The 144,179-nt window shown below is 37.1% G+C and overlaps 2 protein-coding genes across 10 annotated transcripts; both read right to left on the minus strand.

Moving 5' to 3' along the window:
• Positions 1-6,345: 6,345 nt before the first annotated feature.
• CFAP69 (cilia and flagella associated protein 69) lies at positions 6,346-73,086 on the minus strand. 3 transcript variants are annotated; one of them, XM_025379533.1, is made up of 23 exons: positions 72,716-73,086; positions 62,799-62,858; positions 60,114-60,179; positions 55,869-55,978; positions 52,924-53,000; positions 49,975-50,019; positions 46,310-46,459; positions 46,027-46,204; positions 43,899-44,022; positions 40,909-40,957; positions 40,696-40,817; positions 38,177-38,393; positions 35,051-35,215; positions 31,432-31,550; positions 29,473-29,591; positions 20,239-20,320; positions 18,014-18,206; positions 13,280-13,417; positions 12,564-12,640; positions 10,289-10,486; positions 9,554-9,640; positions 8,048-8,152; positions 6,346-7,317 (listed from the first exon to the last, which is right to left on the minus strand). In XM_025379533.1, exons 1-23 carry the CDS (start codon positions 72,833-72,835, stop codon positions 7,147-7,149), a joined length of 2,772 nt encoding a protein of 923 aa, XP_025235318.1. In that variant the 5' UTR covers positions 72,836-73,086; the 3' UTR covers positions 6,346-7,146. The 3 variants fall into 3 exon arrangements, with proteins under 3 accessions (XP_025235318.1, XP_025235317.1, XP_025235319.1); XM_025379532.1 differs by having other exon boundaries at positions 49,921-50,019; XM_025379534.1 differs by lacking the exon at positions 10,289-10,486 and having other exon boundaries at positions 49,921-50,019.
• A 7,555-nt stretch (positions 73,087-80,641) lies between these two features.
• Positions 80,642-107,813, minus strand: STEAP2 (STEAP2 metalloreductase). Of its 7 annotated transcripts, XM_025380139.1 has the most exons (7): positions 105,593-105,633; positions 102,873-102,982; positions 93,868-94,392; positions 91,176-91,703; positions 88,232-88,396; positions 85,769-85,916; positions 80,642-81,369 (listed from the first exon to the last, which is right to left on the minus strand). In XM_025380139.1, the coding sequence occupies exons 3-7, from the start codon at positions 94,357-94,359 to the stop codon at positions 81,338-81,340; spliced, it is 1,365 nt and encodes a 454-aa protein (XP_025235924.1). In that variant the 5' UTR covers positions 94,360-94,392; positions 102,873-102,982; positions 105,593-105,633; the 3' UTR covers positions 80,642-81,337. The 7 variants fall into 7 exon arrangements, with proteins under 7 accessions (XP_025235924.1, XP_025235925.1, XP_025235926.1 ...); XM_025380140.1 differs by lacking the exons at positions 102,873-102,982; positions 105,593-105,633 and adding an exon at positions 107,461-107,813; XM_025380141.1 differs by lacking the exons at positions 85,769-85,916; positions 102,873-102,982; positions 105,593-105,633 and adding exons at positions 107,168-107,229; positions 107,571-107,639.
• Positions 107,814-144,179: the final 36,366 nt, after the last annotated feature.

Consider the following 144,179-nt stretch of genomic DNA (forward strand, 5'->3'; position numbering starts at 1 on the left):
TTCATATAAACAGTTTTGCATGAGTAGCAGATAATATGAGATTGTAGGGCTAATAATTGCCTAGATTGAAAACTTCTTATCTTGCCAATTAAGGGTGGATCCCTAAGCTCAGAAAATCAACTGGTTGGAGGGTAGGGCTAATGTTCTCATAAAAATGACCAGACAGCTATCCTCCTAGAATTCATTTCCTGCAGAGGAGCTGAAGTGGTACCTAGAAGCAGTGTTACGGTTTTCCTTAAAAAACAGTTCTCTTTTACAATCTGGGCAACTGATTGAAGATCAACAGTTCAATGCTGTAAAGCAAGACCATGTAATTTTAGTCTAAAAACTTATTCAACCAGTTGTCCTCAATCACTCATAGTTGTCATGACAATTTTATTTCAGTGATGATAAACATTTTAGCTTAAATCAATAAAATTAGTCTTCCAGTTAATGGCAAAATGGTTTTCTAGTTCTTTTAATTGAATTCACATACTACATTGGGTTAAAAATAAGAACATTTGCTAAACTGGGCAATCTGGTTTTAAAACAGTTAAGCTTTTTGATGGTGATTACATAATGTAAATTCCTCCCAGTTTTTGGCACAAATAGTGTCATCTGCATATAAAAAAACTTATTCTTTCTGTTCATTATTCATTCATTCAACAAATATTCATTAAGCTTTAGGGTACATTAGTGAACAATCCAGACGTAATCCTTGACTTACAGAGTTGACACTGAAGTGGGACAATGCAGGGGATAGACTGAAATATCTAATTCAAAAGCAATTTTATGATATCAGAATAGAAGATAAAAAAGAGGGTGGTCAAAATGAAGCTGAATGGGGACAATATGTACTTCTCTTTTGTCCTATCCAAAATCATTTGACTAGATCAGTCAAGAGATCATTTAAAAAACAAACAAACCACCAATTCTTGTAGTGGTACCATGGTAAAGACTCAGTTTCACAGCTTTGGGTTTATGCTGAGCTCATTTGGCTTAGCTCATAACCAGTTATTTTTCAGAGAGCTTAAGGCTGAGGAGAAAAAAGGTGGCAAAGGATCTAATATTGACCCCGCAAATATTTCTTCATAAGATGATACAAGGGATAATAATTATCTATGCCTAAAGCTCCTCTGCTGTTTCTATCAAATCTTTATTTTTTCTTTTTTTTTTTTGAGATGGAGTTTCGCTCTTGTTGCTCAGGCTGGAGTGCAATGTCGTGATCTTGGCTCACTGCAGCCTCCGCCTCCCGAGTTCAAGTGATGATCCTGCCTCAGCCTCCCGAGTAGGTGGGATTACAGGCACCTGCCACCATGCCTGGCTAATTTTTTGTATTTTTAGTAGAGATTGGTTTCACCATGTTCACCAGGCTGGTCTCGAACTCCTGACCTCAGGTGATCCACCTGCCTCTGCCTCCCAAAGTGCTGGGATTACAGGCATAAGCCACCAAGCCTGGCCAGACTCTTTTTTGAACTTTAAATAAACTTTTGTTTATTTTTTAAACTTTTATTTTAGGTTCAGGGTACACATGCAGGTTTGTTCTATAGGTAAACTCATGCCACAGGGGTTTGTTGCACAGATTATTTCATCACCCAGGTACTAAGCCTAGTACTCAGTAGTTATTTTTCCTGATCCTCTCCCTCTTCCCACTCTCCACTCTCAAGTAGGCCCCAGTGTCTGTTGTTCCCCGTTTTGTGTCCATGAGTTCTCATCATTTAGCTCCCACTTAAGTGAGAATATGCGGTATTCGGTTTTCTGTTCCTGTGTTGGTTTGGTAAGGATAATGGCCTCCACCTCCATCCATGTTCCCTCAAAATACATGATCTCATTGTTTTTATGGCTGCATAGCATTCCATGGTGTACATGGACCACATTTTCTTTATCCAGTCTGTCATCATGGGCATGTTCAAAGACAAGGTTGATTCCGTGTCTTTGCTATTGTGAACAGTGCTGCAGTGAACATTAATGTGCGTGTGTCTTTATGGTAGAATGATTTATATTCCTCTGAGCATATACTCAGTCATGGGATTGCTGGGTCGAATAGTAGTTCTGTTTTTGGCTCTTTGGGGAATTGCCCCACTGCTTTCCACAATGGTTGAACTAATTCACACTCCCAGCAACAGTGTATAAACATTCTCTTTTCTCTGCAACCTTGCCAGCATCTGTTATTTTTTCGACTTTTTAATAACAGTCATTCTGACTGGTGTGAGATGGTATCTCATTGTGGTTTGATAGCATTTCTCTAATGATTAGTGATATTGAGCTTTTTTTTCATATGCTTGTTGGCTGCATGTATGACTTCTTTTGAAAAGTGTCTGTTCATGTCCTTTGCCCACTTTTTAATGTTTTCTTCTTGTAAATTTGATAAACTTTTCATTTTAAAATAGTTTTAAATTTGAAGAAAAGCTGCAAGATGGTACAGAGTTCCTATATACCTCTCACCATTTTTTTTCTTTTTCTTTTTCTTTCTTTTTTTTTTGGCAGGGTCTTGCTGTGTCAGTAATGCAATCACGGTTCACTGCAGCTTCAACCTCCTGGGCTCAATTGATCCTCCTACCTCAGCCTCCCAAATAACTGGAACTACAGGTGTGGTGTACACCACCACTCCCAGATAATTTTTGTATATTGTAGATTCATGGTTGCATTCCATTGCCCAAGCTGGTCTCCAAGTCCTGGACCCAAGTGATCTGCCTAAGTCAGCCTCCCAAGTGCTGGGATTACAGGCCTGAGCCACTGTGCTGGCCCCATGTTTATTCTTATTGTTAATATCTTACATTATGTATATCACAACTAATAAACTGAACCCAATACATATTAACTAAACTTCCCATTTTATTCAGATTTCAGTAGTTTTCCCCTAAGCTCCTTTTTTGTTATTGTTGTTCCAGGATCCCATGTTACACTGGGTGAAAGAGTGAGTTGTCATGTCTTCTCAGGCTTCTGTAGGTTGTGACAATGTCTCAGACCATGTTTTTGATAACCTTGACAATTTTGAGTACTGGTCAGGTATATTGCAAAATGCCCCTCAATTTGGGTTTGCCTGATGTATTTGTTAGACTGGTATTATAGGCTTTTGGGATGAAGACCACAGAGGTAAATCATACTCAACACGTCATATCAAAGGCACATGTCATTGACGTGACTTGCCATTGATGGTGTTTAATCTTGGCTAAGGTAGTGTTTGCCAATTTTCTCCATTGTAAAGTTTCTTTCCACTTTCTTTCTATATTATATCCTCTGGAAAGAAGTCACTAAGCATAACCCATACTTGAGAATGGGTAGTTATCTTCTACCTTCTTGAGGAGGGAATATCTACATAAATCATTTAGAATTCTTTGTATGGAGGCTTCCCCCACTTTCTCTCTCCCTTCCTTCCTTTTTTCCTTCCTTTCATCATTTATTTATATCAGTATGGAGTTTGAACATTTGTTTATACTTTGGTTTATAATCCAACCCTACATTATTGATTTGTTCAAATCATTCCAGCTTTGGCCACTGGGAGCTCAGTAAGATGCTCCAGACTCATATATTTCTGCCCCAGCCTTAGAATTAGCCATTTCTCCAAGAAGCCCTGGCTCGTTTTACTGGAGAATGATATTAGAAACCAAAGTTGGGGTATTGGGTCTATCTATAGAATTTTGACATGATAGTACCAGGATAGTTCCTGGATCTCAGGATCTGCTATTCTTTTTCAGAAAGCATCCCTGACATTTTCCTTGAAAGGCAACTAAATATAAGCAACAAAGAAAAATGGTTGATAATGAAACTAATGAAGTTAAGGTTGTGTTGGCAGAATGCGTGTTAAAAATGAGAGGGACTACATTGATCCTGCTCACCTGAAAAATCTTTGTTCCGTTTGGTCACAGTTTAGAGGAATATTAACAAATTGTAGCACTTCAGATGGAGCTGACCAGATTCATACATTCTAGAAATTATATTATCAGAAGAATGATGAAAGAAACTGGATATTTGACCTGAAAAGACTTAAGGTGGATAATATAGTTGTATGTGAAATATACTTTATGTTCCATGAGGCAGACTGAGGATGCCAGATGGATGAAAGTTATTCACCTAATTATTCACTGATTTTTCACCCAATGTTAAGTAAGCACTGTCTGACAATTAGTTTAACCATGCTAGATTGAGCTCCCCCATGTGGTCAAAGTCTCATTACTGAGATTGTTGAAGCTACTTTTATCTGTGCTCACTGAATTCCACACTTTTATTCTTTTGACTTTCTTTTCATTCAGTTGGTTAGTAAAAATTTCAGTTTGAAAGCTTGAAATTTTGTCTCACTTGACTAATGTAAGAAAATATACCATCCTCTCAGCCAGGCAGGATCGGGTAGGCATCATGTCCCCTAGGGCTCAGGGGTGGTGTGAGAGTATAGGATGTGATGAGAGACAGAGACTTAGAGTTAGTGACATTGTGAGAAAGATTCACTCACTCATTGTGTGGTGGCTGGAATTATAATACGCAAACTTGGGTGAATCTATCTACCAAGTACAAGTGTCTGCATTAAGGAACATTACTGCTCTCCATCAACTTAAACTTATTTGTCTATTAAATAGCTGTTACATAATAATCTGCCCTGTTTTACCTTTCTTCTTGCTGATGGGCAAAACCTACATGGAAGAAGAAAGGTCCACAGACATCACAAATTATCTAGAGTCAGTCCTAATCAATCTGAGACATTTAGTTGTACTACATACAAAAATGATTCTCAAGCAAGTAGTACTATTTCCACACCTTGGTTATATTCATGTAGTAGATTTTCAAAAATCTATCATGTTATGAAGTAAATACATTTTTTTTTTTTTTTTTGAGATGGAGCCTCGCTCTTTCACCTAGGCTGGAGTACAGTGGCACAATCTCGGCTCGCTGCAAGCTCCACCTGCCGGGTTCACGCCATTCTCCTGCTTCAGCCTCCCGAGTAGCTGGGACTGCAGGTGCCCGCCATCACACCCGGCTAATTTTTTGTATTTTTAGTAGAGACGGGGTTTCACCGTGTTAGCCAGGATGGTCTCGATCTCCTGACCTCCTGATCTGCCCGCCTCGGCCTCCCAAAGTGCTGGGATTATAGGCATGAGCCACCACGCCCAGCTATGAAGTAAATACATTTAAACTAACATGTTGTCTGTGTTGAGCATTACTTGTATAGTATTTTGTTGGCTGAATCTTCCCTTTGAGCTCAGTACTTTGCTGCATTTGCAGAGCTCAAGGGAAAGGCTGCCAGGAGCTGAGGCCACCATCATATTATCTAATAATTTATTTCCTGAGATACTGAGTACAATAATTAATGAGATATGGTGTCTACCTTGTTCTTAGAGAGCTGATAGTCTACAAAATGGAGCGAAGGTTCGTTGTTCTTAGCCATGGACACTTTACATCAATTCTGGGTTTACTGACGTGTACCTAAGATGTATCTGGTGCTTTTTGTATGGGCATCTCATTGTTGTATGCTCCTACCCATGCTTAGGGTTTCCTGTGAAGGAAAGAAACAAATTATGCCTTCTAATATCTTCTTGAGGGTGGTAGACTAGAGGAAGGGATTTAGGAGAGAACAAAGCTCACTGATAAACTGATGCATGTTATCTACTCCTATGGGGCACAAGAGGATGGGCATCTGGGCCAGGGTGAGAGGCCGCCAATCAGAGGTGAACTGGCAACTCATTCTAATTAGAACAATAACAACAGCTGCAACCTCTACCCCTCAATGAAGACGTTACTATCTTCACAGACAGGATAATGGAAAATCCCTAGAAGAATGTGAGTTGAGGGAAGAGGAGGAGGAGGAGGAGGAGGAGGGGGAGGAGGAAGAAAGAAGAGGGAGGAAAATGTGGGTCCATTGAGGTGATACAGCCTGCTCTTATCTAATAATGAAAGACGCTATCTATGTTTTCCCAGCGCTGTATTCAATGGCATCACGTTGGTAGCTTGAGATTGGTAATAGTGGCAGTATTTATAAAGTGTGAATTGGTGAGAACATGATGTAAATCAGGGCTTTTCCCTCCTGGAGAGGCAGTAGTTATACATTTACCAGTACATTGCTGAGTGTGCCCCATGGGCCCAGAATCTAGACTCAAATTCATTTATTTTCCTAAGAAACAGGTCCTTGTTTCTCTGATCCCTGGACACGAACTCAACTTTATGGCTTCCAGGCTGGAGGAGGAGTGTGAAGGGAATGAAGGCAGGAGAGGGAGACTTCATAACGGCATCCAGGGACACAGATTTGCTCTATGTCTAGCATAAAGGCATTTATCTCCTATTCTTTGACAAGATACCTCTACTACCAAATGAGGGAAAACACTTCCCCCATTACACCTTTCTCTTCCCCATCAAAGAAGAGAAGCAGCATTAGAGTTTGCTTTGCATATTTATACATTAAGAGTAAAACCAGCTATATTTTTCTTTTTTACCATTTAGCTCATGACTAACATTAGCTTTTATAGCAGAGAAAACATAATTTTATTTTGACCAACATATTTGTTGCAGAGTTATTGTTTATCTTGCTGTCCAATATTCATATATACGTGCTTCTGGTATAGTACCCTGATTCCCCACTCTATCCATATGTTTTGGATGGAGTTGCCCTGCTTCTGGCTCCAGGAATAGGCAGTACTCAGCCATGGCCAAAGTCATGGTGAATGGCTCAGAAGTAGGCATGTGGGCAATCGGGGTCCTGAGATGCATAGGCATTTGCAGAAACCACGGAGACACAGGCATGAACCTAAGAGAATATAAGCCAGGAGCTGCTAGGGAAGGAGAAGATCCTACTCATATAGTTTTAGTCCTTAGATTCAGCAATGCCTGTAGTTTAAATTCCTCCTAGGTTTGATAGATACAGAGCCTGTAAGAAATTTTTTTTCTGGCTTAAACTAGTTAGAATAGTTCACATGCAACCAACAGAGTCCTAACTGATGTTTTACAATTTCACTTAATAAAATTGGTAGCCTTTCCAAAGAAACTGATGACAACTCTTCTGATATTACATGTTGATGTTTTCCATAAAAATAAATTATATGTTCTTTTATTTTTATAGTATTTTACTAAAATATTTATACTCAAATACTTATTCTAAAATATTGGCTTTACATATGTATAAAGATATATTCAACTAAAAAATTACGAGCTGATTTTATTTCAAAAAGTCTCTAGAATATATTACGTAGGAATACTCTTTTTTGGTGCATCCACAATTTCAACTGCTTTCACCCTCTGCAAGGCTCCTCCTCGAATGGGCAGTTTTTTAAGAGCAATATCCGTATCAGCCAGAGGTCCTCCTACTAATCGGGCAGGAGTGCTTTCCACTGTTACTACCCCACCGGAGGGCACCTAAAAAAGGTAAAAGGTAAATGTCAAAAGTCCATTTACACAATTTTCAACAAGAGAAAAATTCATCCTTCAACTTACTTTTGAAAAGACACAAATGTACATATGAGTAACGAGGAGGTAGTTATGGTATAATAGAAACATAAGGGCATCGGAGCCAGGAAAAGTAGGTTTGAATTCTATTTCTATTGCTTATCAGCTTTGTAACTGGGGGCAAATTAAGTCTAGCAGAGGATACCAGGAACACTTGGGATCTATTTGCCAGGAAAATGAAGCACTGCGTCTTTTCTGTCAAAGAGAGATAAGGACAGTTATAAGCTGACTAGTGTTTATAGCAGTTTCTTAGAAAGCCTGGAGGACTGGGCCTACTCTAAACCAGAACTGGGCAAGAGTGGATATACCTTGGAGATAAACATGTCTTAATGATGTGAAATTTGAACAGCAAAAAGAAAAAATGTGAGATGAAAATCCCATATAAATAAAATTTTGGGAACCTACGTTTTTTTTTTATTAGATTTTTTAACTTTTTAATTTTTAAATTTTAATTTTTTTTCTTTTTTGAACAGTTTTATTGAGATATAATTAAATACCATATAATCCACCCATTTAAAGTGTAAAATTTAGAGTGATAACTCTAAATTTTTAGAGTGGTTTTCAGTACATTTGCACAGTTGTACAAACACCCTAAATTTAATGTCTATTAAGAAAATGTTATGGAGAAAAAGAATCTTACCGTTGTGTTAAGGCCTTTAATATCTGTTCCGTGAAATACTGCATTTTGTGGTCGTTTATGGTATCTGGAGGCTTCTATAGCTTTTTCTTGAAGCCTTTTTGCTTTCTGAGGATTTTTTAATTAGAAAGAAAACATTAATTGCTATTAAATCAGTAATGATGGTACTTACAATGAAAAATATATTTAATTGTGTCTAGCTTATGCTTTGGCTGTTTATTAGATAGCGCTGAAATCTACATTTACTCATTTAGACTAAAAAGACAGTTATTAGTAAGTTAGATACTTTGCACATTGAAGAAGACTCCTGTCACCTAAAAGTCTTCCAGAGATTTCCGGAAGTATTGGTCATACATGACCAAGGAGTCAAGCAGGTCCTAAAGAAATCAGGTTCAATTTTTAGCACATAATTTAATAAGCTATTAAATTTATATCAGGTGATGCATGTTGCAAAATATGTTGCATAAATTACCAACTAATTAAGTATACTTACATATTAAGCATTCAGAATAATAGAAATTATGTAATTCATTGCAGTTATATTTAAGCTATTTGAAGTTATTTTCAAGTTATTTGCAACATTAAACAAGTGAAATGTGAAGTAATAAACCATCTGCAGGAAAGGAGCTGATTTTCATTAACTAGTGCTAAAAATACAGGCAGTCATGAAGATATTTTATAAGTAGAGTTGAGAAGAACTTTCAGTGAAAAGGGAGGTAACTTGGTACCTTGAGTGAGCTTGTTCTTAACTTTGGTTTTGCTATCTTAATATGGTTCCACTGTCTTTGTGGACTAACATTTAGCAATTTTATATCTACAGGAAGAATTGGAACATTAGGTAAAGTGTATCCAAAGTATCAGAAATGAAGGAGAGATTTTTTTAAAAGTGTATCCAATATATTAATGGAAATAGGTTGGGGAAAGTGATGAAATTCTGGAAATCCATGGTGTTTCTCACATATTTCAAGTGAATGATTAGCACTATACATTTTTTTAGATGAGTTTCTAGCTTACAGTTGAAGTAGCTTACCACATTTTTCTACAAAGGCATATTTATCCCCAGTTCACATTTAAGTTTTAACATAATGCTTCTTTTGGTGATCACAGAGGGGAAAGCTCTATGGGGGAGAGAGCAATACAAGATAGCTGCTCTTTGTGTCCTTTACTTTGCCTCTCACAGAAAAGAAATCAATGAATAAGCAAGTTCAGAATGGAAAGCAGAACACATTTTTTCCTGCTCATTCCTGGCTATCATCTTCTTCTTTATGTAGGTCAAGAACATCAGCCTTGCTTCTCCCTGATACACCAAATGAAACTCAAAGCAGCACCTTCTGTAACTGTGAAATGCAGTTTCAGTTATCACTCTAAATTGCCTATGAGCATCTAATAGTATTGGTAGTATATGGAAAGGTCACTAGGAAAAAATGAATGAATATTTGTTCCTGAAAAAGTCTGTCTGTTAAGAGTTGGCTATTTGTTGTGGATACTGTAATATATTAAAAATCCTACCTTTAACGTTTTCGCATTTGATGTTCTAGCCAAGAAATTTTCCCATGATTTATTAGCCAGCTCTCTTTGCTTGTGTGTGGCCTGTATCTGAAATGAGAAAGATCAGTTTCTTTTTTTTTTTTTTGAGACAGAATCTCACTCTGTCACCCAGGCTGGAGTGCAGTGGCATGTCTCAAGTATCTCTCTGCCTTTTAAAAATTTAAGACTGTAGAAATAAAATTATAATGCAAAAAAACAGCACTGAATACAGTAACTGAATCTCAAACTTCATAGTTTCTTTTAAAACTGCACAGAGACACTGATAATGACTCTAACAGAAAATCACAAAATAACTCAAGGCTGAAACACAAGTAAGAAAAATATATGCTATGGATAACTTCATCTGGGTTTATACATTGAAATTAATATCTTGTGCCTTCATGGTATCTGTGGCTTACTTTTTTATTGATATATAATAGTTGTACATATCTATGGCATACATGCAATATTTTGATATGTGCATACAATGTGTAATGATCAGGGTGATTGGGATATCCATCCCCTCAAACGCTTATCATTTCTTTGTGTTAGAAGCATTCCAAGTCTTCTGGGCATTTTGAAACATACAATAAATTATTGTTGCTATAGTTGCCCTACTGTGCTATTGAACAACAGAACTTATTCTATCTAACTGTATTTTTTTACCCATTAACCAACCTATCTTCGTTCTCCCTCCTCACTACCTATGTAGCTTACTTTTGCATATACTTTTTGTTCATTTTGCACATCTTGGCGTGCTTGGCTTTCAATTATCTCACTTTGCAGAGAAGCAACCATCTTTCCAACATTTTCTGATGCTGTTGTAATAGCTTCCAAAGCTTTTTTATCTATAGTGACTGGTCTTAATTTTTCTAATTTTATTTCTTCATATATTTCATTCCATATTTCTCCAATCTGTTACAACAAAGTTTAACAAAGTTAAATTAATTAAAAATAAATGATGCAATTGTACAATTACACAATCTTTTAAATGGTTAGTTACTCCTGTTAACACTTAAACTTATCCTAAATTACTTCTTGGGAATAAGTGCATTGGGAATGATTGAGGGTACCAGCTACATTTGAGTACTCAGTAGGAATTTACCAAATGTTTTTCAATGGAGCCTTATTCATGGATAAGGCTCTCCTATGCCTAGTTCACTGCCATCATCACCATCATTACTGCCTTCTAGTTTATAGTTACCTTGATTTCACAGCTGCAGAAACTGCTGATTTATTCTCATCTTTTTGAACTACTGTTACTTTCCTCCCTAAAGCTATGTATTGAAGGCTAGGTCAAGCTGAACTTGTAGGAGAATGAACATGGGGATTACTAGGACCCTAGAACCCAGCCACCCTGAGAAAAGGGGCCCTGCCCCTCACCTTCTAGCTAAGGAAAATTATAATGGAATCTCAAGCTTTTAACTCCATGGTTCCATCATGCCAGTGGCCCCATTTCATATTCTAGGCTGTCTAGAAATTAATGTTCTTGAGTGTATTTAGAATTAGAGAAAAAAGAGCAGAGTTGTGCAGCAGAAGTGTGCTGGACCCATAAAATTAAAGAAAAAAAATATCTATGATAAGGAAAAAATTCATCTTTGGGCTGAGTGGAGTGGATAGATCACTAGAGCCTAGGAGTTTGAGGGCAGCCTGAGCAACACAGTGAGACCTTGTTTCTATCCAAAAAAAAAAAAAAAAAAAAAGCTGGGTATGGTGGTACACACTTGTAGTCCCAGCTACTTGGGAGGATGAGGCTGGAGGATCACTTGAGCCTGGGAGGTTGAGGCTGCAGTGAGTTGTGATCATGCAACTGCACTTTAGGCTAGGTGACAGGGTGAGACTCTGCCTCAAAAAAAAAAAAAAGGAAGAAAGAAAGAAAGATGATAGATGTTTACTCATTTACAACATTCAAATACACAGCACTAATATTAGTAGGAGAATGTTAAAAAGACTTTCTTGAGACTTCAAAAGTATTTACTGACAAAATTATAACTAGCAAGGTAAGTAACCTACTATCTTTTAATCAAGATTGGATCATAATATAATGATAAAATAATACTTTAATAAGTATTAGTAATTTGTTTTAATAAGTAATAACTTATTTAATTCCAACTCCAAAGAGAAGAAACTGTATGGCCAGGCTGGTCCCAAACCCCTGACCTCGTGTGATCTACCTACCTCAGCCTCCCAAGGTGCTGGGATTACAAGCATGAGAATACAAAAATTTAAAAATACAAAAATTAGCCGGGCGTGGTGGCAGGTGCCTGTAATTCCAGCTACTTGGGAGGCTGAGGCAGAAGAATCACTTGAACCTGGGAGGCAGAGGTTGCAGTGAGCCAAGATTATGCCATTGTACTCCAGCCTGGTGACAAGAGCAAAATCTCCATCTCAAAAAAAAAAAAAAAAAAATATATATATATAAATTTGGTAGGCTTCTGAATAGTTTTATATCAGTTTTTTTTGTTGTTGTTTTTGAGACAGAGTCTCGCTCTGTCGCCCAGGCTGGAGTGCAGTGGTGTGATCTCGGCTCACTGCAAGCTCTGCCTCCCAGGTTCACACCATTCTCCTGCCTCAGCCTCCCAAGTAGCTGGGAATACAGGCACCCTCCACCATGCCTGGCTAATTTTTGTATTTTTAGTAGACAGGGTTTTACCATGTTAGCCAGGATGGTCTCGATCTCCTGACCTCATGATCCGCCTGCCTCAGCCTCCCAAAGTGCTGGGATTATAGGCGTGAGCCACCGCGCCCGGCTTATATCAGTTTTGTACATCTTCTTTCACAAACTAAGTTAGATGAGATCTTATCCCACGAAAAACACCCAATCATGGGATGGGTGTATGCTGTATTTCTTCAACAGCATCAGATGCAAAATGAAAAATAAAAACTATACAGTATGTAGATGATTGCTTACAACCATGAATAGATCTTTTATTTTCCAGTTAGTTTTTTGCTATCTAGATTTTAATAATCAGGTTATTAAAAAGATACTTACTTTAAAATCAAGATACCTATGTATGATACAGAGGGTGACAAAATCTTCAGCAGAGAGGCCAGGTAAATTTTCAAAATCTAAAATAAAGTTTATAAAGACAGAATTACTTTAGCAGAGCAAGTGATTAAAAGAATCTATCTATCTATCTATCTATCTATCTATCTATCTATCTATCTATCTTATCTATCTTAAAACAAATGCAAAGTTACTTTTGATTTCACCTTGCTTTATGATAAAGTTAATTCTGTGAGTAGCTTGTGTGTAGGCTTCCTTCTATAATAAATTTCTGCCAGGTCATCCAATATATAGGAATAGTTTCTATGTTGTAGTCAGACAATAATATCTTACTTCAGAAGCTGAAAAGTGTTTGATAACTTTTTCCTTAATAGAAAGCAAAGACTTAAAAAAAAACTCAAGTGACTCAGAATGTTAGTATTTTAAGCTTAATCATCTAAACTAACTATCCTTAATCCTATCTGCACATTGGAATTGCCTGGGGAGCTTTAAAAAATACTGTTGCCTGGATCCCACACACAGAGATTCTGATTTAATTGGTGAGGGGTGTAGTTTGGGAATTGGGGTAACAATGGAAAACGCATTTCTCTGTGTAAAGAGACTTTTGCTCATTATATTTGAAAAACTGACTCCAAAGTAAAATCAGTGTGTATACTTAGCAAAACAGATAGACTCTTGCAAATCTGAAGAGAACTTCTTACCTAGTTTGCCCAATATAGCATAAATTTTTGCTCTAATATTCTCAGAAACATCCATAACCGCAATAGATGGGCAGTTAGCAGGCAGTGGGATGATTTTGTGCTCTTCTTGAAAGCTAGTAAATAGAGGTTTTTTTGTATCTAACCATTGGATAGCATGAAAATAGAAAAGGGACAGATCAAAACCATAGTAAACAAATACTTAATTTTGAGATTTTACTCTAGATAACATAAAATACATAAAAATATTGTAGCAAAAAAAAATAGTGCCTATTACATGGTTACACTTTTGAAATAATAATTTAGCAGCTATTTCTTCCCCACTCTGTGGCAAAACTTAGAGCTTTCATTTTTATTGCTTATGTAAAATATTAAAATTTTAAAAAATTACCTTTTAAAAGTAAAACTTCTATGTAACTAATTTTAAAAATTTTGAAATCCAGAACTTGAGTAATGTCAGTTTAACAGTGATGTAACCTTCTTTACTTTTGGTTTCTATATATTATGCTATAAATATAAAAACTATTTTATGATGCTATAGGCCAAAATTCAGAAACAATAAAAATGGATTGAAGGAAGATACAAGTCATCAGAAGGTGAAGTATTTTCATTTAAAAACAAACAATACTTAAAGAAACATATCTAAAAATAATAAGAGCCATCTATGACAAACCCACAGCCAACATTATATGGAATGGAGAAAAGCTGGAAGCATTCCCTTCGTAAACTGGCAGAAGACAGGCATGCGCTCTTTCACCACATAGTATTGGAAATCTTGGCCAGAGCAATCAAGCAAGAGAAAGAAAAAAAAAGGCATCCAAACAGGAAGAGAGGAAGTCAAACTGTCCCTGTTTGCAGATGACATGAGTCTGTATCTAGAAAACTCCATAGTCTCAGCCCAAAAGCTCCTTTAGCGGATAAACAACTTTAGCAAAGTTTTGGGATATGAAATCAATATACAAAAGTCACTAGCATTCCTACACACCAACAACAGCCAAGCCAACAACCAAGTCAGAAACACAATCCCATTTACAATTGCCATAAAAATAATAAAATACCTAGGAATACAGCTAACCAGGCAGCCAAAAGATCCCTACCATGAGAATTACAAAATACTGCTTAAAGAAATCAGAGATGACACAAACAAATGGAAAGACATCCCATGCTCAAGGATAGGAAGAATCAGTATCATTAAAATGGTTATACTGCCCAAAGCAATTTACAGATTCAATACTATTTCTATAAAACTATCAACAACAATCTTCACATAACTAGAGAAAACTTTTTTTTTTTTTTTTGAGACGGTGTCTCGCTCTGTCGCCCAGGCTGGAGTGCAGTGGCCGGATCTCAGCTCACTGCAAGCTCTGCCTCCCGGGTTTACGCCATTCTCCTGCCTCAGCCTCCCGAGTAGCTGGGACTACAGGCGCCCGCCACCTCGCTCGGCTAGTTTTTTGTATTTTTTAGTTGAGACGGGGTTTCACTGGGTTAGCCAGGGTGGTCTCGATCTCCTGACCTTGTGATCTGCCCGTCTCGGCCTCCCAAAGTGCTGGAATTACAGGCTTGAGCCACCGTGCCCGGCAACTAGAGAAAACTATTTAAAAAATCCTATGGAACCAGAAAGAGCCCCAATAGCCAAGGAAATTCTAAACAAAAAGAGCAACACTAGAGGCATCATATTACCTACGTTCAAACTAAACTACAAGACTACAGTAACCAAAACAGCATAGTACTGGTACAAAAACAGACACAGTTCAATGGAACAGAAGAGAGAGCCCAGAAACAAGGCTACACACCTACAACTATTTGATCTTCAACAAAGCTGACAGAAACAAGCAATGGGGAAAGAACTCCCTATTTAATAAATGGTGATGGGATAACTGGCCAGGCATTTGCAGAAAATTGAAACTGGACCTCTTCCTTATGCCATATACAAAAATCAAATCAAGTTGGATTAAAGACTTAAATGTAAAACCCAAAACTATAAGGACCCTGGAAGACAACCTAGTCAATACCAACCTGGACTTAGGAATGGGCAAAGATTTCATGACAAAGATGCCAAAAGGAATTGGAACACAAGCAAAAATTGACAAATGGGATCTAATTAAACTTAAGAACTTCTGCACAGTGAAAGAAACTATCAACAGGATGAAAAACCATCCAGTAGAATGGGAGAAAATTTTTGCAAACTATGCATCTGACAAAGGTCTAATATCCAGCATCTATAAGAAACTTAAACAAATTTATAAGAAAAAACACAACTCCATTAAAAAGTGGGCAAAGGACATGAACAGACACTTTTCAAAAGAAGTCATACATGCAGCCAACAAGCATATGAAAAAAGCTCAATATCACTGATTATTAGAAAAATGCAAATTGAAATCACAATGAAATAGCATCTCACATCAGTCAGAATGGCTGTTATTAAAAAGTCAAAAAAATAACATGCTGGCAAGGTTGTGGAGAACACGGGATGCTTATACACTGTTGCTGGGAGTGTAAATTAATTCAACCATTGTGGAAAGCAGTGGGGCAATTCCCCAAAGAGCCAAAAACAGAACTACTATTCGACCCAGCAATCCCATGACTGAGTATATGCTCAGAGGAATATAAATCATTCTACCATAAAGACACACGCACATTAATGTTCACTGCAGCACTGTTCACAATAGCAAAGACACGGAATCAACCTTGTCTTTGAACATGCCCATGATGACAGACTGGATAAAGAAAATGTGGTCCATGTACACCATGGAATGCTATGCAGCCATAAAAACAATGAGATCATGTATTTTGAGGGAACATGGATGGAGGTGGAGGCCATTATCCTTAGCAAACTAACACAGGAACAGAAAACCAAACACCGCATGTCCTCACTTATAAGTGGGATCTAAATGATGAGAATTCATACACACATAGAGGAGAGCAACACACACTGAGGCCTATTAGAGGGTGGAGAGTGGGAGGAGGGAGAGGGTGAGAAAAAAATAACTATTGGGTACTAGGCTTAGTACCTGGGTGACAAAATAATCTGTACCACAAACTCCTGTGACATGAGTTTACCCATATAACAAACCTGCATGTGTACCCCTGAACCTAAAATAAAATAAATAAAAATGTGAACCATTTAGATGAAACCATAAGAATCTTAAAAGGCTTAGAAAATGTAGGCGGGGTCCGGGCGTGGTGGCTCACGCCTGTAATCCTAGCACTTTGGGAGGCTGAGACGGGCGGATCACGAGGTCAGGAGATCAAGACCATCCTGGCTAACCCGGTGAAACCCCGTCTCTACTGAAAAATACAAAAAACTAGCCGGGCGAGGTGGCGGGCACCTGTAGTCTCAGCTACTCGGGAGGCTGAGGCAGGAGAATGGCGTAGACCCGGGAGGCGGAGCTTGCAGTGAGCTGAGATCCGGCCACTGCACTCCAGCCTGGGCAACAGAGCGAGACTCTGTCTCAAAAAAAAAAAAAAAACCAGAAAGAAAAGAAAATGTAGGCGGGGTGCAGTGTCTCACATCTGTAATCCCAGCACTTTGGCAAGTGGTGGCGGGCAGATCCCCTGAGGTCCGGAGTTCGAGACCAGCCTAGCCAACATGGTGAAACCCTGTCTCTAATAAAAAAATACAAAAATTAGCTGGGTATGGTGGCACGTGCCTGTAGACCCAGCTACTTGGGAGGCTGAGGCAGAAGAATCATTTGAACCAGGGAGGCAGAAGTGGCAGTGAGCTGAGATCGTGCCACTGCACTCCAGCCTGGGCAACAGAGCAAGACTCTGTCTCCAAAAAAAAAAAAAAAAAGAAAGAAAAAAAGAAAATGTAAAATATTGAAAGGTGTGGTGGCTCATGCCTATAATCCCAACACTTTCGGAGGCTGAGGTGAGTGGATTGCTTGAGCCCAGGAGCTTGAGATCAGCCTGGGCAACATGGTGAAACCTCATGTCTACAAAAAATACAAAAATTAGCTGGGTGTGGTAGCACATGCCTGTAGTCCCAGCTACTTGGGAGGCTAAGGCAGGAAAATTGCTTGAGCCTGGGTGGCAGAGGTTTCAGTGAGCCAAGATTGTACCATCACACTCCAGTCTGGGTGACTTGAGTGAAACCCTGTCTCACAAAAAAAAAAAAAAAAAGTAATATAGCAGTATGGAATATGTAAATGAACTAAAAATTATGATACTGTAAGTATCATTAATTTAGAATCTAGTAATTAACATTTTTGAACATTTGGACTATTCTTATTGAGGAAACAATATCTTCTTTCATATAAAAAGTAAACTCTGTAAACATTAATCAGATCATGGATTAAACGGATTTAAAAAAAGGAAAAATGGATTTTTTTATGGATAATGCCTAATGGATTTAAAAAAAGGAAAAATGAACAGAAATGTATAAAATGCCAAAATATTATTTTGAAGCAATCTATTTACATCTCAATGAAATATTACCGAATCTATCTGTAAAAGCAGAAAACCCAAAGAAGCATCTTTAGGAACTACTTTAATTTTTTTTAGTTAAAGAATATAATTAAATACCATTTCCTAAAAATATTCTCTAATAATATGAACCTACTACTAACTTACTTAGTTTTCTTCCAATCACTTATGATAGCAAATTTTTCAAACCTTTGTTAAAAAAAAAAAAATTAGGCAAAGGGGTGAAAGGCCTGATGCTTTCCTAATACCATTTAAAGATCTTTTAAAATATAGACATTAATTGCTTCTACTAACAATTATAAATATACTCACCAATGATCTTCCCATTTTTATCACGTTTTACTCCTAGTTCTTTTTCCTCCTTTCTCCACAATTTAATTAAAAGACTAGCAGCTGTTTGATCCTTCTTCCCTTGCCAAGCATTGACATGAGCTGCAGTTTTGGGATTATCACAAAATTCAACCATTATTCCAAGTATTAGATTACAGAATTTTTTTTGGTTCAACTTTAGCAAGGAAACAGAAAAGGAAAAAAGTTGCAATCAATATTAAGAATTATTGTCTTCAAAAACAAAAAAAGAGAGAGAAACACTTGTATTATCATTAAGTTTCTTCTAAACTCAGAGTCAGGAAAATCTGTTAAAATGGACATCCATTGTAATGACTATATTTTCAAACATTAGAAATTTAAAAGGATAAAAAGAAAAAGATTTAATGTAATTCTGAAGTCATTATAAACATATATCATGACCAAAATGTGACTGATGTGGTTGAGTTGGAAAAAGGAGATTTGCAAAAATAAGTGAAGATGTTGGTTTTAAGTGGTGAAGCTCAATAGTGTTATACAGAGTTCACTGTAATTACAGGATCTTTCCAATTTATATGCTTTATCAAGGCTTGTAGATTCATACTAACTGTAATCTCTTTGTTATTAAGAGAGTAACTGATGGTAACTGCAAATGACAATCACATATGAAAATAAAACAAGATGTAATTTGGTTTTGTGGCAATCATCATCCATAAAAGAGTATTTAAGGATTCAAAAAAATTCTCCTATTATAAAGCATATTTCCTTTATTTTGCTACAAGTAGTTTTCAGCACACCAAAATTTAGGTATAGAAAATTCCATCCAAAGCAATGGCCTCCATAATCTAATTCTTCTATGTGAAATACTTTTTGTTGATTAACTTTTATAGTATACTGCTATTGGAATATAGCAAAGGAAATATGTAAGCTTTTGTTTCAATTGCAAACATCATCAGTTTCCTTTTATAAAATGAAAGGATAATAATATTACCTGCAAAGGGTTATTATGAGTTATATGAGACTGCCTGGCACACAGTAAGCTCTCATTATTATTTGACCATGATTAGCAGTTATCATTGCATACTTTTTATTTCAGCAGAATTGTATTAAGCAAAACACTCAAGGAAATGAGTTTTTTATTTCTCTACTTCAGGAGACAGGCAAATGTGAAAGATTGAAATTGATATAAAAATTTCATTAAATAATATTTGTAATTTGCAATTAATTTGGTTGAATCAGCATTAAACATACTCTAATAATAATGTTCATAATAACAGTAAACACAGGACTAATGTGTTAGGCACTATATTTAATCCATAATATATATGTATGCATGCACACTCAGATGCACATGCACACATACAATCACTCATTTAATCCTTCCAACAATACAACAAGATATATAATGTTGTTATCTCTGTTTTACAGGTAAAGAAATTGAAAAGAGAGAAATGAACTAACTTTCAGGGAGGTTAAGGGGCACAAATAATTTTAGCACCTTTGCTAAATCAAAGTAGGTTTGTTATTCTGTTAATAAAATCAAGAATGGTGGCAATCACAGAATCACAGGGATCTGGCTAGATCCCTGTGTGAGAATCTCAAAGTTTTATTGAAGCGAAATTGTACGTTTCCTCCCATATCATCCTGACTATGGACTCCAGTTAGAATTGAGGCTATTAAGGGGCCATATCCTCACAGCTCCTATATGGCACCATCTCTATTGGAAGGCCTAGCTTGCTCACACCTGCTCATTCTGCAAAACAATGATCTATGACTCACTAGACTTCTTCACATTACCTCCAAATAATACATAGTTCTTTAAAAATGCTTATCTTTGCTCCTTGTCTAACGTGGCCCTTATATTTTAATATCAGGGGAAGAAACTAGAAGTTATTAATAAATGACTATGGGTTTTGATATGGTCAAGCTCTTCACAAGCTGTTTCTTAGTAGGCTGATGGAGTACAAAGAAAAAATAGATTCTTTATTCCCATGTATTTGAAAATATTGAAAAAATACGGGTAAAATGATTTTCCAACCAGAGGAATTTTCAGAGCCTTTAATACACTGTGTATTATGAATCTCTAGGACCAATTTTGTTTAAGACCGTGCCTTTGAACATGATTTGGGGCACATTTATTCATAGAATAGTGCTCTGTGGCATTCAATTTGGAAGAGGTCTTTATTAGACATATTTGTCTTTTGTCTTATAATTGTTATAGCCATACTTACTGCCAACACATCCAAAAGGAGAAAAATGCCTTCCTTTTCAAGAAAATAATCCTCTGAAGGATAACATCCCAAAATACAGCACCTTAAATTAAAAGAAAGTTATTCATTTGATAAATATTTATCCTTAAACTCAATTTGTACAGCTTTATTTTTATCAAAGCATTTTCAAAGAATATGTTTTCTTCATTTTCTTAAATCAAGTAGCTAATGTTTTTACCTAAAAAAATAGAACTTCGAAGAAACTTTACCAGCATTGTTTAGTTTCAACATTTTTAAAAACCAGTATCAATTCTTTTTCATAACTGCCTATTTCTTTCCTACAGATAAAACATTCTCCTTCGCTTTTGTGATATTAACTATTCTTAGTGATCTTCTCTGGCTGGTCTCGTAACTTTTTTGCAAGATATATCCATTTATTATTGCTGTAAACCAAAAATAAAATTCTAAGCCCCCCAACCAACTGAACGAACCCTTCTCTCAGCCAAGGCATTCCAAAGTAAACTTGGAAAACTAGGTCAGGCCATGATGGGAAGCAGGGGTTGGACATGCCTCATTATACCTTCCTCCCTTTGGAATTCAGGCACAACTGACCAGTGAGTATTAACATTAAAACAGAGATCTTAAGAATGAAAAATCAGACTTCACAGCAATGAGAAACCAAATTCCAACTTGACTCTGGTATAGCATCACATGACAGTTGGCTCTCAAAGAAATCGAAGTATTTTGCCCCACAATATATTCCTTTGACTTATTTTTAAATGGCGCTTCAAAGCAGTCTCTACTGGGGAAAATCTACATTCCGTACAGAATCCCCCCTCCTGTCCAAGTATTTTCCTGATCCAGGAGTGATTTAACTAAGTCCCGCACCTTTTAAGGTCTGATAAGAGACATTTACCAACTATTCTACATAATAAGAAACTTGGCCTCAACAATCCCTTATTTTAACCCAGATACTCCTTTCTATTGATCCCCAGTTTTTAAATAATAACTTACCCATTTCAGCAGATAGCTATCAGGAAATTTTTGAATTCACCTCTGACCTGTAAACTCCCGCTTTGAGTTGCCTTTCCTTTCCGAACCAAACCAGTGCATACCTTATGTGTACTGATTGATGCCTTATATCTCCACAAAACGTATAAAACCAAGCTGTAGCCCAGTCACCTCAGGCACATTTTCTCAGGACCTCTTAAAACTGTGCCTCGGGCTGTGCGTGGTGATCACGCCTGTAATACCAGCACTTTGGGAGGCTGAGGGGGGTGGATCACCTAAGGTCAGGAGTTCGAGATCAGCCTGGCCAACATGGCAAAACAAGGTCTCTACTAAAAATACAAGAATCAGCCGGGCATGGTGGTGGGCGCCTGTAATCCCAGTTACTCAGGAGCCTGAAGCAGGAGAACAGCTTGAACCCAGGAGGTGGAGCTTGCAGTGAGCTGAGATCACGCCACTGGCTGGGTGACAGAATGAGACTCTGTCTAAAAAACAAACAAACAAACAAACAACAAACTGTGCCTCAGGCCTTGGTCAATCATATTGGGCTCAGAATGAAACTCTGTAAAATATTTACAGGCCTTGTCGACATTGCTGTTTCAAGATGTTGGTGCACTTCAAACACTGGATAATGATTATATCTCATCTTTGCAGTTGAGATTATTTTGTCAGAGGTGTTTGAACGAGAGCAACTCCATCTTGAATAGGGACTGGGTGAAATAAGGCTGAGACCTACTGGGCTGCATTTCCAGAAGGTTAAGGCACTCTAAATCAAAGGATGAAACAGGAGTGCAGCACAAGATACAGGTTATCAAGGCCTTGCGGATAAAATAGGTTGCAGTAAAGAAGCCAGCTAAAACCCACCAAAACCAAGATGCTGACAAAAGTGACTTCCGGTCATCCTCACTGCTACACTCCCACCAGCACAATGACAGTTTACAAATGCCATGGCAACATGAGGACGTTACCCTATAGGGACTATAAAGGGGACGCACAAATAATCCACCCCATGTTTGGTATATCATCAAGAAATAACCATCCGAATGGGCAACCAGCAGTCCTCAGGGCTGCTCTGATTATGGAGTAGCCATTCTTTCATTCCTTTACTTTCCTAATAAACCTGCTTTCACTTTACCCTGTGAACTCGCCTTGAATTCTTTCCTGCACCTGATCCAAGAACCTTCCCTTGGGGTCTGGATTGGGACCCCTTTCCTGTAACATCCTTCTGGCAATCATGGGAGGGACGATAATGAGAAAACCCTGACCCAAAGGCTAATATTGGGTAAGTGTTGGGGTCTCGTGACGTCTTTTTGGCAAGCCCCGAAGGGACAATACTGAAGAAAGCCCTCAGCCCCAACCCAAAGGAAAGAGATGGCAGCCCTGGTTGGCTGACCTTGGGTAAGTGGTGGGGTACTCAGCTAAAGGATGGCATTGGGTTAGAGGTCAACTTAGGGGAGTTAGAGTCTCTCCTTAAGTCCAAGTGGGTAAAAGCCCCTCTTTTAAAAAGCAAGGAAACTTGACTGACCCTGGTTTGAAGGCCAATATAGGAGGGTTAGAATACCTTATAAGAGTTAGGGGGTTAGAGGCCCCTCTCAGTAAAGTCCCTTTGGGCTAAAATGGGTTTGGCACTATGTGATGTTAACTGCTATTCTCTTTGGAACAATCTGCCTTGCACTTTTTGCTTATGGTTACAGGTGAGAGGATTAGGCACGTACAGGATTGTGGGACATAGGGAGCTTTTTCCTCTCTAAAAGGGGAAACTTGAAAGCAAATGGGAATGCTGGAAAGGATCCCTTCTCGACTTAAAAGCGACTGGCTGCACTTTTGATTCAGTGTTGGCACCAATGGGCAGGTCTTTCTCTGGTCTCCCTGAGCACCTTACCTTTCTCACACTGCCACAAGCAATGCTCCCTTCCCTTCATCCCTTCCCTTCCCCTCTGTGCAAACCAGTTGAATGAATGGTAAAATCACTGTCTCCTCTGTAAAGTTTTGACTAACGGAAGAAATGATTTGCAAGCCTAATCTTAAGCTGTAGTCAATCTGGTGTACTTTGTCTTTCTGTATTGTTCTGTCATAAAGAGGGGTACCTTAGGAGAGATCATAGGGCACCTGTAAGCCTGCTTTCAAAATGGCCCAGCAAACTGGTCAGTTACAAATTTTGCTGCAGGTCCCCCAAAATCTAAAACTGGACACGATTTCCCTTTTGCCTTGTATGTCTTTGGGAGATTGACCTTGTTTAACCGTGTGGCCATGCTTTCTGTTTCCACAATGGGGGCCCAGGTTCAGGGTTCAATTCCTGGCTTAGGGAAGGAGTCCTTTATCTTCTGCGTGTCTCTGTATTTAAATGTATTATGTGTGTGATGTTTATATATGAAAGAGCTCTAATTAGTTTATTAATAATAAGAGCTTAAATCAAACATTTTTTTGGTTAAAAAAATCAAAAGTAAAAAGTAGAATGCCTTTTAGTTCATGTGACTTTAGTAATCTTTGGGAAATCAAAACAGTTTTAATAAAGATTATTGGTAAAACAAAAATATCTTCAAAAATGTAAACATTTGGTGTAAATTATGCAGGTCAGGTATCAGGTTTTCCAAATGCTTTAAGGTCATAACTGGCTTCTTTGACTTTTGAAAATTGTTCAATTTATTTAGGAGCATTAGATTGTAGCTAGGGCCTGGGGACATGTGAAATTAGCCATGCCCCTAGCTATGCAAAGAAGGTTATAAAGAAAACAGATTTTATATAAAAAACAATCTTGTAGAGTAGATTCTTGTCCTAAGGTAAAACAACTGGTTGTTTAAAAAGAGGGATGTTTAGGACAAGTTAGAAAGTCTAAGCATGTCATAGTCTATGTAAGTTGTGAAAGAATTAGTGAAAGGGAATTTGTGCAAGAAATGTTGTACAATTTGAAGGTCGTTAGGCCCCCTTAACGCTTCATAAAATGCCACTATGACTCTTACTGTAACTTGCCTGCTTTATGGCTAGGTAAGGCCTGGGACACATGGAATAAGATGCTAGAAAGAGTCAGACCTTATCTGTACTTCTGTCTGGGTCCTAGGCTCCATGCCTAGTATATAATTAGAATGCTGAACTTACGAGCTTTTTGCCAAAAGCAAAAGTCGCAAAGAGTTAACAGTGTAACATGTATTTGAGACTACTAAAGAAACAATTTTATATGTAAGGTGTATAAAGAAAGTGAAATGTGTTTTTGTCAAAAGATTATAAGAAGTCATGGGAATGTGGTTTTTTTTTTTTTTTTTTTTTTTTTTTTTGCCTAGATTAAAGGGTTAAAGGATGTTTTACAATTAGATAAGATAAAGCTGAAGGTTTAAGCAAGTTGGGGCAGGTTTGTGAAAAATTGTAAAAGAAATTCTGTGTGTGGCCATTGGCTAAAATTAAAGGGCTATTATTCAAACATTAAAATTGGGTAGATATGTCTATAAGGTTTTATTAAGAATTGAGTTTAAAATAGTACACTAATGTAAAGGTAAAATTTGGCTTATTTGGTATAAACATCATATAGGAAGCATTGTCAAATGTGAAACAGTATTTAGCTTTCTTTGGGCTATATTTGCATAAATGTGTTACTGGTATGTGTTCCAAAACGATGGGAAACTCCTACAATTCTGATATGACTTAGTATAGGTCATTAATAGTTATAATTGCTACATAAAATCATTGTATGCCACCGAGGTGACTAATCTGCTTTGTCAATTGTGTTTTTGACTGTGTGATGTCTTGTCATCCATAAACAATTGTTTTGTTTTGATCCTCTTCAAAAGGTCATTTATAGTCAGCTATAGAACTGTAACAGGCATTCTTAAATGCAGGTTTCTGATAATTTGGAGATTGTGACTTCTGAATAGAGGAAAAAACCTTTCAGAACTCTCATAGAGAGCTGAAATGTTCATGAATATCAAACAGAAATTAATTGTGTAGACTAAACTAAACTAATCGTTTTAATTTGTTGCTTAAAACACTGCTGATCCTTTTTTTCCCCCCAGAGTCAAGACAATTCATCTTTGGAGCTATTTACAGCTTTTAACAGTTAGGTAAAGTATGCTCCTGTGAACAGAATTTGGAGTATATTTGTTTTTCTCTACCCAATTTCACCAGAATTTGACAACTATTCCTGAGTATTCTTAATTTATGGCACTATAGATATTTGCAACAAGAAATGCAATAAGAATCTATTTTCTTTTGCAACAGGACACAATTGGAGACACTGGTTATTTTACTAAGGCTTTGACCGGAATGGTGTGCTTTGAGGAATCAGACTTGATGTGTAAAGCCAATAAAAGTCCTTTGGGAAAACTGGATACTTTATCTACACAGTCTCTGTATAGGGCTCCTGACCTGTGGTAAATAAAGAATGTCACTTTCTGACAGGCACAGGAGCCCCAAGTTATCTTGGGACCTCATGAGAAGAGGAAATTACCCAACTCTTAGGTATGTGAGGGTACAAACCATGGCTGGGCTTGGCTTTAAAAAAGTCTTATCTGAGATTCCTTATGGAACAGAGGTCCATCAAAGCCAATTCAAATAGCCCATATGGCAAATAATTATTCTTGCTGCACCTTATACAAATAATCAGGCCAAGTATAATAAAGCAAATTGGTCTTGCCATCATTTGTCTTTAGGATAAACGGGAAACTGGAGAGAGAAATATGTTTCAAGAACTATGGTGCACCTGTTGTAAGATTCTAGTCTCATCAGCTGTTTTCAAGTTTGTTTCCACAATTTAGACTAACGTTGCTCATTCCTGGGAACCCACCAGTGATCTCTGACTGCTGCTCAGAAGAAACAAGAGGGCTAGATAATGTGAAAACCTGAATCAATATTCTATTCAATTTTGTCAATATTAATCAACAACTAATATTCAATTATTAATCTTTCAGATATCAGTTTTGTCAGAACTCAGGAGTTATGAATGATCCTCGACATACCAATGCTTTCTGACTGAGCTCCCTGTACCCTGAACACAAGAGACCGTAATAGATAGGCAGGAATATTATCACTCCTCTTCAGCCTGAAGGTGTTACAGAAGATGGATCTTCAACCCTCTGCAACCCTTAGGATTAAGGCTTCTCTTATGAAAGAGATGGGGAAAATGTTAGATGCATTTGAACCAGAGCAACTCCAACTTGAATAGGGGCTGGGTAAAATGAAGCTGAAACCTGCTATGCTGCATTCCCAGATGGTTAAGGCATTCTAAGTCACAGGATGAGATAGGAGGTCACAAAAAATACTGGTCATGAAGACCTTGGGGATAAAACAGGTTGCAGTGAATAAGCCAGGTAAAACTCACCAAAACCAAGATGGTGATGCAAGTGACCTCTGCTTGTTCTCACTGCTACATTCCCACCAGTGCAATGGCAGTTTACAAATGCCACAGCAACATCCGGAAGTTACCTTATATGGTCTATAAAGGGGAGGCATGAATAATCCACCCTGTGTTTGGCATGTCATCAAGAAATAACCATTCAAATGGGAAACCAGCAGCCCTCAGCACTGCTCTGATTATGGAGTAACCATTCTTTTATTGCTTTACTTTCCTAATTAACTTGCTTTCCCTTTATCCTTCGGACTCACCCTGAATTCTTTCCTGTGTGTGATCCAAGAACCCTCTCTTCGGTCTGGATCAGGACCCCTTTCCTGTAACAATTTGCTAAAGTGCCTACTTTGGTTTGTGCAGCTCACATGGAATCAGGGGTTAAAGCTGCTGCTGGGGCTACTTACACTTTTTTTCCTGATAGGGAATGTGGACTGAACAAGCTATCACTGGTGGTAGCAACAGATACTATTCTTAGTTCCTCCCAGAAATTGCAAGCCTGCTGTGGTCACTTTCCTGTGTCCCCTTTCTAAACATAGCTTCCTCTTGAAAAAAAAGAAAAGACATTGTTTCTACTGCCTGTTTTATCATGGTGTGTAGACAGTAGGAGTGGGGTAGAGGCTGGTATATAAAATGCCATCAGCTTTGCTCCTCCCATTCAGGTGGTCCCAGGTTTTACCCCTGGGGTGGCCAGAGATTTGGGCAAACATTATTCTGGATGTGTCTGTGAAACTGTTTCTGTATGTAATTAACATTTTAATCAGTAAACTGAATAAGATAGCCTGCCCTTACTAATGTGGGTGGGCCTTATGCAAGCAACTGAAGATATAAACAGAATGTAAAGGCTGAGTAAGAAGGAACTCCTCTGCCTGACTGCTGAGCTGGGACTCAGGCTTTCAGACGCATACGGATATATTTGCTCTTCTTGTGCTTCAAGCATCCAGCTTTCAGATTGGCACTTAGACCACCGGGTTTTCTGGTCTTTGGGCCTTCAGTCTCAGACTGGAACTACACCATCGGTACTCCTGGGTATTCCACTTGCCAACGGTAGTTCTTGGGACTTTTCAGTCTTCATAATTGTGTGAGCCAATTCCTTATAATAAATCTCAATCTCTCTCTATGTTTTTTCCTACTGGTTCTGTCTCTCTAGGGAAACTTGACCAATATAATATCCAAATGCAAGGGGTCAGCAAAAGCTAAGACAATTTTAATGGAGAAGGAAAAAGTAGAAAGACTTACTCTACCAGATGTCTAGACTTATTAAAAAGACCTAATTATTAAAATAGCACATTACAAAAGGATAGACAAAAGACAGTAGAACAGTACAGAAAGCCTAGAAATAGATCCAGATATATATGGACATTTGATTTGTACAAAGAAGGTACTGCAAAGCAGTGGGTAAAGGATGGTTTATCCAAAAACAGCATTGAATTACATCCACACAAAAAAAGGAAAACTTGTACCTCACCTTACACCATACATACCAATGAATTCCAGGTAGATTGTAGGTCTAAATGTAAAGGGCAAAAACAATAAAGCTTCTAGAAGAAATATAGGCAGTGATCTCCATGACTATGGGGTAAGGAAAGACTGTTTAAACAGGGCACTATAAGTACTGACGATAAAAAAAGACTGGCAAATTAGACCATACTGAAATTAAGACTATTGGTTCAACAAAAAGAGAGTGAAGAGAGTGAAAAATGTAAGCCTCAGAGTGGCAGAATATATTTGACAAACATATAACAGAAAAAGGCTCATGTCCAGGACATATAAAGAACTCTGTAAAAAACAATAGGTAATTCAGTAGAAAAGTGAGCAAGAGACTTGAGTAGGGATTTCACAAAAAAGAGGCTATTCAAATGGCAAATGAACTCACTAGCAATCAGAAATGTGAAAATTAAAACTACAAAGAGACACTGGCACAAGTCCACAAGAATGGCTGCAATGAAAGATATAATGCAATGTGTTGGTAAGGGTGTGGAGCAAGGAGAAACTTCCACGCTACTGGGAAAGGTGTAATTGATGTAAGTACTTTGGAAAATTTTTTGGTATTATCTCCTAAAGTTGAACAGACATAAAAATGCCCAGATCTAGCCATTTTTACATCTAGGTGTATAGTGGACAGAAATATCTATGCATGTTTAATAAAATATATGCACAGAAATAATTTTTTCATAAGCCTAGACTAATTTGTGTTTGAATCTTAGTTTTTAACAAAATATTTAACAAGTAAAAACAATGCAATGTTTTTAAAAACAGAAGAAACTTACAGAATAAAAAGTATAAAGAAACAAAATATTTTTTGTATGGCTATACAATGTATTTGTATTTTAAGCTAAATGCTATTACGAAAGAGCCAAAAACTTAAAGAAAATTAAAACATCTATAAAGTAAAAATAATTACAGTAAGCTAAGGTTAATTTATTGAGAAAAGAAAAATATTTTAAAAATAAGTTTAGTGTAATCTAAGTGTAGAGTGTTGATAAAGTCTATAGCAATGTATAATAAGGTCCTAGGCCTTCACATTCATTCACTATTCACTCGCTGACTCACTCATAGCAACTGGTACTGCAAGCTCCATTTATAAGTGTCCTATACAAGTATATGAATTTTTAAAAATCTTTTAGTCTATAGTCTTACTGTACCTTTACAGTTGCCTACAATCCTCAGTACAGTAACATGACATACAGTTTGTAGCCTTTAGGTTATACCATCTAGCCTAAGTATGTAGTAGGCTATACCATCTAGCCTAAGTGTGTAGTAGGCTATACCATCTATGTTTGTGTAACTACACCCTATAATGTTTGCATAAGATGAAATTGCCTAAGGAAACATTTCTCAGAATGTATCCTCACTGTTGTAAAGTGATGCATGACTGCTGTGAGTCTACTTAATTTGAGTACAGTAATACTCACCAAATGCTGTCCAATGTACTAAAAAGAAGTAGATTATAGCCTAAGCCACTCTGTAACTTCCTGGGGTCTGTTTTCATCACATGAAGAACTATATCTACTCCTTCGGTTCCGAAAATTTCCTGTTTAAGATAATTTGTTTTAAATTATTTCTTAAATAAATAATTCCTCCCTTTCCTACTTTATCTGTCCCCTAAAATTGCTTTTTTACCAGAGAAATACAGCAACATTGTTAGAAAAATACTATTTTTACTACAATTTAAAAAACTGTACTTACTTATTTTCAGGAATTTAAAATAAATTATTATAAAACTAATCATTTTAAGAGGGGGCATCAATCAACATGCCAGCTTAATAATATCCCTTGATACTTTTTGTTTTATTCCCTTTCTCCTAAAAAAAGTCATAAAACTTGCACTTTGATTTTCTTCAGCATTATAATGACTGCAGTCTAGCATTATGTCAGATTAATTCTTAGATAGTAAGAATTATCATGCAAGATTTTCTAATGACCCCAAGAGAGAAATAGGATATAAATGTAGTTAAAACCTTTAATAATTTATGCGAAGTTTTAACCACCTAATATTTTTCTCTTACTAATTACCTTTCTCATTGCCTTGATGTTCAGTTCTGGTTCCCAGTAAGCAAGATTATGATTATTTTTCCAGAGGAGCCCAGGCACAGGGTGGTAGAATACGATGAGAAGTTGCCTCAAAGCTTGGAGCTAAACATTCACTTAAAATCTATCTACTGAAACCATCGGTTTTTTTTTTGTTTTTATATTTACAATTCCATCCCTTGCTATTTAATATTTAAATTATCAATCTCTGAGCCTCAGAGTTCACTATGGAGCTACAAAAGATAAAAGGGGATTAAGATCTTGTTCTAACTTTTGGCTTTAGGCTTGAACCCAATTCAAACCCCAAACAACATTTAAAATGGTATAGCCCACTTTGGAAAACTCTTTGGCAGCTTCTTATAAAGATACACCTACTTTATGATACATCAGTTCCAATTGTAGATACTTACCCAAGATAAATGAAAGCATTATACCCAGTAGTACAAGACTAGCACAAGAATATTCACTCAGGCTTTATTCATTATAGCTGTAAATAAAAACAACCCAAGTGCCTACCTATCAATAGGGGAACAGATAAACAAATTTTGGTATATTCACACAACGGAATACAATTTAGCAATAAAAAGAAATGAATTATTGATACATGCAATGACATGAATTTCTTTTTGTCCCTCTCTTTCTCTCTTTCTTTCTTTTTTTTTGCTTTAGAGTCTCGCTCTGTCACCCAGGCTGGAGTGCAGTGGTGAGAGCTGGGCTCACTGTAACCTCCTAGGTTCAAGCAATTCTCGTGCCTCAGCCTCCTGAGTAACTGGGATTACAGGCACGCACCACAATGCCTGGCTAATTTTTGTATTTTTAGTAGATATGAGGTTTCGCCATGTTGGCTAGGCTGGTCTTGAATTCCTGACCTCAGGCAATCCACCTGCCTCAGCCTCCCAAAGTGCTGAGATTACAGGCCTGAGCCACCATGCCTGGTCAACATGGATATATTTCTAAAATATGATGCTGGATGACAGAATCCAGAATAAAAGAGTAAATATGGTGCGATTCCATTCATATAAACTTAAAGAATAGGCAAAACCAACCTTTAGGAATAGAAAACAGAATAGTAGTTTGTCTGGAAGTGAGCAGGGGCATGGCTTCTAATGGGATGAGGAAATTTTATAGACATAGAAATATTCTCTGTTTTAATTGGGGGTATTAGTTAAATGGGTGTATACTGTTGTATATTTTTTACCTTTTACTTTATATAATTATGCTCTAATTATTAACAAAAATATTAAATTTTCACAAAATTAAATGCAATTATAGAAACTTCCAAAAATAGTTTATAGTGTTAGGTGACTGGGAGACCTGAACAAAACTTTCACAGGCATACATACCTTCCTTTGAATGTGATTCTCACAAAGACCAGATAGGATAAGTAAAATATCAGACTGGATTTCCAAAACAATGGCTTCTTCCTTTTCATTAGGCTTGCTTATTATATTTTTAAAGATTCCTGGTATGAAAATGTTCAAAGTATATATAGTTATTGGATACTACTTTTATTTTGATCAATTACTTTTAGGAAATCTCTTCTAAATCTTAATCTAAGAATTAATCTGACATAATGCTAGACTGCAGTCATTATATTGTTGAAGAAAATCAAAGTGCAAGTTTTATGACTTTTTTTAGGAGAAAGGGAATAAAACAAAAAGTATCAAGGGATATTATTAAGCTGGCATGTTGATTGATGCCCCCTCTTAAAATGATTAGTTTTATAATAATTTATTTTAAATTCCTGAAAATAAGTAAGTACAGTTTTTTAAATTGTAGTAAAAATAGTATTTTTCTAACAATGTTGCTGTATTTCTCTGGTAAAAAAGCAATTTTAGGGGACAGATAAAGTAGGAAAGGGAGGAATTATTTATTTAAGAAATAATTTAAAACAAATTATCTTAAACAGGAAATTTTCGGAACCGAAGGAGTAGATATAGTTCTTCATGTGATGAAAACAGACCCCAGGAAGTTACAGAGTGGCTTAGTGTTGGGATTACGGGTGTGCACCACCATGCCCAGCCTAGAAAAACTATTTTCGAAGAGGATATTTTCATTGCATAGTAACCTAGAGACTGTGAAAAGAAGATGATAAATGAATTCCTGGAGCTTTCAATGCAATCAGTAGCCCTACCTACATATACAGAATTTCTCAGTATAATCCATAGCCTCACATATATAGAAATTCTAGTACAGAATTAATAGTATGTCATTAAAGGATGCCCCAATAACCGGACACTTTGCTCAGCAAACTGTGTTTAAAAATATACAGCGTTTCATGAGGTAGGAAATGAGGGCCTTTGCAAATATATGACCAAATTTCCTGACTGTGGTTTGCCTCATCTCTTCTTCTCCTCATGGTTAACAGGGTCAATTCTAGGCAAAGGCGGCAGATCTCTTTAGGTGCATTTTCTACTCCTGTTATTGCTTTCTGCATCTTTCCTTGATGTCTAACTGAAGGTGTTTTAAACAACTTTAGGTAACAGTATTCCATGTCCTTTAAAATCCCTCTTTTGCTTGTAATTGAAATTGAAAAGGACTGAAGATGGCCACTAACACCGATGAAATGATATTCATGATACACTTTTGCCCCCAAAAGGATTTTTTAAGCTTTAAATAAGGAAAAAAAGTCACTTTTTCTCTGTTAAAGGGGTAACTGGCATTAGCGGGAAAGTATGGAGCTATGTTCCAAAGCAGAAGGACCACAGAAATCACAGCCTATCTCCATAACTGGCCTTAGCGACTATTCTAGGTCCCATTAGATGAATTACAGGTGGGGGATCAGACCCTAAGAGAGGCTAGTTGAGCCTGCTGGAGACCCAGTGCTGGGGTATGCCACGGATAGAGGGGCTTATATCGCTTTATCAGGAACATCTTCTGGGAATCCAATTTGACTGGCCATATGTCTGCTTCTTCTTTCTAGATCATCTCATTCTTCTTCTGACCTGAGTGCAGGAAGAAACTTTCCCTGCTGCCTGTAACACATAGTATAATGCTCATATTTATGTACCTTTCAACTCCTTGCCTTTATTCTCTCCTTGTTATAGATCATTCTATTTCTCCCAGATTCTTCTTCCTAAAACACAACATTGTACATATATCCTCACTAATCAAAACCCTTTGAGGCTCTCCATGCCTTAAGAGGATGAAGTTCGAACTACTGTCAATCACTCAAAACTCATTCCGTCTTGGCCTCTGACTATACAGTTAACCTGTCTTGTGTTACCTTCATAACATTTTGGCTCCTCTTAAACTAGCTCTGAACACATCACCATGCATATTTCAGGACCATGTCTCTCTGTTCATGGTATTTCCTTGCTTGAGGGCCATCTCTTCTTTTCCACCTCTAAACTACCCTGATCTCACAGAATCCTAAGACTTCCCAGCCTTGAAAACTACTCAAGACTCTTAGTTTCTGTAACATTTACTCTGTACTACTCATTAAGTGTCTAATTGATGACGTGTAGGACAACACATGCTATCTTTCTATGATATACCTAGTTTCTGTTTTCTCATTAAGGAAAAGGTCCTCAGTGTCCTGCTCTATACATGTTTGTAACCCCAGTGTCTATACAGGAAATAAAACATTTATATTTTATTTCAATAGTTTTTGGGGGAACAGGTGGTTTGTGGTTACATGGATAAGTTCTTTATTGGTGGTTTCTGAGACATTGGTGCACCTATCACTGCAGTGTACACTGTACCCAGGAAGGATATAAACATTTACATTTAAAATCTAGTTACTACTTATTGAGCACGTTACTACTACAAAGCCACGTTAGACTCAATAAGACAAGGTCTCTGCCTCTAAGAACTTAACATAAAGATCAGCTTCTTTCCAGTTAAAGGGAAAAGATTTTAAGAAGGAAAAAACCATTGCTATTTGTTTTCCCTTTTCCCTACCCCATTCTCTAGTGCAGGTAGGATTAAGAATTCTTCCTAGACATATGAAAGATTACATGTCCTGGATTTCCTCTGGTTAGACTGAGTTTTGTACAACAGAATGTGCACAGGAATGATAAAATGTACTTTCAGGTTTGTTCATCACAAACAAACTGGGCAAAAAGGTAAATGTTTCACCTTTTTAATATACTTCGATTTCCTGTTATTTCCTATATTATTATTATTGGAGAGCACCACTCCACTAATGATGGAAGAGTAATCATCTTAATTTAACAAGTAGAAGAGTTTTTGAGTAGACATTTATAATTAATGGACATCTAGCAGATTATATAATTGACTAGTGAAGCAAAGCCTGAATATGAATGAAATAGCTCTTTTCAAAGTCAAGGAAAGGTATGATCCAGAGAACTATTTATTTTTTAAACAACAAAAGACAAAGCAGCTTTTGTTTAGGGGTTCTGAATTTTACACTGAGTTTATGTGTACTTATTTTAGGGGAAACTCATTAAGCGTTTAATTGATGACATATAGGGTAACACATGCTATCTTTCTATGATATACATAGTTTCTATTTTCTCATCTAGCATAGCCAAGTGTTAAGTTGAAAGTCAAGGATATTCTGATATTTCATATCAGAAAAGAAACTCCTCTGTACATTTCTGTAAATACCAATGTACCAATGTTCTGTTATGACACATGCATTGGAACATGCCATGTTATCCTGTTTTAAAATAGTTCCAAAAGACTTGGCCAAAAGTGGTGACCTTTATTACAAAAAGAATAAACCATAACAATAGCCCATTTTAAAACAAGTTAAAGATAATCCTAAATGAAATGATATCTGAGTTGAAGAAATAAATGTTTAAAGGGTTAATGAGTATGATATTTCAATAAGAAGACACACTGATTTATAGCAACAATATGAAACAAAAATCAAGAAAATATTCAGGAGTTTCTCAGTCATAAAGACAAAATAAATTTTGGAAAAATATTTCAAACAAAACTACTACTATTAAAAATATTTCTCTTTCATCAGTAAACCATCACATTATATTTTACCTATCATTTGCTGAATTGTTCCCTTTTCACAAAGATCTGTGTTTACAGTCTCATCTTCGAGGTAGACCATAGCTCTCAGGAGTCTTAAACTGTAACGCATCTGGGCAAACTTGTTGCCTCGGCCACCTGTACCATGAAAACTGTTACCATGACTGAAAAACGGATCTGTGGAGAAAAATTGATAATTTAAAACAAAAACATTTCAAATAAAACAAATATATCAGATATCTTATACATCTATCAAAACTTTAAACAAATGTTAAAATTTTGTTATATTTGCTTTAGTTTTTTTTAGAGAAATAAAATATTATCCCTTTTCCCTCTTATTCTCAGAAGTAGGTGTTTTAGAATTTTATTCAAATGTATCATATTATATGTATCTTTTGCAATTTGCTTTTGTTACTCAACATGTTTATTTTAAAAATTATTCACATTTTTACAAGTAGATCTAGATTATTCATTTTAATTGGTTTCAGCATTCATTTTAATAAATGAATTATAGTTTATCCATTCACTAGTATAAATTGTTACAATAAACATTCTGGTTCATGTCCTCTTATATTCATTGAGAAGAATTTTTCCATGTGACCAGAATAATATAGGATACATCCACACTGAATTTTACTAAAGATACAATGTATAAGATGAGTTAATTTTTTTTTTTAAGAGACAGGGTCTTGCTGTGTTGCCCAGGCTAGAGGGCAACAGTATGATAACAGCTCATTGCAGCCTCAATCTCCTGGGTTCAAGTGATACTCCCACCTCAGCCTCCCAAGAAGCTAGGACTACAGGTGTGTGCCACTATGACCAGCTGACTTTTTTTTTTTTAAGATTTGGGTCTCACCATGTTGCCCAGGCTGGTCTTGAACTTCTGACCTCAAGTGATCCTCCTGCCTTGACCTCTCAAAGTGTCGGGATTCTAGGTGTGAGCTACGGCACCTGGCCTTGATTTTCCCCCATGAAATCTGCTAAATGTGAAATGGTAGTTCATTGTTGTTAATTTGCACTTGCCTGATTGCCTTGGGATTGAGAGTTTTAAAATGGTTTTTGAAAATGTAGGGTTTTCTCTGTGACATGGCAGTTCTTAGTCTTTGTATACTTCCTACTGAGTTGTTTTCTTGTTGATATATAGGAGTTATTTATGAACCTGGATTCTAATCTACTACCAGTCACAGGGGTAGTAAATGTCATCTCTCAATTTGTAAATTAGTATTTCACTTAGATTTTGTCAAACAGACATTTGTACATTTTACAGTCGTTAAATGCATCGATCTTTTCTTATACCTTAAACTCATGAGTACTTTTAAAGAAACCTTTCCTACGCTGATATCTAGCAAAAAGATATTTTCTCATGTTTTCTTCTAAGAGTTTCACTGTATGACTTTTCATATTTACGTCTTTATTACTTTTGCAATTGATTTTTAGAAAAAACAAAGTGAAGAGGTCTAATTTTTATTTTTTCACATGGAGGACCAACTGCCCCAACACCACCCTTCCCTCACTGATTGGCAGTATCATCTCTCATAATGCCAACCTTCCATATATTCCATGCCATTGGTCTATCCATGACCCAGTACCACATAATTTTAATTACTATAGCTTTATGGTAGGTCTTGATAAGTAGCAAGGCAAATCCTCCCTTCTTCATGCTATGCTTTCTTTAAAAGCTTCTTTTAGAAGTAACTTTATATTTCCAGCGAAAAAAAAAAGTTGAAAATACTGTTCTAAGTATTGAATGTTGGTTACAATTGTGGGTTCTATTATAGAACCTCGGTTAAATTTTTGCTCTGCCACTTGTGGCCAGGAATAATTATTTAGCTTCTTAGACTGAGTTCTACCCATCTGATACACAGGGATAATAATAGTACCTATATCTCCTAGGTTTGTTGAGAGGATTAAAATGACTTAATACTTGGAAGGTGTTTAAGGCTCACCAGATAGTAGGTTCTGAAAAACTATTAGCTATCAGTCTTTCTCTTATTAGCCAGCATTTCCCCTTTTGCCTTAAAGTTTTCTACGAACACAAATGATAAAAAGGATAGACTGAAGACTTGCTTCATTTAGTGGTAAGTAATTTTACAAGACTAAATTTAGTAGCTCAGTATATTAGAAACGAGAATAAAAAGGCTATCTTTTTTTTCCTCCTTCATGCATAAATGGGCGATACTCTTGATCTAATGAAAATGCATCATACAAAATTATTTCCAGAGCAAATTTACTACCAGAAAAGAAGCAATATCTTCCTTATAAAACTTTATTAAAAAATGAATGTATTTCTTATTTCCTTTCTAAGAACTGAAACAAAATACAAACAAATTGGGGCTCTACTAATTTGGTAGACCACATTGGAGTCATTACTTCTGGCTAGAGGTCTAGATTTTAAGCTCCATAGAGAAAACGATGTTTATTTATTTAAAGCCTAACTGTATTTTCAGTAGTTAAGACAGTATCTAGTATCCAGTAGGCAGTCATAAATATTTGTTGAATGAATGTATTATAATACTGACAGACTGGGCAATATTGTAATTGATTTCAGGCTCACGCCTGTAATCGCAACACTGTGAGAGGCCGAAGTAGGCAGATGGCTTGAACCCAGGAGTTTGAGACCAGCCTGGGCAACATGGCAAAATCCTGTCTACAGAAAATACAAAAATTAGCTTCGCGTGGTGGCATGCACTTGTAGTCCCAGCTACTGGGAAGGCTGGGGTGGGAGGATCGCTAGAGCCCAGGAGGTTGAGGCTGCAGTGAGCCATCAGCATGCCATTGCACTGTAGCCTGGGTGACAGGGTGAGACCCCGTCTCAACAAACAAACAAAGCAAATAAAACATTCCCAGGATTTATTTTCTTCCCAAATATAATTTTTAGATAGGTCTAATAATACAAAAATTTAAATTATATGTATGATTTCTTTCAGGTGTGCATCAACTATGAGGTTTACTAATGTCTGACTTTAAATCAAATCTGTTTTTCTTAAAACAACATATAAATACATTAAGAAGACAGGTCTATATGTTTTTACTTCTCATAGCTTTAATTGATTTCATTGTTATTTCTATGCATATATTGAGCATTCAGTTGAAATATGAACATTAAAATTTTGACAAGAATCTTGAAGGGCCACTCACCTTCACTCTCACACCATTCTAGAAATGCAAGGACTCGAGCATTTCCCTGGCATGACATGTATTCTTCTATTAATAAAGGAGCCACTGATGACAAAGTGGCAATTGCATGCAGTTGTAATTCTTCATGCTGTGCTGCAGACCAGTCCATTATCTTTTGTTTCTCAGGCTTCTTAACATAGGTAAACAAAGCCAAAATAACTTTGCCATCAATTAATAGCTGTGAGAAAGAACAAAGGATACTTTGTTAGAAACATAGCTAAAAATACTTTAAGGCAATTAAATTAAAAATTTACATTTTGATGTTTTATTAAGGATTATTTCAAAATAATTCCTTTATAAAATAATCCGAATCTATGATAGGCAGCAAAAAAATAATAATAAAAAAACAAAAATTTAATAACGGTTATAATCCTCTTTTCTGAGGTATGTACTCTCTGACAATAACATAAAATATGTGTTAATTTTTTGTTTTTGCTGCTAATATATGTAATTTAGTTCCTGCTTATAATAAAAGCACAGGAGTAGAATATTTTGGGGCAAGTGCTGACATTTCTTTCCTCACTCTCTTTTTAAAAAGGAAATATCTCACAGACTCAGTTGTGTACCATAAAAAACAACTTTGTCTGAGGTAATGACTAAGTGAATATTTAACCACATGCAACAGAACTTACATAAACATTCTGCCAAATAAATGTCAGTTAGGTCACAAGCCATGCTTCATTACATGCCTAGTATTTTAAAATTTTATTGAACCTATCATTTTAATAAAAATGAGATTAAAATGCATAGCTATTATGACAACAGAATTAATACAGCTAATTCTGATGGATGCATATTTATGATTCACAAGAGAATAAAACCCCATATGCTATATTATATTTAATTTTCTTTTAATTTAGCATTGTTCTAGAAATATTTTCACAAAAATAGTTAATTTTTCTAATTCCCTACTACTCCATGTGAAAAGAATGCAAGATTTAGGGTTGAGAAAACAGGAATAACTACTAGTTCTAACATTATTGTTAGAATTAAGTATATGATGTTTCAAAAAAAAAATCCTGTGTATTGCAAATGATAGTGTACATATTCATTATCATTACTAGCAATATTACTGGACCACAAATTATGTGACACATAAAAATTGTTGATTTCACTGCTCACAAAGTGTTTTAAGAAGTTCGTCACCATAATCTGTGCTACTTGGCTGTGTTGTCTATAAAATGTTGTTCAATCAATTAGAATTGATTTATAAACTGTAGTGTAAATTTTATTATCTTTATAGGTCTAATTTTTAAAATTTATATAATACTCTATTGGAATAATAAACCATACTTTATGGAATAATTTTCCAAATGATTTTCCATTTGCATTTTGGAAAATGCATTTAGGTTCTACACAGTATGTATTTTTTTGATCACAAATAACAAAGTTATAATTGTAAAGACAATTTTTCTTTTCCTGAGCATTTGAAAATATATATATTCCTTAAAGTTGCATTACTAAGAAAATGCTCAGCTCAGTTAAATCCTCATAATAATCTCGAGGTAGGTGTTATCCCCATGTTGAAGTTGAGCTACCTGGGATTTAGAGAAATCAAACAACCCATTCAATGCCACATAGCTAGAAAGTGGTAGCACTGAGATTCTGTCTGACTACAAAGCCTTTACTGCTAGACTATCCCATCTTTCTATTATTGGTGGTGAAGTTGATAGACTGAATTCCTACTTCTTTTTTATGGTAATCCTTGGAGTTTGGTAGAGTTTTAGACTAGAAGGAAATTTCACTTAATGCAGCAACTAACTAAACTAACAGAATTGTTAAAAATACATTTACTATCACTTTATAGTTTAAAAAACCTTCATCCAAACTTCACAATAGACCTGTGAGCAGGGCCGAAGCATTATAATCTTTCCTTTACAGAAGGAGGAAATGAACCACAGATAGATGAGGTAATTTTGCTAAGGCCACGTAGCTAGTAGGTGATAAGCGAGAAGTGAAATTCAGTTCCAATGTTCTTCAAATTACATCACGCTGTTATGCAGGAAACAAAGTATTAAGATGAATTCATAGAGAGTAAAAGTAATTAAAGACGCTAAACTTGTGTGTTGAAAAAACAGGTTCATAAGAGTTTGAGATTGGCATCACAGAGGTTAATAATTTTCTCCAGCATTAAATCAATCCTTGTTACTATGGTCAGAGACAGATTATTAGGCTGGACAGGCCTATGTGAAGCTTCTTTCATTTTATGCTGTCTAATTCAAGATATCTAACTGTATCATTAAATCTCTTAGGTTCTACTATTTTTCTTTGGTTTATGTAGTTTAAATTTAAGTACTTCACTGTTTACTAACAGAAAAGCAAAGAAAAAATTTTAAAGCTAAAATTCAGGTTAGTAAAATTTTACTACTTTCTATGGTAAATATATGAATTGATAAAAGATTTACAGTCAGGACTTTAAAATAGTTACACTATAAAGTGAGACAATTTTTATTGATTTTCCTGCCTTGATTACTCTTTACCTGTACAGTAGGTAAATCTTTACATAAGATCACAATTACATTGAATAGTAATTTCTTCAACTCAAAATCTTCATAGGAATTAGAAAGCTTAAGTCCTTTTACCAAAAGATTTTGACTTTTAACTGTGAGGGAAAAAAAGTAAAATGAAAGCTTAAATGTTGTACAAGACTCATCAAGATAATTATAAGAAGTTGAAAGTTTTATGTTTTTTACCTTCATTAAAGGTGGCAAACAGTATCAAATCCTTGGTAAAGCCACATTCCTAATATAAATACATAAAATAAGCAGAAAGATGAATGAATAAGATGTAAGTTATGATGCACACGCTCACATTTACTACTTATGTACATTTATCAAATTATCCTACTGTCATTCATTTGAATTCATAAAGCATGAATAGTAATAAAGGGTGAAGCAAAGAATAAAAACATATAGCCAGATAAGCTTATTTAAAATTAAATAAGCCAGATTTATTTAATTTTAAACTTACTTCTGTAGGTTCTAAGAAATATTTTATATTATTCTATGAATAGTCTGTTTAAAACTGTTAAGGATCCAAAGTATATTAGGTCTTCATAGTTACTTCTATAATTCATTATCTATACTTCAAATGACAGAGTAAGGGAGGAAAATCCAGTTACTCTCAACAGTCTTTCCTCTTAAACACCTCCACTTCTACCCCAGTCATTCTTGCTATGTCAAACGTTTGGTCAAGAGATAATAAAGTAGTTCCTACTTAGCATGAAAAGCCCCGAAGAATCACCAGAGTTGCAAACATTTTAGAATGTCAGCATTCCTGACAGAGATATCCTAGTTGGACTTTGCACATTAGGGAGAGTTTACAGGGGCAAACCCTGGGCTTATGAGCTTGTAGTTTTATAGCCCCATTACTTCAGGATCTATATGGTTTCTTTAGATGCTGATGATATTATTTCCTTTGACTCGCATTTGTGAAATTCATCTGAATGTTTGCAAGGACACTAATGAGAAATTACTAACTGAACAGGGGCTTCTAGAGAAACAAAGTTTCACCTATAAGTCGCAGCTTTAACTAGGATACTATGTAGGACTGTTTCCCTATTTGCACAGTATGAATTCCATGACTCTTATATGGGGACTACTTGATGTCCACTGTTAGTGGGCTGAGGTCTTCATAGCCAGTTCTTTGTAGCACAACTAGAATTTACGTGCCTAACTTGTGAATCTTGTTGCCCAGGATCTCTATTAAATAATTTCAATCATTCAATGATTTTTAATTAAAAAATATGTGAAGGCTTAGCTTCTGGTACAGATGAGTAGTAGCTCCGAGAGAAATTCTCCTGCTGGTGACAAATAAAACTATCGTGTGACCAAGAGTAAGCAGACACTGGAGGGATGTCAGAATTTTGTAGAAGGGAATGGTACTAAATGAGTTTCCCATTTAAAAAAAGGCTTTTGGGGCTGGGCGGTGGCTCACACCTGTAATCCCAGCACTTTGGGTGGCCAAGGTGGGCAGATCATGAGGTCAGGAGATGGAGACCATCTGGTTAACACAGTGAAACCCTGTCTCTACTAAAAATACAAAACAATTAGCCCAATGTGGTGGAGGGCGCCTGTAGTCCCAGCTACTCAGGAGGCTGAGGCAGGAGAATGGTGTGAACCCAGGAGGCGGAGCTTGCAGTGAGCTGAGATCGCAGCACTGCACTCCAGCCTGGGTGACAGAGCAAGACTCCGTCTCAGAAAAAAAAAAAAAGGCTTTTGACCTGAGAGCAGGCCATATTCTATACCTCGTGGGAATGCTAAAACTCAGAGTAACCCTGTGGTCTTAGTGGCCTGAAGAACCAGAAGACAGAGGCAACCACCGACACTAGAAAGTGAAGGGAGAAATCCCATAAAGGAGAGAGCCAGAGAGAGAGAATGCTAAATTCTGTGTACAAACTCTTCCCAAATATCTGGCTGATGTCTGAACCACACAAGTGCAGAGAATACTCAAGCATCCCAGGCAAGAACTGAATTGAGATTTGGAATGTCATACCTCAAAGGGATAAGTACAGCCAAGTTAAATGTATAGTTATTAAAAACTCATCAGAGGAGTATACCAGAATCTACAGTAAAGATGCTCATAATGAATAGAAAGACAAGAACTCTTAGGAAAGACACTGTAAAAAGGAATCAAAATAAATTCTAAAACTGAAAAATATATCTGAAGTAAAAAGGCGATGGATGAGATTAACAGCAGAATGGAGATGACAGAAATAAAAAAGTCGATGAATTTAAATATATAGACTAACACAAATTATCCAACCTGAAGAATAGAGAAAGAAATGATTGAAAAAAGTGAGCAGTGCCTCACAAACCTGTGGGACAATATCAAAAAGTCAAACATAAAAGTAATCAGAGTCCCTGAAGAAGTAGGGAGAATGGGACTGAAAAAATATTTGAAGAAATAATGGCCAACAGTTCTCCAAATCTTATTAAAGACTTAAATTTATATCTCCAAGAAGCTCTATGAAACCTAAGCAGAACAAATACAAAGGAGATCTCACCTTAGCACATCATTTTGAAACTATTAAAAACCAAAGATAGAGTGAAAATCTTGAAAACAGTGAGAGAAAAAAGATGATACATTATACATAGGGGAATAATGATTTGAAATTATGAATACTTCTCATCAGAGTCCAGGGTACTCACCATTACACCATGGAACCTCACACTGAATATTTCTCATCAGAAACAACAGACTCCAGAAGACAGTAAAACTTTATCTTTGAAATGCTAAACAAAAACTTTTCAGCCTAGAGTTCTATATTCAATGAGCATAGACTTTAAGAATTAAGATGAATTAAATATATTTTCAGATAAAAAGAAAACTAAGATAATTTGTTGCCAGCAGCCAGCAGGTTTGCACCACAAGAAATTATAAACAAAGTTCTTCCAGTGAAAGAGAAATGATGCCAGATGGAAACTCAAATCATCAAGAAGGAAAGAAAAGCATAAGTGGTAAATACGTGTATAAATCACATAATATGAAGAAGATTCCAAATTTCCAAAGGATTGCAAAGAAGAATTGGCAGAGTGATAAGCATACTGGTGACCATCATGATATTACAGCATAACTTAGCATTACAACAAAATACACAAATATTACAACATAATATAGGACTTCTTTCACCCACGCCCACCACTTCCACAATTAAAATTAATGCAATTTGATTCATACTTACAATCATTGGTGCTTCAGGATTTTGAGCTATAATTGTAGTGATCACTAATATGTCATTTCTAAGCTGACGGTCATAATGACTGAAACCTCTCATAAACAGATTTGTAAATACTTCCTTCAAAGCCCTAGAAAGTAAAATCGTATTTTAAAAACTATATTGTTATGCACTAAATGTTTGCGTCCTTCCAAAATTCATATTTTGAAATCCTAACCCTCAATGTGACGGTCTTAGGAGTGAGGTCTTAGGGAGGTAATGAGCCCTCGTGAATGGAATTAGTGCCCTTATAAAAGGGACTCCAGAGAGCTGTCTCACTCTCTTGCCTCCATGAAAGGATACAAGATATCAGCAGTAAGCAATCCAGACAAGGACCCTCATCAGAACCCAACCACACTGGCACCCTGCTCTTAGAATTCTAGCCTCCCAAACTATGAAAAATAACTTTCTGTTGTTTACAAACCACCCAGTTTATGGTACTTTGTTATAGCAGCTCAAACTAAGACATACTTTTATGGAAATACTACCTGAATGTCTATCAACAAAATCTCCCTTTTTTATTATACTATTGATTTGAATGTATCTTTAACATTTTTTACACTTCGAAATCTGCCTCTAATTCTCTATGTACCAGATAAGAATCCACTAAACCAGTCTATTACACATGGTGGTCAAAGTGACAGCTCTATAATACATTCAATCATGTCATTTTCCTTTGTAAAACCATTTAAAGACTATTCTTTGTTCTTCGGATTAAGTCCTACCTCCTTAACAAGCAAGGCTTATTAGGCCTTTCATGTTATGGGCCCTGATAACATTGTTAGCCTTATCTCTCACCATTGTAGTCTGTTCCTTCTGCTCTCACCATACTGAATTCTAGTTTTCCGATTTTGCTAATTATATTTTCACTTTTTTTCCCTGTCTAGGACGCTCTCTGCATGCAAAACTTTTCTGTGTTACCAAGTCCTGTTTGTCATTCAGTTACTAGACTTGAGTTCATTAGGAAGCAGTTATGAATTCTCCAACTCTGAGTTAGGTTCCCTTGTATTAATAGTAGACATTTGTTGCTTTGCCTCCTGGGACCTACTTGCCCTTTTTATAAGAACAGCATTCTTATTTTTATTTAGGCATTTAGTCCTTCCTGACTTTTGCTCCTGTGAGGCGGCCTTCAGCTGCCTTTTCACCACTCAGAGCATTTTTTCTTTTGGCATTAATAAATCACTGTGGAATGGGCATTTGACCAATATTAGACCATTCAGGGCCAAACTGGACTCAATTCAAAGACTTTTCTCTGAGCCTTCAGGATAGCAAGGTTTCTCTTCTGCTTGATTTGAGGTTGAGATGATGTGATCCCAGACTTCTTAGGTCTTACTACATAGGCTTGGGTATGAAGCCAACACCACGGAAGACAATGTAGAGAGGGGGGGACCAAGTCCTAATATCTGCTGATCCCTGAATAAAGCTGTACATCAAACCAGTTTTATCCTTGACTTTGTAGTTAAATAAGCCATAAATTTTCTATGTTGCTTTGATCAGTTGGGTTTTTAGTCACTTGCAAACAAAAATGTGCTGATTGACCTTCTTCTGAAGAACATGTACATCTTACAATAATCTGTTTCATAACATTTAGTATGTTCTCTTTTAGTCCAAGCACAATGTAAATTCCACGAATGCAAAGACAATATCTGTATTGTTTTCAGTGGTATTTCTATGGCTTAATACTGAAGCTGGCATAGAGCAGACAATTATTTGTTGAATAAGTGAAGAAGCAACTTGAAGGCTTACATTTTGTTGCTAATGCTTACTGCAATATCTGGAAGATAGTAAGCACTCAATAATAGATTCACTGGATAAATAAATGAAATCGTTCTTCTAAAGTCTAATTTTACTTTATGTATATTCTAAGGTATAATTTAGTGTTAAGAAGCTACTTCAAGAGCCTTCCACATAGAAAAGTGTGGCTTGTTATTGTGCAGATTCATTTATACCATGGCACAAAGAAGATGTCCTGAAACATAGCCATTACATGAATCTAAAACATAATTGAACACAGATTCAAACAAATATGTTAGTTATGTCACTGGCTATCATTTTAAGATTAAAAGAACATTCCTATCTAATCACATACACTTACAGCAAACATTCCAAGTTACTAAGCTGTTGTATGACTTCTTCTTTTGAAGACTTTTCCAACAAGTTCCAAAGTATTTCTGATGAACGAAATAAAAGCTGTCCAGAGGGATCTGGGTCATTGAGGTGAGTACAGATTCCACTGGCTGCTTGTGCTTTCATCATTATAGTACAATTAACTTCTGAAAATAAATTTTAAACATTATTTTTGCTTTACAACATTGACATTTTTAGACAGAAACAAAAGTAGTTGACAATGAAGTGTTTAAACTTAATAATATACAAACCAGAAGTCGAGAGATGCTGCAGAACTTTAAGTACCCAAAGTTTCTCAACAAGTTGATGTTCAAGCAAGGTGATTGACTGGACCATTGTTTTTGCTAATCCTCCAACTTCAGCCATTTGAATCTTGTATGATGAACTTGCTTGCTGGTAACCTAACAACAATTAGTTAATAAATACAAACAGTTATCTCACAGAATGATCATTAAGACAAAAGAATGAGTAATTTATTATTAAGCAACAGCAAGAACAACTTTTCAAAAGTGTATGGAATTTATGAATTGTGCAGCATAGGGATGAGCCATACCTTTTTCTGTAAAGGGGCATATAGTATTTTAAGCTTTGCAGGTTATAAGGTTTCTTGTCAACTACTCAGCTCTATAGCACATTGTGGCAAGAAAGCAGTAATAAACAGTACAAATATAAATGGGCATGGCTGTGTTCTAACACAATTTTGTTTTCAGTGGGCCTAGTTTGACCTGGGACCCAGGGTTTGCTGATCCCTGGTGTAGTATTTAAAATAGGACCATGAATTTTGGAAACATCCTAAATTCTAAAAAAGAACAATATTTCTTGTCAGTAGATATGACTTTCTATAATGGAAAATGATTTGATTACAAATACTGAATGTTTTCACTAGTCAGTTTCACTGTTCGGGTCCAATGCATTACTTCAGTACTTTCAAGGGACAACAATTATGTAGTGTCCGCAATAAAATAAGAGGTGAAAAATGTAATGCTACTCTGATAATTGTGAATGAATTTAATGGTATTTTAGGGAAATTTGATTCTTGGTGACACATTTTATAAAAATTCCTTCTGTCTTAGCACCTGTAAGAAATACTAACTCTCCTTTTGATGCAGGTATACAGGTGCTTACCTAACTACATTCAACTAGAGGGATTAAATAAACACCAAAGGGTCCTCATTTACTGAGATGATGCTTTATTTTTTCTTAGTGATCTCACTTATCTAATTCCTTGACTTTTGATTTTTGAGTCCAACTAGATTCCTTAACTTTGCCCTAGTTCTGAGGTATCTGTCAGTTTGTCTTATCTTTCTAAATATGATCTCTGGCTGTGGACAAGACCCTGTCCAATGCTGTGATGAGCTTTCTATGATATGCTCTAGCTACTCACCACATGAATTTTAAAAAGCATTTAAAAAGTAAGAAGAGGAAGATAAAAATTGCCTATATTTTCATCATCTAGAGATAACATTAACATTTTCATGTATTTGTGATATTTTTAATGTATGCATACAATTTTAACAACATACTAGTACACAGAATTTTATATTCTACTGTACTCATTAAACTTTTATTGTAAGCTTTTCCCTGTCCTATAAAACATTTTCTAAAATCATGATTTTTAAGTGCATAATAGTCTATCATATGGATGGACCAAAATGTACTTTATACTTACTGTATCTTTTTCTATTGCTGGTACATTTTAATAGAGGGATATAACACTACTAAAGCTCATGGACTTAATTCCTGTCTCCAGGGCTGTGTCTCTTTCAACTACTGTACTGAGGACTTTTCAGCTGTAGTCCCAGATGTCTGGCCATATCCATTACTTGAAACCAACTGTGTGATAGTGAGAGCACTGATTCCTAATTTTCAGAGCCTGACCAAATCAACCTCACGTCTTTGCCCCATAATACTCCTCTGTCTTAAGTCCTACACCACTTGTCTCCCTTTCTTTTAAGGGCGTCTGTATTTTGCCAAGGTTAACTCTAAGCTTGTGCTCTTAATTCCATCCTCTTGTGCTTTCTTTGAGAATTTCGCCTTCCCATTTCTTTCTTACCAGCTTCTAGCTCTTCTGCCTACAAATGTGATTTCTTCCTATCCTAAAAACCCAAATAACCTTTCTCTGACTGCACTAGCTGAGCTGTTCTCCATCTTTTCTTTTTCTTCACCATCTCATCTTAAGATATATCTGCATTCATGAACTACCACTACTCTCTCAGTCTCAAATCCAGTGTCTCTACTCTCACAATTCTCTGATTCTTTTACGTTGTTGTTGTTTTTGTTTGTTTGTTTTTTGAGACGGAGTCTGGCTCTGTCGCCGAGGCTGGAGTGTAATGGTGCAATCTCGGCTCTCTGCAAGCTCTGCCTCCCGGGTTCACGTCATTCTCCTGCCTCAGCCTCCCGAGCAGCTGGGACTACAGGCGCCCGCCACCACGCCTGGCTAATTTTTTGTATTCTTTTTAGTACAGACGGGCTTTCACCTTGTTAGCCAGGATGGTCTCGATTTCCTGACCTCGTGATCCGCCCGCCTTGGCCTCCCAAAGTGCTGGGATTACAGGCTGAGCCACCGCGCCCGGCCAATCCTCTGATTCTTTAATCCTGCCTCTGCCCTGACCACTGTATATCAATAGATCTGTCAAAGATTAACTACAACTTTTCAGGTGTCACATTGACTTGGCCTTTTAACTCTTCGATTACAGAAAACTCTGCAGCATTTGACACTGAGACAACTTCCTCCTCCTTTGTCAAATATTTCATTCATTGGCACACAAGACATGGCAGTCTTTAGGTTTTCTTCCTCCTCTTTGAACCTCCCTTCACTGCCAATTTCTTTTAATCATTTTTTCCAAACCTCAGTATGGACACTCTCCATGTCATTTTTCATGCCTTGCTGCTTATCTGTTTTATCTCTTGGCAAACTCAACCATTCTGGTGGCTTTTCAACTCTATTTGGGTGGATTCCAAACCTGTATTTCTGGTCCCTGTTGCTTTTAGTATCCAATATCCTTTATCTACCAAGACACTCCTACCCATCTATCTCATCAATAGTTCAAGTTGGACATTTAAGAATCTCCTTATTCATTTCTCTAGTTTAGCTGTTGTTTCATTTTTTTGTTTTACTTTTTGACTTACTTCTGTTTTCCCTGAATTTCTTTTTTTTTTTTTTAAATTGTCCTTTTTTAATTGACTTCTGGTTCCCATTTTTCCTTAGTCTTAAATAATCTTTCTTTTGAACTACCATAGACTCTTATTTCCACCTATATTAAGAATCATTTAACTTAAGAAGTTATTGTTTATATCTTCTCTCCCTTCCTGGATCGATTAGAAATTATGGAAACTATGAAGGTAAGAAGTACATCTTAACATTATATCCTCACAGTGCACATGCCACTGTCTTGTTCCTGCCCAATTCAGTGTGGTTCACTTATCACTATATATTAAGGCCCCTTAGCTATAACACACAGAACTATTTTCCCAAACATGATGGAGAATGGCCCTGGTATTGGTAGTTTAACATTTAACTGAGTGGGGGCAGATATTATAAATAATTATAAAGTGTTTAAAAAATAATTTTATCAATAGCATTACATAATAGTAACATTTATGATTATTAATAAACTAAATTGGGCATCACTTTACAAATTTGTTCATATTTAGCATCAGAATAAAAATATGCAAATCAAAAACTGAAAAATACATATATAACTTTTAAAAGATGACCGAAGAGATCAAGACTACAAAAACAGTTTTCTTTTTAATGTGTTACATTTATGAGCCCACTGTGTCTGTCAAATTCAAAGAGAAATGAGAATGTTCTGTTTTCTAAATACACAAGTTATCACTGAAAGACCATTGTAAACTTCACCTGGAATATGCTTCTTTGGTGGTTCTGCATGATAAAAATCAACAATACACTTACAAATTTGTATCCTCAATTCAGAACTTGGTATTTTCATTAAGTCACCTGCCAGAAAGATAAACAGGTGCTACTTAACAACACTGTCATAAGCTTATTTGTAGAATTTAGGCATAAAATGTTAATAATATGATGATTATTAACAATATTCTCAGAGATTCAAAGTGGATCATGTTCAATTTATATACATATTTTTATACATATGCTCACACATATACATACATATACATATAAACAGTACCCTGAATCCATCCTTATACATTTGGCCCCTCAATCAATTCAGCCTCTCCTTTCTAGGGAGAAAAGAATGATGATTATTAACACAAATCCTAGAACCAGACTGTCTAAGATTAAATCTGGCTCTGCCATTTACTACTCATGTAAACTTGTGTCTTACTTTTCTCATCTATTAAACAGGTATAACAATAGTTACCACATTTAAGATTGTTGTGAGGATTAAATTAGCTAATATGAGAAAAGGGCTGAGAAAAGCATCTAGCATATTGTAAGTTCTACATGTGCTAGATACTATTATTACTTTGACAAGATATGGGTTAGCATTTAATTTTTTGCCTTTACTAATGCGTTCTTTGCTTAGAGAAGTTCCAGGTGAACTTTGCTCTTCAATTTGTTGGCAGACTGGAAGAGAGTGAGTTTTTAGGCAGCTGCCCCACAGGCAAGGATAATAGTTTTATGTTCAAGCTGTCTGCGTGGGGTTGGCGAATAGGAAGGTTCCTTTTCAGTCATATCTAAACTACAATTAAATTGGCTTCAGCCTGTATTTCAAACTGGATTTGCATCTACTCTGTTGAAGTCCTATAAACATGATCCTCAAGGGTATCTCAAAATGATCTGTGGGACTATGGAAATGATCCAGGTTCTCTGAATGCCCGAGGACAGCTGTAGTCAGTGATACCGACCTTAGAACTAAACTAGAACTGGTTGGACTCTCTGAGGGTAAAAGAATAATTAGCAATTCCTCTTTTGCATTAGCCCTTGCAAGATGCTCATCTCTGGAGGTGGTTAGCAAGTGGGGTGGCAAGTGGACAGAATGAGAAAGCACAAAGGAAAGCCTGACCCTAGCTTCAGGAGAATCTCTGCAAAAGACATCACTTAAAAAAGACAGTTTTAAGATTATTCTAACTCTAAATTTTATTTTTTGGACTGTTCTTTTGGAGTTGCAAAATCACTACTTAGGTTTTAAAAATTTTACACAACAGGAACAACTAAGCTTTTCCAACAAGACTATCCAAATATGCAGGCTTATGGGAAATTCTAGGGTCTTTCATCTGCTTTTCCACTGTTTTAGTTTCTGTAAATTTAGATAATTTATCATAGCTTCCTGTTTCATAATCTCAGGGCAGAGTACCAACTTCTTCCCTCATCCATTTCCAGAATCTTGCTTCTGAGTCAGAAATATCTATGTATCATTTGGAGGAAAATGTAATATAACTTATTAGCACACAGTAGAAACTGGAAGTTCTTACTAAAATCATGAAGAGTTTTTGTTCAACATTTCATCTTCTATACAATTATTTTAGTTTAAACTAATGTTTCCAGCCATTAAAAAAAACCAGGAGACAGAAGAGCAGTACTTGCAGTCAGTAATCAGCAAAGGAAACTCATTTAAAGTTAAGAGTTCATACTGTTGTCATATGAGATAGTAACATGTTGTGCAGGCAGGGTACCAGTCATTGAGCAAAGAACAAGCTGACACTCAGTAAAAAATTGGCCTATATTTATAATACAAGTGACTGTCAACACTTTTGGAAGCAATATTTAAAAATAATGGCAACAGGGGTATTTTTAAAAATGTTACCAACAAAAACTACACTTTTTCTCTGTTAATACTACCATGTCCTCTTTTGAGTTGGCTTCTCGTTGTAAATTTCCACTGATGATAGAGATTCACATAATTAAAAATTCCCATATTTCTGAACCTGCCTGCTCCCTAAGGTGTTTTTCTTTAAACTGCCCCCCTCATGTTTAACCTAATCTCCACAACACCTTCACCTACTCTGGGCTGTAGAGTAGGTGAACCCTAGGTAGTTTTCCCAAAGTAACTAAAATTAAAAACTATAAAACCTACTGAGATATAAAAGGGTTAGTGTCTATGTTAAAAATAAAAATCCTTTTTTTTTCTTCATTCCAGTTGAATCTCTAACATCTTTCTATATGGAGTGTAATGCTGGGAACATCACTACTCAGCAAATATTTTTAAAGATGCATTGGATCAATTGTGTATCTTTTATTCCTCCTGTACAAATAAAGACCTAAACTAGTAAGTATCGATTTAATGTACGATTTGTTTTGGGAACATGCTGTCATGTCCCAGGAGCTGACTCAAAGAGCCAGTGTTTCCCTGATCTAATTTCCCTGGAAATTGTTTTCTTTCTTTAGAAAATCAAGTGATAACCCGTATGTAAATACCTACCCTTTTATGATACTTTTCATATTTTTGTGTACAAAATACAGGCATCTGCATCTTTATGTGCATTATGCTGAAGTTCTTAATATGCTATCATTTTATGATTTGATTTAAAAATTTAGATCATTTAATGAATAATTCTATGATTGTGGCAATTAAATATTAGAGTTCAAAGTTGAAATGTTTTCGTGATTACTTAAAAAGGGGGATGTATACTTTCTGATTTATAAAAATAGTGAACAAACACTTCATCAAACTAAATAACAATTCATCAAACTACATAACCCGCCTGTCCTTGTACTTAGAAGATGGACTTTTATTGGTATCATGAAACAACCTGAGCAGAATACAATACCAGAATTATCACCATGCACACTGTGATTAATTCACTACCAGGAAACAACAGAAGATCCTAGACATGGAGAAGGAGTCCTCTTAGCGAAACTTGGGGAAAATAGATACTTCCTTGTCAGTAGGACCTGTCATACGTTACATCCGTATACCTTAAGGAAATCTTAACTTACCCAGAAGCGCAATTGAATTAGCAGTATCTTCAGCATAAGTTATTTCATCCGATACTTTCTTTTTCAAAAATGGCAAGCTTCAATAAGAGTGAAGAATTGTAAGAGTAATTTTTAATAAAGTCTTTGATTGAAGCATCATTTGTAAATGGGGGAGAGTTCGTTTCTAAAGAATAAATTAATAATAATATTCTATTCTTTAGCCCTGGGGAATTGACAAGTATTAACTACCAGTTGTAATACATATTATCATAGTTTAATACTATTGTAACTATTAAAAATGTTTCTGGGGCCAGGTGCAGTGGCTCACACCTGTAATCCCAGCACTTTGGGAGGCTGAGGTGGGTGGATCACGAGGTCAAGAGATTGAGATCATCCTGGCCAACATGGTGAAATTCTGTCTCTTCTAAAGACACAAAAATTCACTGGGCATAGTGGCATGCGCCAGTAGTCCCAGCTACTCGAGAGGCTGAAGCAGGAGAATCGCTAGAACCTGGGATGCGGAGGTTGCAGTAAGCTGAGATTGCACCACTGCATTCCAGCCTGGTGACAGAGCGAGCGAGCCTCCATCAAAAAAGAAAAGAAAAGAAAAGAAAAGAAAAAAATGTTTCTAATGAACTGACCAAAAAGCAAATATTATGTTAATTATAAAAATTAAGAAATGGATGTAAAAGGCATAGGTTAAGAAAGTCATTTTGCATCACTTCATGAATTAAAAACTTAGGAACCCTCTTTATCTTTGAGGCCAAAATAGTAATAAACTATAGCTATAATTCTATCAAAGTTAGTACGACATTGGATAATCTGATACAAACCATAGATCTAAGCTCACCAATGACTTAAAAACTGGTTAAGAGCTTTTCCTGAAATTTTCAAAACTCTAGGCAAAATCAATAGTTTATTCATTCTTAGAGATCAGTGCATTTTTCCTTATTAGCTGGGTTAGTAACTATCCACAAAGTAACAGAATGCTTTTGCAGACATTAAGGCATTCAAGTTAAGAAATATTAATTATATTAGAACTGCATTTCACAACTACTATAACCAAAGTTATTTGAAAGTAACTTCTCTATAAATCTTAAAAGATCTGAGGCACATAAACCTGGGTCAGTCTAAATTTCAAAGATAATATAAAAGTTATTTTTTAAATATATCTTGACATTTCATGAGTTCAAAATTTGAACCTCCTGTACTATTTAAAGTACAATATATCCTATATAGAGAGAACTTTTCATTCATATTTTTCAAGAAAAATTAAAGAAGTGGTTGAAAATGGCATTGAGAACTATCACATGAGGATGTATTAATAGCAATATACAGGCCAATTTGAATTTAAAGATAGCTGAAGAGCAAGCTACAAAAAGTACAATTTTATAAATGCCACAGAAGTTCATTTCTAGTGTTTGTCTAAATTTGTCATTTGAAACAAATAACGTATTATATTTGTTATCCAGCTGCTTGTTGGATCTCTAAAGTAAAGGACTCTAAAACTAGTACTTTTTGTTCCCAAACTTTTTCCTTTTCTAGCAAAGGAGGCAACCTGTAAGATAAAGCATCAGAAGAGTTTTCAACCAAAAAGTATATGAAAAAATTAGCATTATACTTCTGATGCAGTGAGAAAACCATACTACTAGGAGGCCAAAATGGAAATATTATTTTATTTTTATTGTTTTTATCTTCCAAAAATGTCTTGAAAAGAGAAACAAGTGAGGGTGAGGCGTAGAGAAGTTATCTAGACATAAGCTGAAATTAGAAAAGTAGAAAAAATTAACAATGTGAATAATTATGAAATATGAGGGAAAATGAAGACTGCAGCTATACAATTAAACATTCAGTCACAAGTTTTCATAGAGAATGAACTTTGTGCAGAGCTCTGTAGGAGCATAGACATTGAAAGTAATGCTTATAAACTTGGTATTCTAGGACTTGCAAAGCCTTGAGATTTAAAAGTTTTACATTACATAATCATATATCAATATAATAATAATTTCCAATCTGTTCCTTGAAAACACCAGAGCAACCATTTATTTTTCATTGTCCCTATCTATTAAAAAGCAAGGCATGGTATAGGCATTCAATATATTATTTTGGTTATTTTATTCAGATATCAAAAAAATAAATTTAAGTGGTTACAAACATTTTAAATATTGCTGCTAAATCTAAAAGTGAGAGTTAGAACCTACCATGTATGCATAATTCCATTAAACCTTTCAATTATTTATATATTATTTGTATATTAAAGTAAATAATTGCTATCTAAAAAGTTAAATTGGTAGAAAGGTTCAGAAGCTAAAATTGTCAGAAAGGTTTATTCCTCCCTACTACATTACATTAAGCAACTAAAAATGGATATTTTAATATATACCTAGATTAGCCACCATGTGGCACCAAGGGAGCACCATATATTCAGTTCCCAGAGCTTGTTAAAGAACCAACAGTAGAAAGAATAAGGCACGTTAATTTTACAATTCTTACCTCTAACTTACATTTTAAAAATATATATCAAATGTAATTGATGATATTTTATTCTTCACTCAAATTTCAAAAATCAGATAAAACATGACATATAACCTAATATATCTTTGAGACCCAAATTTTCTAAAGACAGAGAAAAAAACTAGACTGAAACTACAAGCATATCCATAAGTTCACTCAAGAAAATACTATAATTCCTTGGTTACATCTAATATTCATCATTTACTTCAGAGTAACGAATTACAAGACAGCATTTCAATATACTTAGAATTTAATCTCTTGTGGTTAGCAGCCTCAGACCACAGCAAACCGATTACCTGAAATACCAACTGCTGGAATCAAGTGATGAACTGAAGTTTTCTTGAATTCTGTAGCAATATGCTACACTATAATGCATAGTATGTTTGTGATACAAGAAACATAACAACACATTCCATGTTAATGCAAAATAAAGTTAAAGAAAGATAACTTACCTACACAGTTTTATGATATCATATGCAGATTCTACAAAACGAGGCTGGTTTTTTATCTTTCCTGCACACAGATTCAGAATTTTAAATATCTGTGCTAAATCCCTTAATGGCTGTAATATTTTTAGTTAAGAAATAAAATTAATAAAATTAAGATTCTTTATTAACATATTCTTTATAGTATTTCTGTGAAGAAAGTCTATAGAATTCCAACTATTTTGCCAAATGTGGTAGATACTGTTTTAATTTTTCTTATTTTGAAATCTAAAAAAGGAAATTTAGAACCATATTAAAAAAAAAAAAAACATTTCATTTTTGCCTCAGAAAAACATCTACTCAAAATTGTTTTCCTCTCACAACTTTAGAATTGGATTACCAACTGCTACAACACACATTCAGTTGATCAATAACTTCCCACTGGCAATGAGTAATAGCACATTGGAAACATTAACTTATTGATTAGGGTCAATTATACCCTTCATCTTCACCCCCAACCCCCACCCACACAAACATATGCTGTCTCAGAATAAGCAACCCAAACCTTACTTTACTCTACTATTTTATTAATATTAAACTGAGATGCATTTTCCTGTGTTTAAGGCTTAAATTGGTTAGGATTTTATCTGAAACTAATATGAAAGCAAAATATAGCCTTTCTAGATCTTTAAACAAAAGCATCTTTTATTTTATCTATTAAAAAATCCTGCTGGCTGGGTGTGGTGGCTCATGCCTGTAATCCCAGCACTTTGGGAGGCCGAGGCAGGCGGATCACGAGGTCAGGAGTTCAAGACCAGTCTGACCAACATGGTGAAACCCCGTCTCTACTAAAAATACAAAAATTCGCTGGGCGTGGTGGTGCATACCTATAATCCCAGCTATTCAGGAGGCTGAGGCAGGAGAATCGCTTGAACCCAGGAGGCGGAGGTTGCAGTGAGCTGAGATCGCACCATTGCACTGAAGCCTGAGTGACACAGTGAGAGTCTGTCTCAAAAAAAAAAAAAAAAAAAAAAAAAAAAAAAAAAAAATCCTATTGGCACATAAACACATTTCATTGATTTTGTTTTATAGCTAAGAAATTATGGTAGATGTGACTTACACTTCTTGGTTGAATCTTATTACTTCTAGCCTTTTTCTAGGACCTTTTAGGAAAAGATGGGAGAGCAGGGTACACTGGAAATAGAAAGCTCTGTTAACTTCCTACAGAAGTGACCAAGATACTTCTCCAACTTTGCTAAGTTTTACAATTTACATAGCCAGCCTATGAAAGGGAATCAGAAATAGAGCCCATTGCCACCAACGGTTTACATGAAGAAAAAAAAAAATGGAGGTGTTGAGGTACAAGGTTAAAATAGGAAAAGAAATCACCTGCTAGTAGACATTTTCAGCTACCAGTAAATAGGGCTTGATATACACAAGCCCTAAGACTGAACAGGTCCAAATAAAACCAAGAATAAAATATAATAAAAGATTTAGATAAAATTATAAGAAACATTTTTCTGAATGGAAGTCTTAAGAGGTTTTGAACTAGAACGAGCTAATATTAGAGCTTGATAACTTTTTTTTCTTTTTTTTAGAGATGGGGTCTCACTCAGTCACCCATACCCAGGTTGGAGTGCAGTGGAGCAAACATAGCTCACTGCAGCCTCAAATTTCTGGGCTCAAATGACCCTTCCACCTCAGCCTCAGCCTCTGGAGAAGATACAACTACAAGTGTGAATCACCATACATGGCTATTTTTTTCTGTAGAGGTGGGGTCTTGCTATGTTGCCCAGGCTGGTTTTAAACTCCTGGCCTCAAATGATCCTCCTGCCCCAGACTCCTAAGGTGCTGAGATTACAGGCATGAGCCACAATGCATGGGCTTAATAACTTCTTTAGACCAAGTCAGACAACTCTTCAAGATCATTTTCGGGGGTGTCCAGTCTTTTGGCTTCCCTGGCCCACACTGGAAGAAGAAGAATTCTCTTGGGTCACACATAAAATACTCAAACACTAATGATAGCTGATGAGCTAAAAAAAATTGTCACAAAAAATCTCATCATGTTTTAATGAAGTTTACAAATTTGTGTTGGGCCGCATTTAAAGCCATCCTGGGCAGCATGCAACCCATAGGCTGAGGGTTGGACAAGCTTGATTTAGATGAATACTATTCAAAGTGTGGTCCATGGACCACTGTCAGTTCTGGAAGTGTATTTACCAGTCTGTGACAAAATGAATACAGAAAGCGAGAGTGGGCATATAAAAACTTTTATAACAATCTAATACTTGTGGGATACTTCTATTGTATTTTACAATAGCATATATATGTAAATGTTAAAAAAAAATGGCCAGCTGCAGTGGCTCACACCAGTAATCCCAGCACTTTGGGAGGCCGAGGCGAGAGGATTGTTTGAGCTCAGGAATTCGAGACCAACCTGTACAACACAATGAGACTTCACAAAAAAATAAAAATTAACCGGGCATGGTGGGTGCATTCCTGTAGTCCCAGTTACTTGGGAGGCTGAGGTAGGAGGGTCGCTGAAGCCCAGGAGTTTGAAGTTGCAGCGAGCTATGACTGCACCACTGTACTCCAGTCTGGGCAGCTAAGGCTGGATGGAGACTCTGTTTCAAAAACAAAGAAACAAACAAACCCCCCAAAACAAAACACAACCCAACAACAAACTGATTCTTATCCACAGGTAGTATTTGTTTGTTTGTTTGTTTTTGAGACAGGGTCTCACTCAGTTGCCCACACTGGAGTATAGTGTCACAGTCTTAAATCACTGTAACCTTGAATTCCTGGGTTTCAGCAATCCTCCTGCCTCAGCCTCCCCAGTAGCTAGCACACACCACCACACCTGGTTATTTGTTTTTTTGTAGAGGCAGGGTCTTGGTATGTTGACCAGTCTGGTCTTGAACTCCTAGCCTCAAGCAATCCTCCTGTCTTGGCCTCCCAAACTGCTGGGATTATAGGTGTAAGCCATCACACCCGGCTTTTATGTACAGATAGTTTTAAGACACACTGGTTTTCATGTATTCTGATCAGGGTGGTATACTTAATAGGGATAGTATATTTATATAATATTTTACAGATTATCAAGCACTTGCATGTACATGATCTCATCTAATCTTCCTAACAACCTCATGAGCTTCTATTACTTTACAAGGATGAAGAAGTTAAGAAGCTTATCAAAGGTACAACTGCCCATGTAAATTATAGAAACAATGACTTTAACTTGGCCCTCTAACTACATCCATTGTCTTTCTGAATCTACAAAAACTGGTATTATCCACAGTTACTTGTGTTACATTGTTTCTTCAATTTTATTTACATTCTCTGATACAAAATACAGTTTTGTAAAGAACATAAAACCTTAGATATTCTCTGTGGTAGACAGAATAATGGCCTCTCCAGTTTTTCTGTGGTAGACAGATTAATGGCCTTCCCCAAGATGTCCATGTCCTAATTCCCGGAACCTGTAACTATGTTACATAGCAAAGGCACTTTTCACATATGATTAAGAATTTTGAGATAAGAAAATTATACTAGATTATCCAGGTGGGCCCACCGTAATCACAGGGATCCTCATAAAGGAAAGAGGGAGGAAGGGAGGGTCAGAGAGAGAAGATGATGTGATGACAGGAACAGAGGTGAGAGTGATGCCAGTGAGGGGAAGAGGGCATGAGGCAAGGAATGTAGGCAGCCTCCAGAAGCTGGGGCAGGCAAGGAAATGATTCTTCTCTAGAGTCTTAAGCCCTGCCAACATCTTGACTTTAGTCCAGTGAGGCTGATTTTGGACTTCTAACCTCCAAAACTGTAAGATAATAACTTTATGTTGTTTTAAGCCATCAAATTTGTGGTAATTTGTTACAACAGCAATAGAAAACTAATACATTTTCTTTTTTTTTTTTGAGACGGAGACTCCCTCTGCCACCCAGGCTGGAGTGCAGTGGCCGGATCTCAGCTCACTGCAAGCTCCGCCTCCCAGGTTTACGCCATTCTCCTGCCTCAGCCTCCCGAGTAGCTGGGACTACAGGCGCCCGCCACCACGCCCGGCTAGTTTTTTGTATTTTTAGTAGAGACGAGGTTTCACTGTGTTAGCCAGGATGGTCTCGATCTCCTGACCTCGTGATCCGCCTGTCTCGGCCTCCCAAAGTGCTGGGATTACAGGCTTGAGCCACCGCGCCTGGCCAACTAATACATTTTCTAATAGAAATTCTCTTGTTTCAGAATAAATGAAATGAACATACATACAAACATAAAGGATACAAGTCCATTCTGAAAACATTGTACCAGTTTCTTGACAAATTTAAGTTGTTTTTCTTCTAAGCCATCCTAAAACAAATGACCTATTTTAGTTCTTTTGTGCTATTAAATCTGTTGAGATTTTAAAAAATTCTTCAACATAAAAAGTAGACACTTTAAAATTATCAAGTAATTCTTAAGTTACTATATTATAATGTAAGTGTTAAAAAATGTTTTCTGAAACAGTGAAGGTAAAAATAAACTATCAGAACTATTGTATGATCTAGCAATCTCGCTACTGGGTATTTATCCAAAGGAAAGGAAATCAGTATATCAATGAGATACCTACAGTCCCATGTTTATTGCAGCACTACTCACAATAGCAAAGATATGGAATCAACTTAAGTGTCCATCAATGGATGAATGCATAAAGAAAATATGGTCCATGTATACAATGGAATGCTATTAAGCCATAAAAAAGAATGAAATCCTGTCATTTGTAGCAGCATGGATGGAACTACAAGATATTAAGTGAAATAAGCCAGGTTTAGAAAGACAAATATCACACATTTTCACTCATGTGCGGAAGCTAAAAAGTTGTTCTCATGGAGATACAGACTAGAATGATAATTACAAAGGTAGGAAGACTGTGGTAGCGAATATTTGTTAGCAAAGTAGAGTGACTAAAGTTAACAATAATGTATTGTATATTTTAAACTAGCTAGAAGAGGGGATTTGAAATGCTCCCAACATAGAAATGATAAATGCTAGAGGTGGTAGATATCCTAAATACTCTGACTTGATCATTATACATTTTATGCATGTAACAAAATATCACATTTTATTATCATAACATCATAAACATTTACAGACATTATGTATCAAAAATAAACTATCATTTAAATTTGATTAGGAAATTGGGAATCAAAATTACATTAATATAAAAGCAGTAATTGTTTCCAGAGATAATATTAACAACAGCTGAAGTACATTGAATATTTTTTCTATGGCATGTACCACATGGGCACCATATATACATATCACTTCATTAATTTCCAAAATGACCCTATTAGGAAGATACTACTATGATCTCTGTTTTCCAGAATAGGAAACACAAGCTGAAACATTTTAAAGTAATGTGTCCAAAATACACAGCTAAAAAGTGGTGGTGTTAGAAGTCAAATTTGGAAAGCTGTCTGTAGAAATTGTATTTTTAACCTCTAAAATATGCTCAGTGTTCTGTGCAAGCCAAACATCTTAAGTCAATTAAAAATGAAAATAAGCAAGCAAAACTTCTACACAGTGGTTTCCATGACTGAATTCTGTCTGTCCTTTTAATCTTAAATGTTCCTGAAAAGCTGTGATATTGTCTATACTTTTTCTCTGTAGCCTTATTAAACAGCTAATAGGCACTCTATGTAGTTGTTGTTTTTTAAGGAAATGTAGATATAGTTACAATAAAAATACTTTTCACAACAATGATAGCCAGCAAAAGATAAATTATTCCAATAGTCATTTTTTCTCCTTTCTATGTAAAAAAACAGAGAATAAAAAATGTGAAAACAGTGACCAAATTTTTGTGACTCCTATTCATGGGACATTGTTTTCTTTTGATAGGCTATACTATGCTCAACCCATTTTCTTCTTTTAAAATTTTTTTTTAATTGTAATTTAAGTTCTGGGATACACATGAAGAATGTGAAGGTTTGTTACATAGGTATACACGTGCCATGTGGTTTGCTGCACCCATCAACTCATCATCTACATTAGGTATTTTTCCTAACGCTATCCCTCCCCTAGTCCCCCATCCCCTGACAGGCCCTGGTGTGTGATGTTCACCTCCCTGTGTCCATGTGTTCTCATTGTTCACCTCCCACTTATGAGTGAGAACATGCGGGTGTTTGGTTTCCTGTTCCTGTGTTAGTTTGCTGAGAATGATGGTTTCCAGCTTCATCCATGTCCCTGGAAAGGACAGGAACTCATCCTTTTTTATGGCTCCATAGTATTCCATGGTGTATATGTGCCACATTTTCTTTATCCAGTCTATCATTGATGGACATTTGGGGTCAAATCATTTTCTGTTTACTAACAATATGTATTCCTTTTTGGAAATCACCACATAAGTTCCTAGTGTGTGCTGGCTTTTAGGCATTCAGTCGATTCTTGATAACATCAGGTGACATATGAGCATGTGTGCATATACATTTGTTATCTTTTCTCTCAATGCCTACTTTCCCAATTTTGAGTCTTGTGTCTAAAATAACTTAATTTCCATTATATCCTATATACGATTGTTCTCAAAATAAATTATCTATGTGTACATGCTTGTGTGTATCTATCCTGATTTCATAATTAGTACACCACAGTACCTTGTTTTCTACCATTCCCCTCCTCCAATCCTACTAGGTAACAAGCACTTAACAAAGGCTAGATGATCCTTTCTCTACTCTTAGGATTCCTTCTGGTACAGCCACCATGGGTTTGTCCATCTCATAAAAGCAAATCTACTCTCTTCCTCCAGTCTCCCCACTTCATTAAATATATTTATACTAAATTTAAACAGTCCTTGAATATAAGATATGTACTATTTAAAATGTTTTCAACAAAAGGAGATAAATGAGACTTACATTTGAAGGGATATATGTTACCTTTCAGGGAAACAGTTTGTAAGTAATGCAGCGGAGTAATTTTCTCTCAAAGCTTACTCACTTTATCAGTCTCTTCAAGGAGTTTGATGACACGATTAAGGTCCATAGGCTTGAAAACACCCTAAAAAACACACAACTCTTACTATTCTATATCATCTTCTATATCAATAAGTCATACCTAACACACTAATTTATATGATACTTTCCCTTGGTAACTTAAAAAACGTTTTATGACACTAAGATAGTAAGGGGAGAATGAAAAGTAGATGAAAACTTACAGGAATAAATAGATTTTTGAGGAAAAAAAACCCTCCTGAATTCTAGTATTTCATATAATCTTGACGTTTTAAAATTTCATCAGCCCTGAAGGGTCCAAGAAAATATTTAGAATAATAGTACTTCCATATGTTGAGAAATAAAATTATCTTGTACTTGTATACACATTACACTAAGTTTGCCTATGCAGATACATGGTAAGAGCAGCTTCTAAACTACAGGTAGGAGATTGCTTTTCTCAACTAGGTATCCCCTTATCTCAGTTAGTGCCAGCATTCTTCCAGTCATCCACATTTAAAAAAAACAGGAACTTCCAAGTTCTACAGATTTTACATCTTAAATATTTCTTGAGCCTGTTTCATCTTACTGATTTATTCAATTCTTAGCTCTTACTTAATTTCAGGTGGTTCCTGCTGTTCTCTCTGACTCCACTCTTGCACTCTTCAACACCATCTTCTATTCTACCATCAGAACAATAAAACTCAAATCTGAACATGACCCATCTAAACTATTCAATGACTCCCCATTAATGCCTCTCACATCTCCTCTGTTTTCACTCATGTTGTTACATTCCTATTCCTCTCCTTGGTTAATTCCCACAGGTCCTTCAAGATGAAGCTCAGATATTACCTTCCCAAAGGATGAAAAAGTGCTAGAAAAATGCTGTGCTCTCATAGCACCCTAAGTTTATATCCATTAAAATTACCATTGCATTGTTCTGACAGGGTCTACATGTTCGTTCCCCAACACTCCCTGCCCCAAATTTCTCTTAAGAGCAAAAATTTTTGCTTTCAGGCACTCCCAGAATCCAACACTGGGCCTGACATATAATATTGTTAGTTGCTTAATAAATACTTGGAAAATGCAACCAAGAAGAGGCTATATTATAATAAAGTTATTCATTGGTAAACGGGGAAGGAAATGGGTACTATCATCCAAAATTTAAGTAGTAGACCCCGAGCACCCAAAGCAATCCTGAGCAAAAAGAAAAGAGCTGGAGGCACCACACTACCTGACTTCAAAATATACTGCAAAACTATAGTAACCAACACAGCATGGTACTGGCATAAAACCAGATACACAGGATAATGGAACAGAACAGAGAACCCAGAAATAAGTCCCTGCATTGACAGCCAAATCATTTTCGACAAAGGTACCAAGAACATACAGTGGGGAAAGAACAGTTTCTTCAATAAATGGTGTTGGGAAAACTGGATAGACATATACAGAAGCATGAAAGTAGACTCCTATGTCTCACCAAACAAAAAAATCAAATCAAAATGGATTAAAGACTTAAATATAAGACCCTAAACTATGAAGTCACTGGAATAAAACATTGGGGAAACACTTTAGGACACTGGTCTAGGCACAGGTTTTTCTGGGTAGGACCTCAAAAGTGCAGGCCACAAAAGCAAAAATAGACAAACAGGATTACACCAAGCTAAAAAGTGTACCCACAGGAAAGGAAACAGTTAATAGAGTGAAGAGACAACCTAAAATATGGGAGAAAATATTTGCAATCTATCCATCTGACAAGGGATTAATAACAAGAATATACAAGGAACACAAACAACTCAATAGCAAAACAAGGCTGGCCGCGGTGGCTCACGCCTGCAATCCCAGCACCTTGGGAGGCAGAGGTGGGTGGATCACCTGAGGTCAGGAGTTCGAGACCAGTCTAACAAACATGGTGAAACCCTGTCTCTACTAAAAATACAAAAAAAATTAGCCGGGTGTGATGGCGGGCATCTGTAATCCCAGATACTCGGGAGGCTGAGGCAGAAGAATTGCTTAAACCTGGGAGGTGGAGGTTGAAGTGAGCCAAGATTGCGTCACTGCACTCCAGCCTGGGTGACAGAGTGAGACTCCATCTCAAAAAACAAACAAACAAACAAATACAAATAGCAAAACAAAACAAAAAACCCCAACAACAACAAAAAAGAAATGATCCGATCAAAGGTAAAGTATGATGATACAGAGATCTACAAATTCTAAGTGTGGTTTTGACTATATTTCTCTTGGGGGTTAATGCCTTGCTACCTGACATTTTATTCTTAATTCAGTGTTATGTCACAGTGCTTACCCCCATTACAGGAGTTAAGCTCTCCCAGTTTCCTTTGTATCCTCTGTCCTGCTTTCACGCTTACTTCTACTTTAAAATAAATGTTTGAAAAGATGATGTAATGATTATATAAAAGATATACAAAAGGGAAAAAATCCTACTTATTCCTATCATGTAGTAAATGACATCTATTTTTATTTTTATATATTTTGTTTTTCCTTACATGCATAAGTATTTCACATAATTTCACTTCGTTAATACCATGGCAGCTTCTGAGTTTTCAATCTGCAATACATACTTTTCCATACTTCTACATAATCGTTATTACATTGTCTTAGTTTTAGTATTTCCTTGCCCTTAAAAATTACAAATTCATATATTCTGATCTTAAGACATTTCTCTCAAAAACAGTTAAAAAAATTAATCCTAACTGAGATGTCATGGCATCAAAAACAATTTGTAATGAAACATACTAACTTTAAGTCTGTGGAGTGTCTGAATGAGCTCATTTACTCAAAATTATATTGATTTTTATTTATTTTTGACACGGAGTCTTACTCTGTTGCCCAGGCTGGAGTGCAGTGGTGCAGTCACGGCTCACTGCATATCCCAACCTCCCTGGGTTCAGGTAATCTTTCCACCTCAGCCTCCTGGGTGGAGGAGCTGGGACTGCAGAGGCACATCAGCCCACACTTCGCTAATTTTTTTTTTTTTTTTTAGAGATAGAGTGTCGCCATGTTGCCCAGGCTGTTCTGGAATGCCTGGGCTCAAGCCATGTGCCAGCCTCAGCCTCCCAAAGTTTTGAAATTACAGGCATGAGCCAACATGCCCAGCCATTTTTACTTTTAAAAATAATTTTAAAAAGGATTTACTAAATACTAATCTATACCTGGTCTTATGTTACCATTAAAAATTGTTAAATATTACTGTTAAATAGTTAAATTTACTGTTACCAAAAATTTTGGTAAATAGACTTCTGCCTTTTAAGATTTGGGGATTTGGCAGTGATATCCACCACTACACCTCAGCTGTCTTTTTTCTTTTCCTCCTACACTCTCAAATTATACATACACGGTAACACACACACACACACACACACACACACATAGTGGGTTTTTCTTTTCTGGTTTTCTGAAATATTTGCTTAGAGGGTTAGACTAGGATATTGGAATGAAATGTCAATGCAGGAATATATATATATATATATATATATTTAAGACTAATCAAGGGAAGTAGTGGGAATGGAGAAGGAAGAAATCTGTAACTGGTTGTAATCAATTAGCTGTAAACAGCACTGCACTTGGGCCAGCCCAATGCAGGATTTTCTTTCTAATGTTTGTGTGTATTTTCATATTTTTTTCTCCAAATGACCAGGTATAATTTTTAAAAGAACAGGGAGTAGTAAAGATTAAAGCATAGATTCCTCTTAGATTTATCTTGCATTACCCATTTGATGTTACTCTAGGTTTTACCTGCTTGGCAGATTTTTAAAGATTTCTCTCTCTCCCTCTAGCTTCCCTAGACTTTTCCTCCTTCTATAACTATTTATTAGTAGTTTTTTGTTGTTGTTGTTTCAGGAATTGTGCGAGGTGTGGGGAATAACAATGTCCTCATCTCATGCAGCTATTGGTCTGGCATGGGATTTTACAGAAGGATTTGTATGTAACACAAGAATCTTAAAAAGCCATTGAACGGTTTGGGACTGAACATGTAAACAAAACTGGTCAGACTATATGTGACAAAATAACTCTGGCTGACAACCTCTGCAGCAATTGACTCAGAAAAGTCAGGATTTGGTCAATGACTGACAGCTTTCCTGGTTTTTGTTCCTCTGTTTCCAACTTAAGACCAACCAGAGAAAGCCAAATATGCCTTCCAATTCAATCACAGAGGATACCCTGCTTCTAGCTAGCCCACCTCCAGGTTTCCCATGTCAGCAACCTACAATTAGAGTAGACCTGAAGTCTCCCCCACATCTTTTTTTTGTTGTTGTTCCACTTTAAAGCTTTCCAGGCTGCATTGGAGTCTTTGCCAAAAAGTGAGAGTGGCTGACTCCCACCCTATAGCAACTGCTGAATAAACAGTCTCTGTTTATCGTGGTAGTCTTCATTTATTTCCACAATATTTAACCAGAAGAATTTAATTATGAAAAGATCATCTTGTATGCTGTGTGAGACTGAACTGGAGAAGACTGGGTTGGAGGTAGACTGTAACTTTGGGCCTTGAATAGGTAGCAGCAACTGGTATAAACAACATCAAATGGAATTAAAAACATCTAAAGAGGTAGATTCAGCAAGACCTAATGAGTGACTGGATGCAGTGGGAGAAAGAAGGGAAAAGCTGAAGATAATCCCTGGCTTGAGAAAGTATATAAATGATTTCACTATTTCCTGAGACAGGGAAAGCTGGAGGAAGAGGTTTGTGTTGGCGGTTGGAGATGAGAAAAATTTGGGGCAGAGGTTTCTGAATCATAGGCTTAACATGATAATTGAAGATTTGGGGTAAATGAGATCATACAAGCAGAGAGTAGAAACAAAACAGAACATACATATGTAAATATCAAAATACTGTCATCTTAAGATGTTTATGGAGAAATTGTAAAAGCATTCACAAAACCTTTTAAGATCAAAAGTTTAATAAATTGCTTTGAAGAAAATTAGACTTACTTCATTCAAATTATAGGATGAACTTATTTCCCACTTTACCCAGGGACATTTCAGAGGGGAGAAACCTGCTCATTTGATACTCAGTTACAGGGAAAGAGACTAACACTTATAGTGGTCCTTTTATATGTCTGGCATTTTTCATCTCAATTAATCTTCAAATCTGCCAAGTAAAGGTAGTACTATTATCCCTCTTAATGAAACTGAGGCCCTGGGACCTAACTTGTTAAAGCCACATAGCTATTAATAATAAATCGGCCAGCAGGTCTCTCTGATGTAGAAACTCTGGTTCTTTGTTCCTTAGTTCTGTGCCTGACTCCTCAATGGACAACCAAGGAGTCTCTCTCAATCTCTCTCTCTCTCTCTCTCAAGAGATGGGAGTCTCCCTATGTTTGCCCAGGCTGGCTTCGAATTCCTAGGCTCAAGCGATCTTCCTGCTTCAGCCTCTCAAGTAGCTGGCACTATAGACACATGCAACCAACTACACAGGTTATTTCTTGCAAAAACCCTATAAACAAGGCTAGATAATTTTAAGCACACAGTTCATGGAAGTATTACAGACAGTGACAGGATATGACATCGACTAAAAGATTCTCATAGGTTCTCAGAGGGAAAGCAAATTTGAGCAAGGAAGTTCAGGCATGATACCTATGCCAGTCAACTAATCACTATATTAATTGTTATTCAAAGTGGGAAATGAGGTCCTCCAACTACCTGCTTGAGCATCACCTGGAAACCTGTTAGAAAAGCGGAGTACTGGGGTTCATCTAAGACCGACAGAATCAGAATCCACATTTTAATAAGATCCCCATGTGCTCCATATGCACATTAAAGTTTGAGAAGCACTGCTCTAAAGGGGGTTGGGATTCTTTAGAATGAGGGGAACAACATTAAATAGAAAATAAAGGGTAACCAATTAGATATCTTGTGATTTCAACATATGATTAAGGTGAATTTCACTGCCAATCCCATCACTCTCCAAGGGATGAAGCACTTGTTAAACCACATTACCTCTACCTTCCTGTAGGAAGCCAGACACACATAAACACTGGGATTAATACTAGAAAAACAATCTGAGAACTATCTTCCTATTTGGTAGGTTTTGATACCCAGTGTATTAGTCTGTTTTCACACTGCTATAAAGACACACCCGAGGCTGGGTAATTTATAAAGGAAAGAGGTTTAATTGACTCACAGTTCCACCTGGCTAGGGAGGCCTCAGGAAAAACAATCATGGTGGAAGGCAAAGGGGAAGCAAAGACCTTTACAGGTGGCAGGAAAGACAGAGAGAGAGAGAGTAAAGAGGAAGAGCCCCTTATAAAACCATCAGATCTCCTGAGAACTCACTATCACAAGAACAGCATGGGGGAAATCACACCTATGATCCAGTCACCTCCCACCAGGTCCCTCCCTCAACACCTGGGGATTACAATTTGAGATGAGATTTGGGTGGGGACACAAAGCCAAACCGTATCACCCTGTAAATATCATCTGAATTTATTTAATAATTTAATAAAGCTGTTATGACAAGAGTCATTAATAATAACAGAAAGTTGCCTTTTGTGGGGCACTTGGAATGCATGTGCTGGGCACTGTGCTAAATGCCTTACAAATACTTTAATTCTCACAATAATTCAATGAGGTAGGCATTTCTAAAAATATCTTTTACAGATGAGGAAACAGACACAGAAAGCGCAAGCAATGTGTCCTAAGTTCCTCACAATTAGAAAATGGCCACCAAAATTCTGGTACTATTTTATTGTTTCGAAACTGGAAAAATATGATAAATCACTTTAAAAAAGAAGACGCTGGAATCACTACAGTAGGGATTATCAAAATTTTTATAGAGAGAAAATGTGAAGATAGAATGCTTACATAGAATATGTCGATGAGAAATTCACAACATGGAACAAAAATAACAATTCAAAATCCCAGATTCCTAAACTATTGTTTCCCTGTTTACTAATAACTTTACTCATAACCTATATTTACATTTTCCATAATGCCATCAAAAAACATTTCAAAGTTACTAAAGTTAGAAAAATCTAATACTCTAGGAATACCATTTGTAGTAGCTTAGATAGAATTTATAAGAGCTATTGCCTTTTACGAAAGTTATTTTTGTGAAAGATGCAGGAAAAAAGTACCACTTAATGCAGAAGTAAATCATACACACGGAAAAATCAGCAAAATAACCCGTACATTTTACCTGCTGCCTTAGGCAGTAATATTCAAGCCTATTTCCTTAATTATATAAACTAAGGTTAGGGTAACTGAAAGGTTCAATTTAGGTCTGTAATAAAGAAAATGATACAAAACAGCTATCAAAAGCCTAGGTAGCCAAAGTAGCATTTCTATATTAGGAAATCCAGCTGCAACTGAGAAACATCTCTGAAGGGATAAAGTGAGCAGACTAAAATCTGCATTAAAGCAAATAAGATGTCAGGGGCATCCAGTCTCACTCTCACATCCTGGAAGCCAGTGGGTACAATCAGAATTCTAGAGAATCCCTTAGCTTTAAGGCCCAAATAATTTTAGGAGCTCTAGTTCCCTGGATAAAGGATGATGTTGATAACTGCTTGTTTTCAATATATAGGTCACTGTATAAGTTCTCTATATTATTATATAAGTTTGCTATATATATTATCTCTTTTTTTTGTTTGTTTTGTTTTGTTTTTTGAGACGGAGTCTCACTCTCTTGCCAGGCTGGAGTGCAGTGGCGCAATCTTGGCTCACTTCAACCTCTGCCTCCCATGTTCAAGTGATTCTTCTGCCTCAGCCTCCCCAGTAGCTGGGACTACAGGCGTGCGTTACCCTGCCCATCTAATTTTTGTATTTTTAGTAGAGACAGGGTTTCACCATGTTGGCCAGGATGGTCTTGATCTCCTGACCTCGTGATCCGCCCTCCCCGGCCTCCCAAAGTGCTGAGATTACAGGCGTGAGCCACCGTGCCCGGCCTATATATATTATTTCATTTAATCTTTACAATGGACATGAGTACTATCATTATCTCCATTTGATAGAAAGGTTAAGATACTTGCCTTTGGTCACATAGCTGGTAAGTGATGATCTGACAATGAACTGAAGTAGATGTGATACTCTCACCTTTAGCCACTAGGATATACTGTCTCGAAAGCACACACAGGCAGAAGAGAAGTTTGCAAATGTGCAGTGGTTGAAAAAAACTGGAAACAGTTCCGAGGATCTTTCCTAAACTGGCCTAAGGCAGAGGTCTAAAAGGTTATCATTTTTTCATTCTAGGGTCTCTAGACTCCCATTCCATGAGTAAAGAAACTGAGTAACTCAGTTAACTTCTCATGAACTTAGGGTTCTCGTTTGTAAAAACAACCACAGGCAAAAAACAAGAAGGCTGAGGATCACTAAGATTTCTCCCAGCTTTAAAAAGTTCCTCTTCTAATTCTCCTCAGTACTTCGAAAATGTTACTACTCCTAGAATTAGTTATTAACAAGTCGGAAACATGAATTAATGCAAATTGATTGATTTCTTCTTGGAAGAGAATCCTAGGCCCTGGAAAGAGCCATAGTAATGAAAGAAAAGAAAGAAAATTAAAAAGGGGAGAAAATGCATACACATATACACAAGTATACTTGCTTTATTTGGTATGTTTTGGACTATTTTGGCAATGGCTTTTAAAAAGTATTTCTCCTTAAAAAAAAAAAAAAAAAAAAGAGCTACTCTTGCTTGCCTTGTAGAGCATTGCCCAATTTTTCTTGGAGCAAGTAAAGGAAGACTGAGAGCCATCAGTTATCAAATTCACATACTTCTCAGTTTTGCCCGGTGCCTGGGAGTATGGCTGTACTGTTGATCTTTCTTGCAGTCCAGGGAGTGGAGAGCTATTGTTCCTCAAAATTCTCTCTGCCCAGATGGGAATAGGTCAACAAAATGGATTAGGCAAATTCCCCTAACACCTATTTCTCCTCATGCAAAGTGCTGTTGCTCCGCAGGTTACTGCGTAAATGTCAGACCTCAGAGAGCTCAACTCTATTCCCATGGTAGAAGAGGTCCCCAGTCAACTGACCACTCCCAAGGAACTCTACAAGGTTCCAAGATGTGAACGCAAGAGACAGGGTTCCTGACGCAGCCTGAGACTTGAGGAGCCTCAACAGGAATTCCCACAGTGGCCCCACACCATTAGTGTGAGGCAGTACAGGGTTCCTCCAGGAATTCGCGGCTTTTAAGGCACGATCAAGGCTCTCTGGGGGAACAATGGAATCCTAGTAGGATACAAACAACTTGGGGTTTCTAAACACCTCCGCCTCGAATGGAGATCCAAGGCCCTCAAGTGGAATTTCTCAACAGATCAACTTGCAAGAGTGAATTTTGTATTCATAACAAAAGCAAACCCAAAACCAAATACAGTACAAGCACAATAAAACAAATCAACTCTATTCTCTCCCAGTTCTCTCCGACCCGACCTATAACAACCAGCTTCCAATTTCAAATTTTAAAAATGCTTAATTTCTAATTTTAACAGCGTTTTCCTCCCCTCTGGGTGCAGGCTTTAGTCGCAGCAAATTTAAGCATGGGAAAATTTACACCTATATCAAGAACATCACTGGATAACAGGAATCTACATATTAAAAAGTTCAGTGCAAACTGATCAGGTCATCAAATCAGATTTTGCTAAGAATGATTCCTTTCCTCCCAGAAGTTCTGTGACCACTTTTCGAAGAAGTGCGGCAAAGCCCCGCTTAGTTTGCTGGGACCCTCCAGGAGGACCACACAGCGCTGGTCCCCGGACAGGATGGTTGACAACAACCAGCCCCTCACAACCGGTGCAGTTCGCAGGGGGTGGGGGATCGGGATTAGCTCTGCGCTTGGAATCTCCATCCCGCGGCTTTCCCCATTTTCACTCCTGTCCCCAATTCCGTCCTTGCCACCCCCAGGTCTGGACCCCGTCTCGAGACCTCATCCCCACCCCCTCCACCTCTGAAAGCCCAGACACCTGCTCATACCTGCGCCTCATTGTCCTCCGTCACCACCCCAACCACCGGGATTTGACTGGAACTGCTAGACTTGTTCCTGATGCCGGATTCCCGGGCCTCGGCAGTCGCCGCGGCTTCCTCTGTCCACATGGCCGGTGGCGGCGGGGTGGAGAGTTGGGGGATCTTCCTGTCCTACAGCGCGCCAGCAGCCGCTGGGCCCAAAGAGGCCCCGCCACTGAGAAGGGAAGGCAGCCTGAGAGTCGCTAGAGTCGCGAAAGGTCCCAAAATTCCGCCAGGGGCCTAGGCCACCGCCATACAGTCCGCTTAGCGCCGCGGCTGCCCCTCAGCAGTCGCAGGCGTCTGATCTCCGGCCGGTTGTTAACACAAGCCAGCGCGTTGCTAGGGGGCGGGGCCAGAGGCTACGGACAGCCGGAGAGCCAAACCACCTCAAAGCCTAATTGCACTCCGCTCCTGGCAGGGCGAATTTGCAGGGTTGCGGTAAGGAGCCTGCAGGAGGCACCTTGGTAGGCAGCGGGGAGTGGTGCCTTAGGCGCCCAGTGTGTTTCGGTCTTGATAGTCTTGCTTCAAACAGGCATGAGTGGGTGGAGGGGTGAGGGATGTCTATGGCATACCTTAGGCGTGATACGATGGACGGATAGTGTTGAAAGCGTTTCTCTCACCCCAGGGAAATGACCAGTTTTGCTTACATTCCCCAGCTTTTGTCTGTACTTTAGTGGCCCAACTAGATAGTTAAACAAACATAAAAGGTATTGTACAAAATGTTAAAAAGGCTTTTGAGTCAGATTATTGAATCTAGAACGAGTTATCCCTGGAAGTCCCACTTTTCTCATCTGTAAAAGGATTGTTGTGAGGATTGAATGAGATGACAGTGTTTGTTAAGTGGTGCTTGGCATAGCACCCCTTATGGTCAAGATTATCATTATCTTTATTACTGCTTGAGAACTAAAAATTAAATCCTAAGCCCCCCGACCAACTGAACGGACCCCCTTTTGGCCAAGGGGACCCCCGATAAACCTTAAAAGCTGAATTCCTGGCCCTGACAGGACAGAAGGACGGACACGCCTCGCTATAACCGCCAACCTCCTCCCTTTTCACGCCCCCACACACTCCTCGTTTTTTGAGACATGGTCTACTGTGTGCCCCAGGCTGGAGTGCAGTGGCAGGATCGTAGCTCTGCAACCTCCAACCCCTGGCTCAAATGATCCTCCCGCTTCAGCCTCGGGAATAGCTGGGACTACAGGTGCGCACATGCCACCAAGCTCGGCTCCCCGTCCCTTTGAGGGCTTAGACTCAACAACTGACGAGCATTAATGTTAAAATAGAGATCAGAAGGCTAACAGAATGGACTCTGTGGCAATAACAAATTATAGGCAAGACCTAAGGCCATGCCAGGCGAGAGTTAAGTCACTCACACCTACACTTAAAGAATAACCTATGTTTTAACTGCTGCAATGTTTTTCTTTTTCTCTAGCTGCTAAATAAGAACTGCTCTCGACATAAGCAATATTGAAGTAATTGCAGCTCATCCATGGCCAGATGTTGACTAACAAGATCCTCCTGTTCCACAAGTCATAACTGCAGGTTTGATTGGACAAGGGACTGATTCAGTACCTTTCCCCTGGTAAAAGACCACCCACCATGGACTGGTTCTGGCAGGTTTACAGAGACTAAGTACTAGTACATTCACGTCTCTGCTTCTCCTTTTGATGTATAGGGACTTAATGCATTTAAATGTTAAGTTTCCACTCCACAGTGAGCACAGGATGCATGTCACATGCATGTTTATTCAGCACCCCTCTTAGTGAAGATTCACAGCTCCTCTTAAATCTGTTGAATATGTCTGTTTAGCCAACTGATTTGGCATAAAGCTTCTGTTCCAACCCCACCTCCTTCAAAGTGCCTCCTGACTGTCTCTGTGGGAGCATGGGCTTCCCAGCCTGCAGAATGGCCAGCCTGCAGGTTGTAACTTATTATAAGAAATAAAGTCTCCTTTCTAAATTTGTAGATCTCATGATTTTTCAGTTGACATGTTGTTGCCTATCCATTGTAGCCTGAATAATAATACAAGAAGGGTCAAGACTATAATAGAAAGCTTCTCATGATGATCATCAGTATAATTTAATAACTCAAACACCGTAACTGTGAAAATTAAGAAAAACTTTGACTCTTTTAATCTGTTTTTTAAACTTTCAAAAATTATTCAAGATTTAAATGTACATTTTTGTATTGTCCATAGAATTTATGAATTTAAAATCACGTATAAACTCAATGAAAATAAATATTACTTCATTTCTCAGAACTTCTCATTTCTAGAATGAGGTTGATAAGTGATTTTGAAGGTTCCTTCTACCTCAGATGTTGAATATTTCTGGCCCTAAAAGAAAAATGGGAACACTAGATTGGGACTGGCAGCACTTGATTGTAAATCCTAGCCAAAGAGACCGAGTTTTGTTGAGAGAGTAGTGAGCACTTCTAGCACCTGTTTCCACACTTCTAGTCATTCTTCCACTTTTCTCATTCTCAGCCTTCTGAAACTGAGATCACTGACACTTGGGGTCAAAGTCTATTAACACTTTCCATTTCTCATCCTGTTGGACTAATCTGTAGTATTTTACATTGTTGACCCCTCTCCTCTTTTTCCAACCCCCTTGCCTAGGCTTCCACATTCTTTTTGTTTTTCTTTCATCTCTACAGCTACTCATTGGTATCTATGGGCCCAACACACTTCTGCTGCACCACTCTGCTACCTAGCTACTGATCGATATCTCTTTAGAACCACTCTTAGGCCTTACATCTAGAGGGCAGTTTAGTAGGTCTAAGGTTGCTTCCACCTAGGGAAAGTGCAAACTGTGTTAAGTGTTTTATTCATATGACCTTAATTGCTGTTACACAGTCCAAGTAAACCACATCAAAAGGAGACCAAAACTACTTGGATGAACACAATGGAGTCCTGTGAGAATGGCATCCCAGACCAAGATGGTGGCAGAGAGCTGACAACTGGATTATTTGCATATCTTTTGTATGGTCATCCTAGCATCTCAGGATCAGGAAAGATGAAGAGGAGGGAGGGGAAAGGAAAAATTTCCACTTAAAGTAGAGCTTGCCTAGGAGACAGCAACTGATTCTTGTATTTTAACACCACAGGCTGAAGCTGATAAGGGTCTTTAAGCCTCAGTGACCTTAGACAGGCACCTTCCTCACTGGACCTAACTGAAGAGACTTTCCTGACTAGTGAACAATGAGATATTTATTTTATTTAACCAACGGCGTAGAGACCTATATATTCATTCTGCCCTATATCCAGAGTGCCAGTTTCCAATGCTTAATTAGCATAAGCCCCATGAGCTCCCCACTTCTAACATTTAAAAACCCCTGACTTTCCCTCCTCAGTGAAATTCTTCACAGAGTAAGTTCTCTTGCTTGGCAAGTTAATAGACTCAGCTTTGTAATTTTTTTTTTTTTTCTAGCTCTAATGGTATTTGTTTTACTCATGGACAGGTGAGAAGGACAAGGATAGAGGGGTCTTCAAACACCCCACAGCCAGCCATCTTGGGTGAATTACTGCAGTTTTCCAAAGGTGCCAGCAGGATTCCTCCTGCATAACATTTGCTTTATGTTGTACATGCCACTGTCTTCAGATGGCTAATCCCTATGAAATTCAGTTCACATGACATTTTCTAGGAAACCTTTACATCCTCTGTGTTGGGTGCCACCTTGTCTGTCATTCTGTTTTTGTACTCATCACATACTTAATGGTATCAACTGGTTCAGCAACTGGATCCCTTCCTACTGTACTGAGATTCTTGACAGTTACTGTGATATGCACCCCAGACCCTCAGCATACTGTCTAGAGCAGTAGTTTTCAAAACCTAAAGTGTATCAGAATCATCTGGAGAAATAGTTAAAACAGAATCTTGAGCCCTACCTGCAGAGTCTCTGCTTCAATAAGTCTGGGTGAGGCCCAAGGATATGCGTTTTTAACCAGTTCCCAAACAATGTTGATGCTATTGGTCTAGAGAACATACTTTGGGACTTCCTGGTCCATATCATACTAGTTACTCAAAAAATGTTCATTAAAAGATTTCAAGGATTATAAATTACTTTTTATTTTGATTTGAAGCCAAATTAAAGCATTTTGTAAGTTATCCAAAGTAAGGTAAATACTCCACGTCCTTGCTACTCAAAATGGGGTCCTTGGGTTACCTGCACTGGCATTACTAGGGGCTCTGTTAGGAATGGAGACTCTCTTGCCCCGTGGTGGACCTACTGACTCAGAATCTCCATTTTAACAAGATCCTCAGGTGATCAGTACACACATCAAAATTTGAGAAGCACTGCTCGTGTGTGTGTGTGTACTTGTGTGTGTGTGTTGTCACTATTATTGCTTTGGAGTAGTTTTAACAGCCTCCATAAAATTGGCTTTCACTAATTATTCCATTTGTGGATTTTCCAAGTCCTTTGTTTCCAAATAATACTGGGTTTACTTTTCTTCTTGGTAAGTGCACAAAGATTAAGCTTCATAAAAGCTTTAACTGTTTACATTAGGTATGTTGACTTAATTTTAATCATTATTCATTGATTCTTCTGTTATGACACAAAAACGCAGAAGGGTGAAAGGATGAAATCACTACTGAAGGAGTAAATTATTTCAGCAAAAAGATAAATAGAGAAACATGAGAAATGAGTTATACCTAGAGAAGAGAAATGCTTGAATCTGGTAACAATTCTGCAGAATTTAATATCTCTGTTAAGTTACAAATTGCAATTTCTTAGTAGCACCTGTAGACTTAAGATTAACTGGAAGTTTTAATAATATATTGACTTACAATTTTTACTTTTAGAAGTAACAAAGAAAGCTAAATATGTTTTAAAATAAATATATTACAAATTGTGGTTCTATTTTCCTTCTGATTTTTTCTTGTTTATACTCTGCCTAATTAGCAGTGTTTAGTAAAATTATAATTATTTCTAATCATATGAATAATTATATATTCTTGAATTAAGAATGTGTCTCATAAGTATTTTAGACTACATATTAATTTGGTAGTCTCTAATGCCAGATGTTCTAAATGTTCAAGCAAATGTTATTCCTTTCTTAATTAATTTATTTTAAATAAAGAATGTTTATAGCACATATGAAATCTAATCATAGTTTTTAATAGGTTAGCTTTAGGGAAATTCTGTAACAGAAGAAATGCATACAAAACTAGAGTTTATTACACTTAATTTTTTTTTTTTTTTTTTTTTTTTGAGACAGGGCTCACTGTGTCACCCAGGCTGGGATGCAGTGGCATGATCTCTGCTCGCTGCAGCCCCAACCTCCCTGGGCTCAGGTGATCCTCCCACCTCCCACCTCTCACCTCCCACCTTAGCCTCCCGAGCAGCTGGAACTACAAGTGCGTGCCACCATGTCTGGCTAATTTTTGTTATTTTTTGTAGAGATGGGGTTTCACCATGTTGTCCAGGTTGGTCTTGAATTCCTGAGTTCAAATGATCTGCCCACTTTTGCCTCCCAAAGTGCTAGGATCACAGGCGTGAGCCACCAGTCACAGCCTATACTTCACTGTTTTAAAAAATTTTTTCAGGTTGACAGCATAGAAACAAAGCCTAAAAACAAAACAAAAGTAATTACATCTTTCCAACAGAATCATTAATGCACATTTGGGAAGAATAAGTACGTGGAACAGAAAACGAAAGTAAAAGAATAGTCACCCCTGAAGTCAACCATTCTGATGAAAATTATACTAACAATAACCCAAACTGCAAGTGATTTTTAAGTAGGAAGCTGCAGGAACTACTCATGTTTAGTGGAAAAGTAAACAGATTATAATAAATGAAAAGAAGAATTTATAAAGCGCTACTTTTATCCAATCAAAGCTTCAGTTCCATGACATGGGAATAATTATATGAAAAAAAATGTTCCTGAGATTTTAGAATAACTATTATTGTGTTTAAATGGTGGGTGGTTATAGTGCAATTATCCCAGGATGGAACTGTCTTTATTGTGGAGCAAGATTAATCAGACAAGTTTGTTCTAATGACATTAATTATTTGAGTTCTATATCAAAATTGACTTGTTCTGATTCTGTGAACCTTGTGTTAGTTTTTGAGGACTGCTGTAACAAATACCACAGACTGGGTGGCTTTAACAACAGAATTTATTTTGTTACAGTTCTGGAGGCTAGAAGTTGAAGACTAAGGTGCTGGCAGGATTGCTTTCATCTTGAGGTACCTCTCCTTGGCGTGCCGTCTTCTCCCTTTTACTTCACATGTTCTTCCCTCTGTGCATGCCTGATTCCTAATCTCCTCTTCCTATGAGGACACCAATCATATTGGATTAGGGCCCAACTGTATGACCTCACTTTACCTCTTTAAAGATCCTGTCACCAAATACATTCTGAGGTAGTGTGGGAGTTAGGATTTCAATGTATCAATTTCGAGGAAATTCAATTCAGCCCATAACAGATCCCAATATATTTTGAATTATAACTTGAATTCTTATAAACAGCAGATTCAAGAAAAGAATATGTTTAATTAAGGCACAAATGGTATTCTTGACTACAGGACACTGATATTTCATACAGTAGTACTAAGTTACTATTCTGATTTAACAGTGTATCACTGTACATTTGATCAATGTGAATCTGCCCATGAGGGGTTTCTCTACTCTCAGGGGTCTTAACAAATCTGGATTTTGAGTCTGCAGGGTCCTGTGCCTGACTTTCTCAAAGTCATCATTTGTCTCTTGTTTCACTTCCCATTAGAAGAATCCACTACCTAAAGTACTGTACTAGTCTAGGTTCCCCAAGCCTGCCATAAATAAACACCAACATTCACCTGCTGCCACTCTATGGGGAGTACTATCTCTGAGAAACAGAAGTGAGGAAAAAAATGGAAGTGAGGCACTAGGAGAAGGGAACACAAACGCAGGTGTTACTGAGCTGGTTATAGGTGGCAACAAGTGCAGTTAATTGCTCGGTCTTTGAGATTTTCATGAAGGTCTTCTGAATTACTGCACTTTAGAACAGCCTATCTGGGGGAAAGGAAGGGAGAATTTATCTGCTAGCTTCATTTTGTGCTGTATCTCCTTGTTCAAAGTTCACTCCTTAAGTAGGGTTGCCAGATTTAGAAAAAGTTAAAAAAGTCCCTGCTTATAATAAAAAGTAATTTCTTGTTTGTCTGCAATTCAAATTTAACTGAGAGTCCTGTATTTTACCTGACAATCCTACTTTCAGGATATTAGCACCTAAGCATTTCCAGGCAGCAGCGGGGGAAGCCAGAACCTCCACGGACAGATCTGGTGCACAGGTACAAAGGTCAGTTTCTCCTTGTCAATGGCACCGTGTACAGGACTCATCAACATATAGCAGTGTGGCGGTGGTGGTAGTGGCAGCAGCAGCAGAAACTCCTCTTTAGGACAATAGGGTAGCGCTAGGCCACTGGCCAGGAGGCAAGGCATGAGGCAGAAGCAGCGATGGGAAGGGCATGAGGAAGAGGGAAAAGGTTTTAGGCATGGCTGCACGGATGTGGGGTAATAAAAAACATAATTTGCTATAAAAATGAGTAATGATTTATTATAAAATCTCTTTAGTATCCATCATAGACCATATTATACTAGATACTGGGGATTTAGTAGTAAATAAGATAAAATTTCTGCTACCAGGGGGTTTACAGAATAGCTTGAATATTGTGTGTGTTCTGATTTAAAGATGCTTAATGAATGCTAGTAAAATGAAATAATGTAATAAAATCAATGTAAATGGAGGTTTTTCTAAATGACTACTTCAGTAAAAACAAACAAAAGCCCTCCAAAACTATCACGTGTATTGCTTTCTGGATGCTTCTGAAAAGACATAACTCAGAAAATTATTAGAAGGCCTCCATCAAATACTGGAATTATTATTCAGTAAGAAAAAAATCCACATGTATACAACATTTCAAAACAGAAGTTGAAGCATTAAATTACTTTTTATTTAAATGTTTATAAGGCAGTATGAGAATGATAGAAAACATGTGTAATTTGATAGCAATATTTTGGGGATTACAGAGTTTTAGTAATTACCAATTACACAGTTAAAAAGAAGACAATATATTCCAAGCAGATACAAAATATCTAGTGAAAGATCAAGGCAAGAAAATGAGTACAACTAATTGACAATGGAAAATCAATTTTAATGTGAATTGCACATTATCCTTTAAAAGCTTTCAAAAGTAAGAATTATTGCAGTCTAGTTAATTCAGACAGTGTTAAACAGTATCAGGATAAAGAACTGTAGGGCGGAAAGGATTAATTTTCACGTCATGTAACAAACCCAGATTTACAATGGCTGAAATGCAGGAAAAAGCAGTGGAAGTAGGGAAGTAGTCAAGGTCTTTCTGGTCTCTAATCTGCCTTCCTCTTTGGGTGTGGCCTTGATCCTCTGGGGACAGCTGCCAGGGCTCCTGTTATATCCACAATGCCAGCAGCAAGATGAAGGGATGAAAAAGAACACATGCTGCCTTCCTTTGAGGAGACTTCATCTCACTGGCCAACACTCAGTCACATGTACACCTAACTGCAAGGACAGTTCAGGAATGTAATGGGCAGCAGCTTTTAAAGGAGTCAATAGGAAGACAAATTCCAGTTCCAGCTCAGTCTGAATATCTGCAAAGCTGCAAAAGATCTTTAAAGACAATTTCAAGAGAATATTTCCTTAAAGTTGGCAATTTGGAGATCATACAAAAGCATCTGCTTTTGTGATTTAATTTAGCTCATCTGGCCACTGGAAGAATCCATACAGTTTGCCTTAATTTTGGATGAATGCACGATGGAAATTCAATAATTTAGAAAGCTAAAAAAACTCAGTATGTTAGGCTGAACAAAACATTTTTAGTATATGGACAGAATCTCTGAAAATTAAGCACTGTATAATTTTCTCATACTAAAAAAAAAGTGAAGAACCCATTCATTCATGTAAAATTCACTGTTTAAAGGTAAAAACAGATTGAGTTTCCACTGAAATTATTACATTTCATTCAGGGCTAATCATTTGTACTGAATATATATCAGAATTTGTTTTACTGATTGATGAACAATTGAAGGTAGGGCATCTCATTTCATAATATAAATCTCAACACTGTGAGGTGTGTTATACTATGTATGTATCCTGCTTTAAGTCATGGATTTACAAAATAATTTCAACACATTTTAGGCTGTTTACTTATTTCAAAACAGGGATTTCATAGACTGACACAGGTATAATTAGTTCAGTGTTCACAGTATTCCTAAATAAATATTTACTTATTACATTTATGATACTTTATTTAAAATATCACATTAGAAACTTTAAATATTTCATAAATAAATCTCTTTTTTGGGGGGAAACTCTGTACAGAATTTATTATGAAATAGCTTAATGGCAAGTGGTAATTTAGAAGAATTAAGTTATCATATTAGATAGGAGATATATGAAAATATTTTAAAATTGTGTATATTCTTGTAGCCCTTTTATACAAGTAATTTCTATAATTTGATTGTAATGAAAGTATAATATACTTTAAGTTACTATTATCAGATTAATTTTTGAAAGTAAAATTCCTTAATCAAGCCAAGGTTATGCTGCTTTATAAGAAATTAATCAGGTAGTTTAACACTAGAGCTCATTAGCCAACCTGTATGTAGCACAAAATAATCATCTCTGATAAATACCTATAAATATATTTTATTCATACTTTTAAATATTTTACAGTTTAAATAAAAACCTTACATGTAGACAATCTGGGCTAAATTTCCATGTATATTTTGAAAAATAATGTTTGCATGAATATATTCCTATTTAAATATGATTTTAAATATTCTTAATACAGGAGACATATGAAATATTTACATAAAAGCTAAGTAGCATGATACAGCTCATGGTTATTTTCCTCATAGGAAAAAAGTTACTTGATTTTTTTTCTTTTTGCATAGGATTAAGACTGAGTATCTTTTCTACATTCTTTTAATTTTCTATAGGGCACTTCTCAAAACACAGACCAGGTAGCAAATCTCCACTGCTCTAAGGTTCTCACCACCACTTTCTCACATCTAGCAATAGTAGAATTCAGTCCTACTTCTGAGGCCAGAAGAATGGTTCAGAAAAATAATGATTATAAAAAAAAAAATTAAGAAAAATAATCACATAGAATTAAAGCAACTAAACATCATAGTTTTGCATTTTTAGAAAAGCATTTAAACATTTAGAATTATAGTAAATATGTTACATTTATTCTAAAACTTCAAAATTATTCAGTTTTTGTAGTACTGAAAAGAAGATAGTGCCATTCGAAACAACAGATGTATCTTTTATACATTTTCACAAAAGTTTGTTTTTCATATTTTTAAAGGCCTCATTTATCTGTAACAGTGATATTTTTAGAGTATTGGCTACTTAATACATACATGCAACAATATATGCTTTAATAGTCATCTAACTTTTAGGAATATTTCATTTCGTTTTCACATTAAACGGTTAAGCATAGTGTTAACTGGAATTTAAGGAACAAGAAAATACTGAAAATATGCTGTTATTTTCATTAGTTCAGTATAATAGAATGTTTAGGTATTTGCCCATAAAAGTTATCATTGCCCAACTGAATTCCTACCAAGAACTAACAAGTGATTATCAAGTGGGGAGAAATATAATTAAAATAAAGAAAAGAGAGAGCTCAGTTAGAAAGTACAAGATAATAAAATTCACCAAGAGGAGAACATTAGAGAATCATGAGTGAATTACCAAACTGACAATGTAGTTGTAGGAAAAGAGCCACTGGTGGGAAAGGTAGTCTCTACTAAATAAAAGTCTTTTTATTGTTGGCAGCTGGATTCAGTAGTACTTATGTGGGTAAGTTTAGAAATGTTATAATTTCTGGAAGAGGAATGCATATAATTGTATCTTGTCTATAATTTTCTTTTTTTTTTTTTTTTTTTGAGACGGAGTCTCGCTCTGTCGCCCAGGCTGGAGTGCACTGGCCGGATCTCAGCTCACTGCAAGCTCCGCCTCCTGGGTTTACGCCATTCTCCTGCCTCAGCCTCCCGAGTAGCTGGGACTACAGGCGCCCGCCACCTCGCCCGGCTAAGTTTTTGTATTTTTTAGTAGAGACGGGGTTTCACCGTGTCAGCCAGGATGGTCTCGATCTCCTGACCTCGTGATCCGCCCGTCTCGGCCTCCCAAAGTGCTGGGATTACAGGCTTGAGCCACCGCGCCCGGCCTCTTGTCTATAATTTTCTATTTTAATAAAGAAATAGCAAATGGGGGTGGGGGGAATGTAGGACATTCTACGGTTTGAGCAAAATGCAATTAAATGTGGAAGGACAGCACTGAAAAATTTTATGAATAATCTGTATAATTACATGTCTCTAGAGTAGATTTATAATTAGCCACTTACCCTAATATCCTTCATGCTTGTAAATTGCTACCTAATGAATGGTTATGCAGGCAGGAGAACTTCTCAGGAAGAGAAAAGGAGAAAACCAGGTCTACAGAGATTTTTGAAAGACTCTATGGGATCTCAGCAATTTGTTAACACTGCTAGGGCCCTTCACTGCATAGGAAGGCATATGGACTGCCATGGGTCTCCAGGCTCATGTTACAACCAAGAATAGGGTAACTGTGAATTACCCTACAAGCAGTCATAAGTTTATTATAATAATATTTTTATACAATTTTTGGATGCACCCAACCCACTCTAAAGAATGTCAGTGACTATACAAAAGAGGAAGCATCTAGATTGGCATTGTGAACACAATGCATAGGGCTGCGGCGGGAGCTCTAGAGCCTAGTGGTTAAAACTGTGGCCTCTGGAATATGACTACCTGGACTTGAGTGCTCACTCCACCATTTATTAACTGCATGACCTTTGGAAAATAACTTTTCTATCCTTTGGTCCCTCATATGTAAAATGAAGATAATAACTACTTATCTCACAGGGTTGTTCTAAGTATTAAATGAGATAATACAAGTACTTAGAACCATGCCTAGCACATCACAGTCCCTCAAAGAACATCAGTATAATCCCATACCATAGCAAGTGGTGACTGGTTAAGGTGCGACAAAGGTCAGTTGACAGACTACTTGTGTGCAAACTTGATACTTTTGTTCTAAGTATGAACTATTATACAATTCCCAGGATTGGTACTGTATTAAGAGATAGCAGTTTTGGAGGCCAAATGTTACTGAATCCTCTTCCTGATCAGTATATTAATATGAAAATGAAACTGCTCTGTAACACAATAAAGAATAAAAGCTTTCATGAGGTATGTATTATCAGTATGTATTTCATGTCTCCAATATATTTTAAATATAATTTCAGGTTTAATTTGTCTTTTTAATTTGTGTCTGTTCATATAATCACATTGCTTCATATAATTAATTTCATCCTTCAAATCCTATTTTATGAGAGAAATATAGGAATGCTATCATGCACCCTTACCTAGATGCTAATATAATATGTCCTTTCTTAAAAATAACATATGATAATGCATTTCTACTTTTTAAGTTGAATATTAAAATCTTAATCTTCAGAAAAAAATGTATATCCAGTAAATTATTTTAAAAGCTTAAAATTCTGCTGGTTTGCAAATTGTTTTTAAAATTGTATCTATATTATTAACTGTAAGTATTTTTGCCTGATTATGAAATATAAAGTAACAATAGGGTTACAGTTGGGCAAAACAAAACATACCTAAATTACAATAATATATTGACTAGAAAAATTCATATTGGCAAACATGACATTTGTGAAAATTAATTTGAAGAAAACTCTATCACTAATTCAGTTGAAATCTCATTTAACAAGTTTCAACCCACAATAATTTGACAGCATAGTTGTAACTGAATGTAGAAGTCATAAAAATAATGGCATGAGTAGAATTTTATATGGCAGCTGTGAACAACATTTATCATCACATTACTGTGACCCTCTCTGGGGAGACATGAGGAATTGTTCCTCCAATACCTTCTTCCAGAAATTGGCTCTTTTCCCAGCCTTTTTTAATTCGTTTTAGCTTTCGGCTTATACATGGAAGGAATAAAATGATCTTACCCAGAATTACAACTGAGGGCAAAACAAGAGCAAGAACAAAGTTTGGCGGTGTATAAAATCTGTAGTACTCTTCTTCAAAAGCTCGTTTCCATCCATAAATTAAAACGTGGAAAGTACTTATGAGCAGAGCGACATATCCAAGCGTAGACTTGGGCCAGGAGAGAAAGGAAAAGAAACAAAGAATAAGAAACAAATGACTGAAACCCATAAATTAAGTTCAAGATATACCATGTTTATATTTTGATAAAACTATTTTGTCTTAAATTATCAAGTTAACCTTTGTCCTCTACTGAATTAAACAATATTAATATTTTTATATATGCATTATATGTATTATTTATATGCACAACTTATGTTACACAAATGAGGCGCGATTGCATACACTTCAATATTCTTACTACTTCATTTATTTTATCAAGAACATTTTCCTCATGTCATTAAGTATGAAGATGACATTAATACTGTATAATATTCTATTGAATGGGTGTGCATAATTTATTCAACCATTCCTTTTTGTTGATAATTTACTGTTTCCAATTTTCCTCAACTATAAATGTCATGTTAGGCCATTTTCCATATTTTGATTTATTTTCTTAGGACTGGTTTCTAATAGTAGGATTATTGGTCAAAACATCTAGCTTTTCCTTAAGGGTACTGATACATACTGCTAAACTCTTCTTTATAAAAATTATTCACATTTCCACCAGTTGTGTATTAAAGAAATGTGTGTGTGTATATATGTGTGTGTGTGAGTGTGTGTGTACACATACACATAAATACAGTCATGTGCCACATAAGGGCATTTTGGTCAACTATGGACTGCATATACAACAGTGGTCCCACAAGATTATATACCCTATTTTTACTGTACCTTTTCTATGTTTAGATATGTTTAGGTACACAAATATTTACCATTGTGTTACAAGTGCATATAGTATTCAGTACAGTAACATGCTGTACAGGTTTGTAGCCTGGGAGCAATAGGTCACGGTTTGTATAAATATGCTCTATGATGTTCACGTGACAAAATTGCCTCATTGCTCAGAATGTTCCCCATTGTTAGGTGACACATACCTGTTAATACATAAACAGATATATGATAAAATTAAATAAACTCATTTAAAATTATTAAAATTAATTAAATTAAATTAAAATTAAATGAGCATCCTCATGGGCGCACACACACACATATACACACTGGTTAATAGGCAAGTAGGAAAAATCCTGCAGTATTAATATAAACAATAATTCAAATACAGAGTTTAATAAGAATACTTCAGTTAGGCACTTTACAGGTTAAATTCTAAAAGATCACCATTCTTTAGTTTGCTAAATTATTATGTTTAAGACTGCTTACTTTGAAAAATAGTCTGTTATATAAAAGTAATATTACATCCGTATAATGATGTAATGTCTAACTTTACTGAGAAAATATCAACCCTCCGGCAGGCAAAATATTTGCAATTACTCATCTAAATTTATAATGATAATTTGCATCTGTCTAGAACCTTCTATTTCTTTTCAGGTATGTTTAAACTAGCTGTTGGGAAAGTACTCTCCCTTTTCTTTGAAAAGGAAAAATAAATTCAGATAAGCATTATGGCCCTGCTTTGAATGAGATTTTTACATGACCTTAAAAAAAACAAGCAAATAAGCAATGAAATGAAACAAAACTTAAGTGTACCACCAAAGGACATGAATTTGTCTACTGTGCTGTAAACCATTTGGATACAACCAGTACAGATTTTGTAAAAATACAAGAAGGGTCCATGTTTCAGTTATGTATTTTTAAAATATGCAACCTTATTATTTAGATACTATTGGAGAGGGTGAATGTTTAACTTATTAAATACAATGGTGGTTTGAAATCCCTTTACAGACATCCATACATATTAGTGTACTACTGATACACTAAATACCTGTACTAACAAAATTCTTAAGGCTGGCTGCATGTTATAATCCATTAATCTAGTTACCTAGTTTGCTACTGCTTGTGTTTGTATGTGTGTGTATATACACACACACTTCTTTAAAATATTCAGATTGACACTCCCACTTGAGTTCAAATTAATAAGATTTTTCTGGACAGATCAAGATGACTCAAAACATAAAATAATTTTTCATTAACTTGGCTAATAATAAATTGACTTTCAACATTAAATTTGATCTAAGCTCATCCTTCCCCACTTTCATTTTTTTTTTCTCTTTTAAGATAACTTTTCATTCTTAACATAGTATACTGGAAGGCAGTGCTGTCAAAGTCTTCCAGTACAATCATATACTGACTGGTGTTTCACTTACTTAACCAGAGCAGTCCTAAGCTGCCTTCCAGCATAATGTATCTAGATGCATAAATACACTCTCAAAGGCACCCTTTTTATAAGGAAAATATTTAAAATTCAGTTGTTCTTAACAAGGAAATCCTATCCTGCACAGTCCTTGACCAAACAAAACCCCACATACCTGAATAAAACTGAATTCTCTCCAGTTTAAAGCATTGCTCACTGAAGGGATAGAAGTGACTGCCAGGAGGGAAAGTAAGCCAAGGCTCATTATGCCAAAGGAGATATACATTTCAATTCTCCAAACTTCTTCCTCATTCCAAGAGTTTTCAATATTTGCATGAACCTAACAAGAAAGCAAATGTGAACTTCCTTTGTTTAGTAGAACATTAACTGATTCAGCACAGAGTTCACTCTTGGCATAAGAAGAACCTGGTCATATATAGACATATTTAAGTTGCACTAATTCAGTCTAACAAACCATTATAGAGAACATGTTACTGGATGATACTGCTCCAGGTGTAGGGGAAAAGAGAATTAAACAAAAGGAGGACAAAACTTTCTCTTTCCTTGTATACGTGCTAGAATAAAGGGGCAAAGCTTTGCCATCACATTTGTAATACATCATCATTACAGGGACTCTGGAGTCCAACACCATAAAATGCCTAGTGGTTGGTTCTAGGGTGACACAAAAGAAGTTACTGGAGTTAAACTTAGTTTCGAAGTACTTTTACAAGCTGGTTTAAACTTGGTTGAATATCTGGGATACAGTCTGGCCTTAGTTCAACTTGGATCCAGGCAGGGAATTTCTAAACTACGTCAGTATCTTCTTCCATCACATGAATAATATATCTCTGTTTTGTCTTTCTTCTCATCTTCTCTTCCTAGAAAGCTATGATTTCCCTGGCTATAACGGCCAATGGAGGTCAAATATTTCTCCACTTGAACTGCCTAATTTAATATGATTCCCAACTCTCTGACTGTGTCATTTATATGCAGTATTTTTCCAAACATCTTTTACTTACATTGATAATGTGTATATAATCAAGTCAGACAGTTAACTCTGAATTTGTGGTATTCTGTGTACGGACTACCTTTAGAAGTTCTATTTACACTCAGAATATAATTAGAGTATAAATCAAGTATTGGACTCCATCAGCTGAAATTTTTTATTTAAATAAGTATCTATTAATGGAAAACAGATTCTAACTTAACAACAGTTTAACTTTGTTCAATTCCAGTTAACAAAACATACTTAAAATTTAACAACAACAAAAAGCTGCTTCTTAACCATTAGTTCCCTGAGGCAATCATACCATTATCTTGAAAGAGGCCCCAGAGTTCAACCTACCATCTTCTTATTTGATATCTATACAATACAGAATAACAGCATTACCCAGTGTACTCAGAGACTACAACCTGGATCTACCTGCTCTCCCAGTTCATTCATTCATCCCACAAACGGGCTGTTTGAGTGTCCACAATGTCTAGGCTCAGATCTAGGCACTGGGTATGTATCAGTGAAAAAGATGGACAAAGATCCCTCTTCTCATGAACTTACATTCTGATGGGGGAAGGCAAACACTGGTAAATGTATTTTTATTTTTTATTTATTTATTTATTTATTTATTTATTTTTTTGAGACGGAGTCTCGCTCTGTCGCCCAGGCTGGAGTGCGGTGGCGCGATCTCGGCTCACTGCAAGCTCCACCTCCCGGGTTCACGCCATTCTCCCGCCTCAGCCTCCGAGTAGCTGGGACTACAGGCGCCCGCCACCACGCCCGGCTAGTTTTTTTTTGTAATTTTTAGTAGAGACGGGGTTTCACCATGTTAGCCAGGATGGTCTCGATCTCCTGACCTCGTGATCCACCCGCCTCGGCCTCCCAAAGTGCTGGGATTACAGGCTTGAGCCACCGCGCCCGGCCGGTAAATGTATTTTTAACATGGAAATCAAGTGTGTTAGAAGATGGTAAGCGTTATTTAAAAAAGAAACGTAGAGCAGGGTAAGTCAGCGGGATTTGGAATACTGGTTGGGGTGGAGGCAGCAGCATTTAAAATGGTATCCAGGGTAGGACTCACTGAAAAGGTGAGATCTGGGCAAATGACTGGAAGGAGGTAAGGGAGCCAACTGAGCAACTATAAAAGCCTTAGTATCTCATTAAGAGAAGTGGTTTTTTTTTTTTTTTTTTTTTTTTTTTTCCAGAAAGTGAATGGCTTAAAGGTTATCAATCTACTAATTAGAAAAATATTATTTTAGGTTTTATTGTTGAAACAAGCTTAAGTACTAGATGCCACATACTCGGACTATGATGCCTTCGATCCTTACAAAATGCACATGCTTTTACACATTTGTTTTGGTGCAATGTTCTTGGCTTTCATTGAGAAATGTTATACCAAACAGCTTCAGGGAAACCCCTTAAATTACATTTGTGGATTGGGAATTATGGAGGAAAACCATAGTCTAGCTCATCATCAAGCCCCTTCCATGAAGTGCTCCCTAATATATATATATATATATATTTTTTTTTTTTGAGAGCTATGTGCTAGAAAAGCTTCACCCGTGGAACTATTATGTTTTCTGGTTTTTGATAACAAGAGCTTTGTAAACAATAGGGTCTCCTTCCTCATTGTGTTGAAAATCTCAAAGCCAAAAGAGAAGCTGTGCAGACACTCTCAGCAGAGGTGTATTCGACTTTTTTCTCCTGATCTTGTCTTCCTGTTCTGTTTTGTATTTTTACCAGTTCTAATTTTATCGTATATATTTACTGAGAGTTGCCTCATCATTTTGTGGAGCACAACCAATTATAAAACATTAAAATAATGAATTGTTGAATACTGAAAGCACTCATTGCAATTATAACATTGAAAAAAGGGGAGAACCCAACCCTCTACGTTTCTGCTTTTATTCTGTAAGGAAAAGGATGGTAGCAGCCTTTACTTGAAATAATTTTGAATTAGCCACATGATTCTTATGCGAAAACATTGTTTAAAGAACAATTCTTTCCCCTTCCATAGTATACAAAAATCAAATTTCCATTAAAAGGCATGTAAAATTTTATGTTTTATAATTTATACTAATAAAAAGTATTTTACTAGCATCAGATAAATAACCAGCATGTTCAGTACCTGCTGATAAGCCATGTTGAGAAACAAATATCTCTCTGACCTTCTCATTGGTAAGCAGAGGCTGTAGGCAACATGGACCACAGTGAAGAAAAAACTTAGTAATCCGAGCTGTTTTCTACACTGCAACCAGGTTTCCAACCAAGGCGGAAATCTCCTATACTTGGTGCCGTAATAAAGTTGATAAGCAGCTGCCAGGAGACCTGCTAGGTATACCAGGGAGAGCAAAGTAATGGCAACTATAGGTAAGGTTTTATTCACAATCTCAATAGGAATTTTGTAAAAGTCACTCTGTTGGTTTCTAGCATATGGATGAATCACATCTCTGACAAAGGAATAAAGGAAAAAAAATGTGGCCAAGCTTATAGCTACCACCACTGGCCCTCTCCAGAGAGTAAAGAGTCGTAGGGGTAAATTTTCAATCTCTCTGGCTGATGATAAGGATCCCAAGTCAACGGGAATGAAATTCAACTGGCGGGCAAGTTCAATAACCTGTTGTCGGGCTTGAATATTGTTGCTGCATATATAAACCTGTGGGAAAAATAAAAAGACTCAGCATTACCACTGTTGTTTATAAAAATGGTAGCAATCGCATGCTCCACTTACGGAGCATCACCTGTGATGATATCTGAGTGATGCAAATGGTTAAAGTTCAGGAGATAAGGCATTTATGAATGTATTAACCTATTATTAATAGGTTTTAAACAGTGTCATGAGAACAAAAAAGTCCTTACCACTTACGATAACAGGACAATAAAATGCAGGAAAATGTAGCTGCAACCTCGAGCGTCAGAGGGGATCCCCCAGGTGGGAGGGGGGCAGGTGGAAAGAAAAGTGTACTCTTCTAGGCATAGTTCAGTAGCAGCAGCCGGGTAAGGCCTCCTCTCCAGGGGTTTAGGTGGACTTTGAGGTGCTGGTCATGCCCTTGCCCCACTCCACCTCTCTAATTCCCACAGGGGACAGTGTGGGGCTGGCACTCCCTGCTGTCATGAACAATATGTAGTTTTAGCACTGTAGCAGTTCTGTCTAGTAGTATGAGTGCAAACACTGCCCTTTACAGATATTTAGCATGACTGGAAGTGGGCATGCACTTTGGATGGCCATCTGCAATTAAAACCTTTAAATTATGTCATGATGCTGTATTTTTAAATAAAATTTAATGAGATTTTAAATAAAATTTAGGTTTAGAAACCAATACACCAAGTATCTCAGAAAAACCATAATAATCTCAGGTATACTATTTCATTGGTCAGTATATTAAATTCTTTCATCTCTAAATAATGATGATATACCTGGCAAGTAAAAAAATTACAAGGCTTAGTTAATTTAAATAGAAAAGCAACTGTCCTTTTCTAAGACAAAGATATTACTTTTACAGAAACTCTAATGACGTGATGGGTGGAGGCAAGGGTAGGCTTTCAAACTATCGAAATCTGTTAGATACTATAATATAGTTGAAAATTCAACAAGTATTTATTGAGCCCCAAGTTCACTACTGGAGTGAGCTGCTATTACTAATGGGTAGGCCACCTCTTTCAAGGCTAGAAAAATATTGCTATAAAGTCTCTAAATAATGTTTGGGGAAAACAAATTCCAAATATATCCCTAAAGATGTTTGTATAAGGACTCTAAAATAGACCACATGGAAATATTTGCATGTTTCTATTTATGTAATGGTGACAATATAACACTCTTTGGATTATTAATCTCAGATAACATTAGCTAGATGAATGACAAATCCTATTTGAATGAATATTATATAATCATTTATGAACTTTTAAAATAGAGGTCCTTTTATAACAGAAGTAAGAAAAAAGTATTCTAAATTAATTTTTTACAGTTGTGACAATGGTGGAATAAATTTTTTTAAAAATCATTTGGAAAAAATTTTGTATAAATTATAATATGACATAATATGATATAATAAGTCTAAAAATAAACCAAACATTCAAAATAAAGGCACAAACACTACAAAATACAAATTTAGACTATTTTGTAGCTTATTTTGAATTTCATCACTGTTCCACATTTTTTTCTGTTAAAAATTTAAATTTGGTATAAATATGGGTATATGATTAAATTCAGGTTTGTCTCACAGGTCCTGGTTCTAATTTGCTTATTCTATATCTACTGCTAAACTTTGGTGGATATGCAAAAGAAAAAAAAGATTCAGAAATAGCCTGTAGAAAAGCATATGTTCTTTTACTAGTCATTAAAACAAAGACTGGAAAGTAAATGGTTATCATGACTCTGATATACAGCATACAATGATATAATACTTAAACTTATTTTCTAAGAAATGGAATCAACTGTCTTCACGGACAAAAACAAAAGAAGTGTTTTATAATCATGCTTAATTATAATGCATAAGCACATTAAAAAATTTTTTTTAACATATTTTATGTGTTTACTTATAAAAGCTCATTCCACAATGGTGTTGACCGAGCTCCCCATCTGCTTTATTCTCAAGTTGAACTGGATGAAGTTCACATTATTTTCCCAGATTTCCACATCATTTTGGGAATGGGAATGTGCCCTTACAAGGTCAGGACATTAATTTTCAGGTGCTCATAATTAATTTTCAAATGATAATCATTGGAAAGTGTCAGAATTTGGTTTTAAAATGTTTGATATTTGCTTAGCTGTTTAACTACAAAATACCAGATACATAAGAATAAAAATGTAAAATACATACCTGCCGGCTGGCATCCTTAGGTCCTAACTGAAGTGCCCAAGCTGAGACAACATTAAATCCTTTGACAATCAAAGAATCTGGGAATAATGACGCCAAATATTCAGCATTGGATTCTGGGTACTGGTTTATCCTCATGTTATTGCTCACATCAATCAGGATTTTACCCACAAGCAGATGTCTTAGGTCCCACAGGGAGGTATAATGTTCTCTATGTATAGCAACAAATATTATATTTGTTTTTGTGAGAGCATCTTCATGATGGGTGACATCTACCACATGAGGAAAAAATTCAGAAGCAAACTTAGGATTTCTACTTCCTATGACCACATGATAGCCACATCTAATAAGTCGAATCGTCAAGGATTTGGCAAAATCTCCACTTCCAATCACACCTACAGTGACTTTCCTTGCATCTTTGATACCATTTATGCCATTAGGTAAAAAAGTTTCACTAAGGCTCTTAGGGCTTCCCATCATAGAGATTGATTCCATGATACAGACACTTCCAAGATCACCAAAAATATCCTAGGGGAGAGAAAATAAAATGTTCATCAGTTACCTATTACTGAACATTAAAACACTTCTAGACATTGTAATAATGTGTATTTCTAGAGGTAAAATATTTCACCACACTTTAACATAGAGCACAGTAAGACACAATTTGTAAACTAAAAAAGGATCACTATTCTGGTTTCTCTTCATATCATATAAATCTTTCGTTTTTTAAAAAAGCATCTCAATAGGAAAATTAACTGTCACAAAGGTGATGTGCTAAAGTGGGGCTTCTCAAATTTTAATGTGCACACAGATCACTTGGGAATCTCGTTAAAATATAGATTCTGATTGAGTAGGTCTGGAGGGAGGCGCGACATTCTGCATTTCTAATGAAAGCAATACCAGTGCTGGTCTGAGGACCCCTCTTTGAGCAGCAAGGCACTAGTGACACAGGACAGGAAAGTCCCCAAATTGGGGTTTAGCTCAGGAGGGTACTTGGCATTGCCTGGGAAAGAATTAAAGGACAAGCTGGTGGTGTTAAACAGCAATGTTTACTGAAGCAGCAGTTTACAGCAGCAGCAGAGGTACTGCTCCTTACAGAGTAGGCCTACCCCGTAGGCAGTGTGCCTAGAGTAGCAGTTCAGCGGCAGCTCTGCACTCATATTTAAACCTAGTTTATTTATATGCAAATTAAGGGGTGATTTATGCAGAAATTTCTAGGAGGAGGGTTGTAACTTCTGGGTTGTTGGGCTGTTGCCATGGAAAGGGGTGGTAACTTCTGGGTATTGCCATGGCAGTAGTAAACTGACATGGCACACTGGTGGGCATGTCTTATGGGGAGGTGCTTCTGCCCTGACCTCAGTTTGGTCCAGTGTCTGAACCTTGCCTCTGGAGTCAAGATCTGCCTCCTACCTCACTAGAGCACATGAGAAAAGGGACTGAGGTTTTCACCCAGAACTTTTTTGAAAAACACACTTGTAACAAGCATGATTACCCAGCTTCTGAGCAGATCAGAGGCAGCAAATCACAAATGCTGCTAGAGGCAGAGAGGACTGTGATACTAAGTGATGGATCACAAGACAAGAGAAGAAAGAAAAACCAATTTTTAAAAAGCCATTTAAACCAAAACTGTCTAGAGTCATTTGAGGTGGAGGTTATAAAGTTCCCTATATACTTCAGTAGCTAGTGACTATCATTAAATGAGAGCTAGATAAATCAGCTAACAATGAACCCTGGCACTTAAATAATATCTTAAGAAAAATAGGCATCAAAATGTAACAAAAGAGAAAATACCATGGACTTCTCTATCATTCACTCTAGATCTTACAATGTATCATTGAGAAAGATAGCTTACCTATGGAAAAAGGGATTAGTAATATGCTTATGGTCTTAAATTATATAATATTTATGAAATCTTTTTCTTTTTCTTCCCCTTTGTAAGAAACATGGCGGTGCTTTGGTCAAGGACAGGCAGAGGTAAGCATCCAGAGTGAGTTTACAGCACAGGCATATAACTTCACTTGTTATCATAGCCATGTAGACATAACAGAGAAGCTCACCACTATTGTCTGTAAAAGGTATAATTGCCCTGCTGACACTGTACAGGCACTCTTGTGCCCAGAGAAAGAGAGAGTCAGAGCTGTCTGTCTTTGCAGATGGACAGGGGGAGCCAGGACACAGCTTGGCTTGCCCATGCCCAGAGAGAGAAACTGAAATAGTTAAGGTGCTGACTCCAAAGGCAAGGGAGAGCAGGCCCCGCAGCTGTGTGTGGGAGCCACCAGACTAAGCAGCCAAGACAGGATGGACAGTGTGAGAAAGTTGTTGATGAGAGTTGCTGTTGAATAAAATCATCTTTCACCTGCCTACAGCCGTTGGAGTATTCTTTCTGCTTATCCACCCACGCCCTTTGGACCTCAACATGACGCCGTTTTATTTGTTGGCTGCATAAACTATGATGCAGTTATTCTTCCTGGAAAAATCTCTCAAGTTATTTTTTAGTTGAGAGACTAACATCTGAAATGTTCATATTTGGAATAATTTGCTCAAGAATACAAATCAGGTTGCCATGAATTAGTGTCAAAATTGGGTCTGAAAGAAAAATACTCTTCCATTCTACCCTCATTGCACAATTTCTTTTATGCTCATAGCAGATGTGGACCACTTCAGAGGATTTAATGGACTTTACAGGCACAGGTGGAATGTTTCAAAAATATGTTGGTTTACTAAATGAAATCTGAAATGACTAGAGCCAGGAAAATTCAACTTTTTACCCTAGAAATGAGTCACATCCAGTAACTCCAAATACATCAGTATGTTAAACTTTAGAAAGACAATAATTATAGTAATATTACTTAATGTTTATATAGGACATAATGTATTTCAGCTCTCTTGTGGTTTTTACGTATTAATTGATTGAATCCCCACAACTACCCTAAGAGACAGGTGCTAATACTGTCACACCCACTTTGTAGATGAGGAAACTGAGACCTGCAGAAGATAATTAATTTATCCAAGGACATAAAGACAGAAAACAGGGGAGCCAGGATTTGAACCCAGGTAGTCAGTCCAGCTGAGACATGTGTTATTCAGGTGTACGTATGGAGTTTAGGAAAGGGTGTTTTCTTGGGGTTATAAGTATCAAGGTGTAACAATTATAGTTGTACTCAAATTAGTATGTTATTCCTTTTTCTTTGGTCATTTCATTCCTCCTCAGCGTTACCTAGGAGTAACCAATCCTGGGAAAGAAGAACTTTTACTATTTTTAAATCAATTACATGTTTCATTTCACACCTTTCAAGACAGACCACTCCCTTGGCGTGGTCCATGCACCCAGAAGGGCAGGCAGGAGTCAGAGGTACCAGGGTAGGAAAAAAACTGTCACTATCCATTTGGAGATGTCACTGGCAATGTTGGGAATCAAGAGCGGTTAAAGAAACCAGAAGTAATGAAATCCATGCTCACTTCATTCAAAAGTTAATGGTAATCATGTGCATTATCTAAGGGTAAAAAAGGTTGCTAGATTCACACAAGGGAATCCAAGTTTCCTATATCCCAGCCCGGAGTTCTTCTGAGTATATACCGTAGCATCTCCCAAAATATAAGAATTGCAAAATCTTTAAATCTAACAATCATGATGATCAAGACTTTTTCAAACAGAAACAAAAACAAAACAACATTAATTATCTGTTTATTTTACAAAGCAAGCTCAAACCCCTTCTGTAAATCAGAATGTGAACAGGTAAAAATTTTAGTTTGCTGGGGGTTCCTTTATAGTTGACTAGTCTTTCTTCTCTTGCTGTTTTTAGAATTCACTCTTTGTCTTTTACTTTTGACAATATGGCTATAATGTGCTGTGGGGAAGACCTTTTTGTATTGTATCTTTTTGGAGATCTCTAAGTTACCTGTATCTAGGTGTCTACATCTCTCACTAGACTTGGGAAGTTTTCATTGTTGAATAACTTCGAATGCAAATGGATTAAATTTTCCACTTAAAAGATATAGACTAGCAATAGATAAAAAATCATGACCCAACTGTATGCTGGGTACAAGAAACCCATCTAACCTATAAAAACACATATAAGACTGAAAGCAAAGGGATGGAGAAAGATATTCCATGCAAATGGAAACCAAAAGTCACTATACTTATATCAAATAAAACAGAGTTTGAGTCAAAAACAGTATAAAGAGACAATGAAGGTCATTAAATAATGATAATGGATCAATTCTAGCCAGAGGATATCACAATTCTAAACATATATACACCCAACAACAGACCACTCAGATATATTAATATAAATAAAATGTTATCAGATCTAAAAGGAGAGACAGACTCCAATACAACAACGGTTGGGGACTTCAACACCCCCTGCCAGCATCTGACAGATAATCTAGACAGAAAATTAACAAAGAAACATTAGATTTAAACTATACGTTAGAACAAATGGACCTAACAAACATTCACAGAACATTTCATGAAACACTTACAGAATACAAATTCTCATCAGCACATGGACATTCTCTAAGAATGACCATGTTAGAACACAAAATAAGACTTGACAAATTTTTAAAAAATCAAAGTCATATCAAGTATTTCCTCAGACCACAATGGAATAAAACTATAAGTCAGTAACATGAGGACCTTTTGAAACTGTAAAAATAAATGATTAAACAACATGCTTCTAAATGACTATGGTGGCAAAGAATAAATTAAGGAAGAAATCAAAAAATTTCCCTCAACAAATACAAATAAAAATGCAACACACCAAAACCTATGAGATACAGCAAAAGCAGTGCTAAGATGGAAGTTTATAGCAATAAGCACCTATACCAAAAAATCGTAACAATTTCAAATAAACAACGTAATGATGTACCTCAAGGAACTAGAAAAGCAAAAACAAGCCAAACCCCATATTGGTAAAAGGAAAGTAATAATAAAGATCCGAGCAGAACTAGACAAATTGGGACTTAAAAAACAACACAAAGGATGGATGAAACAAAAAGTTTTGTTTTTTGAAAAGATAAAATCGATAAAGCACTTGCTAGACTAACCAAGAAAAAAAGAGGAAATACTCCAATAAAAAATCAGAAATGGAAAAGGAAACATTACAATTGATACCACAGAAATACATAAGATCGTGAGAAGTTATTATGAACAACTACACACCAACAAACTGGAAAACCTAGAGGAAATAGATAAATTGCTACACACATACAACCTACCAAGGTTGAAACGGGTAGAAACGGAAAACCTGGACAGACCAATAACAAAAAAGTTGAGGCAGTAATTTAAAAACTCCCAATAAAGAAAAGTCCAGGGCCACATGGCTTCACTGCTGAATTCTACCAAACTTTCAAAATAGACCTAACACCAATTCTCTTCAAATTATTCCGAAACATTGAACAGTAGGGAATTCTGCCTAACTCATTCTATGAGATCAGCATTAGCTTCATACCAAATGCAAACAAGCCTCAACAAAAAAGAAAACTACATACTAATATTCCTGATGAGCACAAATACAAAAATTCTCAATAAAATACTAGCAAACCAAGGGCCAGACATGATGGCTCATGCCTGTAATCCCAGCACTTTGGGAGGCCAATGCAGGAGGATCGATTGAAGCTAGGAGTTTAAGCCCAGCCTGGGCAACATAATGAGACCCTCATCTCTACAAAAAATTTAAAAATTAGCTAGGCGTGGTGGCACACACCTGAAGTCCTAGCTACTCGGGAGCTGAGGCAGGAGAATCACTTGAGCCCAGAAGTTGAAGGCTGCAGTGATTTATGATTACATAACCGCACTCCCTCCTGGGCAACAGAGCAAGACCCTGTCTCCTAAAAAGTGTGTGTGTGTGTGTGTGTGTGTGTGTGTCTGTAGAAGTAAACCAAATCTAACAACTCATAAAAAAAACACATCATGATCAAAGGGGATTTATTCCAGGGACACATCCCAGGGATACAAGGATGGTTCAACATATGCAAATCAATAACTGTGATACATCACCTAAAGAGAATGAAGGACAATAACCATATGATCATCTCAATAGATGCAGAAAAAGCATTTGAGAAAATTTAGCATCCCCTCATGATAAAACTTTCAACAAACTAGGCATAGAAAAAATATGCTTCAACATAATAAGGGCTTATATGATCTATATAATAATAATAATAGCTATCATTATTTTGAAATAGGGAAAAGCTCAAAGCCTTTCCCCTATGAACAGAAATAAGACAAGGATGCCACTTTCACCACTTCTAATCAACATCGTATTGGAAATCCTAGCCAGAGCAACCAGGAAAGAGAAAGAATAAAAGGTACTCAAACTGGAAAACAGGAAGGTCAAATTGTCCCTCTTTGCTGATGATACGATCTTAGATCTAGATACACCTAAAGATTTCACAAAAAAACTCTTAGATCTGATAAATAAATTCAATAAAGTTGCAGGATACAAAATCGACATACAAAAATCAGTACCATTTCTATACACCAACAATGAACTTGCTGAAAAGGACACCAAGAAGGCAATCCCATTTACGATAGCTATTAAAAACAAAACAAAACAAAACAAAAAACTAGGAATATATTTAACCAAGGAGGTGAAAGTTTGCTACAAGGAAAACTACAAAGCACTGTAGAAAGAAATTAAAGATGATATAAACAAATGGAAAAACATTGCATGCTTATGGATTGGAAGAATTAATATCATTAAAATGGCCATACTGCCAAAAGCAATATACAGATTCAATGCAATCCCTATCAAAATACCAATGTCATTTTTCACAGAATTAGAAAAAGCAATCCTAAAATTCATATAGAACCAAAAAATATTCTGAATAGCTACAGCAATCCCAAGCAAAAAGAACAAAGCTGAAGGCATCACACTACCTGACTTCAAAATGTGTTACAAGGCAATAGTAACCGAAAAAACATGGCACTGGTATAAAAACAGACACACAGACCAATGAATGCAACAGATTAAGAGAATCCACAAAAGAAAAAAAAAATCCACACATTTACAGCCAACTGATTGTCAACAAAGGCACCAGGAATATACACTGGGGAAAGGATATCTTCTTCAAATACATGGTACTTGGAGAACTGGATATCTGTATGCAGAAGAATAAAACTGGACTCCTGTCCCTCACCATATACAAAAATCAACTCAAGGTCAACTAGAGACTTAAACATAGGACCCAAAACTATATAATTTCAAGAAGAAAACATTGGGGAAATATTTGAAGACACTGGTCTAGGCAAAGATTTTTTGGCTAGGACCTCAAAAGCACAGCAACAACAACAACAAAATAGACAAATGGGACTATATTAAACTAAAAGACTTCTGTGCAGCAGAGGAAACATCAACAGAATGAAGAGACAACCTATTGAATAGGAGAAAATATTTGCAAACGATTAATCTGACAAGGGACTAATATCCAGAATATACAATGAACTAAAAAAACTCAAAAATAAAAAACAAATAATCCCATAAACATGGGTAAAGGTCATGAATAGACATTTTTCTGAAGAAGACAAACAAATGGTCAACAGGTATATGAAAAAATACTCAGCATCACTAATCACCAGGGAAATGCATATCAAAACCACAATGAGACTTCAATTTATCCCAATTAGAACTGCTATTATTAAAAGACAAAAACAACAGATGCTGACAAGGATTCAGAGAAAAGGGAACCCTTATACGCTGTTGGTGGAAATGTAAATTAGTACAGCCACTGTGGACAACAGTATGGGGGTTGTTTCTCAAAAGACTAAAAATAGAACTACCATACAATCCAGTAATCTCACTACTGGGTATTATCCACAGGAAAAGAAATTAGTATATCAAAGAGATACCCGTCCTCAGGGTTTTTTGTTTGTTTGTTTGTTTTTTTCTTTGTGCACTATTCACACTAGCAAAGATATGGAATCAATCTACATGTCCATCAACAAAAGGATAAAGAAAATGTGTTATGTATACACAATGAAATATTATTCAGCCTTAAAAAAATGAAATCACGTCATTTGCAGCAACATGGATAGGAATGGAGGCCACTATGTTAAGTGAAATAACCCAGGCACAGAAAGGCAAATGTCGCATGTTTTCACTCATGTGTGGGAGCTAAAAAAGTGGATCCCATGGAGGTAAAGATTAGCATAAGAGATATCAGAGGCTGGAAGGATGTGTTGATGGGAGGAGGGGATGAAGAGATGTTGGTTCATGGATACAAATGTACAGTTAGAAGAAATAAGTTCTAATGTTCAATAGCAAAGTAGGTTGCCTATAGTTAGTAACAATGTACTGTGTGTTTCAAAGTGGCCAGATGAGATGACTTGAAATGTTCTTAACACATAGACATGATAAGTACTCAAGGTGATGAATTCCCCCCAAATCCCAACGAGATCATTACACATTGTACGGATATGACAAATACTCATGTGTACCCCATAAATATGTAACATGTACCAATTTGTCTTAAAAGTTAGTGTAAGCAGGCTTCTTCAAGAAATAAATCCTACTTCCCTCAAGGTTCTGAAAACCCTACTGGCCAGTGAGTGTGACCTGAATATTGCTGACCTGGCTTGGCACTATGCTTATGGTAGCGAGGGAGAGTCACACTGTTTTGGCACATGGAGAAGCAGAACTGCAATCTCAGAGTTGCTTCTGAATGTAGCTACTGAAGCAGTGTTTCTCAACCCTAGGTGCATGCTCTAATGATCCAGGGAGTTTTAAAACACAGTGATCACAGGTCACCCCCACCATCCAGTTTTCGTTTAATTGGTCTGGGGTTCATCCTAAGCCACAACATTTTAAAAAAAAGATTAGCAGATGTTTTATTATGCAACCAAGATTGAAAATCACTCTACTAAAAGATTCAGAATTCAATCTAATACTTATTCTAATAATCATTTGGCGATAGCAGATGTGGCTTTTTGACCTTCACTTATGTTAATGTTTACATTGTTGTTTGTAGTAATGAAAAATTACAATTGTGAAAGAGTAGCAAGCAGTTACCTTTGAATACAGGACGCTGAATACGCATGCAGTTCTTTCCCCTTTTCCACTCAAGGAGGAGCAGTATCAGAAGGTCCACTCACTATTTTGCAATTTCCTCTCTCCACTTTCTGGGAAGGGCAATGCCATTCCTTAAAATGCGTCACTCCTTGCACAGCACACTTTGTTCCTGTTGTTTCATAATATTCAAAATTCAGAATATTGCTATGACTATATATCTTCTTTCTGTTCTATAAGGGGATCCCCTCCCCGGTTCTCCAGACATCACGATCCTGCTGACCTGAGCAGACCGGTGTTTCTAAGGGAATGACTCACTTGTCAAACTTTAATGCAAATATTATCACCTGGGGATCTTTTTTAAATGCACACTAAGATTCTCTAGGTCTAGAGGGAGGTTAGACATTCTGCATTTCTCACAAGCTCCCAGGTGATGCCCATAGTGTCTCTACCTTTTCTTTTGATGTTATTCATAAGGAATCCAAATTAAATAACTGATAAAACTGTCATTTATAGGCTTGGTGTGGTGGCTCACGCCTGTACTCCCAGCAGTTTGGGAGGCCAAGGCAGGTGGATCACTTGAGGTTAGGAGTTCGAGATCAGACTGGCCAACACGATGAAACCCCGTCTTTACTAAAAATGCACAAAAATTAGCCAGGGGTGGTGGCAGGTGCCCAGCTACTTGGGAGGCTGAGGAAGGAGAATCGCTTGAACCAGGGAAGCAGAGGTTGCAGTGAGCTGAGATCGCACCACTGGACTCCAGCCTGGGCAACAGAGTGAGACTCAGCCTCAAAACAAAAACAAAAACAAACAAAAACAAAAAACAACTATGTCATTTATAGAAAGTTGTGTTTTCATGGTGTAGGGGTAAAAGAGCAGGCCTAAGTTTCTGCAATCACTTTGATCCTTTGAGTCTCGATTTCCTTTGTTAAACGGCAAACAAATAGGTTATACTTGACTCTGGTGGTAGTTTCCAACACTAAATACGTCTTGAAGCTGTGTGATAATGGTAATATCACCACCCTATATTTAACACTTCAACTTCGGGAGCTCAATCTAAAAGTGTGTGTCAAGGACATAGTTTTCTTGAATGGGCATTTGACTTGCTGTACACATTTAATACTTGAGAATGTATTATTATGATAGGGAATTCAGTTACACTCAGCTAGACAGCCTCTTAAGGTTTTCAGTTTAGAAGGATTTCCTGAACATTCCTGAAGCTGAATGGCAGCTGTTGTGCTATGTTAATTTTGAAAAATAGAACCTAATTTGTTTCACACATAAATAGGACATTTATTATTGGATGACAGCAACTCTGAAAGGGCTGTCCGCAGAGGTTTTGATGATATTTCACAACCTGCTGATTTGGAGAGGCCATCAAGAAAACATAACTCTCCAGGGTCATGAGGTGGGGTGGCGTAACCTTCCCTTTGTGGGCCCACATCTGAACATCTCTTCTTCATCGTCTCTCCTGCAAACACCCACTCATGGTACTTCACCATACCCTCTCCCTGTCCTTAATGCTGTCCTCACTGCTGTCCTCTACTGACTTCTAGTTTATTCCTTATGACTGCAGACTCTGGCTCCCAGTATACACATGGTCATCCTCTCTACCCCAATAACTATCACGTTTTTCCTGGACTTTATCATTCAAGTGGATGAACCATTCAACTTCAGGGGCTATTTCCTTGACTTACTCATTGGAGGTAATGAATTTTTGCCTCTACCCCACCTCAGTCATTCACTTCCTGAAATCTCCAAGCACTATCTGCAGGACTTCCAATAATCTTAGTTTAAATATCCACACTGATAATTCTAGACAGCAAAAGAAATCTGATCTGTTGACCTCGACCTCTCTAATTGCTTAATATCCCGTACTCTCCATCAGCCTACTCTGGTATCTATTTAAACCGAGACTAGATTTATAGTCACTCCCTTGAAAAGATCCTTAACTCTCTTACTCTCCATCATATCTGCTTGGCAAAACTCTAGTCCTGGAAGAACCCAGCTATCCATTTTCTCTGTATCTGTATCCACGTTGGTGAAGGTTGCTGGAGAAAAACCAGAAAACTGAGCTCATGAGTTTCACCTTAAATTAACAATCACCAACTTTACCTATCAAAGACCAGTCTATCCACTTATGTCCTGGAGAGCCTCCCTTTTTTGCCTCCCCAGGGGATATGGTTATGACCTCTTTCTGTGACATCTCAAACTTCACAGGTTCAAACCTGAACTTTTTCCACCCAGACCTGGTCCCATTTGCCTGGAAATGTGTAAATGCCACCATTACCCACCAGTTGCTCCAATCAGAAAATTGTGAGTCATTCTTGAGTCCTTGCTGTCTCTCAGTTTTGACATAAAATCCTGCACCAACTCTTGTTCTCCAACATATTTCATAAATCCCTCTCCACCAATACCAGGCTAGTTCAGGTTTCTATCATCTCACCTGGACTCTGCAAACATTTCCTAATGGGTCAGCCTACTTTCTCTTTGGACCCTTTCCAAACCATCTCCACAGCAGCTAAGATCATCTTAAAATGTAAATCATCATAAAAAGTCTCTCCTTAAAATCAGTGCTCCTTTACTTAGAACTACAGCCACCTTCCTATCACATAAAAGGTCCCGAATGAGTTTGCCCCCGCTTCCTCTCTCTAACCTTAATCTGTATTGTTCACCCACAGCATCCTCTTCTAGAAGGAGAAAAGAACAACCACTTTATGTACCTTGGGAACTTTTCATATACTGTTCCATCTCTATAGCAGAATAATTCACTCAGCCCTTGTTAAATTTATTTTGTAATATTTTATATAATTGTTTCTTTTCTGTTTACTATTTCTCTCATTGAACAATAAGCTGCATGAGGGAAGAACCATGTTTGTCTTGTCCGTGATCACTGCCTCCACATTGTCTGGCAGTGTAACTTAGGATGCCATAAAAATTCTTTGTTATGTAATGCATCAAAAAAATTCAGGACAAAAAGTGAATAATTCTCTAGATCAGACTTCTCTTTTTGTTGAAAAGACATGTGGGCCCTGAAGGGGTAGGTGATTTATCAATGTTGATATTATGCTATGTTAAATGTTATGTTATGTTAAATATTATGTTAAATATTATGTTATGTTAAATGTTATGTTAAAGTCTCAGTTACCTCAACGTCCTGGTTTCTGGCCCAGCAGGAATAAATACATCTCCTGATGTCCTATGTCCTCTATCACACCTGCAGTCTTACTCTTTCGCATTTTTGGTGTATCCTCTTTCTCACTTTTCTAACTCATTTACAATCTTTTCTTTAAAAATTTGTCTTCACCTGTCCTGTTTTTTTTCAGTATTAAAATACAACTATGCTCATTCACCACATTTTCCATAGCACCAGTACAATAAAAAGTGACTTGGATAAAGCTTTTCATTTCCTTACTGCAAATTTGCTCAAGTTACCATTCTCAACATTGTCTCATTTCCCCATACCCTGACAGAGTGACTAGCTAAGAGGCAGAAAGTGCAGCTACCCCAATGGCAGCATATACAGTTACTCTTATGTTTCTAAACATCCTGCAAATTATTTAGGACAGGTGTTTTGTTTTGTTTTGTTTTTCCATTAAAGAGCCTCAAGCTTTGAAGCAACCGAGAGAGAATCGGAGTAAAAAAAATTATAGGGTTAAGGAAAGAAAAAATAAACAGAGATCAATAAAATGAAGAAATAATAAAGTGGAGAAAAGGAAGGATGGGGAGGTGCTTTAGAAAACAAAAACAGTTCCAAACAGCGGGGCTGTTAAAAGGACTAGAATCTAAGTCAGGAGGTTGGGGGTGGGGGTGGGGCAGGAGTCTGAATTCTGTTTCTCCTATAGTGATGAGCGACAATTAACTATGGCCTGGACTGTCTTTCCATCTAAAAAACTAACTGCCCGAGGAGTAAAAACTGACACCAATCCTTCTCCACGGGGTGGCAGAGATAATAAATGGAAATCTCCCAACAAAAATGCTCTTTATCTCTCTGCTCTATTTTAAGAGCAAGATTTTTAGGGCATAATTTTCAACAAGTTTTGGCTGAGGCTGAACACAGGGCTCAAAGATAATTTAGGACAGTCAAAGAAGAGGCCAATTACTTTCTAACAGAAATGGCCTAAACACACCACGATTACATTACTCGGAAATAAACAAAATGACTGCTAGAAATACCTGTTCGCAAGCAGCACTGCACGATTTTCCATGAAATTCCCTGCATCAACCCAAAGTAGCAGGGAGACTATCAAGGGGGCGAAAGTAACCTGTCTGTCCTTTCCTGCTGGGATCCATCCTACCTGGGACAATGTCCCCTGGCCTTCTTTCTCCTGGGCCCAACCTCTAGGACTTGCCCTTAGCTCTAGAAGACCAAGAGGAGGAGGAGGGGGAATCAGTGGAACAGACACCCTTCTCCACCCTTCTCACTTTCCACCTCAAGGTGCCAGGAGATCAGGGACCCCGCAGCTCAGGGCGGACGCCCGCTGAGGGCGCGGAATCGGGGAGAATGGATGCAGCTCGTGGCGCCGACTGCATCTTGACCCTCAACTCCGCCGCCGCCACCTCCTTTCACGCTCCTCCCCGACCCGCTCACCTCCGAGCCCCCCGCGCCCTCCACGCCGGGCAGGAGCGAGCCTTGCAGCTCCCCGGGAGCGGCGCCGAATCCCCAGGGCCCACCCGGGGGCCAGGGCCTACGGACTGCACCTCCGACTGGCGGCTGCAGAGTGGCTGCGGCTGCGGTCCCGCTCCAGCTGCTTCCCCGCCTACCCAAGCTGGATCGTGTACAGCCAGGGAAGAGGCAGGAGGGAGGCGCGCGGAGGCCGGCTTGGCAGTGACGCGCCGCTAGGGGCTGCGCTTCTGGACAGCTCGTGGCACCCAGGGCCCGAGGAACGCCGACAGGAGTCGGGAAGAGCAGTGGAGAGCCGGGGAGGAGTCGGGGAGCTCGGAGGGGGCGGGGGTGTGTTGGGGGAGCTGGGGAGGGCCCAGAGCACCGAGAGGAAGCCAGCAGTGAGTGCACTAGGGAGCCACACACACACGGCTCGGCAGCTTTGCGCACCCCTCTATCGGGAGCGGCTGAGTATCCGCCTGGCTCGCCTGCAGGGTTCCTCCCTAGTCTTCAGGAGATTCTGAAGCAGCTCTAGAAGAGTAAAGCCCATTTTTCTACTCCGTTTCTTTTTGTAATGTGGGGTCACCTTTCCGCTCTAGAAATTGCTTTTCTGACGCGATTCCTACCCCAACTCTCGCCAAAGGGCCCTGGTTCCCACCTCCCCAGTCTTAGCTTCTGACAAGCCTCCAAGAAACTGCGCTTTTTTCTTTTGTAGGTGTTCTTTTGCCCCATGTTTGCCCCACCCCAAACGTCTTTTGACTAGACTGTGTCCTTGGAATAAAATGTTCCAAAATACCCTTTCATGAACACTCCCTCGGATAGGAGGACCCTCACAGACCATGAACTGCAGAGATTATTCTGTTGACTTTGACCTTCACTCTAGCTGGTGTCCCGCGAGCTTTGGTGTGGGGGAAAGGAAGGTTAGGCCTTGAGTCAGGAGACCTGTGTTCCTGCGAAAGCCACTTACCTTCTGGGGCAGCTATGGCTTTGAATGTTTCAGGGAATCCCCTGAGAGCACCTTTGGCTCTGGGTTTCTGTACATTTTCTCCCTGCAGATTACCAAGTAAAAGTACCTTTTATCTTTTGTGTAAAAGTTGTCAGTAGAAGAAGCAAGAAATCTTTATTCCCAAATGTAATATCAATTTACCAAAAATTCTGCAATTTGGGGAAATTTTTTTTCTTACATTAGTAAAGTACCATTTCAACAAATTAGGTTTAAAAATTATCCCTCTAGGTGGTTTATTAACCAGACAAACAATAACAACAACAACAACAACGAGAGGGGGTCTTAGATCGATCACTGGGGCACTGCACTTTCCCCTTTGTAGTCCATACACAGATTAACCTTTGCAAATGCTGCTTTGGAAATACATCCTTTGTTTGACTTGAAATGTAACCCCTCCCCTACCACCAAATATTATTAAGGTTTAAAGTTTAGGCAGAAGCTAAGGTTTTAACGATGTGTCAGAGTGTGGAACCGTCGACAGCTGGTAGAATACTTTCCATTTTGGTTACTGGAAACAAGTCATTAAATCTAATATCAATTTTAATAATTTCGCTTCAACAAAACTGTCAAATAATGAGATTCATGGAGTTTTTTCTAGTAGTTCTTCTGGAGAACTTGTGGAGAAAATTCATGAATCTTAGCAGTTAACGAAAAGTATATAGCTTTTCCATATATTTTTTAAAGCCATAGAATTATATAACTTCCCCACAGGGTTATTAAAACGAATTGCACTTTCTAACTTCTACAACCATAAATTATAGTGTAAAACATGTAGGTAAGCCATAGATTTTAAATATTTTTAAAAGCTGTCTTAATATGGGCTTTGACTATTTAGAAAATAAAGTAATGTGAAATCCCTTTTCCCAAATGAGAATCAGTGAGTCAACAATTTGCAGTTTCCAGAAGGGATATCTCTTTTTCATGCTTGAACTACTAAAATAAGCAAATATCTTTGATGGAAAATCTAATGTTACCAAATGTGTTCCAGAAGACTGTTGGTGTTAATACAAAGCACGATTCCTTTAACTTCCATGGTAACTAATTTTATCATTGTTTTTCAGTTGGAGATGCAGAGTATGAAAATGATTTTGCAAGACTTTTCCAGGTCATGAGGTGCTTTCTGAGAAATCTCTTCTGTTCCCTAAAGTAGTAAGTGACTCAACTGAAGTGAAGCAATAATTATTAAATGGATCTCTAGTGGCCTAGAGGTATTAACACATTTTTTTTCCTTTGAAGTTATTATGTAACTGAATGACTTTAGAGTGGTAATTCCCCAAATGTGTGACTTTAGGCACTAGTTTGCCTAAATGCTGCTCTAGGAACTCATTCACTACAAAAATATTTATTGAGCCACTTCTATATGCCCTGGCTGGCACTCTAGGAACAGTGGTGAAGAAGACAGATATATTTACCTGTCCTGATAGAAGTTACAGTTTGGTGAAAACGATAAATTAGTAACAAGTGCAAAAAAGATTTATACAGATTTATTTACACAAAATAAATGTAAGTCGTGATGTAAATAGATTTTGAGATAAACAATAAGAGGAATCTCATTTTAGAGATCCACAATGTATGTTAATAAAGACTCTGAAAATTCCTATAGTAAAAACATTTAACTTAAGCTATTCCCCAAAACCCCAAATTTGTTTTGAACAAATTTGTTTGTAAGCAGCGCTTATAATAAAATAGAATAATTTTTGTGAAATGTTGCTTTGTTTTGAAACCAAAGAATTTAATAAACATAAAATTCTGTTAACATCCCCTTACATTTATTTGTCAATGTACATTCATATACTTCAATAGATTTATACATATAAATACAATCTGTTTGAAATAGACTGTGTTTGCACATGTTTATAGCAGCAAAATTCACAATTGCAAAAAATATGGAACCAGCCTAAATGCCCATCAACCGAGTGGATAAAGACAATGTAGTATATATACACCACAGAATACTACTCAGCCATAAAAAGGAATGAAATAATGGCATTCTCAGCAACCTGGATGGAATTGGAGAAGATTATTCTAAGTGAACTAACTCAGAGTGGAAAACCAAACATCATATGTTCTCATTCATAATCTGGAGCTAAGCTATGAGGATGCAAAGGCATCAGAATGGTATAATGGAGTTTGGAGACTCAGGGGGAAGTGGGGTGAGGGGTAAAATACTACATATTGAGCACAGTGTACACTACTCTGGTGATGGGTACACCAAAATATCAGAAATTACTAGAAAAGAATTTGTCCATGTAACAAAAAACTACGTGTTCCCCAGAAACTATTAAAATAAAAAATGAATTGTTTAAGTACGACAAAAAAAAGAAATACACTGTCTTTGAACACAAAATGATACAGAAGGATTTAAAAATCTATTAAAATGCCCGAATGTATATCTGTACAAAACACATATTTATAATTAACATTATTTCATGAACATATTTCCAGAGATCAACATGGTCTAAAGTCTTATAATTCTTAATGGCCATATAATTTATATATTAGTATAGACTAGTTTTCTTTTTCTTTTCTTTCTTTCTTTCTTTCTTTTTTTTTTTTTTTTGAGACAGGGTCTGAATCTGCAATCCAAGCTAGAGTGCAGTGGCATGATCAAGGCTCACTGCAGCCTCAACCTCTTGAGCTCAAGTGGTTCTCCTGCCTCAGCCTCCCAGAAGCTGGACTATGGGCACACGCCACCATACCTGGATAATTATTTATTACTTGTAGAGAGGGGATCTCCCTAGGTTGCCCAAGCTGATCTTAAACTCCTAGGCTCAAGTGATCTTCCCACATCACCCATCCCCCTTACAAAGTGCTGGGATTACATGTTTGAGCCACTGTGTTTGGCCTAGATTAGTTTTCTGAACCCTAAATTTTAGGAAAGTACATTTTCTGATTCTTTAACTATTATAAGTAACACCACTTTAACCTCCTTGAACAAATTACTCTTTGGGGTAATAAGTGATGGGAATTTTTCTTGGGATATATTTTTAAATATGGGTTTCTTTAATTAAAAGAAATTTTATTTTTCTGTTTACATAGTCTCATATTTCTTTCCTTAACAATTGAAAAATCATTATAAAAATATGGATGTACTTTTATCTTTTGCATTCAGTATCTCATTGACACTGAATTTTATTATTTGTATTTGTTTAAATTGATTAAGGAAGCTTCAAAATGTGTATAATTTCAATATATCCCTAGGAAATAGCAAAAATACCTAGAGGAATTTGACTGGATAGCTTCTTCGGTCATAAATCCATAAAAGGCGTCAAAGCTATTTCCCTCCCAATGTACCTCTCTGCGAATTCTTCTAAACTAATTTTGTGGTAATTTAAAAAATTTATCTAAAGTTAAAGGAATTTTCAGAAAATTTCAGCTATAAGCATTGGCTCTAGATCTGCAGTTGGTATAGACCTGCAAAGTTGACTGACAACCAGTGTTAGAAAGAGGAACCAAAATTTGAATAGGGGCTTGGTGTAAGGATAGCTGTGTTTGGGGGATCCCCGTAAGAAGGGAAAACTTTTCAGGCATTTAAAAGAATATATCATGGCAGACTATCAGCAGGGCTTTGGATTTCTTCATAGCTTTGAAGTTAGCAAGAAAAAATGGAGACAGTCAATCTGACCCATGTGCTTCCAGCATTTGATGACCTGGGCTGAATTCATGGATATTGCCAGCTATAGATTTTAAAATTATAGAGTTTTTCTGATGATAATCAGACTCTCCTTAAATATAAACATATAATCATGTCCTAGTGTCAAAACATGTCTTCATATTGATTTTTAAATCTTCAAACACTGGTCCAGCCCATTCCCTCACTCAAAGAGCACTCAGCTCCTTTTGTCTGTTGCTAAGGATTTAGTCTATGCATAGAACAGTGTTTACATTGTAGGTATTCTTGAGGATATTAGAGCTCTCTAGCAAATATTTAAAATGCATATTTTCAAAAAAACAAATTATAAAACATTATAATCTTAAACATTTCATCAAATTTGATTCTGGATCTCATGGATGACCACCTTATAACTGAGTACAACCATGCAATTTCAGAGCCCCTGTTTTTTGCATTTATCATTGCATTGGTGTTGTATTAACCTGTCACATCTTAATGACAGAACTCTTTCAGCTGAATAAAAAGACAAATAACTGAATTACAAAATGGCCAAAGAATTTGAATACACATTTCTTCAAAAAGATATGCATGGCTAATACACAAGTAAAAAGCTGCTCAATATCCTTAATCCTTAGATAAATGCAAATCAAAACCACCTGAGATACCACTCACACCCACTGGGATGGCTATAATCAGAAAATCAGTATCACAATATCAAGTCTTGGTGAGAAAGTGGAGAAATTAGTATCCTATACATCGCCGGTGGGAATGTAAAATGTGCAACTATTTTGGAAAACAGTTGGGCAATTTCACTCCTAGTTATATACTCAAGGGAACTGAAAACATTTTTACACAAAAACTTGCTCTCGAATATTCATCACAGCATTATTATAATAGCTCAAAGGTAGAAACAACCCAAATGTCCATTAATTGATTAAAGTATAAATGAAATGTATATGATCCCATCCACAAATGAAACATTATTCAGGTATAAAAAGGGATTCAGTGCTGGCATGGATTACAACATAAACCTTGAAAAATTATGCTAAGTGAAAGGTGCCAGACCCAAAGATGCACATATTTTATGATTCCATTTATATAAAATGTTTTGAATAGGAAAATCACCACAGAAAATAGTTGAATAATTGCCAACCTACTGGCTGGTGGGGAAGAGTGTGGGGCATTGCTATAAAGGAATGCCTAGGCTGGGTAGTTTATGAAGAGAAGAATTTTTTTGACTTGGTTCTACAGGCTATACAAGAAGCATGGCCATGGCACCAGCATCTGCTTCTGGTGAGGGCTTCAGGAAGCCTCCATTCATGGCAGAAGGCGAAGGGGAGCAGATTTCCCATGGCAAGAAGGAAGGAAAGAGAGGAGGGAGGTGCCAGGCTGTCTTTAACAACCAATTCTCATGGGATGAAGAGTGAGAACTCACTGACTCTAATAAGAATGGCACCAAACCATTCGGGGTCTGCCCCTCCATGACTAAAACACCTCCTACTAGGCCTCACCTCCAACACTGGTGATCAAATTTTAACATGAGATTTCGAAGGCAGGAATATCTAAACTATATTAACTGCTTAATGGGTGTGGGATTTCTTTTTGGTATGATGAAAATATTCTGGAATTAGTGACGATGGTTGCACAAGTTTGTGAATATAGTAAAAACCACTGAACTGTACTCTTCAAAAGGATAAATTGTGTAGTATGTGAATTAAATCCCAATAATAAATAAAAATAGCAATCAGGAATTGTAAGAAAAAACTTGAGAGAACAGATGTAGACTTAATTTGTAACAAGCCATTCCCTTAAAATGAAGACCAAATGACATTAATTTGTGATGCACCAATATATATTTAGCAGTTGACAGACGAGAAAAACAAGTGGTGGGAAAAATTAGTCACTATCCAGCTCATTTTAATTTATGTATGTTAAAGCCAGAAGATCTACAGTTAAAGTCAATACCATATTCACATTACAAGGAGCAATTTAATTTCTGTAAAACAATATCATTCTTCACATTTGCTTGTCTGTTAACTTTTCTGTGAAATCCAGCTCTGTTATCAGTTTTGAGACATTGGACAAGTTGTTTAACTTCTTCCAGTTTTGGTTTCCTCATCTATTAAATGGCGATAATAATCATGTCCACCTCATTGGGTTGTGAATATTAAGTAAGTTGATATATGCAAAGTGCCTAGATTTTATAATTTAACAATTTTGCAATTTGTTTTGGTTTTATAGTTGTGTGTAAGCTCTAATCATAAGAAATTTATAATTCATTTTATATTTGAACATATTTATGCAATTTTTAATTTAAAAGTTGTAAGTCAACAGTGTAGTCACTGGGTTTTTTCCCCTTCTTTTTTCTTTAAAATGAGTCATATTTGATTCAAAGTTGGGAAACACTAGTCTACTATATATAGTATAAATATAAATACTATACTGTATAAATACTATACTGTATATAGTATAAATATAAATGTATACATATATAAATGTATATATAGTATAAATCTAAATGTATAAATATGCATAAATGTATAAATATATAGTATACTATATATAGTATAAATATAAATGTATAAATATATAGTTACTTAAAAACACTGATCAGTTCTGTGATCAAAGTTCTACATATATAGTATACTATATATACATATATTATATATAGAGAGCATATATATGGAATACTATATATAGTATGTATAGTATAGTATATAGTATAGTATAGTACAGTGTATACTATATACTATTAAGTAAGTTGATATAGCAGTGGTGTGATCACACCTCACTGCAGCCTCAAACTCCCAAGCTTAAGCAATCCTCCCTCATCAGCCTCCCAAGTAGCTGCGACTACAGACACAAGCACTGCTTTGTTCTTTTAAAAAAATCACAAATACATTATTTCATGGTTTCATACCATTTCATCACCTTTTTGATGCCCATTGTTAATACCTGATAAAAGAAACCAGCTTTAAGAAACAAATACAACTTCTGTTTCTAGAAACATAAATGTTTGATCTTCATGACTGTAAAGAGATCAGAGGATTAGTAATGGAGGAGATATTAAAGCAGGAGCTGATTTTAATCTGTCTTTTATTATCTTTTAAAATACATTTAACATAGTTAACTTATTTTTAAAACAAATTTAAGTAAAACAAAAATGTCCTTTGAAACGCTGGAATTTTATGACTCTAAATCCAGCTATCTCTGAAAAGAGATTGCTATTTATTTCTAAACAAATGTCACCAGAATTGATACAGGGTTTTTAAGCAACAAATTGCTTTATAGTACCAGTTTCATACAATACACCAAACTAATTTCTATCAGATATTTAAGTTTTAAAATTTCAAAGTCACATGGAAAAGAAAATCAGAAAAAGCAGAAATGAATGTTTGTCATATTGCTGGTGGACTACTTAAGCTTGAATAGATGACAGCAGTCTCAAAGATAACGATTTACAAATTTGACTAAATAAAATTTAAAGTTCTATTTATTTTTTCCAAAACATAAACTGAGTGAAAATGTTTACTCTAAACTTAATGAAAGATTAATGTCTTAAATATTTCAAAATAGCTCACACAAATTCAGACAAGAAGCAACAGTTTATGTTTCAATAAATGGGCAAGAGAATTGAGCAAACATTTTAATAAAGAGGAAATAAAACTAATAAAAGAGACACTGGGATAGGTACTGTGTACAGACTTTCCATAGTCTTTATTTTTTCCTGTTTATTAATTTTGAACAATCCAGTATTTCTCTCTAAAAGTAAATCAACAAAGAATGTACCATTCAAAGGACTTTAAAATTTGCGGTGCATTTTAGTCAAGGCAAAAAGTAAGAGGTAGGTCATTGACTTAAAAGTGCCAAGAACAACATTCTCCTGTTCTTGTTTTTATTATACAATTACATAATAAAATAATTCCCATACTTTCCAATATTTGGTACGTATTCTAAGTCTTATTATCTTAATTCCTAGGTTATTTTATAGCAGTCACTTTGCCCATTTTATGAACATCATCAATGTTCTGAGGCCCTCTTTTCCAGGATTATGTCATTTAGTTTTTTATTTTAAAATAACAACTAATAACTTTTACCCTTTGTTTTTTTTTCACACTATTAATTGATGTTTCAAATATTTATTGAGTGTTTGTGTGCCACTCTCTAAGGGACTGGGGACAGAACAACAAGCAATAAGACAAAAAATATCCCTGTCTTCATGAAGCTTACATTCTACTTAGGGCTGTCAATCATGTGCATCATGTTCTGCCCAAAGGTACCTGGCTGAGGAGTTGAATGGGGAGGGGGGCACTGGAGGTGAATAAAATTCATCTTTTACTCTGCTCCCACCCATGCCTTTTTCTTTGCACAAATGTAGTTGCTAACCAAATCCTGTGCATGGGGTGGGATGGGCGTGTGTGTGTGTTTGTGCAAACATACACATGCCTGAATCATTTTCTAATTTGCACCAAGATGCCAAAGATGAGGCATCAATTCTATTGAAGAAAGACAGACAATACATAAGTTGTATAAATAAAAATATAAGCATATTTGATGGTAAATGCTACAGGAAAAATAAAGTAAGGAAGGGAAGTAAATAAGGAATATGGCCAGGAATGGCCTTCAAGGTGACATTTTAGTGGGAAGTGAGAGATAAGCAGGTGAGCCATGTAGACAGCTAGGGGAAAATGTCCTAGTAGGTGTGAAATCAAGTGGAAAGACCCTGAGGCCAGACAGGAGCTGTGTCCACAGAACAGTCAGATTGTCTAGAAAAGACTGAATGAGACCAACTAGAGGGAGATGAGGTGAGAGAGCTTGGATAGAAGGTAGGATGTGGGGATGCAGTTGGGCTGAGATTGTTTAAGGTGTTGCAGGCTAAGTAAGAAATTTAAGAGAATGAGATGCAAAGCCACAGAGGATTTTAAGTAGATGTGATAGGATTTGATTTACATTTTAACAGACTAACTCTGGCTACAGTGTGGTAAATAGATTGAAGGGAGACAAGGATGGAAGCAGGGAAACTAGTTAGGGGGCTATTGTAATAATGCACGTGGAAGGTGAGAGTGGAACAGATGAAGGTGGCAAGAGTGGAGTTAGGGGAAATGTAGGATTCTCAAATGTATTCTAAAAGTAAAACCAACAGAACTTGATGGTAGATTGAATGTGGGGTCTGAGAAAAGAAAAGAGTCAAAGATAATGGCAAGATTTTAGGCCTGATTAACAGGAGGACTTGGAGTTGCCATTCACTGAGAAGGTAGAGATTGTGTCAAACAAATTAGGATGGCAAATAGATCAGGAATTCAGTTTTGGGAATGTTACGTTAGAGATGATAAGTGAAGAGTTGGATATCTGAGTCTGGGGTTCAGAGGAAAAGACTAGTCTAGAGATATTAATTGCAGTTATTGGCATATAAGATATACAAACCTTGAAATCACCAATGGAATGAGAGTAGTTAGAAAAGAGGAGAACCCCTCTTTTGTTTGAAGGATTGAGTTTTGGAGTATTCCAGTGTTTAGTAATGAGAGAGATAAGGAGTAAGGATAAAGGAAACTAAGAAGATGGCACTAATGAGGTAAGAGAAAAAGCAGGACAATTGAGTGTCCTGAAAGCCACGTGAAAAGAATATTTCAAGGAAAGGGGAATAATCAGCTGTGTCAAATACTTTTTATTTTTTCCTTTTTTTAGAAACGAGTTCTTGCTATGTTGCCCAGTCAAGACTTGAAATGCTGGCCTCAAGTGAACCTCCCACCTCAGCCTCCTGAGCAGCTTGGCCTTTGAGTGATCAAGTAGAATGAGAAATGAGAACAAGATTTAAAATGTGCAGGTCGGGGGCCCAGTAGCACATACCTATAATCCCAGTACTTTGGGTGGCTGAGGCGGGAGGGTCACTTGAGTCCAAGAGTTTGAGGCTGCAGCAGTGAGCTATGATTACACCACTGCACTTTGGCCTCAAAAAAAAAAAAGAAGAAGGTTATTGGTAACTTACCTGATAGGAATTGGTTCAGAGAATGGGAAAACAGAAACTGGAGAGAGCAAGTATAAGCAACTCTTCTTAAGATTTTTGTTGTAAGCTGAAGAAGAGAAATTGTGTGGTATCTGAAGGAGAAGATAGAGTCCAGAAAAAAAAGATATTTTAAAATGGAAAAACAATCCTATATATGTATAGTTATGGGAATGATCCAGCAGCGATTGAAATACTGATGATTTGAAAGAGTAGAGAATTGAGCAAGGTCACTGGGTAGGCAAGAAGAGATGGTATTTAGTGGATAAATAGTGAAGCTGGCCTTGGCTAGGAGAATGAACAGTTTATCCTCAATAGAAGAAAGGGTTATAGATGGGTCCCTCATACAGTGAAGTGGCTAGATGTTGTGGGGGGCATGTGGAAGTTCTCTTCTGATTGCTTCTTTTATCTCTGTGAAATGAGATGCAAAGTTGTCTGCTGGGAGTGAGGAAAAAGAAGGGAAATTTAGGGAAAGAGGAAAAGGCATAAAAAATGAAGCAAATAAAAATCAGTTAATAAGAAGGTGGAAATAGGCTGGGCACAGTGGCTCATATTTGTAAACCCCGTGCTTTGGGTAGCCAAGATGGGGGGTTATTTGAAGCCAGGAGTTTGAGACTAGCCTGGGCAACACAGCAGGACCCCCTCGTCTCCACAAAAAATAAAACATTAGCTGGGTATGGTGGCACACAACTGTAGTCCTACCTGCTCAGGAGGCTGAAGCAGGAGGATCGCTTGAGCCTAGGAGTTCAAAGTTACAGTGAGCTATGATGGCGCCACTGCACTCCAGCTGGGGTGGCAGAAAAGACCCTATCTCTCTAAAAAAAGAAAAAGAAGGTGGCAATAATCCAAATGTATCAGTAATCACCAGAAATATGAATGGAATTAGCTATTCAGTTAAAAGAGAATTTTCAGACTACGTTAAAACAAATACATACATATGCTATTTATAAAAGTTAAGCATAAAGCTCAAGAGCACAGAACAACTAAAAATTACAGATTCAAAAGAGAAACCAGGCCAATATCAACGAAAAGAAATACAATATAGGTGTATCACTATTGAGGTAAGTGAATAGCAGAGGAAGCTGGGGGTGAGGGGGACCTGTTGGATGTAGGCTAGCTTAAGGAGAGCATGCAAGATAACAAAAACAGAGGGCTGTGTGGTGGCTCACACCTGTAATCCCAGCACTTTGGGAGGCTGAGGTGGGTGGATCACTTGAGGTCAAGAGTTCGAGATCAGCCTGGCTAACATGGTGAAACCCAGTCTCTACTAAAAATACAAAAATTAACCAGGCATGGTGGCACATACCTATATTACCAGCTAGTCCGGAGGCTGAGTTAGGAGAATCGCTTGAACCTGGGAGGTAGAGGTTGCAGTGAGCTGAGATCGTACCATTGCACTCCAGCCTGGGCAAAGAGTGTGACTCCATCTCAAAACAAAAACAAAAGCAAAACATAAACAAAAGCAGAGCATACTAGATAAAAAGAGGCAAACAGTAAGTTGGCACAATAAGGGAAAGGCAAGGATAAGCAATTAGCCTACAAGAGATAAAGTAAGGTTAAGGTGCAATAAGGGAAAGGTAAGGATGAGCAATTGGTCACACAAAAAATATAGTAAGTTAGAGTAAAAAGACATATAAAAGGCCATGAAATGTAACAAATCGGGGCTGACACCACTTGCGGGTCAGCCCAGTCCGTTGACAATTGTACTGTGCTTAATAAATCTTTTGCTGCTGTGCTGTTTGTATGTCATGTCCAGTTCTTTGTTCAGTGAAGAACCTGGGACTTTGCAATATCAGCTGGTAACGTAGTATTTTTGGTAAGCCAGCCAGGAGGTAAGCGCCAATTTGGGGTTTTTATTTTTGGTTTTGCTTTCTGTTTCTTTCTTCTGATGGCGCTCTTTGGGGGCACAAGATGGGCAGTTAAGAGCCACTAGGGTGCCCCTCTGATGGAAGACTCGGGACAGGATAACCTGGTGAGGAATGGAGCAAGACAATTAGGCTTCGCCAGGTGCAAGACAAATCCCTGTGCCTGTGAGGTATTTGTGTGTGTGGCAAGACATAATATTTTGGTTTTACTTTTGTAATGTTGAAACAAGTAATTGGTGTACCCTGACCCAAAGGACCAAGGCAATAGCTAAATAAGGAAAAAAAAAACCCCTGCTTCTTTTGTGAGGGACCAGATCTGGATCGTTTTAGTTTAGCAGACCTGGTGCTAAGAGAAAAATCCTGGTGGAGACTCTTGGATCATTGCATAAATTGCACGTAGTTTATCTGGTCAGAGGGCATTCTCTTCCCTTATCAAGAGGCCAATTTTAACAAATTCAAGCCAGGCAGTCTGCAATTCCTTGCCCTTCAAACTATAGTTACCACAATAGTTAAGGAAACCATTTGGGAAAAAAAAAACTATTTAGGGCAGCTACAGGGATGCCAAAAGCCAACGGCTGCACCTGGGGACTAAAGTGAAGCTTAATCATAGGTCACCAAGTATGCTGGAATCCTTCTTCAAGTGGTCCTGATGCCCATCTTAGGCCAGAGACATATGGCATGTCATGAAGAGGCCCAAGCAGGGGATGCACTCTTGGCCCTCAACCCCAGCATAGGCCTTTCCATGGGGGATGCCCCAATGTGTGGCCTTAGGCCAGAATGTTCTAAATTTCAAGTTTTCCTTGTTGTCTACAGATAGAAGATAAGAAACTCAGTTTCAGTCTCACCCAGCTTCCCCCTTGGCTGCATCCTCAATCACTGGGGGACGGTTCATTCCCAACAGATATCCCTAGAGCAAGTGCAAGCCATATGTGGATTAGACCCACCCCACACCAAACAAATTTGTTCTTTTATGGGGATGGCTAGATTTTGCAGAATATGAACTCCCAATTTTGGATTTATAGCAAAGCCCCTTTATGAAGTCATGTGGGGGCCAGAGAATGAGTCAATTGAATGCACACCAAAAATAAGGGAGGCCTTCACTAAGTTAAAACAAGCTGTCAGCAAGTCTCCTGCACTAGGCACCCCAGACTTCACTAAGCCTTTTTCTTTACATGTAGCTAAAAGGCAATGTATGCTTTGGGAGGCCGAGGCGGGTGGAACACGAGGTCAGGAGATCGAGACCGTCCTAGCTAACACGGTGAAACCCTGTCCCTACTAAAAATACAAAAAATTAGCCAGGCGAAGCGGTGGGCACCTGTAGTCCCAGCTACTGGGAAGGCTGAGGCAGGAGTATGGTGTGAATCCAGGAGGCAGAGCTTGCAGTGAGCCGAGATGGTGCCACTGCACTCCAGCCTGGGCGACAGAGCGGGGACTCCATCTCAAAAAAAAAAAAGAAAAAAAAAGGTATAGTGGTGGGTTTCCTAACCACCAAATTAGGATTAGAACCTCGACCAATCTCTTACTTTTCAAAGAAATTGGACTGGGTGTCCTTGGGATGTCCAAGCTCCTTGGGGGCAATAGCAGTCACTGCTATTTTAGTAGAGGAAGCCACTATGATTACTCTGGGTCAACCACTGGAAGTACTAACCGCATGCCAGCTTAAATCAATACTGGAGGCAAAAGAACACATTTGGATGGCAGGAGAAAAGTTAACCAAATATCAGGCTATGTTTTTAAAGTAATCCAGAAGTTATCCTTAAAACTTGTAACACCCTGAATCCAGCTTCACTACTGCCCACAGACCCAATGATCATTCCTGCAAGCAGATAATTGTACACACGTATGTGAGCTGGCCTGATCTAAAAGATCAGCCTCTCCCAGACCCTGAAGATGACTGGTTCACAGACGGCAGTAATTTTGTGTCAAATGGAGAATGCTAGACTGGGTATGCAATAGTAAATTACAATACCATATTGAGGTCCAGCTGCTGTCCCCAGGCACATCAGCATGAAAAGTTGAGACCATTGCTCTTACTTGGACTCTAATACTAGAAAAAGAGAAAAAGCTTAACATCTATTCAGTTTCCAAATATACATTCCTTGTGGTTCATGTTCATGCCACAATCTGGAAAGAAAAAGAATTACTAACTGGCAGGCATTTCCCCATAAAACATGGGGCTGAAATTCTTCAATTATTAGAAGCCATATATCTACCAAAGGCTATAGCTATAATTTATTGTAGGGGGCATGAGAAACACTTAAGCCCATAGTGCTGGAAAACAGGAAGGCTGATAAGAAAGCCAAAGTGTCAACCCTCAGAATACAATACCAACCAGTTTTAGCTTTGTTTCCTTATCCTAATTCCCCTGTAAAACCTAACTACACAGTACAAGAAAAACAACTAATCAAAAGAGCAAGGGGGTCAAAAACAAAGACTCTGGTGACATATATGGCCAAAAGTATATCTCCCTCAAGCAGCCCAGTAGAAAGCTATAAAAACCTTGCATGACTCCTTCCACAAGGGGAGGGATGCCATACTAGCCATGGTAAACAAACACTATCAGATATAATCTGGCTTCAGTGGCTAAGCTGATTGTCAAACCTGTTCACTGCGTGCATTTAACAACCCAGGAGATAAAATATGTCCGTTAGTAGAACCCATCTATATGCAAAGTTTCAAGAAAACGTACTCAAAAGGAGAGTTCTAAGACACATGTAGACTTCATAAATAATTCTCTGCTACAGGGGTCACCAGTCTCTCAGAGGGAACCACCGCTGCCTCCACGTAACTCTTCACCTAGCACACTGGAAGAAAAACCACAAGAGTCAACAGAAATTCTGCCGAGTCCTCTGCACAATAGAAAGATACCCCATACTCTACCTCCCAATCCTATTTCCTCTCAGAGAGGTGGCAGGGCCAGTGTGCCCAATGCTAGTCCAAGCCCCTTTTTAGGTAACGGATACACAGCAATGTAAAGAAAAACTAGAAAGTTACTCTTGTCTTTGGGTTTTTGACCTTTCATGGAAGAATGAGAAAAGGAATGACTGAGGGAAGTCACCCAGGAAAAGGAGAAAAATCATGGTTATGTTTTACAGCTGGTTAAACTAACTGTACACTAACCTAGACCCAGCCTCTCAACAAGGGAAAGCACTTATAGCTCAGCACTTCATAAGTCAGTCTGCCCTTAATATTAGATGCAAGCTTCAAAAGTTGGAAATGGGGCCTCAGACACCTCAGACACAGCTTCTGGATACTGCTTTTATGGCATACAACAATCGTGACCTAGAGAAAGGGAGGGAAAATAAATGGCAAGCTGAAATTATGGCTGCTGTCACTGGCAATGCCCTAAAGGCCCAAAAGATGTCAAAGGAAATCTGTGAGGGCCCAAAGGTAGTAACCCTTGCTTAAAGTGCAAAAAGAATGGACATTGGATGAAGGATTATATCCAGACCCCCACCAGGCCCCTGCCATCAGTGCAAAGATACCAGTTATGATCTCTGACACTAGAGGATTGACTTCCCCACTCCCATATAGGGGCTTGGCCAGTCAGAACTCTAGCAATGCAAAGGGAGGAACTGGATGAAGACTGAAGGGGCCCAGGGTCTCCCTCACCACCCTTAGTCCAGGAATATCATAATTACCATTGACGAACCCCAGGTAACTCTGGACAGCATGGACACCCAAATTCAGTTTCTTTTCGATACAGGGGCAAACTACTATGTCCTTACTGCTTATGCAGGAAAACTTTCCTCTCGGTCTATGAGTGTTATCAGAATGGAAGAAAAGCCACAAACTACATTTTTTACTCCTTCTCTGATTTGTCAATTTAAAACAAATAACCCAAATATTTCAACAAGAATTTCTGGTAGTGCCAAGTTGCCCAGTTTCCCTGCTAGGAATGATATTATGGTCAAAATAGGGGTGCAACTGCAATTCAAAACCCAGTTAACAGATTCAGAAGAGGAAAGGAACCATGGGGTCTATGGCCCAAAACTGGATTCTTGATAAAATGGAATATTATGACTTTGATATTCCAAAATATGTTATGTCAATCTAATCACTCCTGTAACAGTGCTGATGAAGCACTGTTATAGCTCAGCACTTCATAAGTCAGTCTGCCCTTAATATTAGAAGCAAGCTTCAAAAGTTGGAAATGGGGCCTCAGACACCTCAGACACAGCTTCTGGATACTGCTTTTATGGTATACAACAATCCTGACATAGAGAAAGGGAAGGAAGGGAAGCATGGGGTCAAGGGGCCAAAACTGGAATTCTTGATAAAATGGAATATTATGACTTTGATATTCTAAAATACATTATGTCAATCACTCCCATAACAGTGCTGTTGAAGCACTGTTATAGCTCAGCACTTCATAAGTCAGTCTGCCCTTAATATTAGATGCAAGCTTCAAAAGTTGGAAATGGGGCCTTATGTGCAGATGACTGTTATTCAGCTGTGAGGCCTAAGAACTTTGACCCTTGGGGAGAGTGGGATCCAAGCATACCAGCTAATAAATCTGGGATAAACACTAATAAGCCTCATGTAGTTCTACAAGGACCTACCACAGGGATTTCCCTGGTGGGAATAGCATTCTCTTTCCTATGTGGAAACTAGGCCTATTTGCAACATGCCAGTAAAATAGAGAGTCCTGTGTGCTATTGTGGCAGCAGCTTCTGATGCACATTGCCCTATGCTTGCATTCCCTGAACTTCACACTTATCATTTTCCTTCTGCTCTTAATGATTTTTGTTCGTTGGGTTGTTTAATTCTGCATCTCTCTGGGAAGCATTGGAGGCCAGAAGCCTCCCAGTTTCTAGTCTTATTTAAAAAGAAAAGAATAATTTTATGTAATTCAGGGGTTATCTAACGGTCAGCTCAAACTATGGACTAAAAATGGTTAATTATGAAGTAAGCCAGAAAGAAATCAGTAAGTAGGAAAAAGAGAGATATGAAGAAACATGTAGATATGAAGATGTATTTTTTGGTAAGGAAGATTTAAAAAGAGAATAATTTTATATAATTTTATATAAAAAAGCATCTTGTGTGGTCAACTTTTGTCCTAAAGTAAAATGACTGATTATTTAAGAAAGAGAAACGTTTAGGACAAGTCAGAAAGTCCAAGCATATCATAGATGGTCTGTGCAAGTCATCATAAGGTTCATGAAGTGGACTTTATAAAAGGAATTTTGTAGGAGATTAAGTTGGTTATTATTAAAAAGAGATTATTTATAATAATCTTTCTAAGATTGGTACCCTATCTTAAACTATGTTAAAATAAAGTTTTCTTAAAGTATTGTTTTTCTCTCACTAAAATTGTGAAATATTTTACTTTTAATTTTATGACCTGTTTCTTTTAAAAAAAAGTTCTCAATCATATCTCAAAAATTAAACTTTTGCTGTGTGTCACTGCTTTCAGTATTTTTTTTCCTCCCCTTGAGAAGGACCAAGAAATAACTCTTTCCTTCAGCTTTTTGGTCAGCTCCTGTAACTTTGTTCCTCTGGTTCTAACTGCATTGACAGGCTAAGGGAATAAGCTGGAGCCAGACAACCTGGCTCAAAAGCTTGTTATCTTATTTTAAAATTGGCTACCAACAATCATCTTGCCCATATGAGTTCCCCTGTTAGGCAGGGTCACCACTGAAAGCCAGCAGGAAGCTGGTGCAGGATAAAGACCATCCCCCTTCAGCATCCCATCAGGATTTATGACACTCCCTGAGGTAACATTGAATGCATGTTCTTAAATAAGAAACAGGGAAAGGATGCTCTCTATCACCATCACTGTTCAACATTTTACTTGTAGTCCTGGCTTGTGCAGTGAGGAAAGAAAAAGAAACAAAGTATAATGATTGAAAAGGAGGGGGAAACATTGTCATTCATAAATGAAATGACTTTACATAGAAAACCCAAGGGTCTGCAGAAAAATTATGAGATTTAATAAGAGAGTTTAACAAGATTGCTCAATTTAAAGCATTAACATAAATTAATTGCATGTCAATACATCAGGTATGAGCAGTTTAATAATGCAGTTAAGAAAGATACCATTTATTATGGCAATTGAAAATACCAAGTACCCATTAATAGATCTAATAAAAGATATGTAAGCACTTCATGGAGAAAAGTATAAACCATATGGAAAAAGACATTAAAGAATATCGAAATGTAAAGATCTTTCATAATCTTGTGTACAAAGACTCAGTATTGTGAAAATGCTGCTCTTTCCAAATATGCCTAACAATTCAGGGTAGTTTCTGTCAAAATCCCATCAAGATTTTTTATGGAACTAGATATGTTTATTCAAAAATCAATATGGATGAGCAAGAGGTAAGAATAGTCACAAAATTCCCAGAGAAGAAGAGCAATATAGTATGATTTGCCCTCCTAGATAATGAGTATAATTATATAGCTACAAAATTCTATATTATAGGGTTAGACAGACTAAGGGAACAGAATAGGTTGCATTAAAATTGATCCAGGCACAATAACATGCTGGCAAGAATGTGGGGAAAGGGGAACGCTCATAAACTGTTGGTGGGGATGCAAATTAGTATAGCCACTATGGAGAACAGCATGGGGGTTCCTCAGAAAACTAAAAATGAATTTACCATATGATACAGCAATTCCACTACTGGGTATATATCCAAAAGAAAGGAAATCAATATATAAAAGAGATAGGTACACTTCACTGTTTTTTGCTGCACCATTTACAATAGCCAAAATATGGAATCAGCCTAAATGTCCACTAATGTATAAATGGATAAAGAAATGTGTTATATATACACTATGGATTATTATTCAGACTCCTGTTGTTTGCATCAACATGGATAGAACTGGAGGCCATTATGTTAAGTAAAATACAAATATCTCACATTCTCACTCATATGTGGGCACTAAAAATGTGAATTTCATGAAGTAGAGAGTAGACTGTGGGTTACCAGAGGTTAAGAAGAGGGTGTGGGGGATGAAGAGGGAAAATAAAGAATATGAATGTATTTATTACTACTGAACTGCAAGCTTAAAAATGGTAAATATGGTGAATTATATATGTATATATTTCCTCAATTAAAAAAGACTGGTGCAGGCATAGAGGAAAAAAAAACTTGATTTATGATAGAGCAGGCCTTGTATGTCAGTGGGAAGGAAGAGCTATTGTTTTTGTAACTGAGTATCTTAGCTTTAAAATGCATTTTAGACTTTCTCTAATCTCAGAATATACCTTTAAAATGTACTGTGAAGCTCTTTGTTTCTCCCTGTTTCCCAGTAGAAACTTCCTTGCACCGTGCATGCTTATCTGACTATACGCTTGCTTAGAAATTCCGCCAGCTAATCTCAAAACAAACCAGGTATGGAGACCTAGCTGCAGACTTCTCCCTCTTTAGGTGGTTAATTTACAACTCATCTGGTAACCTAGATGGGGCCAGCCACACCCAGATGGGCAATAGCTCAAGATAGCCATGGGAACAACACATGCAGACCTGCACCCTGCACTACTCCCATGTGTTTTTCCTCATAAACTCCTTCACTTAGCTTAAAAATTTCAGATGGTTTCTTTGCAGCTTGAACCCAGCCGTCTCCTCAACTGCTGGCATTTGAATAAAGCTGCTTTCCTTCCACTACACCTTGCCTCTTGTGTACTTGGCTTTTCAGGCAGCTACCAGCCAAACCTGAGTTTGGTTACATTATGTTACTTTGTGAAAAATAATTTTATGAAAAATGTGAAATTGTACTTTACCCCACAAAAATCAATTCTAAGAAAATAAAATACTTATTATGAAAAGGAAAACTTGAAAACATAGAAATATATCTTTCAAGTGTCACAATCATGGCTTCCTGCAGCCTGGAACACCTGGGCTCAAGTGATCCTCTCACTTGGGCCTCTCTCAGTGCTGGGATTACAGGCATGAGCCACTGTACCTAGCCAGGATAGGTCTGTTAAATATGACACATATAATAATATGAACTAGCAGAGGAAAAAATGTATCCATTTGACATTAAAATTAAAAACCCTCTATAATGAATGGAAACCACAGAGGAACCAAAAAAGGTTAGTCACGTTGTGAAAAGATATTTGTTATATATCATAAACCAAAAGTTCATGATGGTGTGTACCTCTCAGGGTTGGGTTGGGAAGCCAGTTATAATAAGGCAGGGCACTTAGGAGAGCTCTGAACACTGTTTTATTTCTTAAGCTGGTCTGGTACATGAGTGTTCATTTTATTATTATTATTTTAATTGTGTATACATATTTCATATACATTATATGTGATATAATTTAATTTTCTAATGAAATAAAATTTAATTCCAAATGACTTGACCAATAAAAGAAGGGTATTAGCTTTTATAATTGAAAGATCCAGTGATAAAGAAGCTTCAGATGTGGTTTGATCCAGAGTCCACCCCTATAACTAGGGAAGAGGTAATTTTCCTTCAGAGCACATAGACTGAATTGGGAAAGGATGAATACTAGAATAAAGAAGCACTGAAAGAGTCTAAGCAGGACAAGTTAAGAAATGTATAGAGCCACAAAGCATTAAACAGGTGCCAAAAATAGTTGTTAGTATTTTTCATCTTATAATCAACTTTTAAAATCCTTGTTTTTCCTGTTTGACTTTTGCTAACTTGGAGTACTAGCTGGAATGAAGCATTAAGATGAATAATGATTTTATTATACCCCCTAATCATTTTGTACTCATCACATTTCAACTTATGCTTTAACTTTTTGCCAAAAAGATATTTTGATTCAATAATAAACCCTTTTTTAAAGTGTGACGATGTTTGAATGTAGTGTTAAAAGCTGTTAAAATACTCATTGCTGATGGCTCATAAAAAGAAAAATTTGTTAAGTGACTTCTGTGCCTGTGTTCTTGTATTCCAGATGTGTCTACAGGTCATAATTATGGCCACAGTGATTTTTAATGTAGTTGCAACTTTTAATTTATTTTATGTTACTTTATTATTACCTTAATTTTTCATATTTTTCAGTTTTTGAATGTTATTGTAATATAAATCCTTTCCCAGGCCAATTAGGATGATCACAGCTTATCATTTATTCAGAATAATTATGGAATTATTTAGATAATTGTCCAATAGTTTAAAAAAATTATTCATGATAGGCCGGGCGCGGTGGCTCACACCTGTAATCCCAGCACTTTGGGAGGCCGAGACAGGCGGATCACGAGGTCAGGAGATCGAGACCATCCTGGCTAACAAGGTGAAACTCTGTCTCTACTAAAAAAAAGTACAGAAAAAAAACTAGCTGGGCGAGGTGGCGGGCGCCTGTAGTCCCAGCTACTCAGGAGGCTGAGGCAGGAGAATGGCGTAAACCTGGGAGGCGGAGCTTGCAGTGAGCTGAGATCCAGCCACTGCACTCCAGCCTGGGCAACAGAGTGAGACTCCGTCTCAAAAAAAAAAAAAATTATTCGTGATAATTATTTCTTTAACTCCTCTTAAATAGATTAAGTGCCATTTAATTTTATGTTTTCTTCATGATGCAGGGTCATTAGAAATGTAAATTACTTTGTTATAATTACAATAATTTGTGATGCAAGTAGCTGTTTGCTTATATACTTAAGGGAACTACTCTTAACTGGTGAATTAATTTTTTCACATCTTTTTTTGTCTCTACTCTCAATGTTGGTTTTAACTTTCTAATGTTATTAATATCACAGCACCTAGCAGCAAAACTCTTCTAAGTTGTATCTTAGCTGCTATAAACTGATACACTAGTTAAACATTGCTATAAACATGTTAAAAGTATCTGTAAGTAGGTTCTGAGTGAAATTCTCACTAAAAATCAAAGTATTTAAATTTCAATGCAAAGATTTTTGATATCACTTTCGTATCACAGTTGTATTTACATTTTTAATTATATTGCTTTCTTTTCTGGTAAACTTTTTACCAATATGCCAGTTTTATTTTATTTTATATTTTTAGAGACAGGGTCTCACTTCATCACCCAGGCTGTAATGCAGTGGTGTGATCATAGCTCACTGCAGCCTCACACTCCTGGGCTCACTACCTCGGCCTCCTGAGTATCTAGGACGATAAGCATGCACCACATGTCCAGCAGTTTGTTTTTGTTTTGTAGACAGGGTCTCACTATGTTGCCCAGACTCATCTCAAACTCCTGATCTCAAGAGATCCTCCCACCTTGGAATCCCAAAGTGCTGAGATTACAGGTGTAAGCCCTGTTCCTGGCCCAGTTGTATTTTATATAGTTAAAATTTTTAACAAAGTTTTAAAAACAAGGATAATGAGTTATTTTATTTTTTCTGTAATTTCTATTTTTAACTCTACATTGACAAATTATATTTGTATATATTTATGGGGTACAAAGTGATGTTATGATTGATGAATACAATGTGGAATAATTAAATCAAGCTAATTAACATATCCATCACCTCAAATACTTATCTTTTTTTTGTGAGAACATTTGAAATTTACTCAGTGATTTTGAAATATATATTATTATTTATGGTATTTACTATGGTGTACAATATATCTGAAAGAATAAAAACCCTTATTTCTGTTGTCTAATAGAGGCTTTGTATCATTTACCTATCATCTCTCTATTCCCCTGTCTCTGCTGCCTCTGGCAGCTGCCATTCTACTCTCTGCTTCTTTGAGTTCAGTTGTTTTAGATACCACATGCAAGGGAGAACATGCCATATTTGTTTTTTCTGTGCCTGGCTTATTTCACTTAGCATCATATCTTCCAGGTTTATCCATGTTGTCATAAATGTCAGGATTTCATTCTTTTTATGGCTGAATAATATTCCATTGTGTATATACACCACATTTTCTTTATACATGTATCCACTGATGAAGACTTAGATGAATTCCGTATCTTGGCTATTGTGAATAATGCTGCAATGAACATGGGAGTGCAGACATCTTTTTGAGATACTAATGGCAAATATTTTGGGTAAATACCCAGAAGTGAAATTGCTATATCTGGGTTATTTTATAATCAGGAAAAAAGCACAAAATGTGAATAAAGTGCTGAATCATTTTAGTTATAATATTACCTTTCATGGTCCAGCCTCTAAACTGCTTGAATTCTATACTTCCTACTCATGATCTTGACTTTGAACTTTATTAATTCCATTCAATGCTATGTGTAATTTCTATTCCAAAAGAATGTTTTTGATCTTTTTGAAAACAATCAAAAAGATCTTTTTTGATTTATCTTTTTCTTCAAAATTATTTTAGTGATTTTATTTTTTTAGAAAACATATATATTTTTAAAACTGACAATTATATCTCAATTTGGTATTAAAACACTATTTTGCTGGTGCTTGAAAACTCAAAAATCTCCATTGTCTATAGTATAAAATACAGAATCTTAAAGCTTTTCTCTAGTGTATTTCCAAATTGCCTACCTTATTTTACTTATTATGCCTCTATGTAAGCCCCCTTTTTCTATACTATTGGCTTAGAATATGTCATTTTTAGTCCTGTCTCTTGTGGGACTCTACTAAATGGTCCATCTCTACTAAGTGATCCATTGGTTAGATCCGTTTCCTTTTGAAACCTTTCCTGAGCTTTCCAAACTCACAAAAAATTCTACCTTCTATAATTATTTATGACACTCATTATTATTCTCTTGGAACATGCATAATATTTTGTATTGCCATCCTTTCTAGAGTAACTTCTGGATGATTTTGTATATGCAAAACACCTAGAAGTGTTTATCCACAATACTTGGAAGTGTCTTACATATTTGGTAAGGTTGTAATGATGGATGGGCTCATTTCACTTAGACTACATGCCAATAGTCTACCTAAGAGTGTTCCCATCCTTTCAGGAAGAAAGTAGTGTGTATTTCCTTCTGGCAAGGCATCCTTGCCAACAAGATACTAGGAGTACACATTTCTACCAGGAAAGCAAAATACACACTGGAAGCCAAAACTCAAGGAATTCTGGCCAAAAATGTAAAGAGCCAAATTCTCTCAGAAATGGTTTCCTAGAAGTAATTTGTGCTGACTATGCTTCAGTTCAAACAAACTCCTTTAGGAGCAAAATAGCAGTATGTAGTATATCTAACCATTGTAGATAGCTAACTTGAAGTAGGAGTATATATATATAACTGTTGGCTAAAATAATCTAGATTATTGCTTCAGCAATCCTATTCATTTTGAAAAGTAGCAACTCATTTTCTGCAGGTATGTAGTAGTAAGTGCACATCGTTTTAGAATTGGAGTATCTTTCTAATTACTGAACAGCTTTTGTCTGGTGTGGACTTTGGCTGAAGCTAGTGTGTTTAAGTCTTCTTTTTAAAAGTGAGTGCCGTAGTATAGTAACACTCATATCTATATTCATATCTATAATTATCCAGAGATATAAATAAATGTTTATTAAATGCAAGCTATGCCTCACACGGGATGAAAAGAAATATAAGCCATTGTTCTTGCCTTTAAGAAATTTGCAATATGGGTGGCTAGATAATATGTGTTACTTATTGAAATATGAATTCATAATAGAATAAAGCAGTTCACCATTATTTAAGAATGGTACATCAAAAATATCATGAGAGCGAAAGGGAGAGAAAGGAGTTCCTTCAGGCTAGGATGACTATAGAAATCTATATGGAAGTAAACTCTGACTTGCACTTGAAGAATGGGTAGACTTTGAACGGGGAAGAAGAGAGAAAAAAGGTATTCTTGGTGAATAAAGAAAGTGAACAATGTGAACAAGGCCATGGAGTCAAAGTCATTTTAGGAAGAAAGTGAGTAAATTGACATTTTTGGGAGGTGCAAAAGTGCAGATTAGACTAGAATAATCTGGGATCAGATTATAGAACAGTGTGAATGCCAGGTAAGGACTAAGGACTTACCTTTTAAGTGTGAGGACCCATTTAGGGAAGATTTTGAGATAAGGAAACATATGATCCAAGTTGAGTTTTAGGAAAGTTAATTTGTCAGCTATGTACCATTTGAAAAGGAAGATAGAGACAGAGTAATATGAGGATGTTTAGAGGACCAAGAAAGCAGTTGAAGTGTGAGGCAGAATAGAGGATATATGTAGTATTTCCGTTCAGCATCCCCTCTTTTCTGATTCAGTGGTTCAGGTGGAGATGACACCATTTGCCCTCAAAAGCCATAGGTAGGCCGGGCACGGTGACTCATGCCTTTAATCCCAGCACTTTGGGAGGCTGAGGCGGGCGGATCGCGAGGTCAGGAGATCGAGACCATCCTGGCTAACATGGTGAAACCCCATCTCTACTAAAAATACAAAAAAATTAGCCTGGCATGGTGGCAGGTGCCAGTAGTCCCAGCTAGTTGGGAGGCTGAGGCAGGAGAATGGCGCGAACCTGGGAGGCGGAGCTTGCAGTGAGCCGAGATGGCGCCACTGCACTCCAGCCTGGGCGACAGAGTGAGACTCGGTCTCAAAAAAAAAAAAAAAAAAGAAAAAAGAAAAAAGAAAAAAGAAAAACCATAGGCAGAGCACATGACCCAAGTCTGGAGTCTGGTCAACTAAGGGAGTCCATTTCATAATTATTGGTTCAGGGATGGGCACATGATCTAAACTAAGCCAGTTAGAGTTATCTCTAGAACTTCTCCTTCTAGACCTACGGAGAAAGATGTCCTCTTCCCAGTGATCCTAACATTGTAGGTGGTCATCTTTTCTGTTACCTTGTGTGGTGGCCAGCCTCCATAATATTCCTCAATGGTTCCTCCTAATATTCATGCCCTTGCATAATCTTCCTCCATATTGTATCAGAGTTTGTCTGTGTGATGAATAAATGTACAGCAGAAGTGATGGTATGCTGTAAACGAAACTGGGTAGGAATGGATGCTACCGAGTCCAAACTGGAATTAGCAAGACTTGATAACTGGATTTTTAAATGTAAGGGAGCACACAGTTTTTGAGTTTGATAAAATGGCTATGTCATTAACAGATGTGACAAGGTCTGGAAGGGGAATTTTTTTGCTTTGTTGTTGTGAAAGATGGGTAGGGGAGATGAATTTATTTTCAGGTTGAGACCCTTGATAACAATATTAGGAACAATAGCTGGTATTTACACAAATGAATAAACTACCCCACAAAATAGTGAGTTATCTGTCCTTTGTCACTGTATATATTGAGGATGTTGGAAATTGGACGTCTTTTAGTAATACAACATATAAAGTCATTTCTAGCTAAGAGATTTGGTTATTCTGTTTCTACTAGTTGTCTCACACACACACACACACACACACACACACACACACACACGAAGAAATTCTAAAAGTAAATGGAGACAACAGCCACAATCTTCCCTACCATAGATCTCTTAATAGTTTTCTCCCTGTTTCTCACTTGTTGTTTCATGTGAATTCTAATCTCTACTGGAGCATGCCCAAGGTATTAAGCCATTTTTCCCTTGCTGTAAAGCAATACCTGAGACTGGGTAATTTATAAAGAAAAGAGGATTAAGTGGCTCATGGTTCTGCAAGTTTTACAGGAAGCATGGTGCTGGCATTTACTCAGCTTCTAGAGATCTGCTCCCATGTTCCAAACACCTCCCTCAAGGTCCCACCTCCAACATTGGAGATTATATTTCAACATGAGATTGGGGCAGAGACAAATACTCAAACTATATTCCCAGCATCGTGTGCAGGCTGGAACTAGGATTGGAGGCTTATGGTCATACTCAACTTTCAACTTTGCAAATTATTTCAGTTTCATTCTTACTTGATTCTATGCTGGGTAAAATTGGCCATCTCACAAAATGCTCAGAAAAACAAAAGGTACTCTGGCAATGACAAATCCATGTGTCCTTCTTCCACTAGAAATGATTTTATGCCCTGTAAATGTCTTTCTCTATATTATCCAATATCCTTTAATTCCCTCTTTCCTCAATTTTCTTTCCTTTTTAAAAATTTATAATCTATTTCTTATTTCTGAAAAAACCTCTTTCTTTAACATAATCGTGAAGCAAACAAGATACATTATTTGGAAAAAACAAAACAGAAATGTAGAACAATGAAGTTAGGCTAGATAACCACTAAGATTTCCTTTAGCTCATAAACTTAAATAATAAATCTTAGACATTTTGTATTCAGCATCAATTAACTCCTTGAATAATAATTGAAAATATTTTTAATGATACAATTATACAAACTATGTTTTTTGATGCTTTTTCATCCAATTGTAAAATTCTAAGAACATTTAAAAGTTATTTATGGGCTTGAAAAAACTGTCATTCTTCTCTATTAAGTGTCTTATTCATAAGAGGCCAAATCTTGATATTCAATAGAGTTTGTGCAACACAGCAAACAAGGAAGTAGAACAATGCAAAGGAAACAAATTCATTATTCCCCTGCCTCCCTTGCCCCACACCTTGGAGTCACTGAATACTTTTTCTTTGAAGTCTAGAAAAATCTCTCCTTGCATGATTTGGTTGGTGCCTTCCCTAGATATTTTGCACTTACTTTCCCTGCATTTAGTTGAATATTTTCATGAAAAATAGAACCTTGTTCAAAATCATTTGTTTTTGCAACTGTGAAAGATCTAGCAGAAGTACTGGTAATTTTAGTGATTTTCTAAAATCACACAGCAGAGTTTTTGTCATTGGAAATACACTATTGGACATAAAAAGTTTTCTTAAGTCATGTAGGAACATCAAAAGGACCAAGCTGATGCAATATTCACATACCAATTGTTTGATGAAAGCAAGAGAATTTCCAGTCAACCATTTCTAACCGCACTTCATCTGGCTAACGTTAGGGCTATCTGACTTTTTAATTCTATTTGCATAAATAAATGCAAGCCAAGAGAGAATCATGAGTCAATTTGCTTCATAACTTTCCTTGCATGATGCTGTTCTTTTTCTCCTTTTCTCACTCTAGCTTCCCTCTTGTTGACAGTTCATCTCACATAGGCTGTTTATAATGGAGAAGAAATTATCTTTCAGGATAAAGGCAGAATGCCAAAGTGGGTGGCAAACTTTTGGCAGTATTCTGGGTTTTCTTAAACAAAATGTACATTCTTTTTCCTTTACCCCCTTAGAAGTGAAAAATGAAACTCACCAACTTTTATGGAACAAATTTAGTTCAGCCTTCAGCTGACCTAGTGTTCTTTTTCCTATAGTTACCTCAGGTAGAAGATTCCTGAGCATTTTTGTGCAAGATTATTAAAAAATATATTTTACTCCTTTGTATTTTGTATGACTTTGCAGTATACTAGTGTAACTTAACAATAAAATTCCTCTTTACATGTCACAAGTTTGGTTGCCCTAGTTTAAAATTATATGTTGAATTATGAAAATCAAGCATTTGTTTACCAAGGAGAAAAGAGAATTCTATTTTGGAATTGTTTATATAGGCTTAGTGTAATTTCCCACTTATATTTTTTTCCCAACAAGTTATCTGGAAAGCCATTCCTCCTCTACTAGTGATATTATACAAATGTAAAGAAAATCTGAAATAATTTTTATTTTCACTGACTTCTCATGAATGAATCCCAATTTTTATATTTGCTGAAAAGAATGAAAAGATGGGTTTTGTCAAAATAGACTACTGTGAGGAAAGAAACATGGTTTGCGATTGAATAATAGAGAGAGTAAAATACTGGCCTATATTAAAATAGTTGGCCTTAAAGAAAATTCAGAGAGGCTAGATTTGCATAGTACATATAAAAAAATGTTAATTCTCTAGCCTATGTAGTAGAGATTTAGAAAACTCTAGTAGGTATAGAAAGCTTAGGCAATAATGGGCTATTTTGTAGTAGCATTTCAAGTTTTAAAAACAATTTTCAATAAGTTTCACATTAGATTTGTTTTTTGGTAAGCTAAAAAATAAATCTCTAAAAGGAAGAAATAAATCTCTAAAAAAATAAATCTGTTCACTCGAAAGCATATCTCATTATCTTGACTAGTCCATGGGATTTTAATAGTTATTCTGGAAATGCTTTTGAAGAGGAACTATCGATGAAATTTTGCTTAAATGTTAGGGCTGGGGATCTAAAAACTGAAGTGAAACCCAGAGATGGGTCAGGAAGTCGTAGTGGTGACTAATGGAGGTGACTAATGGAGGTGTCAGACTGTTCATGGCCTTCTGTGCCGCCAGAAAGAATTTTGCCATAAAGTATTTACGAGCAGTCATTGAACAATGCCTGGATGTGGGTTTTTAAGTGTCTCTTTTCCTAGCACTGTTACATACTCTATTCTTCTGGTAACCTGAAGCAGTTGCAGAGCTTACTGAGCTGGTGAGCTCATTAGGCCGGGACTGAAGATTCTGCCAGGGGTGGGGAGATTTGCTTTGTTTTGCACCTCTGGACTCTTCTCCAAGCCTTCCAATGACGCAGATGTACACACTTCATCACAAACATGAGAAAACACAAGAGTATAGCAGGATTGGTGCTGAGCTGTCAGCATGACATGGTGGTACCAGTACTACTGGCTACAAAGTCAGGAGGCCTGGCTCTCAGCCCTTGTTCTGCCACCCACAAGCGCATGACTCTGGAAAAGTCTCCGTATGCTGGCCTAGTTGTCATTTATAAAGGAGACTTCATAGGGATTTATAATTAGAAATGATGCTAGTTAGCGTTTATATATATTATATTGGATTACAGATATTGGATTATAGATTATATTACAGATATTGGATTATAGATGTGTAGACATTAGAATGTCTTTGTATAAATGCTGCTTCTTACGAGAGATGGATGTTAGCTGGATTTTAGAGAAGCAGTTGGGTGATGATACACTGGCACCAGCCCATTTATAGCTGGGACCAGAATTATAATTGCCTCTTTCCCTTCAGAACATGAAGCTTTGTGAGAAAAATGGTAATTTTAGTACACTTAACTCACTATTGATGACATCCCTTCTAGCAATACCATATACTGCCCAGCTTTTTCTAGAGCCAAATCTTAGCAATGAGCATAGTCACCTACTTAGTCTCCTCAATTATTTGGAATCAGATTCTTCTTTTCAAAGAAAAACGTCTGTTTCTTCTCTATGAAAGTTTTTGGGATTTTTCTCCTTATCCTTGGTGGCCTGAAGTTCCATCAAGCTTGCAAAGGCATGCATTCCTCCCCTTCCTCCTCAGCCCCTTCATCTTACAGAGCTTTTGCTCTGAAGTCTAGTGTCTTTCTCTAGCTCCAAGAAATTTCACTTCATTATTTATTTGTTTTCTTATTTTATTGCTTCTATTGCATCCCTCTGAAACTTACACAATGGGTATTTGAGATCATTTGGGTCTCTTTTCATGCCCCTGAACTCTTCAACATTTTCCATTTTATGATTTTTTTTATTTTGCATTGTGTTCTGGAAGAATCTCTCAGTTTAGACATTTAGTTCTGTAAATTAATCTTCAGCTATATGTATTTTGGAAATTAGTTTCCCTATTAATATGTAAAGTTTTTTCCTTTTTGGATCCTGGGTGTAAATAGTTAATCACACCATCTTAATTCATAGCACAGTTTTATAATTTGCCCATGTGTCTTGTTTCATTCCTTCATTCATTCATTTGTAATTTGTATAAATTTAGGAAATACAAGTTAGTTTTCTTAAATGGATATGTTACATAAAGGTGAAGTCTGGGCTTTTAGTGTAACCACCACCCAAATAATGTACATTGTACTTATTAGTTTCTCATCCTTTACTCTCCTCCTACTCCTCTGAATCTCCAGAGTCTATTTCTCCACAGTCTATGTCCCTGTGTACACATAATTTAGCTCCCAGGTATAGATGACAACATGTGGTATTTGACTTTCTGAGTTATTTTGCTTAATATAATGGCTTCCAGTTTCATCTATATTGCTGCTAAAGACATAATTTCATTCCTTTTTATGGCTGAGTAGTATTCCATGGTATATAGATACCACGTTTTCATTATCCAAGCATCCACTGATGGACACTTTGGTTGATTTCATATTTTTGCTATTGTGAATTGCACTGTTGTAAACATCTGACTGCAAGTATTTTTTAATATAATTATTACTTTTCCTGTGGGTATATATGCAGTGCGGGATTGCTGGATTGAATGGTAGGTAGTTTTATTTTTAGTTGTTTGAGAAATCTCTGTATTGATTTACATAGAGGTACTCATTTACATTCCTGCCAACAGTGTGTATGTGTTCCCTTTTCTCCACATTCTTGACAACATTCTGTTATTTTTTGTCTTTTCAATAACAGCCATTCTGACTGGTGCAAGATGATATCTCATTGTGGTTTTTATTTGCCTTTTTTTGATGATTAGATGATTAGTGATGTGAGCATTTTTTTCATATGCTTTTTGGCCACTTGTATGTCTTCTTTTGAAAAATGTCTGCTCATGTCCTTTGCCCACTTTTTAATGTTTAATGGTTTTTTTTTTTTGATGTTGTTTTTTGTTTTGTTTTGTTTTGTTTTGTTTTTAGCTGAGCTCCTTGTATATTCTGGATATTAGTCCATTGTTGGATATGTAGTTTGCAAATATTATCTCCAATTCTGTATGTTGTCTGTTTACTCTGTTAAGTTTTTTGTTTTTTTTTTTTTTTGCTATGCAGAAGCTTTTTCAGTTTAATTAAGTCACATTTGTCTGTTTTTGTTTTTGTTGCATTTGCTTTTGAGGCCTTAGTCATGAATTCTTTGTCTAGGCCAATGTCCAGAAGAGGTTTTCATAGGTATTCTTCTAGGATTTTTATAGTTTTGGGTCTTAAAGTCTTTAACCTATCTTGAGTTAATTTTTGTATATGGCTAGAGATAGGGGTTCAATTTCATTCTTCTACCTTTGTCAACTTTGTTAAAAATGAGTTGACTGGATGTACATGGCTTTACTTCTGAGTTCTCTATTTTGTTCTGTTTATCTATGTGTCCATTTTTATGCCAGTACCATGCTATTTTGATTACTATATTTTTGTAGTATAATTTTTTTCTATTTCTTTTTTGTTCTTTTTTTGACTGACAGTTTACCCTGATAAAAAGCCTTGTAATATAATTTTAAGTGGGGTAATATTGATGGCAGCAGCCGCCCACCTGGAGTGGTGGCTGCAAAGACACCAGCTGCAGTTGGGGAGGCATGGCCTGGGCTTTGAGCTCCATGGAGCCAGTGGGAGCTGGGAACAGGCAGAAGCCCCATGCCCCTCTGAATTGGCAGTGCAGAAACCTCAAGCTTCCCAGGCACAGCTACAGCCACTCAAGCCACAGCTGTGGACCTGGGCATATCTGTGTTCTTGGGGGCCCAGGAAGCCCCTCTGCTCCCTCAGGCTTGGAGATGTCTGCTCCCACTGCCTGGCTTCTCCCCACTCTTGGTGCCTGCTCTGATCTTGAAGCAAAGTTGAGGCTGAGCCCGGATGCTGTCACAACCTGGCTGGGTGCACATGCTTGGAGCAGTGCTGACACACTAGCCCCCTGCTGTCTCGGCCCCCTTCAGACTTTGGGTATCAACAAGCATGGGAGAGGGTGAGGGGGGTTACTGAAGGCAGCTTGGCACTGGCCTGCAGTTGCCTCTTGACACAAACAGCCTGGGTGCTGTGGATGACAGCAGGAGGCAGGCAGGCTCTTGGGCAGGAAGAGGCAGGTCCCTAGTGAAGCCCCACGTTTGAGCCAGGGATGGCCTGAATCCAGAGGCCTGACTGAGGAACCAGGATGGGAACTTATGATGCTTTCTATGGGCTCCCCTCTGAAGCCCATAAAAACCCCTGGGCTCAGTCAGATCAAGGAGATGATCAGATGACTGCCTGTGGAGGAGAGCTACCCACTCCAGGGTCTCCTCTGTCACTCAATAAAGCTCCTCTTCACCTTGCTCACCTCCACTTGTTTGCATACCTCTTTCCTCCTGGATGCAAGAGAAGAACTCAGGACTTGCAGAGTGGGAGGGCTAAAAAAGCTGTAACACAAACAGGGATGAAATATGCCCCTTGCTCACCAAGTTGCAGGCAACAAGAAAGAAGAGAGAAGGAGAGACAGCTGTGGCCCTTTGGGAATCCCAGACCTAGGAGCTCCCCAAGTCAGGGCTGTGCCACCCTCTTGGTGGCTCTGCAGATTCCTGGCATCTCCAAGCTTCTGGGTACTACCACATTCCCTGGTGTCAGCTGTGGAAGCTGCTAGAGGTATGCCTGGTCCAGACGCAGCCTCATAGGGAGCTGGTGCCCATGCTGGCACCTGGAGCTGCCCACCTTGCCACAGTCCATGTGCCTGGCTGTGCCCAGTGGCTGAACTCCACTCTCACTCACACACCCCTTTCTACTCTGTGCCTGGCTCATCCTTGGGAGGCATGAGATTTGGGCCGGAGGTGTGAGCCAAGCACAGCCTGCCAGGCCAAGTGGGTGTAATGAGCCCAGCAGGCCTGAGTAAAAATCCTGAGAAAAGGTGTCACCAGCCACAGAGATTTCTGGCTGGCAAAACAACACCCCAAGGATCTCTTGACAATGTGATGCCTCAAGCTTTGTTCTTTTGGCTTAGGATTGCTCATTTGTTTATTTTACTTATTTATTTATTTTTGAAATGGAGTTTCGCTCTTGTTGCCCAGGCTGGAGTGCAATGGTGCAATCTTGGCTCACCACAACCTCTGCCTCCTGAGTTCAAGTGATTCTCCTGCGTCAGCCTCCTGAGTAGCTGGGATTACAGGTATGCACCACCACACCCAGCTAACTTTGTATTTTCAGTAGAGACAGGATTTCTCCATGTTGGTCAGGCTGGTCTTGAACTCCCTACCTTGGGTGATCTGCCTGCCTTGGCCTCTCAAAGTGCTGGGACTACAGGCGAGAGCCACCATGCCCAGCTCATTTGTTTATTTTCAAAACTTTCATCCTTGATGTCTGTTCCCATTCTCCCCACCATTGTTTCTATTTAAGATATTTCATGTGTTCTTAAATATGCATGCCTTTTTGCATGCCAAAAGGTATTTTGTTGTTTTCCATGAGTATTTTTCTTTTTTTAAGTTAATAAACAGTGTTTTACTATGCAGGATAGTTTTTTATAGTTTAAAAAATATTTGGTAACTAAACTGGGTGTGGTGGTGCTGGTCTGTAGTCCCAGCTACTCAGGAGCCAGAGGCAGGAGGATCACTTGAGCCCAGGAGTCAGAGTCCAGCCTGAGCAACATAGTGAGATCTCATCCCTAAGAAAAAAAAATAGTAATAATAGTCTTAATTCCCAAGAATCCCAATTGTTTCTGTTTTTCATAGCTGTCATATTTTTGCTAATTAAAGTAATATACTCTCTAATACATTCAAATAAACTGTACTTAAAAAGTCTTATTCTGTTGCTGCCATTAATTTTCTTCAAGTTTTAGTTATTCTGTTATTTGAATCAGATGATCCTTTCTAATGATGTTAATTTTCCCAAGTATTTGGTGATAATTTGATTGTCTGTTAATTGAGGTTCCACTTTTGGTGATGAAGAGGGAGCAGTAGAATGTATGGCCAGAGGTCTAGTGTATTAGTTTCCTAGGGTTGCCCTAACAAATCAAAAACTAAGTGGCCTAATAGAAATTCATTTTTTCACAGTACTGGAGGCTAAAAGTCCAAAATCAAAGTACTGTCAGGCCATGCAACCTCCAAAGCCTCTAGGAGATTATTTTCTTCTTCCAGCTTCTCTGCCTCTGTCTTTTTATTGTTATTATTAAGAGACAGGGTCTTGCTCTGTCACCGAGGCTGAAGTGCACTATAGCTCACTGTAGCCTCAAACTCCTGGGCTTAAGTGATCCTCCTGCCTCAGCTTCCCAAGTTGCTAGGACTACAAGTACATGCCATTATGCCTGGCTAATTTTTTATTTTTATTTTTGTAGAGACAGGGACTTACTATGTTGCTCAGTCTGGTCTTGAGCTACCTAGGACTCCAAAATTGTTGAGATTACAGATGTGAGTCACCATGCCTGGCCCTCTGTCTCTCTTTTCACATGATCGTCTTCTCTCTGTGTCTGTGTGTCTTTATGTCTTCACATGGTGTTCTCCTCTCTGTGTCTCTCTCTTCTTTTTTTTTTTTTTGAGATGGAGTCTTGCTCTGTCACCCAGGATGGAGCGCAATGGCATGATCTTGGCTCACTGCAACCTCCTCCTCCCGGGTTCAAGCAATTCCCCTGTTTCAGCCTCCTGAGTAGCTGGGACTATAGGTGCCTGACACCACACCTAGCTAATTTTTGTGTTTTTAGTAGAGACAGGGTTTGACCATATTGGTCAGGCTGGTCCCAAACTCCTGACCTCAGGTGATCTACCCATCTCGGCATCCCAAAGTGCTGGGATTACAGGCTTGAGCCACTGCACTCGACCATCTCTCTCTTCTTACAAGGGCACAAGTCATATTGGATTGAGAGACCACCATACTCCCTTGTAACCTCATTTTAACTAATTACATCTGCAATGACCTATTTCCAAATAAGGTCACATTCTGAGGTACCAGGGATTAGGACTTTAACATATCTTTTGGGGGGCATAATTTAATCCATAAGTACTGGGAAGTCGTTTGTTTACTGGGTAAACATGGGTTTCCTGTCCTTACCTTGTACTTTTTCCTGAAGCTATTCTGGGAGTCTCCTATTTCAGAACTCTTACTTTAGAGACCTGTACATGACACTTTATCTTGGTGGCAAATGCTCTACTCAGACTTCCCTTTTCTTTCTGTGCCTCTGCTGTCACTGTGGAACTCTTGCTGGACGCTGCTTCTCAGACTCCAGTACTGAAGCCACGAACCTTTCCCAAAGCCTTTCAGCTTTGTTTATAAATGAGATCTGTAGCTAGCTGTGCAGGTCTTTGGGGAGAAGGGTCACTGGGCAGATCTTCTGATGGTAGTCCTTTAATGATTCACCAAATGTTTTCTCCAGGGTTGATTTAGCTTGCTTACTTGGAAAAAAGTACTCATCTGCGGTTTTCTTAGAAACTATTGCTGCCTTTTGCAATAGCCTCTATTTGAATCTTGTGGTGCAGTCTCTATACTTGCTTTTGTTAATCTGATCTCATTGGTGTCTCCTCTCCCCCAGATGTTTTTTGTGTCCTGGAAATTCCTCAAATAATCTGGTCCACTGATGCTACCCTTTTCTGTTTTTCAGTCTGTTATGGTGCCTTCTTTAGTCATAGCTTTTCTTTAGTTTCAGTGGGATTTGGGTGAAAAAGAAGATAAATAGTGTGTGTTTACTTTACCATAATTACATGGTATAAGGTGTTGATCTAAATTAGAGGTAATCAAACTTGTTTTATAATGGACTGGATAGTAAATATTATAGGCTTTGTGGGCCATAATGTTTGTGTTGCAAGTATTCAGTACTGCTGTTGTTGTGCAAAAGCAGCCATAGATAACATGTAAATGAATGGAAGTGGC

The sequence above is a fragment of the Theropithecus gelada genome, chromosome 3, assembly GCF_003255815.1.
Source record: "Theropithecus gelada isolate Dixy chromosome 3, Tgel_1.0, whole genome shotgun sequence".
Taxonomy (NCBI): Eukaryota; Metazoa; Chordata; class Mammalia; order Primates; family Cercopithecidae; genus Theropithecus; species Theropithecus gelada.

Excerpts from the sequence above, each read along its gene's own strand:
- CFAP69 (XM_025379532.1), bottom strand. The coding sequence starts at position 72,835 with ATGTGGACAGAGGAAGCCGCGGCGACTGCCGAGGCCCGGGAATCCGGC. Across the intron at positions 50,020-52,923 it reads TAATTCAATTGCGCTTCTGG|GTGACTTAATGAAAATACCA; the intron begins GTAAGTTAAGAT and ends TCTTTCTGGCAG. Across the intron at positions 29,592-31,431 it reads AGAATCACATTCAAAGGAAG|GAAATTTTCGGAACCGAAGG; the intron begins GTATGTATGCCT and ends TATCTTAAACAG.
- STEAP2 (XM_025380138.1), bottom strand. The coding sequence starts at position 94,359 with ATGGAATCAATCTCTATGATGGGAAGCCCTAAGAGCCTTAGTGAAACT. Across the intron at positions 88,397-91,175 it reads TCAACATGGCTTATCAGCAG|GTTCATGCAAATATTGAAAA; the intron begins GTACTGAACATG and ends CTTTCTTGTTAG. Across the intron at positions 85,917-88,231 it reads GAGAATTCAGTTTTATTCAG|TCTACGCTTGGATATGTCGC; the intron begins GTATGTGGGGTT and ends TCCTGGCCCAAG.